This window comes from Lutra lutra, chromosome 10 (genome assembly GCF_902655055.1).
Source record: "Lutra lutra chromosome 10, mLutLut1.2, whole genome shotgun sequence".
Lineage (NCBI taxonomy): Eukaryota > Metazoa > Chordata > Mammalia > Carnivora > Mustelidae > Lutra > Lutra lutra.
In genome coordinates this window covers 10,438,468-10,581,455 of record NC_062287.1, presented here as the reverse complement: position 1 = coordinate 10,581,455, position 142,988 = coordinate 10,438,468, and the positions used below count along the sequence as shown (strand labels likewise).

At 44.4% G+C, this 142,988-nt stretch overlaps 3 protein-coding genes and 1 non-coding gene across 11 annotated transcripts in view; 2 read left to right on the top strand and 2 right to left on the bottom strand.

Annotated features, from left to right (window-relative positions):
- HTR3A (5-hydroxytryptamine receptor 3A) overlaps positions 1-3,547 on the bottom strand; it is a 14,450-nt gene extending 10,903 nt beyond the window's left edge. Inside the window, exons 1-3 of one of the 2 annotated variants that reach the window (XM_047693780.1) lie at positions 3,298-3,547; positions 992-1,158; positions 28-72 (exon numbers count right to left, since the gene is read on the bottom strand). In XM_047693780.1, coding sequence (XP_047549736.1) covers positions 28-72; positions 992-1,158; positions 3,298-3,364 — 279 coding nt within the window. In that variant the 5' untranslated portion in view covers positions 3,365-3,547. The remainder of the gene's footprint in view (positions 1-27; positions 73-991; positions 1,159-3,297) is intronic. The other variant, XM_047693779.1, reaches the window with a different exon arrangement.
- Positions 3,548-22,862: 19,315 nt separating this feature from the next.
- Positions 22,863-71,376, bottom strand: HTR3B (5-hydroxytryptamine receptor 3B). Of its 4 annotated transcripts, none has more exons than XM_047692383.1 (13): positions 71,050-71,376; positions 70,668-70,780; positions 70,427-70,590; positions 64,952-65,071; positions 48,817-48,977; positions 37,038-37,082; positions 36,601-36,710; positions 36,281-36,325; positions 36,003-36,172; positions 35,311-35,464; positions 26,374-26,588; positions 26,057-26,239; positions 22,863-24,899 (listed from the first exon to the last, which is right to left on the bottom strand). In XM_047692383.1, exons 5-13 carry the CDS (start codon positions 48,958-48,960, stop codon positions 24,664-24,666), a joined length of 1,302 nt encoding a protein of 433 aa, XP_047548339.1. In that variant the 5' UTR covers positions 48,961-48,977; positions 64,952-65,071; positions 70,427-70,590; positions 70,668-70,780; positions 71,050-71,376; the 3' UTR covers positions 22,863-24,663. The 4 variants fall into 4 exon arrangements, with proteins under 4 accessions (XP_047548339.1, XP_047548341.1, XP_047548340.1 ...); XM_047692385.1 differs by having other exon boundaries at positions 70,427-70,580; XM_047692384.1 differs by having other exon boundaries at positions 48,817-48,990; positions 70,427-71,376.
- A 210-nt stretch (positions 71,377-71,586) lies between these two features.
- On the top strand, positions 71,587-138,369 carry USP28 (ubiquitin specific peptidase 28). Of its 4 annotated transcripts, none has more exons than XM_047691419.1 (26): positions 71,587-71,744; positions 89,777-89,854; positions 91,120-91,252; positions 97,232-97,337; positions 98,272-98,431; positions 103,784-103,870; positions 104,587-104,724; positions 105,572-105,645; positions 106,565-106,641; positions 107,819-107,967; positions 109,837-109,964; positions 112,532-112,627; positions 115,757-115,936; positions 117,097-117,317; positions 118,470-118,540; positions 120,040-120,268; positions 122,720-122,911; positions 123,520-123,659; positions 123,825-124,010; positions 125,014-125,109; positions 125,805-125,983; positions 126,088-126,166; positions 126,948-127,027; positions 127,551-127,674; positions 135,823-136,018; positions 137,122-138,369. In XM_047691419.1, exons 1-26 carry the CDS (start codon positions 71,688-71,690, stop codon positions 137,295-137,297), a joined length of 3,432 nt encoding a protein of 1,143 aa, XP_047547375.1. In that variant the 5' UTR covers positions 71,587-71,687; the 3' UTR covers positions 137,298-138,369. The 4 variants fall into 4 exon arrangements, with proteins under 4 accessions (XP_047547375.1, XP_047547374.1, XP_047547377.1 ...); XM_047691418.1 differs by having other exon boundaries at positions 106,562-106,641; XM_047691421.1 differs by lacking the exons at positions 123,825-124,010; positions 125,014-125,109.
- A 3,389-nt stretch (positions 138,370-141,758) lies between these two features.
- On the top strand, positions 141,759-141,862 carry LOC125080231 (U6 spliceosomal RNA). The gene has a single exon (XR_007121261.1). It is a non-coding gene; the product is annotated as a U6 spliceosomal RNA (small nuclear RNA).
- The last annotated feature ends 1,126 nt before the right edge of the window (positions 141,863-142,988 follow it).

Sequence of the window (142,988 nt, the reverse complement as noted above, 5' to 3'; positions counted from 1 at the left end):
GGGGTGGGCGCGCGGTTGGTCGCTCACCTGCCGGTACCAGATGTAGGTGGTCAGAACCTGGTTCTTCTCATCCTGTGAAGGGAAAGGGAGCTCAGCTTTGGTGGCCCTGGGGGTGGGCGTCCGCCCTGCACCCACACCCCAACAGGAGCTGCTACTTTGTGTCCCTAGTCCTTTGGGAAGTGAGAGTGAAGGAAAGGGGAAACGGAGCCAGCCAGGAAGAGGTGGTCTTTTACTAGACACATCTAGAAAGAAATACAACCAATTCTTTAAAAATTTCACATATATATACACATTCGTATATATATATATATTTCATATATATATAAAATTTCATATATATATGAAAGTGTATATATATATCTTCTACTATTTTCTATTGTTATGCATATTATAGATATGTATACATCTCTTATATTACATCTATTTTATGTATATAATATACATAACATAGAGATAAGAGGAGACCTATAGACAATATCTTCTCTCTGTTACATGTTTTTACGTATCTGTATGCCTATACGTCTGGATCTGTATCTCCCTCCTGTCCTGGTGTGCCGGCAACAGGGACAAGACTGCATCGAGAACAAGATTCATCACTGGTTTCGGATTCATTCTGCAACAACGCTTCAGCAACACCTGCCGTGTGTGGGGGCCCACGTTAACACAGCTTGGGCCTGGAGAGGAACAGGGCAGTTTGAAGCCTCACAGCACTCACACGGAGACTTGGTGACCGCGACACACTGAGTGGAAAGTGGGTCTCTAGCCATAAGGGTCGGGAGAAGCAGCCACACAGGTGACCCCGTTTTCTGGTTTGGGCAACTGGGCAGGTGTTGGGTGACATCGTCTGTCCTGACACGGGTCTGTGCCAGGTTGCAGGTACTCTGGGTCCTTGAATGGCCACTGTACTGCCCAGGGGGTGACTTGGCCTTCCATGGTCTCCCACCCCTAAAGGTCTACCTCCGAGCGGGGCAGTTTGGGGCCCAGCGCTCACCACGCTGAGGATGGCATAGATAATGACGTCGATGGCCACGGTGGTGGGCTTCCTCCAGTCCCGCACGGGCCGCACGCCCTTCTCGTAGTTGGCCATAAGGTGATCTGACAGCCTCAGCAGAGCTGGCCTGGAGGTGTTCTGGGCCTGGAGGGGCCTCCAGTGCCTGGCTGGGAAGAACAGTTCACAGTGGGCCTCAGAGCCTGAGGCTTCCCCCAGTTCTCTTGCCCTGGTTTGAAAGCTGTTAAGAGGGAAACGTCTCCACTATTTCCGTCTCAGATCCCCAGGTCTGCCCACTGACTGAAATTCCCATGATTAAACATTTTGTCTCCAGAGATAAACAGATCTGAAGCTATTGTCTCCTCAGGGTGACAGGTACGCTCCTGTGTGTGAGGGGGGTGCTCGCCTGGCTGTAGAGACCGGGGCCACAAGACAGGTGAGGTCTAGGGAGGCCAAGGGCTGAGGAAGGCTGAGAGCAGGTACAAGCTCAGAGGCGGCGGGCCTGTGGGGACGGATGAGGGGCCCTGGGGGACCAGGGAGGAGTGGCCCCAGGACGTGGTACTGGGGCTACATGAGGAAAGGCAGCTCAAAGCACACAATCTCTAAGCCCCAAGGTCCGCACGAGGGTTTGCCTCGGTGTCTGCCCTTGGCTCCCTGACCCCAGCCTGCTACTGACGAGGAAAGAAGGGAGCCATTCCAGGAATGCTGACGTTCTTTTCCCTTCCTGCAGAATCCCCCCCTCTCAGCCGCAAACACACGCTCCTGGGGGCGGGTTGGGCAGGACTCCTTCAGAGGCGTCCTGCTCTGCTCTGTGGGCAGATCTGGTGAAGATAGGAAGAGGGTTAGGTGTGGGGTGAACAGGAAGTGGGGAGAAACCGAGTTGTCCCCAGAGCCCGAGGCCTAGAGGGACCAGAGAGTGGTGAGAAAACCCAACTCGTAGGCCTCTCCCCATTCTATGGGGGTTTCATGTGTACCTGTCATCCCTCTGGGAAATAGCAGAAGAATTTCCTGAGAGATGCCAAGAAGTATGAAGGGGGAGAGAAGAGGAAGGCCCCAGAGGGCCAGGGTGTGGGCTGTGAGAGGACGAGCAGGGTGCCACCTGGGTCGTTGCCTCAGCAGGTGCCTCTCCCTGTCCTTTCCCTGATAAACTCTCCATTCCCCTCAGAATGACAGAGAAGAGCAGAGAGGGGCGGGAGGCCAGAGACCATTTATTGAGTGTCTCCTGTGGGATAATCTCAGGGAACATATTATTCAATTCGATCTCGAGCAGCCCCCTGGGGTGGCTGTCATGACAGCATCGTTTACAGAGAAGAGTCCCCAAGGCTCAGAAAGGTGGGTCCTGTGCCCGCGAGTGGAGGAAAAGAGATTCAACTCCCAGTCTCTGTGTGTCTCACCAGACAGGGCCCCGCAGGACTCGGAGCGAAAAGCCGTTGCTGGAAGGGACAATACTACTCTTCAGCCAGGGAAGCCCCAGACCAGGGTCTTGACAAGCAGCCTGGGGCGTTTGTCCCTCTGAACTTCCCCAGGGACAGCTCAGGAGAGGAAACCCATCGCGTGTTTAAGCTCTTCCTATCTGTCCAGCCCCGAGACGGCATCCTAACTGTGCTCCAGCCCCAGCTCCGTCCTAGCTCTGGATGGGGAGATGACCTTCTGGAATGGGGAACCGATATTGTTTGTAGCCAAAGGAAACCGATCCTTTGGTGGCCCCAACATCTTTTATCCTGGGAAGGCAGGAAAGGGTGGGTGGGGGAATGAGAAAAGTTTGGTGTCGCTGGAGTTTCGCTCTGGAAGGGAAGTTTGGGAAAGGAGGCCCAGGGAACCCATGCAGTAAGACTAGGGAAGTGGAGGAAAGTGGAGGAAAGATGGCTATGTTTGCTCTGGTCCCCACTCTGTTGCGAAGGCGCTGTGTGACCTTGAGTGAATGACTGCCCCTCTCTGGACCCCTGCATTCCCACTGACAACAAGAAGGGGTAGACTGCCTCAGCTCCAAGGAAACTTGCAGATGTCATTCCATGAATCTAGGGCAGGGCAAAGGACAGAGAAGCCCCTCTCTGGTAGCTGTGTGCCAGGCCGCTGCTGGGTCCCTCTCAGCAGGCCCAGCGCCCCACCCACATTCAACCGCCCCAACTTTGGAGGTGGACCCCAGTCCCTTAAACTCCTCTCATGCTCACCTGCGGCACGATCCCTGACTCTCCTGCAGCAGCACCCACCCCAAAACCCTGCTTCCCTCAAGCCCTGGGGGAATCAAGCACCCCCCGCCCATGTCTGCAGGGGTCAGCAAGTCATATGGGCGCGACCGGTCCCCTTACCTTCTCCCTGTGCCAGAAGCGTGGGCAGAAGCAAGGCCAGCAGTGCCTGTGGCACCCACAACAGCATGGTGAGCTCTCCTGGGTGTGAGATGCTGGGCGTGAGCCCGGGGTGAGTCGTGCCAGGGTGCAGCCTGCCTGCACGCTCCGGGCCTCGTGTGTCCCAGCCCGCCTGCCTCTCCGGGCTGCTTCCCACACCTTCTGAGGCTGCTGCCTCATGGAGCCCCGCCACTGGGGTTGGGCGGCCTCCAGGTTTTCCTGCAATCAGTTCTTCTGCTGGATCAGGTTTCAGGGCGGGAGGGAAGGAGAGGGAGCCAGTGAGAAAGGAGCCCGCCCAGCTGATGTCATGGGGCCGGCCTTGGGCCACCCAGCCAGCCAGGTGGTCTGGCCAAATTCCCCAAGGAGTAACTGGGAGAAACTTCAGGAGCCCCCCGAAGGAGGGTGCGTCTGTCTGCTGGGAGGTGCTCGGGCTCCTGCCTTCATTTACGTCCAGTGTGGTTTGATAGCATGGGGCCGAGGCAGGGAGAGGTGAGGTGGTGGGAGCAGGGAGGGGAGGGGCCAGGCTGTGGGAGCAGGAAGGCTATTGTACACCACGGCGGGGGGGGGGTACGAGAGCCCCTAACCAAGCAGGTGACCGGGCATCTCTGTGGACAGAGGAAGGTTAGTCCATGTCTGCTCTTTTGTCCTTATTGAAGTATTTATCTACTTTTTTCATCTAAATATGTAAATTTAAATATTTAAGTAGCAATACATATATGTATCTGTAGTTTATACTATGCAAATATATTAATATATTTAATATGTACAATAATATGTTATAAAAATATAATAGTAACATGCTTATTATAGAAAAATATGAAGAAAAATTAAAAATCATCCGTGGGCTTCCTTACTACCCAGACACAGCCCCTGTTAATATTTTCCTGTGTACTGCCCTATTATTTTCTTCTGTGATCTGTATGCAGTGAAGTACGTATACCAAGCACTTAACTTTGCACCCCACTCCTTTCTTTGCTTAATATCAATTCATGAGCATTCTCAACACTTACCTTTGAAATGTTTTCCTCGAAGAAGTGTTTCTCTTTCCTTTGTAAATTGAATAGGAAACGATCTACCCCTCAGATCCCCAACTGTGTGACCACAAAATTGTCTGAGAAGAGTATCGCTGTGAGTTGGAGTGAATCCCACTCCCACATCACCATTTGGAGTAGAAGCGGACATTTCCACCTCGAGCGCGTTCAAAGCACAATGCACTTGTATTCAGATCGTGGCAAGCCTCAGTCGCAGAACATTTTTATGCCTTTCACTTTTTTTTCCAGTTGAGTTTAAGTGTGGCATAAGCTGGGAAACCTGGAGGAAGGAGTTTTCTGAATTGCAATTAAGTTAAAAAAAAAATCACCTTGGGCAGGGATGAGTCCTTTTTGGCTCTGTCTGGATTTTCCCCCTTATTCATGCACAGGATGGAATCTGCATTTGGCGTTATACCTTTCACCAATGGCGTCCCTGTCCCTTCATATGGCTCTGAGCCAGAGTCTGGTCCTGGAATGTTCAGTCAAGCTCAAGGAGGCTGGGCTACACTTCTCTTAAGTCACATGCTTCCTCACTGCACAACTCAGAAAAACCAGGAAAATCATCTCCAGGATTTCCTTTTAGAGGAATGGAGATGGGGGCAAGTGGAAGGAGAAAATAGGCACCCCCAAACTTCTAAGGAATTTGGAGAGCCAGACCCCGCCACCCCAGAATGAACGCATCCAGACTCCCAGCTTGACAACTGGCGAAAGCAAGGCAAGAACCAGGCTGCCCCCAGGCCTCCAGGCTGAGGTCTTGAAGGGGCTCCAAATTAGGAGGGGCACTTGTGGACCCCTAAATGCATCCTGGGGCCCAGCATCTGGAGTGATACACAAAGATTCTTAGGCTCAAGCTCACCTCCATCTTTGGCCACTGCCACTTAGAAATCTGCTGCAAATTTCTAGAAGGACTTTTCGTTTTGCTGTGCATTATAAAACCTGCATATAGCATTATACCATTCCCTGATGGGGTGTCTTCGTATGGGCATTACCAGGTTCAGTGCTTAGCAGTAACCCATTTGGGGGTTCATCCTTCTAGAATAAACAATACTTAGCTGTCCCCTTGCATGCCCTAACTACTGCCCCAATGCCCCATTTTGTCCTCCCTGAGGTTCCCTGTGTGCACTCACAAGGCACTCCCTCGTCTCTTGCTCCCAGCTGAGACCAGTGTAGCCTGGAGCCCACGCCTGCCACAGAGCCAAGTCATCTGGAGACAGAGAGCAGGAAGGAGCCTCTGGCCCTGAACCTGTTGAGTGAGGTGCAGAACCAAGGCAGGGTGCGAAGAAGCAGAAGGTAAGACTACAGGAAAAGGGAGATCTGGAGAAGGAGAAGGGAGAGAAGGAAAAAAAAAAAGGAAGATGAGAAAAAGAGAACATTGGCAGGAAACTGAGAAAGAAAAGGAAGCTAGGAGTAGAAGATCAGGAGAAAAGGAGACGCAAAGAGGGACGCAGAAGGAGGAAGAGAAGGCTGCAGGAGAGGCTGAGCTGGGAAGCAGTGGGGGCGGGGGGACATGGACTGAATGGGGCTGACCCTCCGACACTGTTGGGGGGCGTGTGCCGAGACCCGTGCAGGGCAGCGAGAAAGCCTGGAGGCCCCGTGCTCTGAGCCTGAGGCCTTCGTTTCTGCGCTGAGCTCCTGGAATCCTCTGGGACTGCCCAAATGAGCTGGGGGTGGGGTGGGGGGAGCGGATGTCTCGATACAGTGTATGCATTAGAGAATTAGCTCCCTAGGTAATGGGATTAGAGCGAGCCGGGCAGGCCGAGGCCTGGAACGGAGATGTATTGCCTGTGTGCCTCTCGGATGTGGCTGCAACGAAGCTTCCCCTGAAGAAATTTCCTATTAATGGATGTGACGGCACAACAGACAGGGGCAGCTGGAGCTGAGGCCAGTGGCGGGGTGTAAATTGCCTCTGTCGAAACTGCGGAGTCACTTTTGTCCCTTTTAAACAAGATAGAAATTAGTGCGAGGCCTTGATGAACTCTCCTTGGCCAGTGGGGATAAGGGACAGGCAAGAGGGCCGGCTAATTTGATTCCGAGCTCTGGCTGCAGACGGCTGGGCTCCTTCCAGGGAGCGGAGGCAGACACGGGGATGGCAGCGGTCCAACGTGGGGACTGAGAAGCCCCAAGAATGCAGGACCTGTAGCCCAGGGCCTTCCGTTGTGCTCCCAACACCGTGGCAAGCAAGACCGGGCTCACACGTGTGCGTGGGGCTTTCCAGAAGTCAATCAGCCTGGGTCTAAACCCTGGAAAGCGCTCTGTGTCATCAGGTGGTTACGAGCCCAGGCTCATGCCGGCACACACTGCCCTACCCCTTACCACATGGCTTGCTCCCATTTTTCAGGTGAAAATACAGAGCCCAGAGGGCCTCCGTGGCCTGCCTCAGTTCCCACAGCCAGTTATGGACAGAGCGGGGATCCTGTAGGCTCCTGGCTCCAGCCTTTCCAAGACAGCCGTGTCTCAAATCTTCTGTAAATTTTACTGGTCTTTAAAACTTTTAACACCAAAGAGCCTGACCTTTTAGAACCTATAAACTTAAAAAAAATTTCTGCAACCTGGAGTCCCATCTGGCCCCTCGAGGCACCCGCCTGCTAGGGAAGGGCTGGTCTTGCTTTCCTTGGTGTCCCATCACGTCCCAGCATGACTTTTTCTCTGTCCAGGCCCTGGTCCTTGGAGTGGCCTGTTCTGCCCCACTCCACCAGCCATCCCTGCCATTTTCCAAGCTCGCTGTGTGCTAGGCACTGTGCTAAACACGTTATCATATTTCGCCTCTATTTCCTATGAAGAAGATCTTATGACTCTCACATTGCAGATAAGGAAATTAAGGCACAGGAAAGTTTACCAACCTTTGTGGAATTATGTAGCTGATAAATGGAGGGTGACACATTTGGTCCTACAAACTCAAAAACCTGGGCCCACCTCACGTCACGGAGTTCCAGAACATTCTGCAGGCTTGAGACCCAGGCTAACTGGACTCTGGATCCAATCCCAGGTACAGATGGGGGTCCCCACACCTCTTTGATTGCTCTGATTGAAAGGGCAGGCTCATTGGGCTGGCTCCATCCACATAAGCCTGTGAATTAAAGATATTTTTATTAGAGAGTAGTCATGAGTAAGAGTACATGATAAGTTTATGGACCATTATGTTTGTTGTTTGCCCCGGGACAGAGTGGACTCAGAAATACTGCCCTTTACCATCTTGGCCCCAATAGAGTAGACCCTGTTTCTGCAAATGCTATGTTATGGGGCTTCACAGTAAATTTGGGACTAGGAACCTCTGTAGTCCCTCCTCCTGGTAAGGAAGGGATGCTAGAATTTTTGGAGTATAATAGTACTCTGTTGAGTCTGGGTGCATGGATTTCCTTAAAAGAATGGGGTTTTTCTTGTCACCTGTCACCTGAGGAGGCCTTTTGTAGTCCTCCAAACACACAGGATGGGACTCCTGTAGGAAATGGCACAGTGGAGTTTTTTTTTCTCTGATTATTGACCTTAAAGGTCAAGGTGGCTGAGTTGTTTTAAGGTGCTCGTATGGCTACTCTCCCCACACAGACAGACAAGGAGTAGGAATGAAGAAACACAAGCAAGGGGCCTGTGAAGTTGTGCTGCTCCTTTGGGACCCTCTAAAGCACTGTGGGGACATGAGGAGGGATTTGGCAGGTCTGGGATAACCGAGCACTGTGAGCCCTATAAGACCAAGTGTTTCAGTCTGCAAAGACTCCTTTGCTTCCTTCCCCTGTCTCTTCCCTTAATATGTGTTAGTGTGGGAATTCTCAGCCTTGATCCATCACACTAAGCGGGGAGAAGGAAGGGGACTCTGTTCCTGATTAGGCCAGAATGCTGGCAGCAGCAATGGCCTGAGAGAGAAAACACCAGAGGAAAGTGAATTCTAAGGGTCTGTGATGGGTTGCTTGGCCCCACTGCCCCACCTGCCTGGAGACATTCCTGCTGCAAAACTCTGGAGATCTGGGACTTGTCTTCACAGGGGAGGTGGCCATCCTTCCCTCAGACCATGAGGGAATCATGGGCATGAGAAACAACAGAGAGGACGACCGGTCTTTCCTCTCCCCTCCCCTCCTTCCTGGCACAGGAGGGAGCAGTCTCACTCCAGGTCCTTACAAGGATCCAAGACCCAGATGCTCCAGCTTCTGGAGAACGTCTCCTTCCTATGCAATGAAGCTTCCCCTCGTACCTCTTTCCCCAAATCTCCATCAAATTCTGTTTGTTGGCCACAAACACACAGCTGACTCCAGGGTGGTCTCCAGGAAGAAAGTCACCAGGGAAGGTGCATCTAGAACCAGCAAGCTGGTAGCAAAGCCAGGCCTTAGTGTGGCTGGTGATGGGTCATTAGCCCAATGGTCACCCCAGAGCTGGACCTGGGGACAGAAGGTCATTGGGCTTAAATTTCTCTTTTTCCTGACTTCTAATTTCTCGAGAGGAAAGGATCAGAGAGGACTTTTTATCCATTCCCTGGCTTCTGGGAAGATTACGGTCTTAATATATTGTTATTAGTATTTTCCGAAAAGTTTACAAAGAAAGAAACCTCACAAGCCCCTTTGGGATTCTGAAGCAAAATCTCCTCTAATATTAAACTTTAAGTGCACTTGGTACCATTTGGATCATTTCCTTTCATCCTGTAGAAATGAGTTCCATCTCCTATCCATTCTCTCCACTGTCTCCAAGAGGTGTGGAGAACACTGTGATCGTTTCTGGGCTTTTCCAGAGCCCAGAATGCGTGTTTTCCATGCATTTTCCTATACATTCTTTCACTCTGATGCTCACAAGAGCACGCTGGGGTAGGCGATGTGGCCCCCACTCTGAGACATGCAGTGACCCGCCCGAGGTCACTCAGCTAACAGGGGGCCGAGCCTGGTTTCAGACCCTAAGCCCAGCAAGGGCAGCACACGTGAAGAGGGGATTCTCTCTTTTCTCCCTTCTCCCTTTTCCACTCGGGGAAGGAGCCAAGAGACGGTCGTGGTTGTTTGCCTCAGCGGCCGTGAGATGTGGAACTGGGGATGGGGTGCAGGGGGAGGGAGACATTTTCTCTGTCTGCCTGTTATGCCTTTAAATTTTGTACTGTGTAAATATATCATCTCTTAAAAAGAACAAAAAGCAAAACAACAAGTTGGGTTTTTGAAAGGAAGGCAGGGGAAGAATGGACTACAAGCCAGCTCTAGCCCTGGTTCCATCCTAAACTTCCTGGGTAGCCTCAGGCAAACCAGCCAAGCTCTCTGTGCCTCACTCGTATCACCTACCAAATGGGAACAAAGGAATAATTGCTCTCCCTACAAAGTCCACCTGTCTGCCAAATTCACAGACTTTTTGAGAATAATACAGTCCCGGAATCATGAATCTGGAATGGGAAAGGCAATGCCAGCATTCCCTGGTTCAAATCACGCACGCCCCCTCCCAAGTATTCTGAGACCCGCTCCCTCTTCCCTACCACACAGTTACAAAATTTGTAATTCATGTGTCATGAGAAAAGCACAGACACTGGAGTCAGACTTGACCTCAGATCTCGGTTGCTCAGCTTGCCAGTCATAGGACGCTGGTTAAGACACCTGAAGCAGCTAACCTCAGTTTTCCCGAGTCCAAAGTGGGCATAAGCACATGTGTCCCCCTACAGGGCCATGAGGATTTGATGGGCTGAGCGAGGTAGAGAGGGAGTGTAACACCCCCACATAACCTAGACTCAGAAGCTACTAGTTGTCTTCCCATTGCAAACAAAAGGGATCAATAGAATGAATAAACAAATGAAATAATGGCTTGTAAATACTTTATAAGAGTTAAATACAGCCACAGAGCCTGAAAGGGGTGGGTTGGGGGTAGCTTGCCCCGGGGGCTGCAGGGTAGAGCCTGGGAAGAGGGGAAGAAACTGGAAAGCGATAGCGTGTCTGTGAGCCTGGCTGCCATCACCCGCCTCCAATGTCACCTTCTCAGCAAGACCTTCTCCGACCACCCTATCCAGCATTACCCCTCACACACACGCCCTACAGTCCTTCTGCACGCTGTCTGTCACCATCTCACACCCCACATGTTCGGTTTGTGTATCTTGTTTATTATCTGTTCCCCCTACTGGACTGTGAGCTCCAAAAGGCTGGGATTTTCCCCGTCTCCGCTTTACGAAGGTATAACTGAGAAAATTGTGCAAAGTGTGCAAAGCGGTGGTTGGATACACACATGCATTGTGAAATGATTACTACAATCAAGTTGACAGGCATATCCACCTCCTCGCACAGTTATCTTCGCGTGCGTGTGAGAAGGCTTAGGGTCTACTCTCTTAGCCGATGTCTAGCAGACAGTACGGTGTTGTCACCTGCAGCCACCAGGCTCCACATTAGATCCTGGGAACTTACTCATCTGATAACTGCACACTGGACCCCTGGCCGACGTCCCCTCTGCCCCCAACCCCCAGTCCCTGGCAGCCACCATCCATCCAGTCCACTCTCTGCTTCATGAGTTCAATTTTCTTCTTCTTCTTCTTCCTTTTTCTTTTTTTTTTTTTCTCCCACACATAGTGTGCAATACAGTCTGTCTGTCCTGTCTGGCTGATATTCACTTAACATAATCTCCTCCAGGTGCATCACATTGCAAATGGCAGGATTTCCTCTTTTCGTGACTGAATAATAAATACTTCGTTGTATACAGAGACCAATTTTCTTTATCCATTCACCCACTGATGGACACTTAGTTTGTTTCCAAACTTGGTTACTGTGAATAAGGCTGACACTTCCTTCAAATATTATATCCAGAAGTGGGAGTGCCGGGTCATAGGGTAGCTCCATTTTTAATTTTTTTGAGGAACCCCCATACTGTTTTCTGCAGTGGCTGCCCTGACTGGCATCCCAACCACAGTGCATGATGGCTCCTTTTGGTCTACCTTCCCACGAATATTTATTTATTTTTTTTTCTTTTTGATAACAGCCATTCTAACAGGTCTAAACCTCATCATGGTTTAGACTTGCATCACTCTGATGATTAGTGATGTTGAAAGCATTTTCATGTACCTGTTGGACATTTGAATATCTTTTCTGGACAGGCATGGGAGAAATTCCAGCCTCGCTCCTAACAAGAGCGAGGCAGTGAGAGCCCACAGCAGGACTAGGCTAAGGAGTTTTCTTCCAACACCACCCGGTGGTGAGGCAGGACCGAGTAAGGAGGTCACATGGCCTGCCTGCTTCAGGGACCACTGTCTCATTCCGCTTGACATTTGGGAGAGCAGTCAACCTAAAAGCAAGGTCTTCAACACATCCCAGCAGATACAACCTGCTTTTGTACCAACGTCCTCCAGAGGTGGAGACATCAGAGAGAGCTCCCTTTGGCCTTAGGAACCATCTAGTCCAGCCTCTCTCCGGCACCCAGATCTCTAGAACATCCCCAACCAACGATCTCTCAGCTTTTGCTTGTAGACCTCCAGCGATGAGGAGGAGATCTTTCATGACCGCCTAGCACAGTTTTGCAGCGATCTTTCTTACACTGTGTTTCTCAAAAGCTTCCACCCACCCAATGCTCTCCCTTGGGATATTGAGAAGTCTAATTCCTCCTCAACACCAAGTCCTTCCACCATCATGCCCTTTTGCGTGCAGGCCCAGATCCTCACTGATGTCAGTACAGAGCGAACAGGCAGGACCTGGACAGGGAGAGTAGAGGCCACACGTGACCCCCCTTGGGGCCTGCAGTACGTGCCATCGGCCTGGGGCCTCAGCCGTGCTTGGCGGGGTCCTCTGAACGGACGAGGAGTGAGCGCATCGGTGCGAGCTTCTCCATCTGTAAGGGAGGAAAGTGAATCTCAGGGAGGCTAAGGGACCTCAGCAAGGCCATGCAATTCCCAGCCCCAGGACGAGTTCCCAGTTCGGGGGACTTTCCAGAGTTCCATACAGCAGTGTTCAGAGAGCTTGTTTTACTGTGTCTTCTCTCTTTCAGGCTTGGCCCTTTGAGCTCCACGGAAGCAGCCCACCTGGGTCCTGTTCCCACGCCACTCACCTGCTGTGGCCCTCCCATCCTTCTGCACCCTCCCATCCAGAACCTTCGCTCTAGCTCTTTACTCTCCCAGGAGATCCCCCTCCCAGATGTCCACTTGGCTGATTTCCCCTCACCTCCTTCAGGTCTTTGCCTAAACCTCACCTGTTCAGTGAAGCTTGTGCTGACTAATCCGCTTAGGACCTTCACCTGCCTGGTCCTACCTACCCCTCCCTCTTACCTGGCCCTACTTTTTCTTTTGTTCCATGGCCCTATCACCCCCTAACATTCTATGTGATTGGCTTATGATGACTCCTTACTGTCTGCCTCCACTGATAGAATGAGGGCAGGGAGCAAGTATTTCCCAGGTACCCAGAACCGTGCCTGACATCTAGTAGGGGTTCAATAAGTATTTATTGAGCGAGTCTCCTACTTGGAGGACCTGGCAGGGCCCCGGGTCTGAACCACCTCCCGCGGGACACAGTAGGTGCTGAATACGTATTTGTTAAAACGTGGATTACCTGATTACGTGACAAGTCTATGCTGCCTGCAGCACTGTGTGCTTCCTAGATGGCTGGAGGGAGGGAGGTGTCACAGGGTCTCCAGGGGTTGCCACAGACGTCCTATCGTGGCTATGGCCTAGAGGATGCCCCCTATCTCAGGCCCCACAGGAGATGTGTGCAGCTGGCTCATGGTTACCATTTTGCTTTCTAGCCCATCTTGGATGCCCCATGTGGTCGGCTGGGTAATGGCCCCAAAGAGACTCAGGTCCTAATCCCTGGAACCTGTGACTGTTGCCTTGTGCGGAAAAAGAGAGATTGCAGATGGGATTGTATTAAGGATTGTGAGATAGATTATTCTGAATTATCCTCGTTGACCCTACATGGAATCATGAGTATCCTTCTAAGAGGGAGGCAGAGGAGGTTTGATGAGAGAAGAGAAAGCCATGCGGAAGCAGAAGCAGAAAGCAGAGACGAGCTTGGACGGTGGGCGGCCCCTAGAAGCTGAAAGAGAAAAGAAAACGGATTCTCCGCTTATAGCCTCCAGGACGAACCAGTCCTGCCAACACCTTGCCTTTTACCCAGTGACACTGGTTTTGGACCTCTGACCTCCAGGGCTGTAAGAGAACACCTTTGTGTTGTTTTAAGCCACTAAAGTTGTGGTGATTCGTTACGGCAGCCCCAGGATACACAGCATCCTACAGGCTGCTCCCCCCTTCACGAACACCAGCATAAACCCCCCATCTATCTTTTCTCATCGCCCAAACCTCAGACCCTGGGAAACCCAGGCTGGGGTAGGGATGACGCCGCAACGTCCTGAGTGGCTTCAGCCCCTGATAGCCTCGTGTTCTGCCTCTAGAGTGTTGTTCCGAGTAAAGCCACCCACTTCCTCCTCTTCCGGAGCTCTCCAAATGCTGTAAATAGACCCTGAAGTGCCTTGCTGGCCTGGAGTACCTTCCCAGAGAGGACACTTTCAATCTTCCTGCTTCCAAGTATTTAATTAGTCCTAAATGAAGAGTCCTCCAAAAGCGTACGGCACTTTTGCACATTTGCTGACATAATCACATTTGCTGTTGCCTCTGATGGTCATCCTGGAAATGTTCCTTCCCTTCTGGCTCCCCTGGAGGTGGTTTCATAAGCAGTGAGAGCAGCACCGTTTTCCAAAGCATGTCCCCTTGTCTCACCAGAACTTCTGAATTCCGTACTGGGATTTGCCATTCCACCATGTAACGGCTGAGCTGACCAGTCCAGAGTATTCCCGAAGCCCACACGTAATCACCATGATTCAGTGCTTCATAGTACTTGTGTCCTATGTCCTGTCATCAGGGTGACCATCCTGGAAGGTAGAATTATGATTCCTTCCTTACAAATGAAGACACTGGGGCTAAACCCACTGAGCATAGGGGTTAGAAACTGGATATGGTGGTCATTCATTTATACTCCAAACATTCTGGCTATCCCCCTTTCTGGGTGCTTGGAAAGACTGCCCTTCCTGGTGACATGATAGTTGAGTGGGTTGCATGATGAGGACAATGGGACAATGGGTTAGGTGGTGAGCAGAAGAGACAGCTATGCCTTTCAGGCCTGGAAAGACCCTTGTGAGGTCTCTTTCCTTCTGCTAAGGTGACCGACAATGTTCCAGAACGAGGCAGCTCCTCCATCCTGGGTCTCAGAGGGAAGACGTGGCCCAGAACTGGAGCTGACCTGCGGTGGGCACACAACATGCTGTAAGCGATTTGGGGGTCCTTGTTGCCAGAGCATAAGCTAGCCTCTCCTGATTAACCCAGTTCGAACGTCAGCTCTGCTGTTTTCTAGCTCTGTGGCCTTGGATGGATCCACCAGCTTCTCTGGGGCCTGGCAGTGTGGATGGATGGAATCTAGCATAGAGTTCTGGGGAGGAGCTAATGAGATAATAGGAATAAGATCCTTACTGCTTACTGTTATAGCTGCCATGTAATAAGTGCTCAGTAAATGGAAGTTGTAGTCACTATTTTTACTACCACTGTAAAAGAAATTAAGTAAATTGACCAGAGTCCCCTAGTTAGGAATGGTTGGAAGGGTATGGGACAAGGAAGGGCTCATACTTTGGAGCAACTGTTATGTCTTATACACTAGCAGAGTCTTCATTCTAAATGTTGGGCATCACAATCCCTATTTTACAGAGGAGTAAACTGAGGCTCAGAGAAGTATTTAAGTTGTCTAGCATCATGAAGCTATCAAGTGGTGGCACCAGGATTTGAATTTATGCTTGGGTGACTCTCTCTCTATCATCTTACTTTCCTTGAAAGAGAATTCCACCACCCTCTTGCTCTGTAGGTGGGAACGCAAATCGGGGCAGCCACTCCAGAAAACAGTATGGAGATTCCACGAAAAGCAAAAAATAGAACTGCCCTACGATCCAGCAATTGCACTATTAAGTATTTACCCAGAGAATTCAAAAATACTAATTCAAAGTGATACATGTGAGGTGTACATACGAGCATTATCTATAATAGCCCAATTATGGAAGCAGCCCAAGTGCTCATCGACTGATGAACGGATAAAGATGTGGGGTGTATATACACACAGTGTAACATCACTCAGCCTTAAAAAGAATGAAATCTTGCCATTTGCAACAATGTGGATGGAGCTAGAGAGTACTACGCTAAGTGAAATAGGTCAGTCAGAGAAAGAGAGACACCATATGATTTTACTCATACGTGGAATTTAAGAAACAAAATAAAGGAAAGAGAGAGAGAGAGAAGCAAACCAAGAAACAGACTCCTAACTACAGAGAGCAAAATGATGGTCACCAGAGGGGAGTTGGGTGAGGCAGTGAAACAGGTGGTGGGGAAGAAGGGAGGTCACCTGGGGTGATGGGCACCGGGTGATGTATGGAGATGCTGACACTATACTGTACACATGAAACCAGTATCCCACTGTATGTTAACTAACTGGAATTAAAATAAAAATTTTAAAAAGAAAGAATCCCCCCAGTGCCAGGCACGCAATTCCCCCCGAAACCCCACCTCGTCCGTCCACTCCACCCTCCAGCCAGCCTCATCACTTCCCAACATTGGCACGGCTCATCAGGGGCTCCGAAATGCCGGCCTTCTCTAGCCGCCTCCCCAAATCTGGACCTCGTCCACCCCGACTTGACCTGCAGCAGTCCCGCCTCATTTTGGACACCTCCCCTGCCCTTCACCTGCTTCTCTTTGCCTGGGCAGGGAAGCATGGAGGTTCTCAGGATTCTGGCCCAAGACAGCCTGTGTACCTTTGAACCCAAAGGCACTGGGGCAGGGCCTCCTGCCCAGCAGGGTAAGACCTCAAGGGAAGTGCACTGCGTCGGGAAATAGGAGACCCCAGCTCTCCCATGGGCTCTGCATTGAGAACAACAGTCCCTTACCGTGGCAGCTTCCACGCCCAGGAGCTCATTTAACTCTGCCACGGCCCCTGTGACGAGGGAGGCCACCTGCTTCTACCACTGTCTCCCCCAACACGGTACTAAAGCCATCTAGATACAGAAGCTTCTGGATGCTCCCTGAGATAAGCCTGAGTTCAAATTCCACTCTTTCCCCTCCTCATTGATATGAGGCAGGTCACTTCCCCTCTCTGGGCCTCAGTTTCTGTATTTACTCATTTATCCTACCGTAAGAACGGAATTGGATACAGTACGGGCAGTGTGACACAGAGTTTAAGTGTCCCATTGCTAGCGGCGATCCGTAATCATCTTTACCACTGTCTAGGCTTTATTGTTATCCTGTCCCAGCCTCATCTGAAAAACGAGAGCTTTGAACGAGCTGGTGTCGTTCCCCTCCAACTCTGAGTGACCGCCTCACACACACATGCACGCGTGCACGCCTATACAGGCACGCATACACACTCACGCTGCCTAAAGAGGCAGAACAAGGGGCCCAAAGCCTATAAAGGCAAATGACAAGCCCGTGCATCCTCAGTGTCAAGTTCAGGTGCCAGGGAGAGTGCCAGGGTGGCTGAAAGGCGGGAGGGCAGGCAGTGCCGGGGAGATGGGCTGAGCAGGCAGCAGGGAGAGCTCAGGCCTCGGGGGCAGCCCAGAGCCGTCTCCCGGAGGCCTGGAAGGCATAGGATGTTTGAGGTGTCACCAGTAAGGGAAGGTCTGGGAGAGAGACCTTTCCTCCCTCCCAGGAACTGGGGCTGAGACCTGGTGGTGGAGTGAGCGGGCCCTTGGGAGCCTCAGGGACTCTTCGAGAAGACAGAGCCTAGGCTCCACTTAGGTGGAGGAGGGGAGGAGCGGGAGTGGGGAGGGGAGTGGGAGGAGGGGAGGAGTGACAACAGCAGGGCTCGCCCTGTGACTTGGGGCTCTTCCCCTCCCACCCCCATAGCTAGTGGGATGTGAGAAGGCAGCAAAGCCCTCACCCATGGTGGCTTGGCTTTCCGGGAGGCGGATGTGCGTGCCAGCACTGCGTGCGCAGGCCCCGTGCCGGCCTTGTGCCAGACACAGGAAGGAGGACTGCAGAGCGGACCCTGCAGTCTCGGGTCCACCTCTGCTGGTGTGCCAAGCCTTGGTGGGCTCAGCGGTCTGCCCAGTGCGGCAAGTGGGTTCTGGGGGGGAGGGGGGACAAGGGTCGCTTGATCACTGGTGCCAGCAGCCTGGCTCTGGCTCTCCCAAAGGGAGGGTGTCTGCTGTCAGGGGAAGGAGGGCAGTGGAAGGGGCCTTCCTTTCCCTTCACTCTCTTCTCCCCACGGATGGCACACACAGAGCCATCTCTGCCATCTGCCCACAGCCTATAATTCAGTCGCCCAGCTGCACGGAGTGCTTGACTGCTCTGATTGTGGGGAGGGCAGATTACTGAGTGAGTGGGGTGATTGGCAGGTGCCCTGTGGGCCCAGCTGCCCGGGTCACAGAGGCGGGTTCCACATGAGTCTGTGCTGCCCCTGAGCCCCAGCTCCCGGGCCGGCTGTGGGGCTCCCTCCAGGAACTCCCACTGTCCCCCTTTACCATCACTGTTTCCATCCAGGCTTCTGTAACTGCCGTGCGCAGGCGAATCCTCTGGGGTCAGGTGGGTTCAGGTCCTGACTCCTGAGAGGTCTGAGAGGTCTGAGAGGACCCAAGATTCTGCATTTCTAATGGTTCCTGTGCTGCTGAGGCTGCTGATCCAGAGACTATGCACAGAAGAAATCTTTAGAGTTGACATAGTTTTTCTTATATATATTTATATAAATCTCAGTCTCTATGGGCACTGGTAAAAGCCCTGTGGAAACGTGGCAAATAATAATAATAATTGCTCTCGCTCTCAATGCCTCTAATGCGAGCTACGTGCTCAGCACTTCATAAATCTTATCTCGTTCAGTCCTCACAGCGCCTCGGGGAAAGAGCTCTTTCTCAGAATTCACAGATGAGGGTAAAAACGGACATTCTGAGCTAACTCAGTTACTTGCCCAAGGTCATGAACCTAATGAGTGGTAGAATTAGAATGCACGCTCCGATCTTCTACGGCGGCCCCCTCCTCTAGCCACCTATAAAGTCAGCAAAGATGAGCCTCTCTTAGGAAGTGACGGTCAAGGGTACGAGCTCTGGAGTGAGACTGTGTCTGACCACAGTGGAGTCCCCAAGAGCTCAGAGTCTGGAGCCAGACTGCTTAGATTTGAATCCTAGCTTTGTCCCTTGCTAATTTGGTGATCTTAGACAATATCCTTAACCTCCACGTGCTTTAGTTTCTTCAACTGTGAAGTAACAATGATAATACTAGGGTTATTATGAGGATTATATACACCAGGAGGTCTCATTATATGTACATATCTCGTAATATATGTAATCTTCATAATAACCCTCATATTATCTATCTGTCATCTGTCTAATGAGATAACCCATACAGATCAGTGTCTGGCCCAAATATCAGTGATCTTGATCACTTGAGAAATGGGGCATTGATACCCACGATAAAAATGATTACTTAACCAAGTGCTTAGCATGTGTTGGACACATCTGTAAGCACTTTACATATAGTCATTCATTCAGTTCTCCTAAGAACCTTATGAGCTAGGGTTAGTATTAATCCTATTTTATAGATGAGGACACTGTGGCACAGAGTTCACATGACCTGCCCAAATCACATAGCTAATAAGTGGAGAGTGGAATTCGAACCTGCTGTGGTTCACCCAAAACATATGGCCACACGGATTGTTTGCTGTGTGTCAGGCACTGTCGTAGGTACTGGAAGCCCAGCGGAGAACACAATAACCTCCCTGCTCTCCCAGGGCTGGCGTTCTTGGGGTCCTAGAACACTGTGTCACCTAAGCACTCTGCACGGTGCTTGACACATGATGAAAGCCTCAAGAAACACTAACACCGTTTTCCCTCTTACCCCTCTCTCTCCCGGAGCAGACGTCACCAACTGATCACAGCCTTCTTTCCCACAGAGCCCACTTAGGGCCCCCAAACCTGTCTCAAGACGGCACTCCGTCAGGTTTGCATGGAGAGCAAACCATGTGGGCTCTGAGTAACCATTCTCTAGGGGAACAAATGAATACTTCGGACTCCAAAGCCCGTGGTGTCCACCACCGGGGGGACAGGGGGGAAGCAGCAAAGCTAGGAGACAGGGGTTGGGAAGGTTTGTACAGGAAAGAGCTGAGAAGCTGAGATTAGCCAGGGAGATGGGGAGAAAAAGAAATGCCAACAGCACCTCGACCCTCTTGCTCTTAGCCCAGAGCTCTCCAAAGAGGATGAGCAGGGTGGCCGGGGGTGGGGTCTGCTCAGGGTCTGGCCGTCCACATGCAGCCCTGGTCCCTAGGGCCACTGAGTAGGGCGGATAATCCTGCTTGGCCCAGGTCTTCAGAGGCTGGCACTAGGCTGGGGGAAAGGTAGAGGGGGCAAGGCAAGGGGTAAGCAAGCACACCCCACCCCAACCAACGGATCCGGACTCTGTTCCCTGCCACAGAGCCCGCCACTGCCCAGCAGTGCCTTCCCACCCCTGCAGAAATCCTCGCTGCAATGCCTGCTTTATGGCCTCTGCCAAATGAAGCACAAACTTAACTACATCACCCCCCCGACAGGACAGGGAGGGGGCTGGGGGCGCACACTGGGCTGCTTCAGTCCCCTAATCTAATCAGTGGCGTGGGTCATTTCAATTACGGACACCGGAGTGTGATGGGGGGCCTGGCTGCTCATCAAAGCTTCCATGCTGTTGCTCAGCTAATTATGAAGCTCTTACTGTCTCAGCAGGTAAATAACTCAGGACTGAAAGGTTTGGGCTGCTGAGATGGAGTGTGAGCCAGGGAATGGGACAGAGAGACGCCTGGGATGAGCTCCAGGGCACAGATGGGGTTGCAGGGAGAGGGGGAGAGCCGTCCTGGAGGGAACAGGGGACTGGGGTGGGGGGGTCTCTGCCCGGGGGTGATCATCCTATAGCCAGGAGTTGGTGGACAAATTCCCTACCTTAAATACAAGATCTGAAGTTTACTAGAAACCCCAGAGCCGAACCATGAGACAAAAATATCAGGTGCACCTCCTTTTTGCTAATCTCACCTTTCTATGTGTATTTCAATCCATGGGAAGTAAGTCCCCCCACCCCCACCCCCCCCCCCACCCCCCCCCACCAAGAGCCACAGGCTGTTCCATGCTGCCTAGCCCCAGGGTTGGAATTGTGACTGCTCTGGTTTGCTTCCTGGTCTGACCTGTCCAGGCTCAAAGCTGGACCCCAGAAGCTGGCTGGGTCCTTGAGATGGAAGGGTGAGGGTTTCAGCTTCCATAACCACAACAGCTTCTCCCCTCTAGGACAAGCAGGGAGGGAGAGGAGGAGGTCTTGAGAGGGGAGCGAGACCCTCCACCACCTGGACGTGCATGAGGCCATGCATGAGACCCCTACCCACCCCACAGGCTACAAGAGACCAGGGCAGAGTGCCTGTAAGTTATTCTGAGATGGAATGACATATAAAACGGAGGGCTGCCTGTCTAGCCTGGGGCTGTGCTTCGCTAAGTCTATATTTTAGACATCAGTGAAGTCCCCAGAATTGAAGCTGTGATTTTCTTGGTGAGTTCCAAAACTACCTTAGATTCTGGGAAACAGCAGATGGTCAGAGCATTCACAGCTGGGAGAATCCCATTTTTGCTCTGTTCCTCAGTTTCCTTCCTCTGTGAAACAGGAATCGTGAAACGGATAAACATGTGGAGGACTTGTGCACAGAAAGGGTGCCGGCGCCCTCCCCGCCTCCCACCGCACAGGGACTCTGCTCCAGGGCCGTTGGTTACTGACGGTGCTGCTTCAGGATGCAGAGCTGACCCCAGGGCTTCGCATGAATCCCTGGCCGCTGCGTTGAGATCAGGGGCCCTTGGTGCTCAGACAGAGGTGGTTCACGCTGGGGCCCAGCTTAGCGGCCAGGCTTCACCCCTGAAGGGCTGCCTCGTAGAGGCACACACAAAGAACCTGGGGATGCCCTCTAGGGAGGCAGCGGAAGGGAGCTACATGGGAAGTGGAATAGGAAGGCCCTGGGCAGCTCCCCCAACCCGAGTCTCCTACAAGAAGGCACAGGATGGTTTTAGTCCTTGGCCTGTGGGTCCCAGAATAAGGGCACTTGTGGGTTGAACCAGAGCCCATAACTGGAATCTGAGGCAGGCAGTGGGAGAAATACGACACACCAAAGACTTCGGGCTGGAATCCATCTGTTAACAGTAGGAGGTCCTATTTTTCTTTTCTTTTTTATTTTTTTTTAAGATTTTATTTATTTGTCAGAGAGAGAGGAAGAGAGCGCGAGCACAGGCAGACAGAATGGCAGGCAGAGGCAGAGGGAGAAGCAGGCTCCCTGCCAAGCAAGGAGCCCAATGTGGGACTCGATCCCAGGACACGGATCATGACCTGAGCCGAAGGCAGCTGCTTAACCAACTGAGCCACCCAGGCGTCCCAGGAGGTCCTATTTTTATTTTGTGTTGTATTACCTACTTTTCAGAGTACTGCTAAATACACGGCTTCATTCTGACCCTCAGCGTTGTGCGATTTGGTGGAGTAAGTATGAGCGACCCTAACGCCAGACAGGGTAGTTGAAGCTCAAGGTCCCCTGGCCAGATAGTGATGCTGCCAGGACCCCAGCCAGGTGCTTTCTCCAAGGACAGCTGGACAGGAAGGAGGCTCTGTAGCGGGGAGTCCACGGCAGGCCTTTCCCCTATAATAACTGAGGACGTGCAGAGAGATCTAGGGGGTCACTGGAGAGGCTAACTGAGCGGTGGGAGACAGAGGTGGCCGGGGGTAGAAAGGAGGAAGTGAGTAGGGAAACAGGTGGAGGTTTGCATGGACACTTCCTGTTCACAAACTTCTTACACTCCTCATTTCATTAACAGCAGCAGCGGAATTTCATGGACAATTGGCGCTGAGCACTAACTGGGAGGTAATGAGAGAGGGAGGATGCAGGTAAAGGCTGTTAGAATTTAAATTCTTTTTCTTTAGGGGGATGGGGGGGCAGATTTTTTAAAAGGCAATTTTAGTGTTGCAAAAAGTTCCTAGCAAACAGCTTTGGACTTTTGTGTCCTCTGCTCCTAGCATTAGGAGGGCTGATTCTCACTCAGCCTCCTGGGGTCCACAAGCTCCCGATGGCTGCCCCGACGGTGGGCAGAGCAGGGCTGGAGCACCGGGAGTCTGACCTTGGGTAGACTCTCGCCTCAGGCCTGGGAGAACACACTAGAGACGTGCCCAACAGCAGCAGTGAGCTGGGATGAGCCGCTCTGCGGTCATCACTGCAGGGTTGCCAGGAGCAGAGCTCTGTGCGGACCTGTGCAGACATGGCAGAGAGAAGAGAAGCAGCCAACAGGGGACTCCTCTAGGAGTCTGTGGTCTGTGTGACAAGTGATGCGCCTACACACATACATGCCCCACAACACACACACTTACGTACACACATGTATACACATGTACACATATACAATGCGCCCCCACACCTACAACACACACGTGTACCCCACATCACACATACATCTACATACACACACCTACGTACACACACATGTACACACATACACATGTACCCCCACACCTACATACACACACCCCTACATACATACCCTACACGTGTACTCAGATGTACAAATGCACCCAACACACACACACTACAAACACACCCACAACACACACACCTACGTACATACCCCACACACATACATACACACTCATGCACAGGAAGCCATAAAACATTCAAAGGAGGAAGGCTAAAGGATAAGGTAAAACTGAAGATAGAGAAGGAGATAGAGTCACAGGATGACTGTGCGGGAAGGCCGTTTTGAGCAGGGTCCTTAGAGTGGCACACAGATTTGGTGACGCAAAAGACTATGTCAGCTAGCTGTGGAGGCTTGGACAGAATGGCAAGCAGGTGAGCTTGGCCAGACAAAGCCTCCATTTAAAAAAAAAAGTGATGTAAAAGGAAGAAAGTCAAAATGAGAGGAAGGAAAACTTGTGGAAGACTTGAACTCTAACCTTTAGGTGAGGGGGCCCCGGGAACTGCTGTAAGGTAAGCTGGTCAGTACAGATTTGGCTACTGGAGAGTAAGAGCCAGAAGCTGATGAGTTATGCGAGTGCCTGGTGACCAGGGGTCTTCTGTCTTAACAAGCAACTGTCGGCATAGATGGGAAGCTATGGGGCCACAGGGACTGTGAGGGCTAGTTTTGCGTGTGGACTTGGGTGGGCCACAGGACCCAGATATTTGATCAAACATTATTCTAGATGCTTCTGTGAAGGTATTTTTTTTTTTTTTTACACAAGATTAGCATTTAAATCAGTAGACATTGGTAAAGCAGATTCCCTTCCAGAATGTGGGTAGGCCTCATCCAATCAGTTGAAAGCCTCAAGAGTAAAACACTGGCTTCCTGGAATAAGCTGGGAATTTGGCCAGCAGACAGGACGCCTCTGCTTTGGACTCAAACTGCAACTATTCCCTGGGTCCCAGCCTACCTGCAGATTTTGGACTGGCCAAGTGTCCACAGTTATGAGAATAGCATGGGCTGAATTGCGTGACCTGCCCCAAATTCACATTGAAGTCCTAAGCCCCCAGTGCCTCAGAATGTGTATCTGGAGTAGGGCCCTTAAAGAGGTGGTTCGGGTTAAATGAGGTTGTTAATGTGGGCCTTAATCCAACAGAGTTGGTGTCCTCATAAGAGGAGGAATGCGGATACAGATACGGACACGTGCAAAGGGAAAGCCACCTGAGGACACGGGGATAAGGCAGCCAGCTGTGGGCCAAGGACAGAGGCCTCAGAAGAAATCAACTCTGCTGACACTTTGATCTCAGTGGGGAGAAAAGACATTTCTGTTTAAGCGTCAGAGCCTGTGGTGTTTTGTTATGGCAGCCCGAGCTGACAAATACAAGGACAGTGGATTATAATGGCCATGCAGGCCAAGGGCCATGCAGGAAGCCTACCCCCTGCGCCGTGCCTTACACGTGTTGATTCGGTCTGAGAGGTTGGTACCGGCTTCCCTCCAGCAGGTGATGGGGTGCAGGGGGAGAGGTGCTCATGGGAGACAGTGGGAACAACGGCTTCAGGACAGGGATATGGTGCAAATCTTGCATTCTGCTTTGTGCAAGGTTGACCTTGGGAATCAAGTCAAGTGAAGAATTATCTGCAACACACCTAGGCATGTTCTGAAAGAGACTGCTAGTGGTGGTCACTCTGGGGGAGCGAACCAGAATCAGAAGGCAGGCTTCCTTTTCACCGTATACCTTGAGATGTCTGGGCACTTTCCTCCGGAATGCCTGATCCTGGGTCACACAGTGCCCCCTCAGCTGTGAGCTCCTCACTGAAGGACAAGAGGCAATAAGAAGTGAGGAGCTTGTTAACCCACGTGCCCCCATCTCCACCCCCGTGGAAACCCTCGAGGCTGCCCCACGTGCTGAGAGCAAGCAGGCTCCCGTGTTCACGAGCTGGCCCACAGCGCCCACAGGGAGCACAGGGTGACGGCATAGAGTCCCAGCACGACGGCGTAGGCTTGAAAGAGCAGTCGGTCAAAACGCTGCAGGAGGGCCAGCCACTTAACCTCCTGCTGCTCCGCCTGCTCCCAGGTTTGGAAGTAGGTGCTGATGGACCTCAGCTGGAACCAGACCTCCTTCAGGGTCCCTGGCTGGACCTGGTGTTCTTGACAGAAGGGGGGCTCTGCATGAGAGAGGAAAACATCCCGGGTGAGCTGGGGACTCCCGAGGCCCTCTGGGCTTCCCACCGCAGCCGACGGCCTCATCCTACAAGGAAGGTTTGTAGGGGAAACAGGGTGGTGGATTGGGTTGGGCTGGTGGGGCCGGGGGCAGGGCTTTGCTCGAGGAAGCTCTGCAGAAGGTGGCAGAGCTGGGTGGTGCAGGAAGCCTGTCCAGGCTAGATCTCCCCCGATCCTCTTGAACCAGGGGCCAGCTCCACTGACTCCGGTGGAGCTTTAGGGGCTGGGATGATTTAATTTATTTATTTATTTTTATTTTTTAAAGATTTTATTTATTTATTTGAGAGAGAGAGAATGAGCATAAGTGGAGAAAGGTCAGCAGGAGAAGCAGACTTCCCGTCAAGCAGGGAGCCCGATGCGGGACTCGATCCCAGCACTCCAGGATCATGACCTGAGCCAAAGGTAGTCACCTAACCAACTGAGCCACCCACACGCCCCTGGGATGATTATTTTTGATTGTGATATTATTTACATATTATAGTATGTTTCAGGTGTACAGCATTACACACATACACACACACACACAAAACGATCACCAGAATAAGTCTAGTTCACCACCACCACACAGCCACACGTTTTTTTCTTGTGATGAGAACTTTCAGGATACACGCTCTTTAGCAGCTTCCAAGTAAACAGTAAAAATACAGAATGCTTCACACGTCTGCCTCTCATCCCTGAGCAGGGCCACACTAACCTCTGCACTGTGCCAGTGTTACTATATGCGCTGCTGAAGCGAGCCCTGGGATAATCCACACACCTGTTCACATGAAGCAACGGGGACCCAAACACATACAGGCCCGTGTGCGCACACACTGGCACTCGATTACTCCAGAGTCAGTCGCTGAGTCGCTCCAGCTGACTGGCTAAAAGCGGAAAATACAAACAAAACCAAGCAAAATCAACTAGGGCCTGACCTCTAAGCTAAAGCGAGGCTTTCTGGAAAGTCAGCGAGGTCTCCGGAGAGGTCCTATCAAGTGCGGCACAGGGGCTAAGAAGCCAGTGTTCCAGATTTTTCACACAGCAGGACACATGGCCTGGTGCTCCACCAGTGCAGACAGTGATCAAGCAGGACAGGGTAGGGACCCCGAGGCTTCTCACAAACCTGTTGCCCCAGCAAGCTGGGCTCTGGGATCTGTCCTAGGCTCATCAGCATCGGTGTCCCCTTGAAGGCACAAGAGGGGCCGTTCCTGCCCGGCGCCCCTCTCATCATGAAGGAATCTGACCAACAGGATGGACTTAAATAAGCTGATAACCAGGAAGGCCATGCAGACCACGAAGAAGACCCCTGAGGGAAGGAACCAGAGAGGTATAAGCAGCCACAGTGTCTAGGGCCTCTCCCTCCCCTGATCTGAAGTGCAACATCAGATCTGTGACAGGAGTCACGGAAGATGGGTGTCTGGTGTCCCCAGGGCTGCTTACCAATCAGAGGGGTGCTCAGTGCACTCCTGGGCATCTCGTCAGATATGTTGACCCTGAAGATGGTGTAGCCCACCAGCACACTGGTCTTGAACACAATCCTGGCACGACACGTGGGTGGTAGGTAGAAGCTCCCCAGATCCACGAGCATTAGGAAGATGCTGGGAATCAGCAGGCTCACAACATAGACCAGTGGGCGCCTGCGAATCACCACGTGACCGGGGACAAGGCATCCGGTGAAAAGAGGATCTGTGCTGAGGGACTAGAACCCAGAGTCAAGAACATTCCCTGATGTCCCAACATGTTTGCATAATGTGAAAAAGTTATGTAGTTTAGAAAAAGATTATTTTGTGGTTTAGAAAACAGGAAAAAAAACCTTTAAGCTTTTGGGCGCCTGGGTGGCTCAGTGGGTTAAGCTGCTGCCTTCGGCTCAGGTCATGATCTCAGGGTCCTGGGATCGAGTCCCGCATCAGGCTCTCTGCTCAGCAGGGAGCCTGCTTCCTCCTCTCTCTCTGCCTGCCTCCCCATCTACTTGTGATCTCTCTCTGTCAAACAAATAAATAAAATCTTAAAAAAAAAATTAAAAGAAAACACAAAAAACCTTTAAGCTTTTATGCAGAACTAACATCACTAATTATAAGATGTGTCTATTTATTTGCTGCTTGCTGTATGCCAGGCACCAGCCCAAGTGTCTTCTGTTTCCTGTCCTGTTCAATCCTTATGCCCATTTGAAAGGCTGGTTATTATTATCTCCATTCTACAGACAAAGAAACTGAGGTTCGCAGAGATTAAGCTGCTTGTTCAAACTCACACAGCTGGCGAGTGAGAAACTGTTTTAAATCCAGGTCTTAAACCAAAATCTTCCTTTTTATGCCACTCATACAACATATTGTACTGCTTTTGGCTTAGCCTGTCCCCCTCTGTGGAATGCGAGCGTCTCAGCACCTGTGTGTCTGTCAGAGTCTGGGCAGGACCAAATGGGGGAATCTGAGGAAGGTTTGGCGAAGAGACTGCTGACAAGGGATGGGCAGGCAGAGGGCAGTGCCCCAGATATCTGGGAGGACTGGGTGAGCTGTGTCTCCCCTGAGTCCTGAATGGGTTTAGGGCTGGAAATGTGACTAGAATCTGAGGAGAGAAAGCTGGGTGGAGGAGACCACCACAAAGGAGCTATGGCCCCTTCCTCCCTCTCTGGGGCACAGCCAGCCTGGTGGTGATTCCACAGGCAGAAAAAATGAAGGGATACAAACCCCACTCACTCTCCCCCTCTCTCCAACCTCCTCCCATTCCATCCCTCTTCCCGTTGGTCAGTGAGGCCAAGGTTCATGTCCAGGGGCACAGGGCAGGAAGAGAAGGGGTGAAGCGGACGTAAGTGGGGGGGACGGCTGCAGGTGCCCGGCAGGATGGCTGGGTGTACAGACCTGCTAATTGGGTTCTGTAGCTGGGAACTGGAGACTCAAAATGTTGCTCTGTTTTTGCCATTTTGGTACACCTCACTTCTCTGGGATGGTGATAGAAGTGTCTTTGAGGGGCACCTGGGTGGCTCAGTGGGTTAAGCCGCTGCCCTCGGCTCAGGTCATGATCTCAGGGTCCTGGGATCGAGCCCCGCATCGGGCTCTCTACTCAGCAGGGAGCCTGCTTCCTCCTCTCTCTGCCTACCTGCCTGCTTGTGATCTCTCTGTCAAATAAATAAATAAAATCTTAAAAAAAAAAAAAAAAGAAGTGTCTTTGATGAACACACACTATTTTCATCAGGGAATAACAGGACTGCTTCCCCATGACACTTTGAGGGCAAAACAACAACAATGAAAAATTCCTCATGGGGCCAGAAACAATACCTACCTTATTCATGTTTACTGAACAAATGAATGTTCTGAGCCCTTTCCTATTGGATCTGGGGGGAAAATAATGCTGAAATCTTCTATTTCTCTGATCCACCAAACAGCTGAATGCTTTCTGTGTGTCAGATAATATGTGAGATGCTTTTATGCATATGATGTGGTGTGTTTAATTCTCACTGTGAGCTTGTTGGCAGGTAGTAGAACACCCCCCAATCTAGATTCTTAAAAATAAAACTCGGCTCCTGAAGTAAGTGGAGTAAGTGGCAAAGCTGGGCAGTGCCCCACATCTGAATCCAAGCCCAGTGTTCTCTGACACAGCTCTTGACTAGAGCTCTTGGTCTGAGCAGACATCTGAGTTGAGTTCAGGGCTCTTCTCCCTCATCTCCATCTTCTGAGGGAGCCCAGGCAGAGGCCAGGGATGGAGGAGAAGGTGGTAGGGAAGAGCTGGGCTGGGCGAGACCAGACATCTACTGCCTTGCAGAAGACAGTGGCAGCCCCAGCCGTTGGGTCTGGGAGTGTATCCCAACTCAGTGCAGCCTGGTGGGCCAGAGCCATCTGGGGGACTGTATCGGGCTATTGTCTTTCACATTAAGCCCAATTGGCTGCAAATATCTAAAGGAGAGCAACACTCACGCTTTGTAATAATTTGGTTAAAACGCGTTTCTACCAAAGCACAGTCAACAAGAAAACCACCACCAAATGAACTGTCGTCACCCTGGGCCTCTCGGGTAGTCTTTGTCATGCTGTGACAGAGATGGCTGCGGTTAGCTGGGGGCGGGAGAAGGGAGCTGACTGGTTGGAGCCCACGCGGGTGTTGTGTGATGGGCCCGGCCTGGGCTATGTGGGCCGGTGTGGGGCGATCAAGCCTGATGTCTTGGGGTGGGGGAGAAGTGGGAAGTCTCCCCTAGAGATTTCATAGAAGAGGATGAGAAGTGTAAGAACAACATCCTAAACGAAGTTCAAGTGGGCGGCGGGGGGAGGGTAAACAGAAACAGCCCAGACTTAGAGGCAAGGGATTCAAGCTCCAGGACCCCTCAGTTCTAAGTGCCCATGTGTGCTAGTTTAAGTGATCCTGGCTGTATGTCTTGATTTTCCTTTTTTAAAAAAGTACTTTACTGGGGAGCCTGGATGGTGTAGTTGGTCGAGTGTCTAATTCTTGGTGTCAGCTCAAGCCTTGATCTCAGTGTCATGGGATTGGGCCCCATGTCGGGCTCTGTGCTGGGCATGGGGTCTGCTGGGGATTCTCTCTCCTCCTTTCCCTCTTCCCCTCCTCTGTCTCTCTCCCGCAAAATAAACAAAGCCTCTTTTAAAAATTCAAAAAAAAAAAATTAAAAAGCACCTTACTTTTGCTTGCTGAGCATTTGGCTATGATTGAGATCGGCTGTTTTACTCCAAATAATGCTCCTGTGTAACTAGCACGTGTTTACCCGGTTCCTCTCTAACCAGAGGCTGCTGCAGAGAGTGAACGTAAACCTGGGCCCGAACCAAAGGTGGAACCCCAGTTCTATCAGACTCCATGACCCCCAAGGTGCCAGGGGAGAGGTGTGGCCACAGCCAAGAGGCTTGGAGGCAGGCTGGCGTCATGGGCATACCACTTGGGAAGTTACACAGGGGCCAGCACTTAGAAGGGATCGGTGCTTGGTTTCATGCTCTGCTGGGGTGCCGTTTTGAAACCAGTAATTTTGAATAGGGCGCCCCACATTTTCACTTTGTACCTGGCCCCGCCAACCATGTAGCCCATTCTGTCAGGGGGATATTTTGCTCCTGGAGGATGTTTTGTAGCTGAATGTAGAAGGGAAACTTGTAGCCACAAAGGTGGCTGTCACACAGGGCAGATGTCTCCCCTGCTTGTGCTGGGATTATACAATCATATAGACACTCTCTATTGATTTTCTTCAAGAGCAAAGGGCCTTCCTTTTTATTTAGACTGATTTAGGAGCAATATTACATATGGACTAATTTCTTCTACAAGCCCAGTGCAGCCTAAAGAAATTTTAAATTTTATCACATAGTTTTCAGAAATGATTTGTTTTCATGTCTGGTTTGATCCTCAAATCCCTTTATTCTCTTGTTCAAAGAACATTAATTGAGCATGAACAGAATGTCAGGCACTTTTTAAAATATTGGAATTAGTACAGTAAATAGGATAGGTTTCTCCCCTCTCCATCCCGTGGAATCAGCAACTGGGCTCTGGTGGTTGGATGTTTTGGAGTCTGCAGATGGAAAGGAAGTTTGTGCCAGAATGGACCATACTCAGAGTCTGTACCTGACTTAGATGATGAGATTTGGGACTTTCTGAGTTTATATTTCGATTATATTTTGGTCTCAGGGTTGGTGCTGAAATACGTTAAGACATCTAAGGATGTTGGGATAGGCTAAATGCATTTTACACATGTGAGGGACCTGAGTTTGGGGGAGCCAGAGGGCCAGAGGGTGGTGGACAATAATGGCCCAAGAATGAATGTCCTTCCTGGGAGCTAAGAATGACCTTATTTGGAAATGGGATCACCGCAGATACAAAGTAGTTCAGAAGAGGGTGGACCCTTGTCCCAGGATAACTGGTATCCTTATGAGAAGAAGAGAGGAGATGCATAAAGGAGAATGCCATGTGAGGACAGAGGCGGAGATCGGAGTAATACATCTACAAGCCAAGGATTGCTGGCAGCCGCCAAAAGCTAGGGGAGAGGCATGGAACCGATTCTCCCTCAGAGTTCCCAGGAGGAACTAATTATGCTGACACACCAATTCCTAGCCTCCAGAACTGTGAGAGAATAAATGTATTCCTGTTGTTTTAAGCCACCGATTTGTGGTCCTTTGCTATGGAAGCCTTAGGAAACAAATACAGGTGACTTGCCCTGTAACACGCAGTGATGAACGCCAAAATGCCCTAGAACATATATGTTGAGTTGTGTGGCAGTGGCAGCTACATATAGGATTAGCCTGTGGTCTCTGGAGTCAGACTGTTCAGGCTCCACAGTCACCCTGTCCCCTTGGGCAAGTTACTCAGAACTGGGGAGTTCACTTCTCTGTGCCCCCAAATCACCCATCTGCATGATTTGTACTCAGAGCACCAATCACATAGACATGCGAGGATCACGTGTTCAAACTCTTCAATGGTGCGTGGTGTCAAATAATGCTCAGTTTTGTGGTTATTATTTCAAGTCTCCCTGGGCCACATTTGAGGCCCATGATGGATACCAGGAGCCCCGTTTTACTCATGCTTGTGGTCCCAGTGGGGCCACTGAGACTGGCACGTGATAAGAGCTCAAAAGATGTTCGCTGAGTTGTACTGAGTTGAGTCTATGAGTAACGCTACTTTTAATTCCAATTAGGTGGGAGTGTGGAGTTTGAACAAACAGGGGCTCTCCGGGTGAGGTTGGTCCTCTGAGGGCTGCCTCTCTGCAGGTCATGCTGGAGCCAGTACCTGACTGCTGATGCTGGGGAGGAAGGTATGTCACCTGCTCAGTGAGGCACCGCTCTCCGTGGGACTGGCTCTACCTAGAGCCCATCACTTCTAATGGACTAAAGGAGCTGGTGCCTTTAAATTCCACAGAAAGGGAAGAAAAAGCACTTTAGTTTCAGTCCGTGTTCTCCATTAGACACCCTTCAGGTGTTAGCAATATTATGCCACAATTTCATTATCCATTAAAGCCAGGTAATAATAAGTACACAAAGGTATTTGGAGCCTATTGATGTTAATGAAAGAGATCAATCTAATTCAGAATGTGTGTGTGGAGAGCTCCTTGGAGATGGAATAGGCCCCAAGGTTAGCCTTTAATTGCCTCCTTGATGGCAGACCTACCAGTACTCAAGTTTGCATGACCGTCTTTATGACATAGTTGGAATTTTTGACGCCCAGACTTCATACAGAAGCCCATCTTCCTCCTCTCCCACGCCCCTCCCAACATTCCCAATTCGGAAAGAACGGGAAAGTTACTGCCATGTAACTGAGGTCCTTGCATAGGAGTGAGAGCTTCCTGGATCTGGACCACGGGTCAGGGGGGATGAGCAGAAAGCTCATGATTCCAGGGGCACTTGAGTGACCCTGGAAAGACTTCTAGGACTCTAAATTCTCTTTCTTCACTCTCTCCCTTGCTCGCTGGTGGATTCAGAACGATCTATCAGGTTTATTAACTGCATTCAATAGACATCTCAACAAAATTACCCTAATCTAGGAAAAAAAACTATGTCAGAGAAAGAGGATAGAGGAGGCAACTTTCTTTCTCAAATGCCCCTCTGCATTTTTCCAGGAGCCCCCAGAAGGCTCCCACTTCCTTCCTGCACGGACTTTTTGCTCATTGTGAGGATATCTGAGCGATGGGCTCCCAGGAGTTCCCACAGCTGTCCACCCTCTTCCATCCAAAATGAATTCTCACATTTTATTCCTACGTCCTCCCGCTTCTACCCTCATCCTTAAAAAACCCAAAAAACAGAAAGCTGCCATAAAGAAATCAAATGCTTCCCCTGCTGCTTCTGGGAACCAGCACCTCCGATAACATACTGGAGGTAAGATCCCCTCCTAAGGCTGCTGGACCGGGAGCCAGGCACACACAGACATCCCCGGAGGCAGAAGGGCCTGTGTTCTGGGTCCCCTGTGGAACGCAGCCTGACTCAGTGCCCATGTCCTGGAGTCGGTCCGTGTCCTGGAGTCAGCAGAAAGGACTGCCCGTTAGCTGGAACCAACAAGGCATCCTGAGCATGTGATTTAGTACCAATGGAAGCAGAGCACATCAGGCCCAGAGTGACAACATGTTTAGAACAGATCATTTTCCCTCCCGCCTACACGGACTTGTCTCCAACCCCTTGCTGGGCAGCCTGGGCAGGGCTACAGCACGTGATTAGATTAAGAGGGAGATGGCCCTTGCTGTTAGGACCCTAGTAGACCCAATGTTGGCACAAATCCGGGCTCTGAATTTCACATCATTGCCCAAGGGCTACTGAAAGACACCAGGACTTGTCAGTTGTTAACTTCAGAGCAGGAGGACTGAGAATAAGAGAACATAAGTCTGGCCACGGTACACATAGCAGGCGGGGGAGGGGGCACAGAGGCTGAGACAGGTCAGGGAAATAAAGAACTGGGATAGTCACTGAACCTACTTTACGTCTGTTCAGAGCAGTGGACCCGCTGCTGAGTCTGGCTCCCTGCCCTAGGAAACACGATCTGTGACTCTACTCAGGGTTCCCTCCCTCCTCTGTTCTAGAGGGCCAGGCTAGAAAGGCAGCCCTGCCACATAGCCCACTTCAGCCTCCACCCAGGGCAAAGCTCCACAAGCAGGAAGTCCTATCGCGGTCCACCTCTAGCCTGCGTCCACGTACACTCTGTAAGTGCAGATGCAGCATGGCGGTGAACAGAGCAGAGGAGGAGGGGGTCATTGTTCGTGAGATGCAGGGAAGCTTCTCCTTTCCTTAAATGATCTTTCACATCTCTGCTCATCACATTTAAAATGGAGCTACCAAGTAGAAAACCTCTGGCCACTACTGAGAAGACAAACTAATATTCAGGGTACGGGATGACGTGTAACCACAAGTAATGGCTGCTCTATGGAAAGTGTGTGTGTGTGCATGTGTGTGCATGTGTGTGTGGGTGTGCATGCATGCGCGTGCACGACTCCTGTTTACCTGCCCTGTCTCTTGCCTTTGTTTGTCTCATTCGTGCAGCGTAGGTAATGGTGTGTGCAGCGTTCTCCGGCGCGCTTGCTAGGTGACTATGCCCTACCTTGCGCGTGCTGCTCCCTCACATTTCCCTTTAATGCTCTCCATTATTTGGGCTGCATTAATAATGTTTGTGGGCTGATATCTTTAAAATTAATGAGGTGTTTACTCTTAGCCAAGAAACTCATTGAAATTAAAAAAGCTTTCTCTTCTTCCCCTCCTTTTCTCTCGCTTACAAAGAGGTGGACAAACAAACCACAATGCTAGCTTTGTTAGAAACCAAGCAGAACAGGGAAACACCCAAACCCCACCACTGGGAAGGCATGAGTTGCGATTAGTTAGTCATACGGAGTCGGGTTCAAACCACAGCTACTTCTAGGAGGCCCTGATTTAACCAGGGCTTTGCTAGAAGGTTACATAGAACACTTACTAACAACGGAGGGCATCTGTGCCCTCGAGAATAGCTCATCTCACCCTCTCTTAGCGTATGATTAGCCAGCGTAGCCACAGTACCTAGACTAGTCTGAACTTTCCCTCTTATTCAAAAGATTTATTTTCAGGAAAATTCATCTTGAGTATAATCCTGGCCGGTCTGTAGTCTCTGTTTTTCAATCAGAGACACTACCTGGCATGAAGGACTCCTCCCCACCCGACCGCCACCACTATCTGACTTGGTGTGGAAGAGCAGAAGTGGGTATGAGTCGTGGGTCTACCAGCTGCATGATCGTGCTGCAAACCACTTATCAGGGAAGGGAGAATGGCTGCCTCTGGAGTGTAAACCAGCAGGCTTCATTGTCCTACACCCACCTCCCAAGCTCCTGCGAACCAAACCTCCCCATGATAGTGCAGCCAAGTGCGTCCCTGGTGGCGCGTCTGAGAAGTCTGGGTAATCACTGAGTCATTTTAGAGCAGCTGTCCTCTCTGGTCCAGAAACCACCAATAGGTTCCAAGGATCCTGCAGGTGATTTGTTAGCTAACTGCTCGAGATAGTCAGGCTAATAATGATAATTTTATAAATTTGTATCTGGAATTAATAATTGACTCAGTTAAAAACAGGACAATAATGTCGAAGAGACAGTCTTCTCCCAATTTGTTGTTATTGTTGTATGTGGGGTTTCTTTTCTTCCCTCTCCATGGCTGTTAGGAATGAGGATGTCAGTATGTACCGAAAGGCTTGAGGATGCCTGCTATGGTGGTGGTTCTGGTGCCTGAAAACCAATCTTTTTATACCCACATAAGGGATATCTGCAGCAGGAGTCCAGGGCCTGTGGCTGAATCTCTGGTCTGGGAAATGCCATCACGCCGGGGGATGTCCAGAGCCACCAGAGTCATTGTTCTCAGATGATCACAAGTGAGAACAAGCAACAGAGCAGAGACTCCTCAGCCCAACACAGAAGGCCCAGGGCTGCTGAGAAGTGGGCAGCAGGGACAGGGAGGAGGACTTACGTGAAACTGAATCTGGGCAGACTCTCCAGCGCAGCTCTGCAGGATGTTGTGTGTTGAGGACACAGAGAGAAGCTCCCACTCACTGTCATTCAAAAATTCCTTCTTGTCATGCTTCATGTCTCCTCTGCTCCTCAGGAAGGCCAGGTTGATGTTGTGCACTGACAACAACAGAAGCAAGTGACTTCCCCACAGAGAGAGGCCTCGATAACAACCAACTTTTCCAACTCCCCATTCAAATTCTTCCCATTACTCCTGCCCCTGCATGTACAGTCTCACGGAGACAGGGTTCAGTATAACCATTTGGAATTAGGGATAGCAATGTGGAATAAAATCTTTTGAGCAGGAAGACAAAACAAAAGAAAAACAGGAACGAAACCCCACTGTGAATTTACAGTTTGTATTCCATTATCCATAGAATGCCGGCCCCGGTCCTAGGACTTCTATAACCTTCTCAGAGGCAGCAGAGGTCAACTATTGTATTTCCAAACCAACAGCAACAGTGAGCTGGGCACAGCACAGGATTTAGTCGGGATGACAACAGAAGCCAAAGACGGTAAGAAGACACTGAGATTTGCAAAGAGTCAATGATGTGCAAGAACAAAATGACCTCGCGGATGGCACGACCAAATGTTACCCGTGTGTGCCAACTCAGTGCAGTGTGTCTCCCACTAGCAGACTGTGCCTCTCCCAGTTTACCTGTGTGCAGGGCACTACTGAAGGTCAGGCTGCAGTTCTGGATGTCAAACGGAAATGCGTAGGTTTCTAAACTGCACGCAGAGACCACCTGGATAGGCTTAGAGTTCTTAATGGTCCCAGATGAGTTCACATAGACATATGGAAGGTCGGGTGATCCTTCGAAGTCCACACTATGTAAAACACAAGAGACCTCGCTGTTACAGAGCGGGTCTTCCCCATTTCAATCCACAGGCAGAACTGATTATGAGATGGCAGTGACCATGATACCCAGGACTCGCCCAGAAGTGCAAATAAGAATCACATTTCCCGTGACATAATTCACCCTGGCAAAGATGGACTCAGTAATCAGAGTCTCAAAAGTTAATTCACTTGGTGCTCTTGAAACACAGACATAATCCATGAGTAACCTCAAGCATTTGTAATCCAATCTGTATCTTAGATGACATCAAGTCATGGTACTTCCAACTTGAATATTCCCAAAATTCACCTTTCCAAGATGAAAACCAAAAAACAGCAACAATAACTGAAAGTAAGAGCAACTGGCCTGAACAGTCCAAGTAGTGTTAAACCCCATGGAAATATACCCCAGCACACTTACAGCTCCTTGATGATGATGTCAGGCATCCAGATGTCACTTAGAGGTAGAGAGATCTCTCTAATCTCATCAAACATGCTGGGGTTCCAGGATAAAAACTCATCATCCCAAACCTGTAAGGAGTGGCCAGAAAAGAAATTTATCAAAAAGGGGCAATGTCAGTCTCACCAAAGAACTGAAGAGGGATTTGGGTGAATAACCCAACTGATCTGCTTGATGGCACTGTTAGGGGAGAGGACTTTTCTCCCAGCTCCTAAAGATGGTGCCCCAACCAGAAACCATGGCCATATATCTTACACAAAATCTAATAAATTAGGTCTGCTGCACATCTATGAAGCTAAGTTGCAAACACAAAGAAAATATCTATTCCTTAGAATAATGATATTTTGCAACAGGTTAAGATCAAGGGTCCAGCATGCACAGAAAGAAACGTCATTTACCTCGTGGTACCATATACTTGTCTTCAATTTTTGGTTCTGTGCGTCCTGCAAGGCAAAGAGAAAATCTGTACCAAATCTTAGAATGTCAATAAATGAAAGTCCAATTCAACACGATGATAATTCAGAGAAAAAAACAAATCTAACTCAATATGTTGATTTTTAAAGTATTGCTTTCACTCTTCAAATCTGAGTATTCTCGGTTCCTATTTATTTACACATGCCTGTCACTGTGAACTTTACTATAGTATCTATGACAAAATGGCACCATGACTACATCTGACATCTTGAAGGATTTGCTAATCCCTTTCCTACCCTAATTAGTTACTCTGCCATTAATCAAACTAAAAAATGACATGTAGCCTAGCCAATTCTGGGCTAAAAAGATGAGACCAAGCTTTCATTTGTAATTAAGATATTATTCATAATATTTCAATGAGCGTTATCTCAACTGCTTTTGGCAGCCATTCCTGTGAAGTTACCTTCTGTTTGGATTTCTCTGCTTATCAAACAGACTGAATGAGCTTCATGTAAATGAAATGTATTTTTGATGATCTAGATGTGATTTCCCCATGTCGGCAATGAGTAATTTTTTTTAAAAAGACCCCTAAGAATAACAAACAAAAAAAACCTGCGCCTTACTAATTTTTTCATATCTACTCTAGCAAAGAGCATTCTAAAACTGCTATGTCCTGAGGAATTAAAAGGAATATCCCATACCATGTACAAACATTCACTCATTAACTCAAAATGGACCATACACCTAAATGTAAGAGCTAAAATTGTAAAACTTTAGAAGAAGACATAGGAGGGGTGCCTGGCTGGCTCAGTCTGTTGGGCAGCTGACTCTTGGTTTCGGTTTAGGTCATAATCCTGGGGTCCTGGGACAGAGCCCCACGCCAGGCTCCAACCTCAGTGGGAAGTCTGCTTGGGATTCTCTCCCTCCCCACAACTGCATGTGTGCACATTCTCTCTGACTCAAATAAATAAATAAATAAATCGTTTCTAAAAAGGAAGAAAACAAAGGAGATCATCATGACTTTGAATTGGGCGGTGGATGACACCATAATCGCTACAACCAAAGAAACAGTAACTTCATCTAAATGAAAACCTTTCGTGCTTTAAAGGTAAAGGACAGCTTCAAGAAGTAAAAGGACAATCCACAGAATGGAAATAATATCCGCAGATCATATATCTGATCCGGAGTTAATATCCAGAATACATAAAGAATTTCTACAAATTAAAACAAAACAATGACCCTACTTCAAAATGGATTATTTCTTCAAAGTGGATATGCAAATGGCTAATACACACATGAAATGATGCTCAATATCCCTGTTATGGACCAAATTATGAACTTTGATCTTGGACTTCCCAGCCTCTAGAACTGTGAGAAATAGAGTCTATGGTACTTGTTACAGCAGTCCAAGCTGGCTAACACAATCCCTGATCATTAGGGAAATGCAAATCAAAACCACAGTGAAATACCACTTCACTCTCATTAAGATGGCTACTAAAACAAAACAAAACAAAACAAAACAAAATCAAACAAAAACAGAAAATAAGTGCTGGTGAAGATGTAAAGAATTGGAATCCTTGTGCACTCTTGGTGGGAATATAAAATGGTACAGCTGCTATGGAAAATAGTGGCAGTTCCTAAAAAATTAAAAATAGAATTACCATATGGTCTAGCAATTCCATTCTTTGGTATAAATCCAAAAGAACTGAAAGCAGAGACTCAGTTATTTGCACATCCATGTTCACAGCACCATTAGTCACAATAGCTAAGGGGTGGAAGCAACCCAAGTGTCCATCAAAGATGAATACATAAGCAAAATGTGGTCTATACGTACAAAGTAACACTATGCGGCCTTAAGAGGGAAAGAAATTCTGACACATGCTACAACATGAATGAACCTTGAGGAGACACCATTTCCTTCCAAGTTTTACCAGCGGAGACATTCTGAAATCATGTTTTTAAAATGAGCATTATTTAGTTAGATTTGATTTTCTTGCTCTGAACTGTCATGCTGTTGAACTGGACTTTGATTTATTGACACTGGAAGATGTGGGGTCTGTCTCCCCAGTTAAAGCACAAAGGGCTCAGTTCTAGGTTAGCTGCCATTGATGAGGGTTCCCCACAAACTGGGGGAGGGGGAGACCGGGTTCAAAACGTAGTTTGTCTTACTGGAAAATATAGCTTGTAGCCATTCTTTCATAGCAAATATACTTTTAAGGAAATTAAATTAAATTAAAATTTAATGAAATTTAATTTAATGAAATGTCCTGATCAGTTTTTTTTTTTAAATGTCTGTCACACCAGGTCACAAACGTGTCACTGACTCAGTCATGGCTGAGGAGACTATTATTTTACCCAGTTGATTCTTATTAACTGCCATGTTGATGCCTTAGCTCATTTTTCTCTTCCTGCTCATTGTTTTGTCATGTTACATGTAACAAGTGTTAAGAATTTTTTTTCTAATATATTAAGGGGTGCCTGGGAGCATTTGTCATTCAGCCCTAAAGAACACAATGTCAAAAAGAAGTCTGAGGCTAAAACTGAATTTTTTTTTTTTTTTTTTTTTGTCGAAGGAAACAAGTTTTTCTTTGCCAGCTGGTGAACATAATTGGTTCTCTGGTGGCATTATTCACAGCTTTTCCCTCTGTGTATCTCTTTCTCTCTCTCTTTTTTCTTTAGATACCTTCCATCTTGCTTGTTAAAAGCAAAGGATATTTCAGAGAATTGGAATTCATTAGTCTTCCTAACAGAGGGAGTCTACTTAGATCTAAATTGGTAGTTAGCAAATATACAGATAATTCCCGCACATTCTTATTTCTCTTTCCCAGTTCCTAAGACTATAGAAACAGATGCCTCAACGTCTGGCTGGGAGGCTCTAGTCAATGGACTGGAATACAAAGGTAGCGGAGATTCGGAATTGACAAAATTCAATAGAAACAAATTGCAACTCTTCACTGTTGAGTAGACTATCTCTATAATCAGATTTCCCTAAGGTATTCATAATACCCAGAAATTCTAAGACAAGACTGTAGTCTTTCATATAAACAAAACAGGAGGCAAACATTATAACGGAAGCGAGATGCCGTGATGGAAACTGCACTGGAAGCTCTTCACTCCAGACAAAAGTTGCCAGCGGCGGATGCACCCAACAACTTATCTATTCCCACGGCGGGTGTCCTGTCCGATTATGTGCATGATTTCCTTAAGTCCCTCAAAACGGGCCTTGACTCCACGATGAACTTTAGGCTTAGCCCTGCTGAATGTCCTAGAGATGTTTGCAAAGCATATTAGACTATCTTAATCAATTGATTGCTTGACAGATATTGATCCCTGTCATTGAGGTAAGATATGCTACACTGCATATTGTGGGAAACATGAACATGAACATGAAGCAAGCCCTTCCCTCAGGCAGCTTATTAATAAACTAGGGTATGTGACATTTTAACAAATAGCTCTGTGTGTTAAGAAATATATAGACTTCCATGGATTTAAAGGAAGGAGACATTGCGGTCAGCTTGCAGATTTGAGGGAAATCTTTTTTGGGAGCTGAGATTTGAAGGATTATAATATTTTACAGATGGAGAATGAAGACAAAGACATTCAGTGGAGGAAACAGGAGACAATAAGGGGTTGGTTTCATTGTAGTATTGAGGAGATAAGGCTAAGGCAGTAGACAGGGATAAAACTAGAAGGATGGAATTTGAGATTTTTCCAGATTTCTGGAGGAAAGTCTGCCAAATCCAATAAGACAGTACTACTGTCTAACACATTCCAGTAAAAAGTAGTATATTCCACGCCAATGGAGAAAACATATCTTTGAAAAAATAATGGTGTTCTCCTTAACTACCGGAAAGAATCTGGCTTTATTTTATCAGGATAGAGAGAAACAGATAAATTTCAATTTGATATAGTTGTTCCAAGAGAAAAATATTAACATAGAAACTTTACTCCTTTTCTCTATTTATCTCCAACTAACCCTCTAAAGGAAAGCCTGAGCAATTCTATTTTATCTTAATCAATATGAAGCAGATGGGGCGCCTGGGTGGCTCAGTGGGTTAAGCCGCTGCCTTCGGCTCGGGTCATGATCTCAGAGTCCTGGGATCGAGCCCCACATCAGGCTCCCTGCTGAGCAGGGAGCCTGCTTCCTCCTCTCTCTCTGCCGCCTCTCTGCCTGCTTGTGATCTCTCTGTCAAATAAATAAATAAAAAATCTTAAAAAAAAATACGAAGCAGAAAGTGGGAGGAGGAGGATAGACCTAAAGGTAGTCTTATTCCCTTACTCAAAAGTTGATTATCCGTGTGTCTTGGGGTTTTGCAGGATGTGACTCATATCCCGTGTCCTTATTCAAATCAGGCTATTCCCATTGAACAATGACTGATAAACAATGCAGTCGTGATAACCCACTGACAACTAGTAGAGACTAATATTCCCTAAGTATGTGAAGATACTGACCCAGGAAATTAACTCTCAAAAATTTTAGTTCAGTATCCAATTACAGAGGAAAGTTAAGGGAGTTTTCTGTAAGCTCTATGCTTTCTGGGAGCTTTATGTAAGACGAGGCCTTTGAAGTAGGGGTGGATATGTCCTGGCACTTCATTAAATATTTTCTAGGATCTTAGAACTGGTACTTTTGCGAAAAATGATATTTTTCTTTTTTGGTGTGCATATCACTTAAATGTTCCTTTTTATAAAGAAATGATGATTAGGGATTTATCTGAGCTGGAGGAAAGTGATGTTAAAATAATTTGTGGGGCGCCTGGATGGCTCAGTCCGTTAAGCCGCTGGCTCTTAATTTCGGCTCAGTCATGATCTTGGGCTCTGTGCTCACCACTCAACCTGCTTGAGGATTCTCTCTCTTCCTCTCCTTTTGCCCCTCCCCTGCTTGGGCACATGCTCTCTCTCCCTCTCTCTCTTAAATAAATAAGTCTTTAAAAAAATAACTTGCATCAGACAAAAAAAATAATTTAAGCCCCGTGATATCAATTATATTTTAAGTTTCAAATTATTTTTTAATCAATTACAATGTCTAAATCTCAGTCAAAAAATCAGAGTCTATGATTGACAGCAGAGCATTAAGGTATTAACACGGAAAAATATCTCCATTTAAATAAAGAGAAATTGTTAAGTTATTTTAGCAAAATACATTAAAATAATAACATATTGTGGGGGAATATTATGTATGTAAATGTAAAATTGAAGACAAAAGTAGTACAAAGGACAATGGAGCTGGGAAATGGAATCTTACTGTTGTAAGATTTGTACAATTTATGTGAAGGACAGTAACATTAATTCTAAGTACACTGTATTAAGTGAATGATGGATATGGAAATCCCTAAAACAACCTCTAAAAAATAATCCAGAAGGATGCTAAAAAGCCAAGAGAAGAACTGAAGTCAAATATTAAAAGAATGTTTAATTTACTTAAAGCAAAATAAAAGGAAAAAAGGAGAACAGCAACAACGACAAAAACAGGTGGGACCACTAGAAAACAAATAGCAAGATGGTTATTGGCAAATAGACGAGATGCTTCGATAAATGCATAGATTGACAGGTTAAAAAAAAAACAATGCCCCAGAATACTACTCAGCAATAAAATCCAAGGAACTCAAGATATGTGCTACATGGGTAAACCTGAAGGGAATTATATCGACTGGAAAGACCTATCTCAAAGGTTATATGCTTATGTTTGCATTTATAGAACATTCTCAAACTAACACAATTACAAAGATGGAGAGAGACTTATCGTTTGCTAGTGGTTAGGGATAGGTGTCCGGGACAGAGGTGTGGCTATAAAGGGAGAGAACCAGGCATCCCCTGGTGATGACGATAAACTTGATGTGTGGTAGCCGTGGTTACAAAGCTACACATGTGATAAAGATACACACACACACACACACACACACACACGAGTATATGTAAAACTGGAGAAATCTGAGTAAGTTCTGTGGATTGAACCAATGTCAATATTTTAGAGCTGGAATTATACTGTATTGGCCTAAGATGTTAACATGGGGGGACACTGGGTGAAGGGTACACAGGACCTCCCTGTAAATTTATTTGCAACTTTCTGTTAATTTATAATTATTTCAAAAGAAAAGTTAAAAAAAAAAAAAAAAAGCAAGACCCAACTATATGCTGCCTCCAGGAAAGGACCTTGAATACACTGTCACGCAGAGAGACTGAAAATGAAAGGACGGCAAAAACATACAGCGTGCGAGAAGTAAGCATGAGAAAAACTTCAAGAAAAGGATATTACCAGACATGCAGAGGGGTATTTCATAATGACAAAAGGATCCATTCATCAAGAAGACACATAATTCTCAATGTATACTCGCCAAACACAGATCGGAGAACTAGACAAACACACTTACAGCTGGGGATTTTAACACCCCTCATGAAATTAATAGAACGTCAAAAATTTAAAAAGTTAGAGAAGATTTGAATAATACTATCAAAGACATTTATCAAATTGATATTTATGGAATAGCACATCCTTCTCTTTAAGATTTTATTGGAGGTTCAAGCCAGTGCAACAGATGATAAGAGGAAAAAGAGGTATAAAGAATAGAGATAAAGAGGCAGAATTGGTCTTTATTCACAGACAACGTGATTTTCTACATAGAAAATCTGAATCCACAAAAAGGCCTATTAAACTAATAAGAGATGGTAAGGTCACAGGATCCAAGGCCAATGCATACAAATCATCTGTATTTTTGTATGCTAGCCACAAACAGATTCATTTAAAAATACCATTTATAAAAATAAAATAAAATACCATTATAATAGTACCAAAATTGTGAAATACTTAGGGATACATTTAACCAAATATGCATAAAACACTGACAACTACTAAATATTACTAGGAGAAATTAAAGAACTAAATAAATGGAGAGTTAAAATGTGCTCACGGATTACAAGACTATTATTAAAATGTTGACTGTCCTCAAATTGACCGATAGATTTAATGTAATCCCAATAAAAATTCCAGCACTTTTTCAAAAAAGAAATTGATTTTAAAGTTTATATGGAAATGCAAAGGACCTGGAAAAGTCAAAATGATTTTGAAACAGAAGAAGGTTGGAAGGCAAGCTCTAATTTCAAGACTTCTGTAATGCTGCAGTAATTGAGACAGTGAGCTGGTGTCAGGAGAAACATTGATTAGTTGGACAAAATGGAGTCCAGAAATAGACCCAAAATATATAAAGAACTCCTGCAACTCAATAAGATAATGAACAACACTGTTTTGAAAATGGGTGAAAGATTTGAGCCCTTTACCAAAAAGATACCAATTGGTAAATTAACACAGAGAAAGATATTCAATGTCATTAGTCTTTGGTGAAACAAAAGTTAAAAACCACAGGGAGGTATCATCACAAATCTACCAGGATGGTTAAAATTTAGAACTATTGACAATATCAAGTGCTGGCAATGACGTGGAAGAAACCCCTGCATCCCAGGGGGACGCAAAACGAGGCAACCGTTATGGGAAACATTTAGAAGTATCTTATGAAGCTGAATACAGGCTTATCATACAACTCAGCCAACCTACATCTGAGTATTTATCCAAAAGACGTGAAAACGATTTGCAACTGTGTCTAGTGGCTTCACTCATGATTTCCCCACATTGGAAATAACTCACGTGTCCAACACCTGGTAAACATACAAGCCAATTGCAGTACACGTCCTTGCACAGTGGAATGCTACTGGCCCTACAGCAACTCATGTGTGATCTCCGAGGCATGATGCCACACCCAAGAAGCCAAAACGAAGGGCAAATTCCATAGGATTTCATTTATATGGCTTTCTGGAAAGGCAAAACTATAGTGAGAAAGATAAGATCACTGGTTGCCAGGTATTGGGGGGCAGGGGGAAGAGATCAGCTTCAAAAAGATGTTTCATTTTATGTAATTTATGTTTCAATTTTAAATGCTTCAAAATTTTATGGGATACAGTTAAAGCAGTGATTAGAGATAGTATAAATGCTAAAATTAGAAAAAGAAAGGTTTAAAATCGATGATCTTAGCTTCCACTTTAAGAAAGTAGGTAAAGAAAAACAAATTAAAAGAAATAAATTAAGTAAAGATAAGAGCAGACATCAGTGAAATAAACAATGAGTATTTTGTTTTTTGGAAAAAAATAAGTAAAATTAACAAAACTTTCCCAATATTGGTCAAGGGAAAATAAGAGAAAACACAAATTACCCACATGAGGATAAAAAAGGCAATATTATAAACAAACAAATTTGACAACTTGGATAAATAGATAAATTCCTTGAAAAACACAAATTATTAAAAGCAACACAAGAAGAAATAGAAAATTGGAACATTCTTATATATGTTAATGAAAATGAATTCACATTTGAGTATCTTCTCACCAAGAAAACTCCAGTTCTAGGTGATTTTACTGGTGAATTCTATCAAATGTTAAGAAAGAAAAATATCCATATTACACAACTCTTACAGAAAATTGAAGCAGGAAGACATTTTAATGGTTTTATTAAGGCCAACATAACCCTGATACCAAAACAAGACATGTACATTACAAGAGATAAAAACTATTGCCCAATATGCTTTATTAACATAGATGCAATCTATATTAAGTAGGTATTTAAATCCAGAAATATATAAAAAGGATAATATATTAAGATTAAATGGAGTTTATCCTAGGAATACAAGGACATTTTAACTTTTGAAAAATCAATCAAAATAATTCACCCTTTTAACTGCATAAAACAGAAGAATTATCTGATCATCCAAATGGATGGAGAAAAAACATTAGATGTAATTCAATATTCTTTCATGATTTAAAAAAACAAAATAAAACTCTTAGTGTACAATAGATAAGAAGGAACTTCCTCAACCTTATAAAGAACATTGATTAAAAAAAGCTATAACTAACATCAGACTTAATGGTGAAAAAATTTCCCCTAAGAATGGGAATAAACAAGGGTGTCTGCTCTCACTATTTCTGTTAAATTGTAGGAGCAGTCTTAGTCAATATAACATGACAATGAAAAAATAAAGAGTATAAACAGATTAGAAAGGAAGAAGTAAAACTATCTGCAGATGACATGATTGTATATGTAGACAATATCGATCTACCAAAAAACTACCAAAATTAACAAGTGAATTTAGCAAGACCACAGTATACAAAATATAACATACAAAATACAACATGCAAAATTAATATTTATCTATAACAATAACAAATAGAAAATAAAAAGTTTCAAGTAATATTTATAGCAGCAAAAATACTTTGGGATATGTTTAATAGAAATATATGTAAAGCTTCTACATTGGAAATTATAAAACAGTGCTGAAGACCCAAATAAATAGAGAGACAGAACGTATTTAAAAACTGGAATATTTATTATTAAGATGTCAATTCTCCCCTAAATTACTCTGCAGATCCCACACCATCCTAAAAAAACTCCCAGCAGTTTTTTTTTTTAAAGAAACTGACAAGGTAATTATAAAATTTATGTAGAAATGGAAAGGACTCACACTGCCTGATTTCAAGAGAAATAGCCCAACACTTATCAGTCAATCTAATTTTCAACCAAGGCACCAAGCAAATCAATGGTGAGAGGAAAGCCTTTTCAACTCCTGTCTGAATGCAAAAAACCAAACCGGAACAACACACAAAAACAACAAAAACTTTGACCCATGCCTCACACCATCACAAAGATTAATTCTTAATAGATCCTAGGACGAAATCTAAGAAACTAAGAACTATAAATCTTCTGACAGAAAATACAGGAAAATATGTCTGTGAACTTGGGAGTATTGAAGGTGTCTTAGTACCCAGAAAGCACTAACCACAACTAAATAATTGATTTACAATGGACCTCGTTAAACTTTAAGATCTCTGGTCACCATAAGACCCTTTAAGAGAATGAGCAGGTAAGTCAGAGATTGGTAATAAGTATTTGCAATGTATAAGTATGACAATATATAAACAATGCCTATAAGTCTATAACAAAAAGACCAACAACATAATTTAAAAGAAAAAAAAAGGAAAAGACTTAAAAAGCTACTTCACAAAGAAAGATATGTAAGTAGCCAATAGGCACATGGAAGAGAATTCTTGGTCACAAGCCATCAGAGAAATTTAAAGTAAAACCTTAGTGAAATACCATTATACCCTCAACAGAATGGCTAAAAATAAGACTGATAACACCAAATACCGATGAGGATGTGGAGCAATGGGAACTCGGCTATCTGACTCATGGGAGTGTAAAATATACAACGACTTTGTAAATTAGCCTTGCAGATTCTCAATAAGGGTACACCTGTCTGAGCCAATTCTTCCACTTCTAGGTTTTACCTAAGAAATAAAAACATGTACATAAAAAGGCTTGTATAGCAGTGTTATTAATAATATCCCAACACTGGAAACAACCCAAATGCCTATCAGCATATGAATGGATAAACAGGGGTACCTGGGTGGCTCAGTAGGTTGAGTGTCCAACTCTTAATTTCAGCTGAGGTCATGATTTCAGGGTTGTGAGACTGAGCCCCGTGTTGGGCTCTGTGCAGGGCATGGAGCCTGCTTAAGATTCTCTCTTTCCTTCTCCCTCCGCCTCTCCACCCACGCCCAACCCCCTGACCACACACTCTTGTGCTCTCTCCTTAAGAAAAAAGAAAGAATGGATATAAACAAATCATGGTATAACCATAACCAAATACTATTCACCAATAAAAAAGAAAAACTACTGGCAAACCCAACATGAGTGAACCTCAAAAACATGATGCCGAATGAAAAATCCAGACACAATAGAGGACACACAATAACATTTCATTCATATGAAATTCTAGAAATGGCAAAAATAATCTATGATGAAAGTAATGGGAACAGTGATTGTCTCTGTGGATGGAGAGATGGGGATTGGCTGAGAAGTCAATGAGGGGTCTTCCTGGGGTGATGGAAATATTTATTATATTGATAGGGGTGTGGATTCTATGCATGCACCCAGTTACCAAAACTCATTAGACTGTATACCTAAGATCTGTGTGTTTCAACACGTGTATACCTCAATTAGAAAAACAAGTTTTGGGAAGTAAATTGAAAAAAGATATTAAACTACATTAACAAACAAGTTCAGTAAAGTCTGCTCTTCAGAAAAATCAAAATAAATCTGGGACCTATTGATACTGAAGACTTTGTGATTAAGAAAAGAGGAGAAAGAGGAAGCAAGGATAAGCCATCATTTATGGAGGACCTACTAAGACCTCTGGTAACTGGGTTTCCATGTATTCTCTCATTTAATTCCCACAACAACCCACTTTCTAGATATAGAAGATAGCTATATAAGCAAATCTTCCCTCACCACCCTTAGTAAACACCTTGGGTATAAACTCAAAGTACCAGAACACGTTTTTCTCTTTTTCTCAATTTCAGGCAATAAGTGGTAGATGTTTTTCTGAAATTTACTACTGTCCCTAAGAAATGTGAGCTATAGGGAAAAAAAAAATACTTTTTTTTTTTTTGTTTCAGCAAACTCATAAAATATGTACAGTGGTCTGTGACCACAATTTTTAAAACCTCTTAATTCCATGAAACTCCTATTTCTAGATGCTCTGCTTCTCACATTGCAAGTCGGGGACTAGAAAGCATGGTTTGCCTAGTAAGTGTTTTACCTCATGCTCACTACTAACACGAGTCCAGGTCAACTTCCCTACCAGCTCAACCAGGCTCCCATGTAAACAGCAGGTGCTGTTACAAACAGGTAACTGGGATCGGTAGGGGTAAGACAGTCCTCACCACATCCAAAACGGCGTGGACAAGCACATCCAGATACACCGTGGTGGCCTCAGTCCAGTCGTGAACTGGCCTCACTGCCTTGTGATATTTCTGTAGTAGGTGCTTGGTGAGACGATATAGAGCAGGGCTCGTGGGATGAGGCATGTCCACAGCTAGGGTTTCTGAAAAACAAAACTGGCATCATGAGGAGGAAAATAAGAGGAGCTTAGCATCTCAAGGAGATCTCAGACCGTTGAGGACTTGGTGGGTCCTGGCAGAATACGGTTTTCAGCTTACCCCAATTTCCTGAAGTTCATAGCCAGCCAGTGGGCTCTTTGGCAGACGCTTAAAGTAAGCTGATGACCTGACTGTCCAATAAAGACAGCTCATTGTAACCGTCAGTAAGTCAGCTCGGATCTCCAAGGATCCAAACCGCACCTACAATTCTATTTTCACAGCATTCATGCATCTTGGAGACAGAATCCTGTCTTCTAGTATCACCCCCTTCTAAAACACAGGGAAAAAACAAAACAAAACAAATCTTCCCATACACTTAATCAAAAGTGATCTCCTCCTTGACTTTAATGTTTTTCATTTGTAATTCAATAGGAAATTCACGTAGAAACATGGACAAACCAGTGAACCCAAAAATTCCTACGTAATGGGATTAACAAGATTCCAATTCATACTTTTCTCCTAAAAACAACAACAATTAAAAAAAAAACCCTCTTGGGGCGCCTGGGTGGCTCAGTGGGTTAAAGCCTCTGCCTTCGGCTCAGGTCATGGTCTCAGGGTCCTGGGATCAAGCCCCACGTCGGGCTCTCTGCTCAGCAGGAAGCCTGCTTCCCCCTCTCTCTGCCTGCCTCTCTGCCTACTTGTGATTTCTGTCTGTCAAATAAATAAACAAAATCTTAAAAAAAAAAAAAAAAAAACCCTCTTTTCTCACTCAACTGTCTTTAAATAAAACACACTTGTCAGAAAATGAGATCTTCGTTTTGGGAAAATTCTTTCTGTTTCCAGAGAACAACCATTCTTTATGGCCTGGGAATCCTGATTTGTAGAGGAGCAGTGACTGGTGTTGAGGCAGGGGAGGCCAGGGGAAAAGAAGCAAGAGAAATGAGCACCAACAATTGGAAGTGACAAATTTGTGAGGGCTTCCTCTGAATTGAAAAAGATATTTTGCTCACAAGCTTTGCCACCTCCTGGGGGATTCAAAGCTTCGCTAAGTCATTGGACTGGAGCAAATTGCACGCCTCCTGCCACAGTGCGTGAGTGAAATCTATCTGTAGTGTCCTGTGCGTGAATTCACCTCACCTCTCAGTGGTTTTGATAGTTATTTTGATGAGCTGCTGAAGGTATGCGGGATCCAGCAGGAAACTGTAAATGAGATATCTTCTCCCTGTGTGACAGTCCTGTTTATACCCATTTCTTTATGAATGATGTCGTGTCACCTGCCGCCACAGACAGCAATTTCCATGATTTATCAGTGTCACTGTGACCAAAATGCTAACGACGATGCTGGGGGTGCAATGCAGAGTCACTGTGGGCAGTGGAATATTCACTCTCATTACCACCAGAACTGCGAAGCTAATGAGCGTTTTAACTCCCTAACTATTCACCCACGGAGATGCCCAAAATGGCATCCGCTATTCAGGCATGGAGGACTAAGGTAGGTGGCATGCATCGAGCATCATTTTCAGGGTTTTTGTGAACCGTGATTGTCCAAAAAATGTGCTGTGACTCTCTCTACCTGAGACCATTTCTTGCTGGTGTACCCCAGGGGAGAGAAGTCAGGAGCACAAAGCAAAGCCTGTCTGGTGCTTTTCCTGTGAACTTCGCTCTGGGCAACTTCACCTTCACCTCGCTTGGAAGCTCCCAATTCAAGTCCCAGTTGGGGAAACACTGAAATGTGCATGTTTCGATACAGGAAACTATCTGAGACAGAATTAAAACAGAATTCTGGGAAATGAATGTGTTTTCCCTATACCCTCTGCTATTAAGACTAAAATTCCCTTCTGCTGTCTTTTCTAGGAAACAATCCATACGTCTCCTATGGATAAACAAATTTTCCAGGACGTGTCAAAGCCTTTGGGTAAAGAGAGAAAGTTCTAGAATCTAGAACTAGGAACAACAGAGAAACAAGCAACAATAGGAGGAAAAATAAGAAGGAAATGAAAGTATGCTTAAATAAACTATAAGGGTAAAAAGTTCTTTGTTTAAAATGGGAAGAAATAATAAATTACATTTCTACTATGAATGCAAATTTGCCTGAGGAGAAAGATCAATTACAGGAGAGAGATTACGGATTTAAGTGACCATTAATTAACAGTAAATTATGCCCCTTGAAAGCTAATGTGACATTCACACAAGCACTAAATGACTCACAGTTCAGTGATGTTTCAACAGACACTGATGGAAGCTATCCACAGACCCAGGGAAGATTCCTCGTTAATGCGGCCTCTATGGATGCTAATACTTGGCTCCAAATAATTCACTTGTATGATTTCTAGAAAGTGGAATGTGTCGGGGGCTGAGCTATAAAGCACTTTTAGGGGCAGAGATATATATTTTTTTAAAGATAAGAATACAATAGAATTTTTCCTTTGTTTTCCTTGCTTTGACGAATTCTATCTTAAAGAGTTCTGGGCACTGTGATGAAAAGAGCTGTTCTCACTTAGTATGTCAGCTTTGGGAGTATAAAAGAGTTACACACACATCTGAGAAATTGCAGGAGGAATGAGATTTAGGGGTGTGGTCTACTGAATTCCCAAATCTGGCTGAATACATGCTGCGTGTCAGGCACTGGGCTCAGAGCATTTTACACGAACGACCTCCTTTGGCTTTTACAACAGCCTTAGAGACAGGTACTCTTCAGCCCCACGAGGAGTCCACCTCACTACAGGTAACAGACTAGAGGCTTAGTGAGCTTAGGACCACCCAAAGTCCTACAGCTTGCAAATGAAGAGGCTGGACTGGATCCAAAGCCCAAGCTCTTTACTGTGACATTACACTGAGCTGGCTCCCTGAGAATATTAGGGACGGAAGTGAGTGGACCTCCAAAAGGAAACCAACATGTTGCATGGTGTACATCACCGGGCAGAAACAGCCTACTGTTATTTTCTGTGTATGTGTTTTTGGGTCAAAAATACCTTCTATTAGCATTGCACCTTACAATTTCACAATGCTATCTTATCTGATCACCACAATATACAAAATAAGCATTTAACTTACAGGAAAACTCAATCTCTAAGAGATTAATTGGCTTGTTCAGGGTCACATGACTGGTGAGTAGTGCAGTAGGAACTAAACAGGTCTTTTAATCTAGGCTCTTGCCCAGGACACTGCCATCAGGCAGTGGCCTTAAATTGGTGGTTGGTTTACTGCTCTTGTATTTACAAGTTATCTTGATATTAACCCAGCAAAAATTCCAAAGGGCAGCTTTTTCTGCAACACATGTCTCCAGTATAATTTATGGTCAAGCACTGATTACTAGACACCATTAAAGCACACTTTCTGTCACATTTAGAACAAAAATCAAGCATAATACAAAACATTAGAAAGAGACATTAAGAAGATTTTCTTTCTTTTCCTTACCTTTTATTTTTCTATTTTATCTTACTTAGCTTAATGTTCACAATTATTTTCTGCTAAGAAACCCATTTGGCATTTAATGAAATTTCCTGTTTTCATTTTTATAATTAAGATATGCTTTTATCCTTTAAGTTCAACATTCAGGATTCTCCTATTTTAATGATAAGTGGCTATTTTTCTTCTCTACCCAATAAAAAAAATCATTTCCAGCTGCTGGGCTACCAAATTCCTGCCTCATCTCAGTAATTGACTCATTCCACTTCCAGTTATATTTTAAAACATGGAAACTCTGAGATATGAGCTCGAGGACACCCCTCAAGAAAGTGGGGGTGCTGGGGGAACACCAGCATAAACATATATTCTTGATCTGTGTGTTTTTTAAGAATCTATTGGATCTTAACACAAATGGCCCAATTCAGTGGAGTTAATACTCATACCACAAAAACTTAGTTCTAGAAATTCAGAAGGCTATATTAATTTTTAAAGTATCTTAAGGGGAAATGTACACTAAAAACATTCAAGTTTCTAGTAGTTGTCTCTGGAGATATATTTATCACCTACACAGACTTTGCATGGCTGGGTGAGACCCGTAATACCAAAATGATACGCAGGTGTCCTCAGCCAAGCTGTATCCAGGAAACTCTCTGGGCTACCGAAAGCTTATAACGAAGCCAAGACTGTTTGGGATAATAAAAATCTATTATTCAGACACAAAAGCAAATCTGAATAAGGAATGCCCCAAACTCTCGATGTAAATTGCCACAAAGAGAGCTTGATTTCTGGAGAAGCTTTATCAAACAGCTATAACATTTCCAGCATATTTTCAGCTGTGTGTCAAGAGCCCCACTGTGTGACTCCGTTTGTATTTCCAGATCTGTAATAGTAGGAGCAAAGACATAACAAATCACCGGGCTCCACGTCGCTTCGCAGGACTGGTGCTTTACAGATGCTAAGTAAAAACGAACACTTGTAAGGAGTTATACAGCACCAGGTAGAAAAATACTGTCTCTAGCTTTTAAAAGTTAATATTCTGGGCTGAAAGTAAAATCATTAAAAGGACCCACCTGAGGCAGCCACCAGGATGAAGGGCCACAGGAAAGCCATGGCACCTGCCAGTGTTCTCGGGCTCGGCCCAAAGAGGAGACATGCAACTTGCCTATTGGATGGACTGCACTCAATTTTTCCTAAATGGCCTCCTCTTCACTCCATTCTTCTGTCTTGGCCAGTGTCTGCTGTCCGTGCTGGTGCTATTTTGTAAACATTAAACCGGACCAACGGCAACGCCGGCACCAGGCAAATGTTTTGGAATCGATGCCATTGAGATACCCCTTAACTTCTACATTTGGTTCTGCCCCAGGCTTAGATCATGGCCAACATTTCAATTTCCCTGACGGGAGATAGCTAAGTGAATAATGTAATCTAAGAGGAGCCCCTAAGGAGAGGAAATTCCACACTAATATGATTTCCTTTACAGCCTTTACCTAAGGCAGTGCTCTTGCTGACATTCAGGACACTAATTTCATTAATAATTGAGATCTAAATAGCTGTTCTAAATCAGACTTATGCGGCTACATCTTCAGCATTTGACAGTGGTTATTGGACTCTGGAATTACACAAAGCTAATGGAAACCTGGTATTGTCCAATGAAGGACAACTGCTAACAATACAGGGAAAGTGCTTTTTGTTTTTCCTAAGCCCCTTTAATTAAAAGAAACATTGATTTTTTATAAATGGGAGTGTGTCTTCAATTGTCCCTGCGTACAATTCAGAAAGTAACTGTGTATGAGAGGATGCTTCCAGGCTTACTGAAGATGAGAGCTACTAATGTTTAACATCATTCGATAAAATTTTCCTTTCACTTTTTGATTGAGTATCCATCCACTCTTCATTATTAAGGAAAAAGAAGCATGATTCTATATAACTCTATCTGCCACTGGTAGACACGACAGATGCTCTAGAAACAAAAACTAAATTTCATACCATTTCCCGCATCTGCTTTTTCTATAAGTGGGACTGTAGAGGCACAGCACTGAGGTGAGTTACACAGAGCAAACTAAGGAGAAACATACATACCTGATCCCTGTTCTACTAATTATGCAGTCCCTTTGTTTAGAATTTTTGACGCTCTTGTCTTAATTTTTATCTACCAATAAAATGTAGCCTGATTGGTGTCCTACTACTGGTGACAGGAGTTACAAATATGGAAATGGAGAAAATTAGGACAAACCCATGGTGCTGAGTTGGTTTTGTTGGTATCAGTATGAACTCATGGTTCTCAGTACATGTTAGCTAAAAATGGAAATAAACACAGATGTAAATGTGTGTGTACCCATGTCCTTATAAACATACATCCCTAGCTCAGTCTTCCAGTGGGTCTGTGGGGAGGGACACCCCAATAGCAATAAGTATACCCAATACCCAGAGCTTAAGTTCTAAATAACATACCTACTTAAAAGGAAGAAATAGAGAAATGACCAATTTCTGGGCTGGGCAGGAGAAGTGTTAAGAAGAGCCTAGAACATCTCATTGCATCACAAAGAAGTGCTAGACAGAATAATAGGGATATGGTAAAAGGGCATAATCAGCTTGAAGGGTCTACCACTGGCCAAATCTGGGACAATTCAAGCATTAAAATCAATAATGATCTGAAGAATTATAACCCACTAAATAAAATACTAATCTACAAGTCCATGCAGATTTAAATAAATGAATGGAAAGAAGAGACGGCTTTTCCTTAAGTTAGAATGCCAACTAAGAAATGTAGAAGGAATGCTAGAATCTTCATAGTAATTATTCACTCAAGAAACATCAGTGTCTGATAAAAACTAGTTGGTGAAAGTGATGAAAAACAGGACACTTACACAAGATACTCATTAATCACAATGATTTAAAAAAAACTTTCCATGGAGAAATCTGGCAGACAACACCTTAATCAAACAATGAAAATTAACATTACCAATCATGGGAGTTGTGTGCTGCAGAGATAGGAGGAATTGAGAAGACACAGCTGCATTTCTGTTATCATCTGGCAAAAAATTCAAAACTTGAATCTATCGAGGAGACAACACCAGATAACCCCATACCGTGGGACATTCTACAAAACGGGCATATATCATCTTCAAGAGTGTCAAAGTTATGAAAGCTAAGGAAAGACTGAGAAACCATATCACACAAAAGTAGATTAAAGAGACAGGATGACTCAGCATAACCTGTGATTCTGGCTGGGATCCTGTTGTTACAAAGAACATGTTGGGAAGAATTCCTAAAACTCAAACTGGAGCTGGTAGATTAGATGGTAACGATGTAGCAATGTTAATTCCCTGATTTTGATGGAGCTGAAACCATGTGATGTTCTTGTTTGTAAGAATCACCCACTAAGTACTCAGATGACAGTTTATTCTCAAATGGTGTGTGTATATGGGGGGGAGGGGTTCATTCTGCTATTCTTCCAGTCTTGCTGCGTGTATTTGAAAATATTTCAGAAAACAAAAATGTAATCTGGTAGAGGAAATTTGATACAAAGGTATGGAAAGTTTGAGAAATATCCTCTAGAGAGAATGGCCGGATAAATGGGGCTTTATCAAGAGAGAACATCACCAAGGATTGGTCTGGCCATCAAGGTCCCAGCCCTGTCCATTGGGAGAAAGGCAAACTACAGGCAGCATTTCCATGCACACAGCACTTTCTATGGGAAGGCAACACGGAAGCTTGCCTTTATGCAAAGGTTTAATTGAGATGATGATCAACATTACATTCTTGCCACGCATTTTAGTAAGCATGGCTCTGTGTCAAACCTTCTGGGACATGCTTCCCCTCCCTTTTCTTCTCACTTCCTCATATCCCCATCTGTTACTGGAAGGCCATTGCTAATGATGTGTAATACAGGTACATTACGACCTTCATTAGCTAATTTAACAACAGTCTGGTGATCCTGCCCATTACAGCTCTTTATTGGCTGATGAATTCTGCCAAGATGGGAAAGGTTTTATGTGAGTGACTTGTCCTCAAAATAGTTTATATGCAGATGCTTCCTGATCTTTCCTTGATGGCCCGCCCTGCTCCGCATCACCAGAAGGCTCAGATAGTACCTTTTCTGACCTTACTGCCCTGTCTGGATGTAGTTTGTTTACTCAGTGCCTTTAGATTTGCTATCTCTTCCCTGTTCAACCTTTAATTTTTCATGAAAACTGTCTTTTCTCAATACAGTACTTTTTACTCACATTGTTTCTTATCATCCATGACTCAAGGATCTCACCCCCACTATCCCACCCTTAGACAGCTCTTTAGGAAAGATGAATGGGAAGTGAACTTCATTCAGGTCCTTCAAGCAGATCAGTGTATTAAAATAAAAAATTGGAATTGTCAGGAGCTCAGCATTCAGGCTTCTCAAATATCAGCTGGGAAAAGAAAGACTTATTAATCTGAGGTTTGAATCAACTGTTTCCTCAACACGGTTTAGGTCAGGCCTACCATTGAGTACCTAGAGATGTATTTCTTTCAGTAGCCCCCCTCCCCACATTCCCATGAGTCCTTGCACTCTGTTTCTCCATTATTTCCTAGTAAGATATGACACCTCTTAGTTGGACCAGTGTCTTTTAGAAGAAGGCGGGGGAGAGGGTTTATTATGCAAACATAATAAGGAAGTGTTTATTATGCAAACAGCAACTGAGTTATGTGTCCTTTAAGACTACTAAATAGTTTTTAATTACTGCTATATCAGTAAATCCCATAAATATGCAAATGCAATTAGTTCACAAAATAGACCTTAAATATCTTTATTCCTCTCCAACAAAGTTCTTTAAAGTTAATCGCTAACTCTCTTTGTTCACTCCCTTGGCAGTCGTGCTAAAATTGACAGGAATTTTGACAGATGTACATATTCGGGGGAAACCAAATTTTCTCAGCACATCTGGTCAGGCTGGAGGAGAAAAGTAGAAATGGATGCTCTAGCCAAAATCAAATATCTAATGAGTAGAGTCCCATATGAAATTTCTTTACTCCACAGCATTATCCTCTGAAATAAGTATCAAGGTAATCACTGGGCCACCACTTCAAGTCCAAAGCCACACTCAACATTTGATTTTCTTTTGGCTTGGAATTTCATCTTTAATAATAATGCACATCTGGTCCTTAAAAATGAATGAATGAATGAATGAATGAACAAGGAATAGTATCCCTCACGACTCTGGCCCTTTATGGCCATGTGACACGGTTTTCTGTGGTAAGTCAGAGAACACGGGTGTAAGTTTCCAGGCTTCTGAGTCTGACACATGTCATTTTCCCTCCCTGTTCCATCACTTGTTAGATGCTCATGGCCTTGGTCAAATTGCTTACCATTTCTAAGCTTAGGTTTTCACTTCTGTATAATAGGCTCTGTTTCTATAGGTTTCTATGGCAACATAACAAATTACCACACACTTGGCAGCTTAAACCAAAACTCATTTATGAGCTCATGGTTCTATAGGTCAGGAACCCAGGCACGGCTTGAAGGGATGTTCCGCTCAGGGTCTTGGGAGGTGAAATCATGGTTGTATGCCAGAGCTGGCTCTTTCTGCAGCAAAAGAGCCAACTGTGGATATCCCTTCCCAACTCTGTGCTCAGTGACATCCGGTTAGTAGCTTGAAATCAGCCATGATGGGAAGGTCTGCCCCACTTAGAAATCAGCAGATGCTACCGGTGAGGGCTCCTCCCACCAGCTGGCTACTGGATTTCCGCTACTGCACCACGGCCCTCTTGTTGAACCTCCAGGGCCTCACAGACACCTCCTATATGATAGCATTTATTCAACTATATTATGATTTTTTTAAAAAATTAAGACTATTTATTTCCTTCCCTATTTCTTCCAGAATCCTGTGAATTCCCTGAGGGTAGAGCACTGTGCCTTATTCATCTTGGCATCTCCAGCAAAGAGCTCGGCACGTGGTGGTACTTGTTAAATATGTGAGAAGGATGGGAGAGAGGGAGAGAAGAAGGAACAGGTGGGCAGAAAAGAAGTTCGGTTTATGCAAGAAAGAGGACACCAGAAAGGACGAGCTTTTTCACAGCCGCATCCAATATGCTGCTCTTTCGCCACCAACTCCCCAAGGATGGGCGCGGTCTTCAGAGCAAGACTGCTCTTATTTGGCGTGCTCCAGAACCAGCTAGAAAGCAGCCAAAGTATAAACGTGGGACACAGACACAGGGAGTTCATGCGTCTTTGATTTTCTCAGAGGGTGCCTCAGACTCAGGGGTGTCACAGTTATCTGGTGCAAGACGGGCCCCCCAAACTAGAGGAACATGGAATCACAGGTTTGGGGCTTCTTTCCATGCCTCTCACTACGTCAGCTGCAGGACACAGCTTCGACTGCAATGGCAGACAGGTAGTCTGACTCAGTGATCCACATTGTCCTGGCCTTCTGCACAGATGATGCACCTGCACCACAAGGCCTTGCTTTGCCAGCTCTGGGCATCTTCCCTGATCTGTGGCTCAGTGCAGGACCCAGAACCTCTCCATGTAGGCCCATTTAGAACTTTTCTGTGGAGAGGTCGTGGTCAACCATAGCAGCCAGGAAGACAGGCTCAGGTCTACATGTCTGGATATTTTCAACCCAGTTGTGGACTTAAGATGGGACAAGGGCTTCGATCTGTTAGAACTTGCTTTATTTATTTACCTATTCATCTGCTCACTGTGTGGGGAATTGTGGCTGACACTGGGGAATACAAGAGAAGTAAAGTTCAAGGAACTTTTCAAGTTCAAGGTGATAGGTAAGACACACTAAGAAAGCAATGAGATGAACACAAGCTACTTGGTGAGTCAACTGGGGACAATGGAAGCAAAAACAAGAGCCAGACTTGGGGTGGGCTGAGGAGAGGTTTTTCACAAATGGCATTTGTGCTGGGAAAAGACAGTCAATTAGGTGAGAGCAGTGAGAGTGGAGTTCCTAGCAGAAGGAACGGGGTATGAAAGGGCTGGATGGTACCTTCTTTTATAAAACTGGGAAGCAGACAGAACCCAGGTTTCTACCTGAATCTGTTGTCTTCTGACTTGTAATTCTAATTGCCCAAATAAATGCTTCTTGCTTTAAAAAATAAAGTAAAATCAAATAAAATTAGGGAGAAGATCATTCTAGACTCATAAGATGAGCGGATTAACAAACTCATGTTGCAGAGTGTTGAGGGGGGTGTAAAACAGAAAAGGGAAATATTGTATAAGTCTGTATAAGTGCCATTATTATAAAGCTGTCTCCAAATGGCCTGTAGCAATTATTCTAAAATGCACAACAGCTGTATTTGTCCCCCTTCTGCCATTGCTGAAATTTACACTGTCATTGCTCCAGGCGGAAGGCTTGGCACTAATAATAGGCTGGCTGACTATGGCTGGAGTGTGACAGACCTCTAGTTAGAGCCCTTAAAGACTGAGAGAGGAGTGGGACAATGAAAAGCACAGTGGAAACCGAAGTAGATGTAGTCAGAGCGCCACCTTGTGGCAGCCACTGCACCCGCAGCCCCAGAGAACTCCAGCCAACCTCTGGTATGTTTTACTCCACAGTGCGCACTTCCACAACTCGAGTCATGCTGTGCCTCTATTCACTAGCCTTCCTTCCTTGCTCTAAACATTCGTCTTCAGGGTCCCCAACATCATCCCGTCTAATTTATTTCTAATCTGCTGCAACTGTCAGCAAAGTCCTCCCTGCTTACTTCCTTACTCTTGCTTTTCCAAACTCTTGGTCCCTAGGAGCACCCAAGTTTCCCAAAGACTCAGTGACTTTCTAAGGGGTAACTTCCTTACTTTCTTCCTAAGCGTGGAAATAAGTAAAGCCTTGGTCCTCCACTTCTGAAAATTTGCAAACAGGATTACTAAAAACCACACAGAATTTTAATGTTAGGAAGCTCTGCCTTTTCTAGAATGTCATATAGGTAGAACCATACAGTATGTAGCCTTTTCAGAACCAGACCTATAAATACAGAGAACAAATGGATGAGTGGGGGATGAAGGGTTGGGCAAAACAGGTGACAGGGAGTGGGAGATACAGGCTTCCAGATACAGAATGAATAGGTCATGGTATAAGGAATACAACTAATGATGTTGTTAATGGTGAGGTCTCGGGGCAGAGGGTAGCCAGACTTGTAGTGAACACAGCATAACGTATAGATTTCTTGCATCACTATGCTGTCCATGTGAAGCTAATGTAACACTGTGTGTCACTACACTCAGAAAAATAAACCCATACATTTCCTCTAAGCACTGCGTTAGTGGCATTGTACCAATTTTGATATGTTGTATATTCATTACTTTTCCTTTTCAATATTTTCTAATTTTTCTTGTGATGTTTCTTGCCCCATGGATTATTTAGAAGTTGTCTATTTTAAAATTTGGGATGTTTTTCTAGATATCGTACAGGTCTTCCTTGACTTATGACAGGGTTACAACCTCATAAACCTGTCACAAGTTGAAAATACCACTAAGTGGAAAAAGCATGTAACACACCTAACCTCCCAAACATCATAGCTTTGCCTAGCTGACCCTATTAGAACACTTACATTAGGGGCGCCTGGGTGGCTCACTCAGTTGGGCGTCTGTTTTCGGCTCAGGTGATGATCCCAGGGTCCTGGGATGGGGCCCCGCATCGGGCTCCCTGCTCGTCGGGAAGCCTGCTTCTCCCTCTCCCACTGCTTGTGTTCCCTGCTTGTTGTGTCTGTCAAATAAATAAAATCTTAAAAAAAAACACCCAAAAAAACACTGACATTAACCTATGGTGGGAGAATACCATCTAACACAAAGCCTGATTTATAATAAAGTATTTAATATCTCATGTAATTTATTGACTGCTATATCAAAAGTGAAAACCAGAACGGTCGTATGGTACAAAATGATTCTAGGTGGACCAGTTATTGACCCTTGTGATCTGACGGGGAGCTGTGGCTCCCTGCTGCTGTCCAGCATCAGAAGAGACAATCAGACTGCGTAGCACTAGCCCAGGAAAAGATCAAAATTCAAAGGACAGTTTCAAATGAATGTATATCACTTCCACAACACCATAAGGTTGAAAATCTTAAGCAGAATCATCAAAAGTTGGGGACCATATGTAATTTTTTTTTATTGTGGTCAAGGAACATATTCTATGATCGCAATAATTTTATTTCGATTCAGAGATGTTTCATGGATTGGCATATGATTCTTGCAAAAGCACTAGGTATACTTGAAAAGAATGTGTACTCTGCTATTGCTGGTTCTAACATTCTGTGAATATCAATTAGATCAAGGTGGTCCGATAATGTTCAGATTACATTTTCATTGTTTTTTCTGTCTCTCGTTGGACCATCTCCTGTGGGGTGTTAAAATCTATTAATATTGTGGAATTGTCTGTTTCTTCTTTTTAGTCTTTGTTTTTACTTCATGTATTTTTGAAGCTCTGTTATTAGGCACATACACATTTATGGTTATTAGGTCTTCCTGATGAATCGACGCTTTTGCCACTACAAAATGACCCTCTTTGTTTCTGGTAGTACTTTTGGTCATGGGTCTATTTTGTCCAATACTAATAACCTCCCCAGGCTCTCTGTGCTGTTTACACGGTGTCTTGGGGCAGCTGTAACAGAATACCACAGACTGGGTCACTTACGAACAACAGAAAGTTATTTCTCACAGTTTTAGAGGCTGGAATTCTAAGATCAGGTGCCGGCATGGTCAAGTTCTGGTGAGGGATCTCTTCTGGCTGCAGACTGCCAACTTCTTGTATCTCCATAAGGGAAAGAGGACTTGGGAGCTTCCTGGGTCTCTTATAGGGTACGAATTTCATCATGAGGGCTCCACCCTCATGACCTAATCACCCCTGTAAAGTCTCACCTCCTAATACCATCACACTGGGGGTGAAGGTTTTAATATATGGATCTAGGGGGGACAGAAACATTTAGTCCATGGCGCATGGTGTATCTTCTCCTTCAGCCTGTGCGTGTCTTTATATTTAAAGTGCATCTCTTGCATATGGCGAACGTGGATCTTCCTTTTAATTTTGTTTTGTTAATTCCTGCTTTTTTTTTTTTAAAGATTTTATTTATTTACTTGACAGAGAGAGATCACAAGTAGGCAGAGAGGCAGGCAGAGAGAGAGGAAGGGAAGCAGGCTTCCTGCTGAGCAGCGAGCCCGATGCGGGACTCAATCCCAGGACTCTGGGATCATGACCTGAGCCGAAGGCAGCGGCTTAACCCACTGAGCCACCCAGGCGCCCTAATTCCTGCTTTTTAATTGGAATATTTAATCCACTATTATTTAAGGTAGTTATTGATATGGTTAGATTTAAATCTCCCATTTTAATGTTTGTTTTCTATAGTATTTTTTTATTCTTCCTTTTCTGCCTACTTTTGGATTTTTTGATTTTTAATATCCACGAAAGACTACCTATTAGCATTTCATTTTTTTAAAGATTTTATTTATTTATTTGAGAGAGAGAGAATGGAGAGACAACATGAGATGGGGGGAGGATCAGAGGGAGAAGGAAAGGACTCGATCCTGGCACTCTAGGATCATGACCTGAGCCGAAGGCAGTCGCTCAACCAACTGAGCCACCCAGGTGCCCTACCTATTAGCATTTTAGCTATACTTTTTGCACAATTTACTTAGTGGTTATGCTAGGAATTAAAATAAATATTTTTACTTCCTCATAGTCTTTTTAGTCTTTTACTGTACTTTCCCATAAAATGCAGTAATCCTGCAATCATTTGGTTCCATTCACCAGCCTTGCCATTACTTATGTACGTTGTCATAAGCATTACATCTAAACAGACACACACCACAAGCCAATGTCATAATTTTTCCCTTACACAGTGCGTACCCTACAATAAAGCCAATTCAACGACTTGTTATTTTCAGATACTGAATGGTTAAGTTCGAAGTTTTTTCATTTTTGTTCTTATTTATATTTTATAATTACCTGTTGAGGTTTTTCTGTTTTCTCATTTATTATGAGTGTGTTTTCCTTTACTCCAAAGTATAGTTATCATAGATACTTCAATGTTCTTGTCTGATTAATTCTAACATCTTGATCTGGCCTGTCTTTTCCCTTAATAATGGGTCATATTTTCCTGGTTCTTTACATATCAAGTAATTTTGGATTGTATCCTGGATACTATGTTTTACTGAGACTCTGAATTCTGTTAGGTCTAAAGGGTAAATAGAATGTGTGTGTGTGTGTGTGTGTGTGTGTGTGTGTGTGTGTGTGTGTGTGTGTATGTGTGTAAAATCTTCCTCCAGGGAATGCTGATGTTTTTGTACTTTAGAAGTGAATTCATTTGGTGAGACTCAAACCTCAAATGGTCTCACTTGGATGTAGGCAACAGCTCAGAGCTCATCTGCTTTCTTTTGTCCTTTTTGAGGTGTTTCATGTCTGTGGTAGAAGGGTAGCCAGGGACCTGGGTTGAATCCGCACAAAAACCTAGGGATCCTTTTCTCTACCTCTCTCCTTTTCACAATTCTCTCCTCACTCTTGGGTGAGTATATTTGGCCTAACCTCTAGTTCATGGTTCCTCAGGCCAGAAGCCTGCTTGGTCTCCTATCAGCACTTCAGTCACCTCATGTCATGCTCTGACTATGGCCTGTTGCCTGAGTAAAGCTGCAAAACTGGGGCACACATCCCTTGTCAGTCCTTTCTTATGTGTTCTGACTCTGCTTTTTTTTTTTTAAGATTTATTTATTTAGAAAGCATGAGCGTGGGGGTGGAGAGGGGCAGAGGAAGAGAGAGAGAATCATCAGCAGACTCCCTTCTGAGCGTGGTGGATCTCACGACCCTGAGATCATGACCTGAGCTAAAATCGAGTTGGGCACTTAACCGACTGAGCCACCCAGGAACCCTCAGTGTTTCATTTTGGAGCCCAATGAGAGACCCGAATCCACAACCCCAAGGTCAAAACCTGAGCTGAGATCAAGAGTCAGACACCTCAGCTGACTGAGCCACCCAGGTGCCCCCAGATTTATGATAACCAACAGAGAGATTCCTAACTAATGAATGTACGTGGGTAGGAAAGCCAAGAGTTATGTCACAGCGTTTCCAGTACTGTTAAATACTGAGAATGAATCCCTAGCCAAGAAAAGAAACAAAAATGTCACGTCTGTTAAACTTTTGTTTCAAGAAGCCTCCCCCCAGGAATCTTTATAACCTGTGCTGAATGTGTAGGCTTCCTTGTCACAGAGCTATAGAAAAGGGGTTTTTTATCCTATCCAGTTTGAGCAATGCAGATTTAGTTTTTGTAAAAATCAAAACTTATTTGTCATTTCGTAATGTTGAAACTATTTTTATCATGATCTCCCCATGAGCTTATAACCAGATCACTGACCTACTCACTGTGATCAACTCAGTGTTGGTTTTGCCATTGTCCCATTCTCTTTGGTTTGCCACTGAAATGACTGATAATCAATAATTGTTGGGATCACTGTTATCTTTTCTCTAGAGTTGAGAATTCTCTACTTCCAATAACATGACTAATAATTTTACACGAAGTACTTCTCTAAATCTTTTTAACTCCTTGGTACTAGAGCACTCTGATCTGACCAGACCAGCTCTCTGAAGGGTGTAGGGAATGCAGTACTTACCTGTACTCCTTAAAGCAAGTGACACCCCTCTAGGGTGCCGCAGCTCCTCAAAGAAATGGCTGAAGACTCCAGATGGTCTGTTGGGCACCTTGTTCCTTTGGTTTTAAGTTTCTGGTTACTCTGAATAAGGATACAATAAATATTACAACAAACAATTGTTTCAGAATTTTAATGTTCTTACCTTCAACATCCCAGGTCCAAAATTCTAAATGCTTTTCTCCCATGGGGACAGAAAACCTCATTCAACTTCTGCCCCCCTTGGCAGAGACCATCAAAGATTTTCTCTCCTTTTAACTCTACAGTGTCTCCAACTCTCCGGGGATGGCTCTCAGGCACCTCTAGGCTTAAATGCTACGGAAGCTGGGTTACAAAACTGAAAAAGCTACAGTCCCTTAGGGGCATGGGACTCAAGGCAGAGATCCCATGCGCTTTCAATAGGGTGCCCGCTATTTCCCCTGGCTGTGTTCTTCTGAAACAGGTTAACCAGTTCTTGTTATCAGACTTGGCTAGAGATTTGCATTTGAGCTATACCTCAAAGACTTTGGGATTACTATGGTGTGATTCTTTAGGAATTGTTTATGTTCAAGATAAACTGTCAGTAAGATGACCATACAATTTATCATTCAAACCTAGAAGCTTGAGAAAGAAGCTACTAATAATCATGCTGGGAAAACAGGGGTAAACCTTAACCGCCCCAGGCAAACTGGGACCTGGTTACTCCTCTTAAAACTAGTTTTTGAGAGAGGGCCCAGTGTCCCATTGTCTTTGTCAACTCTGTACAAATGGCACCTCCTCAGAGAAATCTTTACAGGATCTTTTTTCTACTTAATCATCCAGAATCTTATTTTTTTACCTTGGCCTATAGAAAGAAAGCTAGACTGCTTAGCTTAGAATAGTGGCTCTATCTTTATTAGTAGAAAAATCTTGGGCAAAGTATTTAACCATTCTTTGTTGGTTTCCTCATTTGTGAACGAGGTATTAATAATGACAGCACTTACTTCACAGCGCATTGTGAGGATGAGTTCATAAATGCGAAGCTCTCCTAACACCACCTAGCCTGTAAATGCTATTTATTTAATAAATAAATAAGTTATTACTTCCTCTAAAAATGTTCTCTTTTCTTCCAGAATCAAGTCCCAGATCAGCAAAAACATTTGCATTTCAAGTTGGTATTAGTTACTCTTGCTGCATCTACTTTTTCAAATTCTGGTATTTTGAGGAGAAAGATTTTTCACTTCAGTGGTGTCCTGAGTGGAAAAATTAAGTCACCTTAAGCTCCAATTTATGCTCCAGTATTTGCTGCATTATACAATTTGCTTTTATACATTTTATACATTATATATTATACATATTATAATTATATATATGCATATATAATGTGTATAAATATATACATATTACACATTTTATACAAGTATACATTTGCTTTTCCCGGGTAGTTTTCTGGCTTTTATCTTAAAGCAGGTTTCTGGTTTCTGTAGGAGGCCCCAACTTTGACACAGGAAATCTTTCCCCAAATCTAGAAGCCAAAAGGGAAAATGTTTTATAAAATGACTATCATTCAGTGTCACCTAAAATCTGGATTTTTGGCACACTTTGCATAAAATGGAATGGTAATATTTTTCATTTATCTTGAAGACAGTCAAATTATAATTTCTACTTATTAGGACAGAATGTTAAAATGCTGCCTCATGCATCACCCAACGTAAAAGAGTAATCTTTGTAAACTACAGAGACTGTGTTTTCTGTATTTTTGGAGGGCAGAGAAATATTATTAAAGATTTCCTTTTGATCTTAATTTTAGAATGTTCTTTTAATGTTTTACGTACATAAAATGTATGTAAAGTGATATGACAAAGCCTCATATATCTACCACTTGATTTATGAAAACAGAGCATTACCAATTATCTGTAAGTTCCCCTATATACCCCTTCCTCTCTCCTCCCCTCCCCTTCCCTTCCCTCAGAGCTTTTAGTCCAAATTTTGTGTTCATAACATTTAGGGTCTTAATAGTAGTTTAGGCATGTGTTTATCTCCCTGGACTATATATTATTTGACAATTTTTGTAATTTGTACAAATGGAATCATATTGTATGCCATCTTCTGTGATTTGCTCTTATAATATTATATTCCTGAAATTTATCCTTGATATTGCATAGCTATAATTCATTCATTTTAACTACTATATATATTTCCATTGAATGACTACACAAATAATCGATCAGTTTTACTGTTGCTATATTTAGGTTGATTCCCATTTTATCTGCTATTAAAAGTGTTATGAACATTTTTGTACACATATTCTGGTAATGTTTAAGAATTTTTCTAGGATATTATTTGGGAAGTGCTGGCTGTAAGGCATACAGCCACTTTAAATTTTAGTACTTGATGTCAAACTGTTTTCCAAAGTGGTTGTGCTAATTTACACTACTCAACAATGTGTAGGTGTTCTCCCATGGCTCCACATTCTTGCCAACACTTGTTATTGTGGTATTTTAAAACTTTCATCCATTGTATGCAGGACATGGCATCGTTGTAGTTTTCATTCCTGTGTTCCTGATCATTAGTGAGTTTAGAATCTTTTTATACGCTTGAGTTTCCTATCTGTGAAGTGCCTACAGAGGTCTTTGGCTCTTTCTTCAAGTGCACGGTCTCTTTCGTAAGGGTTGTTCACCTAGTTTAGATCGGTGGTCCTCAACTAGAAGAGAATTTGCTATTTAGGAAACATTTAGCAATGCCTGGAGCCGTTTTTCACTATTACAGGCGGGGAGCGGAGCTCCTGGCATTTGGTAGGGAGAGACCAGAGATGATGGTAAACAGCCTACAATGCGCAGGACAGCTCCCAGAACAAGGAAGCATCTGCCCCAGTAAGGTACCAGTGCCAAGGTTTTGAAGTTTTGTTCTAGATACTAAAATGTTATCAGTTACATGTAGGTGTTGTAAATATCTTCTCCCAGTTTGTGGGTATTTTCATTTTTTTTAATGGTACCTTTGGATGAGAAATTCTTGATTATTTATTTATTTGACAGAGATCACAAGTAGGCAGAGAGGCAGGCAGAGAGAGAGGAGGAAGCAGGCTCCCCACCGAGCAGAGAGCCCGACACGGGGCTTGATCCCAGGACCCTGAGATCACGACCCGAGCTGAAAGCAGACGCTTTAACCCACTGAGCCACCCAGGCGCCCCGAGAAATTCTTAATTTTAACATAATTGAAGTTATCAGGGTTTTTTTTTTTTTGTATGGACTATACTTTTTTTTTTTTAAGATTTTATTTATTTATTTGACAGAGAGAGATCACAAGCAGGCAGAGAGAGAGGAGGAAGCAGGCTCCCCGCTGAGCAGAGAGCCCGACGCGGGACTCGATCCCAGGACCCTGAGATCATGACCTGAGCCGAAGGCAGCGGCTTAACCCACTGAGCCACCCAGGCGCCCCTGTATGGACTATACTTTTTGCATCTGATTTAAGAAAGTGCCCCTGTCCTCAAAATCTATTCTCCAGTTGAGTGTTTTAAAATTTTTTGAATTTGCTTTTTTACATTCAAGTCTTTAGTCAACCTAAAACTGATTTCTGTTTATGATGTAAGAGTCCAAAATTAATTTCTTATATGGAAAACGAGTTATCTGAGCACCATTTGCTAAAAATCTGTCCTATGCCCACTGGTCTAGAGTGCTGTCAAAAATCAAGTTTGAAGAAATGGGCTTAATCCTGGTTCTTTATTACCACCTTTCAATCTGGAAGCTAAAGTTATTTTCTCCTTCTTATAAGAGGAAAACTGAATCCCAGGAGTTGGAGGCTTTTACGAATTCTGAAGAAAACTGATTTTAAGAGGGTTTGTTGTTGTTTTAGTGTTTGCTTATATTTTCCAGAGAAACAAAAAGAAGGGGACTGGGAGGTTATTATTTTGAATACCAAGGCCAATACCTCTAAAACGGAAATGAACTCACTCATTTTGTTGAAAGTTGTTTTGATTCCCCACAAACTACATTTGCCTACAGTACACATTTCAGGAAGGCTAGAAATGCATTTACTTTTCAAATAGCCAAAGGGAGCCTTTTCTGAAACACTTTCTTAATACCTAGCACTTAACCTTGTATATCATCTAATTCTTTAATCTAGGGGTTATAACAGAAATATCCATATTCTTTTAAAAATAGTGAGAAAGGCCATTTTCCTACTGCTAAGAAGCTAGCTCTTACATAAGGACATTTGTGACTCCATCATTCCCGGAAAGGAATCCATAACTCAAAGAACAACCATACTTGTCCATCAGCCTGAGCCTCCAGCTTTCAGATCCAACTGCTCCAAAGCCCGAGGCAAGCACTGCTCACAGAACGAGGCAGAGAAGAGAAGTATACACACCCTTCTTACCCTTTATTCTCTTCCTAACGCTTTCCCTTCATTGTCATTTATCCCACACAAGCTCTGCCCAAGTACTCAACAGCACTGAAATGGGATGATTTTACTGTAATACAAACTACATTTTGAGTGTGAGGAAAATCAGAAGCAGAAATGTAAATTCACTGACTCAGAAAAAGTAACAGCACGGAGACAAAAAGTTTCCAGAGAAAGAAAAAAAATTCAATTTCTTCCTCAGGAAAATACTCTGAAAACTATTCCCTCTCTACATGATGTCAGTTACTTGCTATCGGTCCTTAACAATATTGTTTATTTTCCTGAACACTCCTGAAATGATTATCAACTAAGAATGTAATTATTCTGGAACCTTCATGCATGGGTTTTTAGGGGGAATAAGAAGGGATTTTCTGTGGTGACAGCCCATGGTCCATGATGTCCACTTTGGATACTTGATCACCACGAAACTTGCCAACTGATGGCCAAGCACTGATGCAGACTGTTCATGAAACACCCCAGTTGGACGGAGTGTCTCTAGCTGATTACCATGTCCAAGATCAGGTGGTACTTAAACCCAAGGAAGCTAAGAGTATCTATCAGATCTAGAGCCCTCAAATTGATTTTATCAAATTTATTAGATCTGTTTAGAACCACATAGCAGAAAGACACTTAATCAGAATTCAGGGGTCTGTATTTATCAAATGGCCTGTATATATCTGTTTCAGAAATATGGGCATAGGTAGTCCCTGGTGGTCTTTTAAGGAAATTTTCGTGGAAAAGTTACAGGTTTCCACCCCGTTTACTAACATTAAATAAGCAATTTCCTAAAATGAGCGGGCAAAGACAAACAAGAGTTGCCCCACAGACATGGTAAAGACACACAGAAATAGCACTTTCTAGTAATTTAGATGTATTCAATGCCGCAAATAAGCCAGACTGAGAAATCAACTGGTTTTGCAGTGACCGCTGAGTTGAGACCATGCGCACAGCTCTGGATTACTCACCACAAAAAAAAAAAAAAAAAAAAAAGGCAAAGACATAAACATGAAAGTCCTGCAACCACCGGACACACACACAGTCAGCCTGTTGAGGGTGGAAGATTCTGATCACTCTGCAGGTTACCTGTCAAGGAAAGGGGCGCCTCTGTGTCTCCAGGTAAGGAAGCAGCAGCTGCAGTCATGGCCCAGGCTCCCGAAACCAGCCAGGTCTCCTCCCAGGGGAGCCGCCCCTGCACTGTACCTGTTTCCTCGTGCCACAAGCTATGCCCACATGCAGACTAGAAAGCCCTGCAGGTGAAACATCACAATCACACGGACAACAATGCCAGGAGCACAGGAAAGGTCACCCTCCATATGCAACTCACACCCAAGATGCCGCCAGGGGTCTGCACCGGGAAAATGGTAGAACCCTACCCCTAAAAGAGGCTCTTCCACACCGGGTCTCCACATACACTGGGGACAGCCAAAAGGGTGCCAGCTGGATTGTCGTCGTGATACATGTGAATAAATGTGAAACATGGTTAGTAGTTAACATTTCCACCGAATTGTAGAAAATACAGTTTTGGGTGTGGCGGGGAGGGGGTGGGGGGGCGGCATCTTAGCTTTTAACATGCCGTCACAGCATCCAGCGCAAACTTAACCAAATAGGACAGAGCTGTGGTTGGAACTGCAGAAAACCGGAAATGGGACAACTCGGCAATTGCTGCCCGCCGGGCGCAGGGGTATCCGGGTACCACGCTGGGGTACCGTGCGTGGAACAGACCGCAGCGCTCAGCCTCGGCCGGCCCTGGAAGACCACGGGAGTCCTTCCTGTTCCCGGACTTCGAAGCGGCGGCGCGGCCAGGTGGGAAACCACCCCGCGCGCGGTCCCCACACGGGTTCCCAGGTGGAGGGCAGTTTGAGCTCTTCTGCGGGCAGGCGTGAGGCGGCAGCGAGTCCTACAGATGAGTGGGTTCTGAGGGCAGAGCGCCGAGAACTATACCGGGGAGCGCAGCGTCCGCACTTGCCAAGACCATTTCCCGGGCTCCCGCAGCTCTGAACGCGAACGCCGCGGGGCGGCGCAGCTGACCGTTAGCCGCGGGCGGGGCCTGGGGGTCATGTGATCCGCGCCGGGTCAGAGCGCGGCGTGCGCGGGAGCACGCAGAGCCGCTCGGCCCTCGGCCGCGCGCCTTGCGTGCGCGCGCGGGCCGGGGGCGGGGCGTGTGGGCGAGCCTCCGGCGCGCTCGGAGCGGAGGCGGGGCCCGAACGGGGCGGAGGGCGGGGCGGGGCCTCCTCCTCCTCTTTCTCCTCCTCCGCCTCCACCTCCTCCTTCTTCTGCGAGGCTGGGCTGGCGGCGGCGGCGGCGGCGGCGGGAGCCGGATGACCCGCGGAGGGGCGCCTCGGCCATGACTGCGGAGCTACACCAGGACGACGCGGCCCGAGCAGCCGACCGACACCGCTCGGTGGGCCCCGCGGCGGCGAGCGAGGGCCGGGGGTGGCTCGGGGTCCCGTGCGGGGAGGGGGCTGCGGGGCGTGAGCTGGAGCGGCGCGGGCCCCGGGCAGGCCTGCGGGGCTGCGGGGCTGCGGGGGGACGGGGGCTGCGGAGAGCACCGGCGGCCGGCTGGGCGGGGGCGAGGGCGGTGCACCCGGGGGGTGGGGGGCGCTAGGTCTTTGCAAGGCTTGGGTCGGGGGCGAGCTGAAGTTTGGGGGGAGTCGGTGTTTTGGAGAACCAGCTATAAAGGGCAGGACGTGGGGTTGTGTGCATCAGGGATCTTTAGGGGGAGCGCTCCTGGGCCCTGACCTGGGTGAGAAACTTCTCAAGAGGGCAGCTAAGGTGGTTTTTAGTCCCTTTTCTGGCAGTACTGTTTTCAAGTGTCTGAAGCGGACCGAACTTGCCTGACTTAAAGCAGGGATTGATGAACACCGTGTGGAAGACCAGGGGTCCTGGTTACCACTCCCTCCCTTCCCTTACCCCAGCAACCCCCTTCTTTTTTCTATTCTTTCTTTTTTAAATAAACTGAGAGCAGCCTGCCCGGTGCATTCATCAGTAGATTTTTAAGGAGGGAGGAGGAACAGCGCGGTGAATAGAAGGTATTCTCGTAAATGCGTTCCTGTTCCTATTATCTCAGAAGATTGAAATCGATACAAGGATTTCTGGGCTGAGTTGGTGTGAGCGGAACACTGGTTTGGGAGAAATCAAAAGGCTGATAATGCCGTGTGTAGAAACTTGGTTAAGTGGGCAATTCGAGAACGTCTTCTAATGTTACTTTGGAAAGTTATAACTTCACACCCCCTCCTCCCCCCTCCACTGCTGTGCTTTTTCGAGACCGAATGGGAGACCTGTGCCAAGTATTCCAGTGAGAGTCTGGAAATGAGGAATTTCATAGAAATATTTACAATGCAGAGCTGTCAGCTACTTCCACGTGGGAAACCTTTTGTGCCTGTGTATTCTTTTTGTGCACACAGGAGATCCGTGGGGTGTAGTGAACCCATTTCCTTTTTAATGTCCTCCAGGTCCTGGGCTCCAAAATGAAAGTAACATGGATGGTCCTTCACGTGCTGCTGATTTCTAATGGGGATGCTCTTGTTCAGTGTCCGCAAATACCTAATGGTCTCTGAGTCAGGATTTTCTCTGGTTTCACAGGTCATTTCTATTTGTTTTTAGGACAGTGACTTCAGAACAGGTGGGGAAAAATCGGAGTTTTGAGATAGTTGCATTGGTTTAGGGGAGAGGCTATTTTAAGAGAGAGTAGGTCATATTTAAATTATGTTGGGGGACCACGTGCCTGGTCATCAGCGGCATCTTCGTTTACCTCTGCCACAGTTTGAGCACTCTCTCTCAGCACTCGGGGTTTGTATGTGAGGTGTTTGATGAGCACTTGTATGTAAGTCATAGCTATTTTGGGAAGACTTGGAACTTGGCTTGGCTGTGGCTGGCCTGAGTACCCTGACTCTTGGCCACCTGCGGAGTGATGACATTCGCTGTCTTCCTGGTGATTCGCCCCGGTACAGACAGCCTGATAAGCTTGGAATGCTTGATAATGTTTGCCCCTTTTGTTTTTGCTAATGAAAATGCTTGAAATTAGCAGGCTAGGTTGAAGGAATCTTATCGAGGGAAAGTACCGTTTGCATCTCAGAGGAAGGATTTTAGTAATTTCCCCTTGATGAGTTTCATGTTAGAATGGACTCTATTTTGGATTCTCGGAGGCACTCTGCATTTCCCTTAAAGGGTCTTCAGTTCCGGTTGAGAAGAGCTATCCGTCCAGGAAGCTATTTAAAACCTAGAATGCAGCCCTTCCCTTATTGGTCAGTGGTGCATGGGGACAGACAGAACCCTTTATAGCCTCCCAAGAATTTTAGTGAGAAAAATGCAGCACCTTTGGAATATGTTCTCTAGAGTCTGAAAGAGGATACTTTGTGATGTTGCTTAACACCCCAGACTGCCCACTGGTAATTCGAACATCTACAGAGATTTCTTAACAGACAGATTTCTGTGTTTTAATCAGTTCTTGACTTAGATTAAAACAATAACAACAAAAAACAACCAGCAGCAACATTTACTGTTACTGTAGGATAAACAACTTGAAGTCAGGTTGGTTCTTACAAACCTGTCCTCCTTGGCAATGGCACGAGGATTCCTCACATGCTCCTGACGCTGCCTGGAGCCCTATGAAAACCTGCCAGTTTCCGTGAAAATTTAATGTCCTTTTTGCTTTCTCTTGATTTATTGGCTTTTCATTCGCGTTTACCTTGTCTCGTTAGTTGTGATTTTCGGAACACGAGCCCGTTAGCGCTGGGTTGGCTCTCACAACTTTAATGTCTCTTCAGCTACAGATAGTTTCTGCTCACACAATGAGTACAATATTTGTAAAAAGCAGTGACAAGTAGCGCCTTGCCAGGCAAGATCTTTCCATGTGTTATATTTCCTTGAAGGAATGTAAGTGGTAGCCAAGTGAAGCAGATGTTTTTTAAGGAAAATAATGATGCTGGTAGTAGCAGGAGCTGACGTTAATTGAACATGTAGTATATGCCCGACCCTGTGCTCAGAACTTAACCTGTATTATCTCGGGACTTAGAGCTGCTCCGTGAAGTTTTCATATAGGAAGACTTACAGTTATTAAACAGTTTGCCCAAGATCACCCACCTAGCAAATGGCACAGCCAGGATAGAACTCAAGAAATTCTGAGTCTAAGAGCCCAAGATAGCCTTGATCCTACTTCTGAGTCAGTGGACCCGTTGTCTTAGGTCAGAACCTTTCTTTTACCCTCCAGAACTCTCCTGATGTTTTAAACTCAATCTTCCCTTCATTCTTTCTAAATATATAGCTTCTACTTGGCTGAGCCTGCTGCTCTCAAAAGAGATGGGGGGTGTTTGTTTTTGTTTCTGTAAGGAGATGTCTTATTTTTTTTTGCTCTTTGTGTTTCCTCTTCATTATCTCTTTTCTCTTGGTGTAAGAGGTACCACCCTTCCCTTCTTCCTTCATTTCTTAGAGATGAATCTCGATCCGTGGTGTCTGGAGAGCTTTTTGATGGGGATTGCTGGAGGAGGATGTACTGGCCTCAGTGGGTGGAAGCCAGGAATGCTGCTGAACGTTCTGTGATGTACAGGACAGCCCCCAAAACAAAGAGTTATCTGGCCCCAGATGTCAATAATGCTGAGCTCAAGAAACTCTGAGCTAAGTGATGCCCCTCCTTGCCCTTCTAAGTTAAATCACATTTCCTTTATTCTAGCCTAAGCCCCAGACACCTTCGTTGTCAGTGGGCTAGCAGTCCGTGGGCTAGCAGCCTCTGCATCCCCCAGGAGTTTGTTGGAAATGTAGAGATTTGGGTGCGCTGAGCCAGCTCGGGCTGCCTTTCCGTCTGACTGTGTACATCTCTTCCCAACCCTGCGTCCGGGGGCCTCTTGTTGGTAGCTTGAAATTGTCACCGTGGGAGTATTTATACCAGGGACCTAAACAGGCTCCACAAACCAACGCACCTAGACCTATTGAATCGCAGCTTGCCTTTGGATGACATCCCTGGGTGATGACTTTGAGACGCTCTTTCCTATTGTGCAGAATTCCCACCTTCCATTTAGCTATGTACATGTCCCTAGTCCTCCAGCAAAACAGTAATAACATTGACTTATGCCCTATCCAGCGATTGAACTTGTCCAGTCCCTTACTTCAGTTTTGTTTACTTTTCTTTTTTCTTTTTTTTTTTTTTAAAGATTTTATTTATTTGACAGAGAGAGATCACAAGTAGACGGAGAGGAAGGCAGAGAGAGAGAGGGAAGCAGGCTTCTTGCTGAGCAGAGAGCCCGATGTGGGACTCGATCCCAGGACCCTGAGATCATGACCTGAGCCAAAGGCAGCGGCTTAACCCACTGAGCCGCCCAGGCGCCCCTTGTTTACTTTTCGACCAGAGTTTCTAAGTCCACCTGTTTCTTTCCTTAAGCGTTTTCTCAATTATATTGTAATTTCAACTCACTGTGGAAAACTTGGAAATCAGACCCTTGCAAGATCTGCTCTTGGGTGATAGGAGGCGCAGCCCCTGGTTCGAGGCATATGGATTCCCAGACTGCCCTGCAGAGCTGTTGGTGGCAGCAGGCCTCAGGACAAGCATCCAGTTAGGAGACAGCTGTGGGGGACCAGTCTAGGCTCCCGCAAGAAAGAGGTCTGATTGCCCAGAGGCATGCAGAGAGGCTGACTAGGCACCAGAAGGTTAGATCGTAGGGCACTGACTGTATGGGATCAGCATTCCCCAGGCCACCCAAGGAGAGCCTTGCCAATAGTAGGCTTTTAGTATTTGTCTCTTGGGAATGAAACTGATCTCTCCGAGGCGACCAGTGACTAACCGCCTTCTGGTGAACTCTGTGGCCTTACAGAAGTAATTCTTTTGGCCATTCTTCCTTGGTTATTCAAGTACCAACTCAAGCCCCTTTCTCCTGCTTTTGTATGTGATGATTCCTCATTGCCACTGTCTGGTTGATGTTTATTTTGGCATTTGACTTTATTCCTACTTACTATCAATTGTTCTGTTTTTTCCTAAAAACTAAAAAAACAAAACAACAACGTTCTTAGGAAAATTAGTCTTGGAAAATATGTTTGAGTTTCTCGTCTTCATCTTACAATTTTAAAATCTTATGACTCGAGGGTATAGAAGGAGTTCTTAGACAGTGACCTGTTTCTACGCTCACTGTACAACTGCCTTACTTCCCGAGCTCTCTCCCTTGGAACACTTGGAACCTGTATTATTCCGGTTCTTCTACCTTTCTTCTCATTGAGGGGCTAACCTGTTAGCTTTCCTGGCTGTTAATGTTCCTTTTACTAACTTCATCCAAGTCTGCATTTTGAATCACGACTTGCCAATGACTCCTCCTCTATTTGCAAATGCTGTTTAAACAGTGGTACTTGCATATCTGTGTCCTTGGCTCTAACCCTGTGCTGCATAGGGACTTCTACCACAGGCATTGGAACAGCTACCTGCTCTAATAGTATTTGCCATGTGCCAGTTATGGCCTAAAGCACTTCTCTGTGCTTTCTGTATATTTACAGTTATGCAAGGTGTAAGTTATTATGTCTTATGACTAATGAGGACACTGAGACTCAGCTCTTAATATAGCTTATAAGGGCCTAACAATGCTATTTGAAGGTGAAGTCTCTTGGCCTGCATGTTGCCAATGGGAAATGTGGCTTACTTAAGCTCAAATGCTAAGTAGCAGGGCTGGGACCTCAAGCCACTCCCCCTTTCTTCCTGGAACGCGTGCCTTTCTAAAACCAGACTTTTTTCAGTGGCCTGGGTGGCTCAGTCTGTTAAGCATCTGCCTTTGGCTCAGGTGTGATCCCAGGGTCCTGGGATCCGGCCCTGCATGGGGCTCCCTGCTCAGCAGAGAACCTGCTTCCACCTCTCCCTCTGCTCTCTCTCCCCTCATGTTTGTTCTTTCTCTCCCTCTCTCTTTTAAATAAATAAAATGTAAAAAAAAAAAAAAAAAGTAAAACCAAACTTTTCAGCTGCCACTTGACATATGACGTGCTTTGTTGTATGTTCTCATGGAACCCACAGAGCCACCTTGTGAAGTAAAATTTAGTGTGAGGAGGAAGTAGGAGTTGCAGAGTGGCACAGCTAGTAAGTGGTACACTGAAACCATCGCGTGGGTAGTGTTCTCCCAACATCTAGACGAGTTTTGCTGGATGGGCAGGTCACAGCGTCTGACATTTCTTTTTTTTTTTTTTTTTTTCCATTTTACTAACAAATCTTGTATGCATTATTTCATCTGAGGGTCGTACCCGGTGCCACCAAAGCTTACAGTTTACTTTATTTTCCAAATGTGGAAACTGAAGCCCTGGAAAGTTGAGATTTACTCCGAGGCTAACGTGTAGTGGGATCTGCACTGTGGAGCACTATTCCCACTATCCAGGCTTTCTACCTGCAAAGGGAGGTCAGAATACCAGAAAGACAAACCAAGTTAACCATCCGCATGAGTAGGGGTGCCTGGGTGGCTCAGTGTGTTAAGCATCCAACCATTGGTTTTGGCTCAGGTGTCCCAGGATCCAGCCCCACGTCGGACCCTGTGCTCAGTGGGGAGTCTGCTTGAGGATTCTCTCTCTCCGTCTCCGTCTGCCCTCCCTCTGCTTGCACACATGTGCTTTCTCTCTCTCAAATAAATAAATAAATCTTAAAAAAAAAAAAATCTGTGTGAGTAGGTGCTGGTAGCATGCTGAGCGATAGCTGTTAGTTTAAATTTGAGTTACCCCAAACAAATACTTATTCTCCAATATTCTTGTACAAGTTAGTAGTTCCCTGATGTCCTTTTTATTTTTGGGGGTGTATGTGTGCATGTGGAAGTAAAAATCCCTCTTGATTTCACTCAATTGAAGTGAAATTCACATAATATAAAATTAACTATTAAATTTTTTGTTTCGAGAGAGCATGGGGTTAGTGGCAAAGGCAGAGGGAAAGACAGAATCTTTTTTTTTTTTTTAAAGATTTATTTATTTGTTTTAAAGAGAGAAAGAGAGTGAGAGAGCATGGGCAGCAGGGGGAGAGAGAGAGACTCTAGAAGACTGTGCTGAGCGCAGAGCCGGACGCAGGGCTCAATCTTACGACCCTGACATCATGACCTGAGCCAAAACCAAGTATTGGTCACTTAACCAACTGAGCCACCCAGGCGCCCTAGAAAAGAGAGAATCTTAAGCAGGCTCCACACTCAGCACTTACCCCAACACGGGGCTCAGTCTCACAACCCTGAAGTCATGACCTGAATCAAAATCGAGAATCAGATGTTTGACTGACCGAGCCACCCAGATTCCCCCAAATTTACTATGTTAAAGTGTCCTGTCCCGTGACATTTAGTGTATTTATTCACAATATTGTAACCTCTATGAAGTTCTAAAAACATTTTCAAAACCCCCAAAGAAAACCCCTATCCACGAGGCAGTTACTCCCTATTCCTTCCTTGGCCCAGCGCCTGGCAACACTGATCGGCTGTCTCTCCGTTGACTTATTCTAGATATTCCATATAAGTGGAATCACGTAATATGTGACCTTTTGTGTCTGGCTTCTTTTACCTAGTATAATGTTTTCAAGTTTCATCCAAGTTGTAGCACCTATCAGTATTTCATTCCTTTTAATGATGGAGTAATATTGCACTTTGTATATTTTATCCATTTTTCCCTTTGGTGGACATTTGAATTGTATCCACTGTTTGGTTTTTACGAATAGTGCTGCTGTGAACATTCGTGTACAAACATTTGCATACCTGTTTCCAGCTCTTTGGGGTATATTCCTAGAAGTAGAATTGCTGAGTCATATGGTAATTTTCTCTTTAACTTTTTGGGGAACTGCTGAACTGTTTTCCACAACAGGTGCACCATTTTACATTCCCACCAGTAATGCACAAGGGTTTTAATTTCTCCACCTCCATCCTCTCCAAACACTTGTTATTTTCCATTTTTGTTTTGTTTCGTTTTATAGCAGCTATCCTCATGTGTGTGAAGGGGTATCTCATTATAATTTTGATTTGCATTTTCCAAACGGCTCTTTTCATATGCTTATTGGCATCTTCTTTGGAGAAATGTCTGTTTATGTCCTTTGCCCATTTTTGAATTGCATTTGTTTGTCTTTGGTTGTTTGAATTGTAAGAGTTGTAATATAATTTGCATACTAGAGCTTTATCAGATATATGATTTGGAAATATTTCTCCCATCCTACAGGTTGTCTTTCATTTTCTTGATGTTATTTTTTGGATACACAAAAGTTTCTAATTGTGGTGAAGTCCTGCTTACTATTTGTTTCTGTTGCTCATGCTTTTGGTGCCATATCTAAGAATCCATCGCCAAATCCAAGCTAAAGATTTGCCTCTATGATTTCTTTTAAAAGAAAGAAATTTTAAAAAGAATTTTTTAATTTTAAAAAGAATTTTAAAAAGAAAAATTTTAAAAAGAAAAAAATTTTAAAAGAAAGAAATCATAGAGGCACCTGGGTGGCTCAGTCAGTTAAGTGTCTGCCCTTGGCTCAGATCATGAAACCAGTGTCCTGGGATCGAGCCCCACATTGGGCACATTGTTCATCAGGGAGTCTGCCTCTCCCTCTGCCCCTCCCCCAGCTCATGCTCTCTCTCCCTTTCTCTCGCTTTCTCAAATAAATAAAATCTTAAAAAAAAAAAAGGTTTTGTCGTTTTAGCTCACATATTTAGGTTATTGATCCATTTTGGGTTAGTTTCTGTGTATTGTAGAGGTAGGGGTCCAAGTTGATTCTTTTCACGTGAATGTCTACTTGTCCCAGCATCGGAAGAGACTGACTTTTCCCCATCAAATGGTCTTGGCACCATTGTCAGAGATTGATTGACCATACATTATAGGCTTTTCTAAATTCTCAATTCTAATTCTGTCCTTGTCTGTCCTTGTGCAGTATTCCACTGGCAGGATTACGATAGCTTTTTTTTAACTTTTGAAATCCAGAAGTGTAAGTCTTCCAACTTTGTTCTTTTTCAATATTGTTTTGGTTAGTCAGGGCCCATTGAAATTCCTTAGAGTTTGAGGATCAGCTTTTCCATTTCTGCAAAAATGGTTGTTGGAATTTTGACAGATTGCATTGAATTTGTAGGTCACTTTGGATATAATAATAGTAGGTCTTTTGTCATGGTTAATTTTGTGTGTCAGTCAGATTGGGCCCCGAGGTGCCCAGATATTTGGTCCAGTGTTATTCTAGGTATGTCTGTAAAGGTGCTTCTGAATAAGATTTGAATTGTAGACTGAATAAAGCAGATGGCCCTCCCTAATGCCTGTGGACTTCATGCCCTCAACTGAAAACCGGAATAGAACAAAAAGGCTGAGTAAGAGGGAATATCACCTACCTGACTGTTCAGCTGGGCCATTGGTCTTCTCCTCCCCTCAGACTGGAACTACATGTCCAGCTCTCCTGGGTTTGCAACTTGTCAGCTGAAGAGCTCAGGGCTTACACCCTCCACAATGCAAGAGCCCATTTCTTACAACAAATTACTTCTCCCCTACCACCTAGACAGGAAACTAGGAATACAGGGTTCATTTACACACACACACACACACACACACACACACACACACCCTGTTGTTCTTTTCTCTGGAGAACCTTGACTAATCCAGTCTTCCAGTCCATCAACTTGACTATCTTTCCATTTATTTAGGTTTCCTTTAGCTTTTTTTCTCAGTGTTTCGTGCTTTCCAGAGTTCAAGTCTTGGTTAAATTTATTCCTAGGTGTTTTATTTTTCCGGATACTATGATAAATGGAACTTTAAAAAATTTTCCTTTTTAGATCGTACATTGCTGCTGTATAAAAACAGCTGATTTTCACCTGTTGATTTTGTATCAACATCGCTAGATGTGTTTATCAGCTCTCGTGACTCTTGTAGATTCTTTGGAGTTGTATATATCCTGTCATCTGTGAAGAGAGCTAGTTGTACTTTTTCCTTTCTAATTCGGATACCTTTTTACTTTACTTGCCTGATTGTTCTGGCCGGGACTTCGGGGACACCACTGACTAGCATCGCTGAAGGTGGGCATCCTTGGTTCGTTCCTGATTTTAGGGGGGTGGCGTTTGGTCTTTCACTGTTGAGTATGCCGCTCACTATGAGTTTTCTTTTTTTTTTTTTTAAGATTTTATTTATTTATTTGACAGAGATCACAAGCAGGCAGAGAGGCAGGCAGAGAGAGAGGAGGAAGCAGGCTCCCTGCTGAACGAGAGCCCAATGTGGGACTCTATCCCAGAACCCTGGGATCGTGACCTGAGCTGAAGGCAGAGGCTTAACCCACTGAGCCACCCAGGTGCCCTCATTTTTTTTTTTTTTTTTAAATAAAGGCACTTTATCATGTTGAAATTCTCTTCTGTTTCTAGTTTTCTGATTGTTTTCATCATGAAAAGGTGTTTCATCAAATGCTTTTCCTACTCCAGTCAAGGTGATCAGGTGTTTTACCCTTCACTCTGGTAGTGTGGTGTATTACACTGGTTGGTTTTCTTGCTGGTGACTTTTTATGTCCTTGCCAGCAGCATTCTCTCAGGCATCCAGTTTTGAATATTTGACTAAGCCTCATTTTTTCCATCTCTGAGATGTTCGCTGTATGTCCTGCCTTTTCAGTTCTCCTCTCGGCCCCCTCCCTGTCTCATCACACCTGTGTATTTGGTACTCCTCTAACTCACGGGTAAGCTTTCTTTCCCTAGTCTTAGCTCCCTTTGAACTGACTGTTCACATGTGCTGGATTAATCCCCTTAGAGTACCATTATTTTCCCTCATATTTATGCTCTGCTGAGGGACCTGTGATGATTTCCCATTGTTCATCAGATTAAGTCCGAACTCATACTGACATTTAGAACCTTTCCTAATCCAGTCCCTCCCCATTCTCATGTCTTGTTTATTTATCACAAATAGAAACTGCACCCTGAGTCCCGCTAACAACTTTTATTTTATTTTTTTTAAAGATTTTATTTATTTATTTGAGAGAGAGACAGTGAGAGAGAGCATGAGTGAGGAGAAGGTCAGAGGGAGAAGCAGACTCCCCATGGAGCTGGGAGCCCGATGTGGGACTCGATCCCGGGACTCCGGGATCATGACCTGAGCCGAAGGCAGTCGTCCAACCAACTGAGCCACCCAGGCGTCCCTACAACTTTTAATTTTACTGTTAGGTTTGTAACACTGTAAGCATGTAAATTTGATTTCCTGTATCTTTGCCCTCATCTTTCTGGTTTCTCAGCCTTTGAATTTTTGCGAAAAATGGCATTTTCTCTGATTTGTGAAGATGCATTCCATATGTCCTTATTGTAAAAGCTTCCCGGCCTCCTTTCTTGGATTTGGCTGGGGCGTGTATTCAAAGAAATGAGAGTGTTGTCTTAGTGAGTTCCACAGTATGAAAAAGGCAAGAACACAATGTTTCACACAATGTTTCATGAACACGATGTTCGGTATGAAAAGATATATTCATATGCATAGGCCGCTTCTGGAAAGATATATCGGAAACTATTAATAGTGGTTATTCCTGGGAAGTGGGACTGGGTTGGACAGAAGAGAGAAATTCCTTTTCACTCTGTATCCTTCTGTGCTGTTGGAATTGCTCAGTGCATTTGAAAAAAAGAGATGAGAAACAATGATTAATTCCTTTTTTTTTTTTCCTGGCTTTTAATTCCAGTTTCAACCCCTTCTATACCATATAAGGGTGACTACATCTTAAAAGCTTTCAATGTTTTTTAAAAACTTTGGGCCAATTGATGAACTGGAACAATCCTTTTCTCCATGAACCTACTTTTCGCGTCATTACAGTGAGTTGTCAGTAACCCTATTTCAGGCGTTTTAGTTTTACCCACCAAAAACTACTGTCTGTCATTTTTTAGGGAGTCCTGTCCTTATGGCATAGTGTGGGTAAACCTGAGTTTGGAATAAACATGGATTTGTTCCTGGAAAGAAAACCAAGAAAGGACGAGGGACTTCCATGGCCAGGTCCTTGTTTTGTGGAAGGTGGGAGGGTCTGTCCGTGGGAGGCTCTGAATGCATTTGAGACCCTGATGTCTAGACTGGATTTCTGGAGTTGCTGCTATAGATTTCCTTTGATTCCTAAAGCTCTTCTTTTGCTTTCCTTGGGCATTTAAGCTGCTTCTTAAAATCGGAAAAGCTGATATTTAATTTTGGAGGGAATTCTATTAGGCGCACTTACAAAGAACTTTGGTACTTCTTTGGAGTAAAAGAAGGTTTATCAATTATTCACTTGGTTTCAAATTTAGAAATGTCTTTGGAAGAATAGACAGTTGAGATCAGGAAATGTGTGCATCAAAATGATACAGCATCCCTGTTTGAAGGAATGGGACAGTCCAGAAAGCTCCACACCACAATGCCAAAATAGGTGTTTTAAAGATAAAACTCCTAATTAGTAATCTCACAGATTTGCCTCATCTGATCAAAGGAGTTTGATTTTAGTTGCAGTAGGATTTGACCAGTTAGTGTTTATTATAAAAACTCGATTACCTTAATGTTTTTGTTATGTGACTAGTCCTGTTCCCTGCTTATTGGGGGAGGAAGGACAGTCTTTGCTTTAAGAGAAGTGGACTAGATTGGACCAAAGTCACCGAGTAGCTGAGGTCAGAAAGCTTGGGTTTCTTCTTTCTATAGATTTGTGTGTACCTGTCTGTCTTCACTGCCTGTGGGCAAGAAAAGAGAGTGCTTTTTGTTTTATGAAAACAATGTGAATTTAGCCAAGGAAATGCAAACTTGTTGGCTCTTGTCAGTTATTTGAGTTCATTATGCCTGGTGTATAGGGTTTGTCTTGTCTCACACTGGGTGTGTACTCTGTATAGAGAGCCTGTCGTTATGGTGAAGTTAATATTTAAATCAGCTTCCTTTGAAGTGCCCGGAAAAACTGAGTTAGTAATACATTAGGACTCTAATAAGCTTAATATGTCTGTTACAGTAAAATGAATACTTAACATAGAGCACTTTTTAGGATTTGGGTTGAAGGTACCACAGAACATAGGTTTGGCTAAACATTCACGAGAGTGAAGTGTGTCAGCATGGCTTAATCCTTGTGAAATATATTCGGGCTTATAATAGTTATCTTTGATTTGTCTTTTTGAAAAGAGATTTTCTGTATTTGAGAGGGAGGAGAGAGAGAAAGAGAGCATGTGAGAATGCACGAGCATGCTAGCAGGGGGAAGGGGAGAGAGGGAGAGAACCCCAGGCCGACTCCAAGCTGAGTGCGGAGCCCGATGCAGGGCTCCAGCTCATGACCCCAAGATCATGACCCGAGCCAAAGTCAGGAGTTGACACTTAACTGACTGAGCCATCCAGGTGTCCCTGATTTCTTTTAATTCAAGACATTTGATGACAAAATGGGTTTTGTAAGCTCTAGTTTCCTGATCTGCGTGATGACGATGATGATTCCTACCTCTTAGGGCTGTTGGAAGGATTACAGGGATACAGGGGCAACTGAGGTTCCTGTAACAACTGAGGTGGCTCAGTGCAAGGTGTTTATGGTCCCAACTGTTGCCAGCACTGTCCTTTAGATAAGATAGTATGTTGTATGATTCTTGCTGTATGTGGGCAAGAATTTCATATTTGAAACAACTAGAGAGCCATATGATGAGAAATACCAGGTAAAGACGGGGGAGTCCCTTTCCATCACAAGCTCATTCGTTCCCTCAATATGGGAGTTTAGAAGGGGAGAGAGTAGCGTGGACCAGAGTTCTTGGGGTCAACTTTAAGGAGGAGGTAAGATGAATATAGCCCTTGAGTGCAGGTTGCCAGAATGTAGGAGGCATTTCTGGAAGTAGTAAAAGTAACACCTGAAGGCATGACAGAGGCTGTATTTGTGAGGTAGGGAACCAGTAGGAGTAAAGGTTGAGCAGGTTAAATGTAGAATCAGTTAATGGTCTTTGAGTAGCAAGATCCGGTTGGATTTGAATTAAAATGTAGAATATTATTCTTGGAGTTGTACAAAGTGATTTTACATAGTTGTCATCTGTGCCCAGTAGCTTTTAAACAAGAGACACTTAGAGTTTATTTTCTTTCCCTGTGTGTATTCTAGATGTATTAATGTTTCACTGCTTCTCTATTACAAAGTGGCGAAAGGGGAGTGGAGCTTCAATCCACAGACAAATGTAATGATTGGTGAATTGTTTAACATTTGAATACCTAGTTCATTGATTCATATTTATTTGGCATTATGAGATCTCTGAAACTGAGATGCTACTTACATCGACGGCCTCCAGGTAACAGAGGTGATGTCCTTAATCACCGTCCGCACATGTATGGGCTTGGTCTTAGCTGTTCCTACTGTCATGACAGTTGAGTTATACGTACTGTTGGGGCCACGTGGTTAGTTTCCTTTCCACTTTAAAAGATCACACTGTGGGGTGCCTGGGTGGCTCAGTGCGTTAAAGCCTCTGCCTTCAGCTCAGGTCATGATCTCAGGGTCATGGGATCGAGCCCCGCATCGGGCTCTCTGCTCAGCAGGGAGCCTGTTTCCCCCTCTCTCTCTGCCTGCCTCTCTGCCTACTTGTGATCTCTGACTGTCAAATAAATAAAATCTTTAAAACATAATTAAAAAAAATAAAAGATCACACTGTGATTCGACATTTAAGTTGGAAAAAAAAAGCAAGTGGGTGAAGAAAGGACTAGAACAGAACAGCAGGGTATGAGTTTGATTTAAAGTGAGGTAAAATATTCGTCACTGGAGGAATGAGCTCAGTTTCAGATTTTCCTGCAAAGCTACAGTCCGGTGTTTCGGGGCCCAAGAAAGGAAGACAGCCTAGGTGTATTAGGTCTTGTTACCTAGAAACATGCAAAAGAGCGGCTCGTCACATGCCAGGCGGGCACCTGGTAAAACTGCTGAAGTTCTCCACATAAATAAGAAACCGTGGAGCTGCAGGAAACTGGTGTGACCCATTCACATGTCTCCTGGGACTGTTGTGTCATCCTGACTGCCGTCCTGTCCTAGTTTAAGTGGGCAGCAGTGTTCCTCCTTAGCGGCGCACGTAAGTATGTTCCTTACGAGTAATGGCCCTTAGATTCAGTCAGAAATAGCGTTTTCCGCAGGTACAGTCCTTTCCTGACGCTGGCTGCTTTGGAACTGACCACACCGCGATGTCATCACGGTCGTGGTTGTGATCAGAGGGGTCTCGGGAAGATGCAGAGACCAAGATCAAAACACAGGAAGAAAATAATTGCCTGGTTTCTCGTGAAGTAGGTACTCTGGCCTGTGTTCCTCGTCTTCTCAGGTACAGCCTGGCGTAGAGTGGAGTGTAGACTCTGGAGGGAGGTGGCCCTTCGGTAGCCATAACCTTGTGTAAGTGCCTTGACCTCCCATGCCTGCGCTCTGTCGCTCGGGCCTAGCACGGAGCCCAGCTTTGATACAAAGGCGAAATTAGTTTATACAAATGTTTCTAACAACACCTGGCTGAGAGTAGGCAGTGTATGTTAGCTGCTATTTTTGACTGGCATTATTTTCTGTGAATCTTAAGTGGCAGTCGGTGCACAGAGTAGTTTGAGGTGACGGTGTGATTGTCAACCCTGCTGCTGTCTTGGTTCCAGTTCAGGGCTAATGACGCTGCTCCCATCCTCCTCCCAATGACAGACGGTCCCTGACACGATAGTTCGACCTTACAGTGATGTGGAAGTAACGTGCATTCAGTAGAAACCATTCCCTGCATTTAAAACTTTGATCTCTCCCCAGCCTGGCACCACGTGACATGCTTCTCTCGGGTGACGCTGGGCAGGGCTGGTGAGCCACGCAATCTTGGGTCAGCAACCAGTACACTTACAGCCCTTCTGCACCCCTGCAGCCGTTCCCGTTTTTACATTCAGAACAGCAATCTATACATCCCATGAGCTACTCAACACTTTATTATAAAACAGGCTTTGTGTTAGAGGCCCTTTTCCCGTTGCAGGCTAACATGAGAGTTCTGAGCACATCTGAGGTCAGCTAGGTGAGCTACGATGTTTGGCAGGTTAGGTGTATTGAGCGCATTTTCCACTAATGATTCTTTCAACTTAGAGTGGGTTTACTGGCACGTGACCCTACCATAAGTTGAGGAAGGTCTGTATTATCCCACGCTTCTTGGGGCATGTTGATTCTGATTTTTTAGAAAATCGTATATGATTGAGATATATAGATTCACACAATGAAATAAAATGGAATTAGAATTCAGTTGGGGAAGAAAACCCTTTTTATTTTTATTATCATTATTTTTTTAAGGTTATTTATTTATTTATTTATTTATTAGACAGAGATCACAAGTAGGCAGAGAGGCACGCAGAGAGAGAGAGGAGGAAGCAGGCTCCCCGCTGAGCAGAGATCCCAATGCGGGGCTCGATCCCAGGATTCTGGGATCATGACCTGAGCCGAAGGCAGAGGCTTTACCCCACTGAGCCACCCAGGTGCCCCTATTATCACTATTTTTTAAATTTTATTTATTTATTTATTTTTTTAATTTTGACAGAGAGAGATCACAAGTAGACGGAGAGGCAGGCAGAGAGAGAGAGAGGGAAGCAGGCTCCCCACTGAGCAGAGAGCCCGATGCGGGACTCGATCCCAGGACCCTGAGATCATGACCTGAGCCGAAGGCAGCGGCTTAACCCACTGAGCCACCCAGGCGCCCGTAATTTTATTTTTATTTATTCTTTTGAGCGAGAGCATGCTTGGGGGAGGGGCGGAGGGAAAGGGAGCATCTTCGGTGGACTCCATGCTGAGCGTCAGACAGGACCTGAAGCTCAATCTCACGACCCTGAAATCATGACCTGAGCTGAAGTTAAGAGTGGGACGCTTAATTGACTGAGCCATCCACATGCCCCCCTCCCCTCCGCAAAAAACTTTCGGATACGTTGTTCTTCTAAAATTCCATGCTTGTGTTTCCGGCATTTGCCAAGGCTAATCTGGACACCTTTTAGTCTGATAGCACTCTCCCTGTGTTCAGGCAATGACTGCCTTCGACAACACTCATAGCCTCCGAGACTGCTGGTCTCAGCGGGGTCGGGTTCCATTTCTAGCCTGTGACCGTGGCCCATGACTAGAGCAGAAAGGCTGTTGCTGCTTTTCTGAGCACTGTGCAGGGCTGTTTCAGTTGGTTATTTCTGGTTGTGTGATATTTAAGTGTTGCATTGGGCCCTCAGCTGTTGAAAAACATAGGATACTATTTCTGTTACAGCTGACAGTGAGCATAGACTGCCTCTTAGAGACATATTACTAACTGAAAGGTAGTGGATGGGAGTTATCAAGTATTGAATTGGGACTTAACTCTAGAATAACCTTAGGAATGATTTCCCCTCACTGAATTAAATTTGAACTATTTTTTTCAAGATTTTATTTATTTATATTAGAGAGAGAGAGCATGCACAAGTGAGGGGAGGAGCAGAGGGAGAGGGAGAAACAGGGTCCCCACTGAGCAGGGAGCCCAATGTGGGGCTCCATCCCATGACCCCAAGATCATGATCTGAGCTGAAGGCAGATGCTTAACTGACTGAGCCACCCAGGCGTCCCTGATCTATTTCGTCTTCAATGATCATGTGAAAGAATTGGGCCAACCAGTTCTTTCTACTGAGCTTGCTTATAAAAATTAGGTGTTATATGTTAACTTTCATTTTTGTGCAAAACAGGGTAAAATGTTCCAGTGAAGACTTACAAGCTGCAAAGGGATTATAAACTGATCTTGTGGTAGCTGAACGTTAACGAGATAGGTTTTTCCATGATTCGGATTAATGAAGGGAAAGCACTCCATACTTTATTCCCCCTGGGATTTTATGTATAATTCAGAAAATCGTGGTTCCGTCTGTACTTCTTTTTAAGTCATCAAACCCGTAGTTTTCAATATGATGTTGGTGGTATCACTTGTTAATTACGTGACTGGAAATTTATTGTCAGTGAAAAATGACACACAAAAATGGCATGTGCAGTGAAGCCAAAAATAGCACATCTTGACATCCATGCAAATTCCCTGGACTCTTTGTATGACCTAGTTATGGAGTACTCACGGAAAGAGAAACCTCAGGCACTTTCAGCTACTACGAGAGCTAGATATTACATTTAAATGTTTTATTTACTTAATAGTTTTTACTCATAATTTTTCCACAAGCACCAAAAGCATTTTTCATGATTAAGCTTTTAAAAGAGTAATGGATTTCACATTTTTATTTTATTTTATTTTATTATTTATTTTTAAAGATTTTATTTATTTGTTTATTTGGAAGAGCACACCACTGCAGTTGAGGGGTTGGGAGGAAGAGGGAGAGAGAATCCTAAACAGACTCTGTGCCGAGTGTGGGGCCCGACATGGGGCTCGATCCCACGACCCCGAGATTGTGACCCGGTACCCCAAGATTTGGCATTTTAGAATGTGTCTGACAGTCAGTACCTCCTTGTTTGGAGCTTTTCGGTTCCTGAAGGTAAATATACAGTCTCACACCAGATTATCCAGGTTGCTTGCACTTAAATTCTTTAAACATATCCAGCTTTGCTTTGTGACCGACCTGTCTGTGGTTTGTTTTTTTGTTTCTCAAATATAGAGCTGCCAAATGCTGTTAAACCAACTACGAGAAATCACAGGCATTCAGGACCCTTCCTTTCTTCATGAAGCTCTGAAGGTTAGTTTCAAGGCCACTGTTTGTCAACAGGCTTTAAAACAATTGTCCATATCATAGTTAGATCAGGTCAAGCTATTTTTATGCCAAACGAAAGTGCATATAGGGACAGGAGCTCTCCGGGTCAGATGGCCCAGTATCATCAATGACCCAATAAGGTGGAGAAGCTGGGGACAGGAGGAACCTCACTGAGGGGGAACCCTCCAGGGCAAAAGAATGGAAGAAACGCATCAGTCAGTTGCATTGTATAGCCTTTACATGGATCCTGACTCAAACACAAACACACACTAAAGTCTTTGAGTTAGGTAAGTTGGAGCTGATGATTTGAGAGTAAAACACTCGTTACCATTAAAGTGTGGTAATTACATTGTGGGTTATAGTTTGAAGGATACGTTCTGATGTACGGATAAGATACCTAGGATTTGCTTCAGAGAGTCTGGGCAAGTTAGGCAGAATAGGTCAGATCGAGCATCACTTGATAATTGTTGAAGGTGAATGATGGGTGCCTGGGCTACAGCTATACGTTCCCAGTGTCTCTGCCTTTGTGTGTGTTAGAAAGATGCCCTAATAAAAAGTTAAAAACAAATAGAAATACGGTCACCACTATAGAATATGGTAACTGCTTGGCGTGTTTATTGTAGAGACTGACTTCATTTAGAATCTCTGTCTTCATTGCCAGCCCCCTTTTGACACACCAGGCCTCAGCTAATCTGTGAAATTGGGAGTGGTAGCATCTGGAGCAGTGGGAACAAATCTCCAGCAGGGTTTCATTCTTGTTTGCTTGTGGTGGGAAGTCAGAACACGGTGGCTACCCCTCCCATACCCAGGCGTTTGGATGCTTCAAGCATGGTACACTCACTGTCCTCCCCCATACTATCTTTCTTCTACTTTCTACCCTAGAATGAGGCCCTGACTTCCTCAGAATGTTACGGGGTGTAGTAAGGAATTAAACAAAAAAACTGACTCCCTGTTTATTTTATTTATTTATTTATTTTTATTATTTTTTTAAATATTTTTTTAAAATATTTTATTTATTTATTTGACAGATCACAAGTAGGCAGAGAGGCAGGCAGAGAGAGAGAGGGAAGCAGGCTCCCTGCTGAGCAGAAAGCCCAATGTGGGGCTCAATCCCAGGACCCTGGGATCATGACCTGAGCTGAAGGCAGAGGCTTTAACCCACTGAGCCACCCAGGCGCCCCTCCCTGTTTATTTTAAATGCTGAGATGCTTTACTTTTGAAATCTCTGTTTTTTTTTTCCCTTTCTTCAGGCCAGTAATGGTGACATCACCCAAGCCGTCAGCCTTCTCACTGAGGAAAGAGTTAAAGAGCCCAGTCCAGACACTGTTGCTACAGAACCATCTGAAGGGGAAGGGAACACTGCCAGCAAAGAAGCATTAGCAAGTAGGTACATACATGGTGTCTTGGTCCTGCTGTGAACTAGTGGAAAATACGTGAGTTTCCTATCAATCCCATCAACCCTTATGGAATAGTGCTAATAATAGCTAATTACCATTACAGTGTGCTAGGCCTATTTCTAAGCAATTACATGGATTTATTTATTCATTCATTCTGCATTTATTTAATGAACACCTACTGTGTGCCAAGTGCTCTTTTAAGCGCTGGAAATAAACAGAAGAAATAGAATCCCTGCCTTTGTGTAGCTTACTTTCTCGTGCGTGAGATCAACAAGTCGATGAGTAAATTATATTGCATATTAGGATGATAAGTACCATAGAGAATATTAAAGGATGGAATGAAAGAAATGAAAAAAAGGAGTGCCAGGGATTGGATTTTTACTAGGCGGAGCCTTCTGAGAAGGTGGAAGGAAGGTGAGGGAGTCAGTGAGGTCTTAAGATGGGGATGTACTGCTCGAGGACAGCCAGGAGGCTGTCCTTAGTGGATGAGAGGTGAGGTACGGACGGACCAGGAGGCAGGCCCTGCAGTCTTCTTACATGTTTGGCTTTTCCTCTAGCTAGAGGCCAGCCCGAGGAGAGCTTGGAGCAGGAATGATGTTCACTGGTTTCCATTTCCTAAAGGTCATTCTGTTGAGAACAGAATTGCAGGGGGAGGTGGTGAGCCTGGGTCAGAGCAGGACAGTGAGACGGCTTTGCAGCTTCCGGTGGCGTGGGCCAGCAGGTGGTGGTGGGAGCCTGAGGAGCACCTGCCGAGTGGGATTTGCTTACAGCAGAGATAAGGGGTGTGGAAGAGAGAGGACTTAAAGGTAGCTCCTGGTTTTTTTTTCCTAAGCAGCAGAAATGCTGGCGTTGCACTAAGCACCGGAATGACTGCTACTAGAGCAGATCTGGGTGGCAGATGACGAGTGCTGAGTTTGGGGCACCTGCTAGACGACAGGTGGAGTGTTGGAAAGGCAGTGAGGATCCAGGCGTGCGGCTCAGGGGAGGGATCTGGCTACAGAGAGAAAAAACTTAGAATCATAAACTTGAGAATGGGATGCGAAGTTAGGGGACCATGGGAGCTTTTCAAGGGGTTAGGGTGCGTGGAAGAGAACGTGTTCAGTGATTAAACGGTGGACATTCCCAGTGCTCAGAGGCCAGGGTAGGTGGACAGTGTCTAGGGAGGTTGGAGGAAGACCAGGAGAGCTGGGAGAATGGGACTCTGGAAACCAAGGAGGCTTCCTGCAGGAGGGAGCCATCAGCTAGGGCAGATGGAGTTAATGGATATTTGGACTTCTGCAGTTTTGAGCTATTCTGAACAATGCTGTTATGAATATCCTCGTGTATATCTTTCAGTGCAAATAATGACTCTTTTCAACCAACGTTTTTCTTTTTTTCTTTTTCTTTTTCTTTTTTTAAAGATTTTGTTTATTTATTTGACACAGAGAAAGAGATAATGAGAGCAGGAACACAAGCGGGGAGTGAGAGAGGGAAAGCAGGCTCCCCGCCGAGTAGGGAACCCGATTTAGGGGTTGACCCTAGGACCCTGGGATCATGACCTGGACTGAAGGCAGATGCTTAACGACTGAGCCACCCAGGCGCCCCTCTTTTTCTTTTTTTAAAGATTTATTTATTTGAGAGAGCGTGTACACACACACACACACGTGAGTTGGGGAGGGGCGGGGGGGAGGGAGATAGAAAATCCCAAACAGGTTCCACAGGGTACAATCTGATTCCTCACCACCCTCCGGCCCCATACAGCTATGCAGTTATCCTAATATTAAAGGATACTTTTATTAAAAAGACTTTACTTACCTGTATCTGTAGTATCAGCTCTGTGTTATATTGGATTTTCAAGTTTCCCATTCTGTTTCACTGAGTATCTGTTCTTAATTCTTTAGGATATATATCCATATATATTTGTGACTGGCATGGGTATTATATATACCCAGATACATACATATATATATTTAGAATATATACCCATATATATATATGGGGTTACTGGGTCATGTAACAATCCTGTGTTTAACTTTCTTGTTTTAATATTTCTAAAGAGGGTGGTTTTCATAGCTGCCACATTATCACATTTTAAAAATTAATAATTCCTTAATCCCCAAGACCAGTGTAGAAATCTCTCTCTTCATCTCATTAATGATATGTCTGCAGTTGGTTTGTGAAAATAATGATCCAGATGACGTTAAACATTAAATATGCTTGAGTGTCTTTTAAGACACTCTTTATCTATAATTTCCCCCTCTTTCCTTCTTGCACTTTATAGTCCAGAGAAATCAAGCTCTTTGTTCTCTCAGATTTCGTGTGTTCTGAAACTTGCTGATTTCAATCCTGTGGTATCTTTCAGTGGATTTTTCAGTCCTGTCTTTCCTAGAGACTTAGATACTTAGTTGACATGACGGTGTCACAGGTAGTGTCGTGTGTATTGTGTATCTTCTGTTTTGTCACAGCGAAGAAACAGGTGATGTCCCATTGCCCTCTGTGTGTTCAGAATATTATCAGCTTGATCTGTTTATTATAAAATCCCCCACCGAGTGTTTTCTGCAGTCACTGGTGATGGTTGCTGCAATGCTTTTATTTTATTGGTAATTTCATAACTTATTAGTTGGGTTCTTTTTTTTTGGTTGTTAACACATAACGCGAAGTTTACCATCTTAACCATTTTTAAACGTACAGTTCAGTAGTATTAAGTATGTTTGTATTGTCGTGAAACAGATCTCCAGAATTTTTTTATCGTGCAAAACTGAAACCCGTGTCCACTCAACAGTAATTCTCCATTCCCCCTCCCTTCAGCCCCTGGCAGCCACCGTCCTGCTTTTCTATGAGTTTAACTGCTCTGAGTGGAATCCCACAGTATTTGTCCTTTTGTGACTAGCGTCCTTCACACAGCATAATGTCCTCGAGGTTCATTCCATAGCCTGTGCCAGGGTATCCTTCCCATTCAAGGCTGAGTCCTACACTGTCGTATGGAGATAGTACACGTCATTGTCCATTTATTCATCAGTGGGGATTTGGGCAACTTTCACTCCCTGGCTGTCATGAACAGTGCTTCTGTGGACACGGAGGTGCAGAGGAAGTGCAGAGATCTCCTCGAGACCCTGCTTTCAGGCCTTTTAGATGCATACCCAGAAGTGAGATCTCTGGCTCGTGTGGTCGCTCTATTTTTATTTCTTTGACAAATCCTTGTACTGTTTCCCATAGCAGTCGCTGCACCATTTTATTTTATTTTATTTTTTTTAAGATTTTATTTATTTATTTGACAGAGAGAGATCACAAGTAGACAGAGAGGCAGGCAGAGAGAGAGAGGGAAGCAGGCTCCCTGCTGAGCAGAGAGCCCTATGCAGGACTTGATCCCAGGACCCTGAGATCATGACCTGAGCCGAAGGCAGCGGCTTAACCCACTGAGCCACCCAGGCGCCCCCGCTGCACCATTTTACAATCCCGCCAGTGGTGCACGAGCCTTCCGATGTCTCACCACATCTTCCCCAGCACTTGTTATTCTTTGTGGGTTTTTCTAATAGTCATCCTGGTGGGTTTGAGGTGATAGCTCAGTGTGGTTCTGATTTGCGTATTTCCTTAATGGCTGATGATGTTGAGTGTCTTTACATGTATTTATTGCATCTGTATATCTTCCTTGGAGAAAGGTCTGTTCACATTCTTTGACTGTTTTTAATATTGGGTTATTTGGTTTTTTATTATTCTGTTGCAGGAGGGTTTTTTTGTTTGTTTTTTTTAAAGAGCTGGGATTTTTTTTTTTTTTTAAGATTTTATTTATTTATTTGACAGACAGAGATCACAAGCAGGCAGAGAGGCAGGCAGAGAGAGAGGAGGAAGCAGGCTCCTTGCTGAGCAGAGAGCCCGATGCGGGGCTTGATCCCAGGACCCTGAGATCATGACCTGAGCCGAAGGCAGCAGCTTAACCCACTGAGCCACCCAGGCGCCCCATGTTGGAGGAGTTTTTTTAAAATATATTCCATACGTAGGTGTCGTAGCAGATATACGATTTGTGAAAATGTTCTCCCATTCTGTGAGTTGTCTTTTCACTTTCTTGACCGTGTCCTTTGAAGTCTGAGGTTTTTCACTTTGATGCTAATTATCTGTTTTTCCTTTGGTTGCTTATGCTTTGGGTGTCATCATCATCTCTAAGACACCGTTGCCTAATCCAAGGTCATGAAAATGTGTGCCTGAGTTTTCTTCTAAGAGTTGCTCTTGAGGGTCTGGTCTACTTCGAGTTCATTTTTGTAAGGGTGTGAGGTAGGAGTTAAAAATCACTCTTTTGCATGTGGCTATCCCGTTTTCCCAGTACGACATGTTGAGAAGGTATTTTTTTCCCTGTTGAATTGTCTTGGTACCTGTTTCAAAAATTTAATTGACCATTGGGGCACCTGTGTGGCTCAGTCAACCGACTGAGTCAAGCGTCTGACTCTGGACCTCAGCTCAGGTCTTGATCTCAGGGTCATGAGTTCAAGCTCCACACCGGGCTTCATGCTGGGCGATTAAAAAAAAAAAAAAAAGATCAATTGACCATAAATGGGAGGGTTTATTTTTGGTCTCTCAGTTCTTTTTTCCCATTGATCTGTGTGCCTGTTCCAATGCCAATAGCATACACTCTTGATTACTGCAGTTTTGTGTTCTTTGTGGGGTTTTTTCCTTTATAAATTAAATGTCCTTCATTGCTCATCTGTCAAAATTCACTTAACTTTAGTGCATTGATCTTTTATCTAATTACCTCTTATCATTAGATAACTATTTTCTGTGGATTATTTTGGGTTTCTCTCATAGGTAATTATTATCTATGAATTGTCATGACTGTGTTTCTTATTTTCCAATCTTTATATTCTTTTTTTTTTTTTTTTTACTTTTGTATTTATGTAAGAGAGAGCGAGGGGAGGGGCAGAGGGAAAGGGAGAGAGAGAATCTCAGGATTCCCCTGCTGAGCTTGGAGCCCGACGCAGGGCTTGATCCCACGACCCTGAAATCATGAACTGAACCAAAACCTAGAGTCAGACTCTTAACTGACTGAGCCACCCAGCTGCCCTAGTTTCTTTTATTTTCTTATTGAATTGGCCAGAACATCCAGAACCAGGGTGAATAAAAGCCCTGATAGTAGACATTTTTGTCTTAGTTTTGATTTTAAAATAAATGTGTTTTACATTTCCCAATTAAGTATAAAGTTTGCTGTAGGCTTTTCATGGCTTCTGTTTCTTAGCCTACAAATACTGTCTTTACTTCTCAGCTGGCTTGGGTTTTTTATTCCTGAATACAGGTTGACTGTTGTTATTAAGTACTTTTTCTGTACTTACTGAGATGATGATTCCTTTAAGCATATTCTGGTGCTCTATTTTCTCCTATTAACTCAGATTTTGTTCTGCAGTTACCTCCACTTGTTCTTAATATTTGCTTTTGGGGGTACATTTTTGGATTTTATCTGCTAAAACCTTGGGTTTTTTTGTTTGTTTTTTGTTTTTCACGTCTGCAGTTGTATGTGAGTTTGTTGTTTTACCTTTCTTACTATTCTTGGATGGGTTTGGGCTATAGCTAGGTGTTAGGCTGGTTTCATAAAATGAATTGGGGACTATGTTCTCTATGCTCCAGGATAGTTTGTATGAGATTAAAAATACCTGTACTTGAATGTTTGATATTTAGCTGATGTTTTATGATGACAGGTAAAGAGATGACTTGTCCAACAGAGACGGGATGTGGATTTTACTCTGTGGAGTAAGACTTCAGAAGTCAGTATCCATCGCATTCTCATGGCTCGTTGGCTCATCTTAAGGTTACCATAGAGCTGTGAGTTACTCCTGTGTCTCTGGCACAGGGTGGTCAAGTTGTTCCACAGATGAGCCATTGTAGTGAAAATTAGGGAGCATATCGAGTTTTGTGAATGCTTTTGCCTTTTTTTCCCCACCATACAGCCAGCAGGGCATTGTTTCCTGCATGTAGACTAACGGAATTTCTGCTTATCTTACAGAAGTGATAGACCTTACCCATGATAACAAAGACGATCTTCAAGCTGCCATTGCTTTGAGTCTATTGGAATCCCCCAAAATTCAAGCTGATGGAAGAGATCTGAACAGGTTATTGAAGTCATCTATCATCCTCGCTCCCCTCATGAGTGTCTAGGCTGAAGGTGGTAATAGCTGTGGATGCCAGTGAGGGACCATCCTGCCAAGGTCTTTTAATTGCATCCCAGTGAAATTTCTTTTAGGGGAAAATTTAAGTTCACATTAACTTACTTACTCTTTGGTTTGCTCTTTGACAAAGCCAAACACAATAAGGGTCTTACAGTGGCTATGGTCTTGAGTAGAAGCCTGCAGGCTGTGGTAGTACAGTCGCTGGAGCGAGAAATCCCATCGTCGTGCAAGCATCTGACAGTATCTATTCCCTCTCTCAACCCAGAGCCTTTGTAAACTTCAAGGGGCTGTTGCCAGCTCTTTGAAAATGAAAGTTATCACTCAACTACCCCATCTCAGGAGGGACCAGGACTATCTTTTTTGAACTGGTGCTCATTTGGTGATTGTCTGGTATTGATCGTAAACCATCAGTTCTGATGGTGGGTGGTCGGTTTCCAGACACGTTCATTCCCTCACACCACTGAGCTCTTTCTTCCAGGGAAACCTAGGGCTGAGTTTTGTGCCGTAGGCCGTTGAAAGGCTCTTATTGTTAGCAGAGTGTCTCTCTTGCCTTTTTCAATGGCAAGGTCTGAGATAGGGCACTGTTGAAATCTAAAACTTGTAGTATGGTAGCCATAAATAGGCTTGAGCATCAGCTCAGTTCCATCATGGACCTTAGAAGTCATATTCTCTGATGGAAGGATTAAGATCTCTGTCTAAATCTCACTTTTCACTTGTATTATAATTTTATAATTACTATATAGCCAGCAACGACCCAGTAAATAGTGGATCTGGCGTTTTTGGATCATCCAAGGAAGATTACCAATATTCTCCGTATATACTACCTTGTTCCTTCCCTTTTTCCTTTCTGGATATGTGGTGTGTCGGCACCAAACAGGATGCATGAGGCAGCCTCCACAGAAACGAAACGCTCCAAGAGAAAACGCTGTGAAGTCTGGGGAGAACATCCCAACCCTAACAGCTGGAGGAGAGTCGACGGGTGGCCCGTTGGGCTGAAGAATGTTGGCAATACATGTTGGTTTAGTGCTGTTATTCAGGTATGATCTTTTTTTTAAAAGATTTTCTTTATTTATTTAAAAGAAAGCAAGCACACGCGGGGGGAGCGGCAGACAGAGGGAGAAGCAGACTCGTTGTGGAGCAGGGAGCCCGATGTGGGGCTCCATCCCAGAACCCTGAGATCATGACCTAAGCCAGAGTCAGACACTTAACTGACTGGGCCACCCAGGTGCCCCTCAGGTGTGATACTTTTTGAGACAACTGTTTTTTCTGGAAGCAACTTTGTAATTTATTCAACTGAAATGTGAGAAACATAGTTTTAAAAAATGGGAACACATATAAGACTGGGGTGTTTTACTTTCCCTGGCATTACTGTGTGTTGGTTGCTTTCCTGTGTTTGGCTTCAGATGCTCTGGTGTCCAAATTGGGCAATACTAAAAACAAAATATCCCGTGGTTTAGAATACAGTTGTAAAGATGTTGAATAGGTGTTTTAGATCAGCATTTCCTGTCACATGTTGGAGCAGAGCCAGAGTTCGTAAGGGGAAAGCATTTGTCGGTAGGGGTCACAGCCATCCAGGCAGGAAATGATGGCGGCCTAGAGTAGAGGAGCTGCATAAGCCTTGAAGGAAGAGAAGTGCAAGCATTTTAGAGCTGGGTGGGAGATCAGATCTGCAGGATTTGGCGGAGCAATTGGATATAGGGTTGAGAGTTGAGAAAGACTCCAAGGTTTCTAGCTTGAGGACCAGGCGGATGACGGTGCCAGTTGATGCAGGAAGAAGAATGTTTGGGGGAGGGTGTGAGGAGTGGGATCTCCCTTCAGTGTTACCCACGCTGAGTTGAAAGTGCTGCATGAAGAAGCATGTAGGCAGTCAATGACATGAATCTGTGGTTTGGTAAAAAAGATCTGGGCTACAGGTGCCGCTCGGGGACTCGGTAGCTTATAGACGGTGCTAAAGCCAGAGAGTGGATGAATTCCCCTAGAGAGAGCGTTGCCTCTCTGGAGTACACCCCACGCACCTTAATCTTGGCAAGGCCGCATTGCAGCTCTTGATCCTGCCCCTCTATCTTCTCCTTTGTACTTGACGTCTACACAGCTGCTCAGCCGGAAATGGAGGCCTCCCTTTCCACACACAGGATCCAGCTTCCTTCAGCTCACTCTGTGGCCGGCGCTGTGTTCGCACTGGGAAACAGCAGTGATACATCACAGCTGTTCCTCTCGTAGAGCTTCCTTTGAAAAGAGTGGGACAGACAGTAAAATAATATCAGGTGTTGTGAAGTGCCATAAACACGAGTGAGGGACCGCCTGAGTGGCTCAGTGGGTTAAGCCGCTGCCTTCGGCTCAGGTCATGATCTCAGGGTCTTGGGATCGAGCCCCGCATCGGGCTCTCTGCTCAGCGGGGAGCCTGCTTCCCTTCCTCTCTCTCTGCCTGCCTCTCTGCCTACTGGTGATCTCTCTCTCTGCCAAATAATTAAATAAAATATTTAAAACAACCAAACCAAACAAAACATGAGTGAGGGCAGGAGGAGCTGGACGGGGAAGGAGGCCTTTCCGATAAGGTGGGCATTTGGGCAGAGACCTGAGGGAGGTGAGGGAACGCACGCTGTAGTCACAGAAAGGGCACTGCAGACAGGGAGGAGCCAGGAAAAAGACCCCAGTTGGGGAGCTTGCTCAGTGTGTTGAGAAATAGGAAGAGGGCAGGACTCGAGGGTGGGGAACAGACCGCGAGGAGCTCAGAAAGATGTGGAGGTGAGGTGGGGGAGCTGGGGTTCGTGAGGAGAACTTAGGGATTGTCTGTGAGCTGGGAAAGTATTGGAAGGTTCAGAGCAGAGAAGTGAAATGATCCTACTTCTGTTTGAAAAGATGACATTTGCATTTGCATTGAGAATAGGATGTTGGAAGGAGTGTGGCATCAGGGATATCAGTTAGTCCTTTCAGAGAGAGCAGGGGAGAGAGCTTGAGAACCCTGGCTGCCTTCACACCCTCCTCAGCCTTCACACCTGTGGGGATGTTGAAAGAAGCAGAGAGTGTCACTGAGCAAGGTTCCTGCCTGAGAAGACAGGATGTGGAAGCTGGAGGGAGGGACTGGTCCTTAGTAGGAATAGAGTGGGAGGGACAGGAGAATAGTAGGGGAGAGGGCAAGGAAGACATGGCTGCAGATTACAGTTGAGGTAATTTCCAATCATCCTCTCTGTGGTGTGAACAACCATTTTCTGAGGCCATGGAGAAGGGGCAATGTTGGATGTTAAAGGGAGGGTCACCGCGGACAGTGGGAAGCCGGTTGGCACCAGGATACAGTAGGAGGATTTCTACAGATTGGAAGGTCTCCTTCAGGGTGTTGACCTTAAATGCATAGTGACGTCAGTATGGGCTGTTTATATCAGGACTTTTTCTTAGAAGCACTCTGAGACTCTTTAGTGGAAAATGAAATTTATTTAGGTCGGAGGCTTTGCTGGGTTCGAGGAAAGTTTGAGGATTTAGTGAAGGATGGTCAAAGATGATTCAAAGCTAGAGAGAGGGAGAAATGAAGACAGGGAGGGACTGGTGGTTAGGGGGGAACAGGAGGCATCCATTTGCTTGGGTCCTTGGTGGAGTCAAAGAACAGATGTCCTGAGGGGGACTTGGATCAGAAACGCCGGAAGACAGGTCATGGTTCAAGAGCAGGATTTTCTGAATTTGTGGCCTGAGAGTTGGCTGTGTCTCAGGAATCGACCTATCCTGGGTGTGACCTCAGGTGTGGGTGTGGAGATGGAATGGAGGACTGTGGTACTAGAGATTGATGCTTGCAAAGCCCGGGAGTCCCCGGGCTGGGCGGAAGTGCTTGTGTTCCCTCAGCAAACATTAGCGGAACACCCACTGTGTGTCCAGCCCCGTTCTAGGCCCCTGAGATAAGGGAATGAATAGAACCCAGATGGGGCCTTGCCCTCATGGAACTTCAGTTTTTGTGAGGCAGGAGAGTGTACTGCGAAAGTAACTACTTCAGTGGCCAAATTGATGAGATGTGTTAGCTTGTGATCAGTTGATAGGAAAAGACCAGGGCAGGGCACACAGAATTGCCGTGGGAAAGAGTGGAGCAGGGTGCAGTACAGACTATATTGGTAGGTAAGGCCTTCTGGCCCCAGGGATGAGGTTGGAGCAGGAGCCAGATATGTGTGAGGTGGAGGCGTGAGCCAGGCGGTTTCTAGGGAGAACATTCCAGGGAGGGAAAAGCCCAGAGCAAGGGCCCCAAGGTAGGAGTGGGCTTGGTGTGCTCCCTGGGACGTCCAGGACACTAGGAGCAGAGGGGGAGTCATTGGAGGTGAGGCTAGGGAGTCACTGTGGGTTCAGAGCAGAAGGATGATGAACTCTGAGCCAGATCTTAACAGGCTCGCCGTGGCTGCTGTGAGGAGAACAGAATGGGAGTGGTGAGGGGCAGGTGGCGTGAACTCTACAGGGAGCTGCTGCAGTTGTCCATGGGACGGGACAGGTGACAGTGGCCTGGACCTGGCTAGAAGCCATGGAAGTGGCGAAGAGGTCGGGTTCTTGATTTATTCAGAGAGCAGAGCTAACAGGATGTCCTATTGGGTCGGGTGTGGACAGGACCTGGGAGAGGAAGAAGAGCCGTTGTCCTGGGGCAGGTGTCCGTGAATCAGGAGCTTTATTTCAGTCCTTTCAGGAAGACAGAGGAACCCGTGTGGCAGGTGAAGTGGTACAGGGCAGGCCCTGGAGGCAGAGAGAGGCTGAGCAGTGACACGAGTGAGCAGTGGCCCAGGGGAGCAGTGAGGGGAGACCGAGAAGGGCCCTTGACAGGGACGGGAGGGAGGAGGTGGTTCTAAGGAGACCCCCGGAGGCAGAGTCCAAGGGACCTCTTCCCCGCTGGATGTGAATAGTTATGGAAGAGGAAGGATTCAAAGATTCTTCCGGAGTTCTAAAGTTTGGTGACTGAAGGAGGATGTAATGAAGTGATAACGGAGAAGCAACAGACGCTGGAGGGCCGCAGGGGTGCTGGGTGGGGAAATGTCATCAGCTCACACATCGGGGGCTTTTAAGAATGGCGGTGTCTTTGGGGAAAGCCTGGTTTGGGCGAAGGAGAGGGTGTAGGGTGGAGTGACCTGCACGTGGAGAGCCAGTATTCTCGTGGCAGAGAATTTCTGGGACGTGTGAGGGCATAGTCAGCAGAGCGGGAGTGACGCCACAGGAGGGGACAGGTGGGGTAGAAAGAGAAGAGAATGGGTTGGGACGTCTGGGTGGCTCAGTGGGTTAAAGCCTCTGCCTTCAGCTCAGCTCATGATCTCAGGGTCCTGGGATTGAGCCCTGCATCAGGCTCTCTGCTCAGCGGGGAGCCTGCTTCCTCCTCTTTCTCTGCCTGCCTCTCTGCCTACACGTGATCTCTGTCTGTCAAGTAAATAAGTAAAATCTTTAAGAAAAAAAAAAAGAAAAGGACGGGTTGAAAAGAGAGCAAGCAGTCCCACCGTGGCTACAGAGAGAACGTTGGTGGAACAGCAGGACCCGCTTTAAAGGCACTGCCCGATTGTGTGCTTACCCCGTTGGTGGCATCCCAGTCGGGTCGGGAGAGTGGGAGCGAAACTGGAGGCCTGTTGTCTACCCAGGATGTTGCCTCTAGAGTTTTCCATCGGGGTCTTTCCTGAGGGGTTTCCTCTGAGGAGTGTGTCAGGATAAGGAACTATATTCATATATAAGGGATTTTTAAAAACATTAACCTTCCGAAGATATTCATGGTAGATTTGTGTATAATTTACAAGTAAGCCAAAGATTCCTGCTGTTAAATTTTTTTTTTTTAAAGCAGTTCTTGGGACAGTGAGTGGAGAATAGCCCACGTTACTGTACTCACTGCCCAGCTTTAGAAAGAAATGGTACAGCTCCCGTGGCTGCCCAGTCCCTGCTGTGCCCATCCCAGTCATAGCCTCCCTTCCCCACAGGTAAAACCGCACCTGCGTGTATCCCAGACCAAATGCCATGTTGTTTTGTATATAATTAAACTTACTATAAACATTTTAATACTTTATTTTTCTGGGACTTTCTTCCACACAGTATATAGCTTTGAGATTTCTCCGTGTTGATCCTGTAGCTCTCAGGCAGTCCCTTTCAGTGCTGTGTAATAGTTCATTTTATGAAAACTTTTTTTTCCACTGTTTTAATGGGTACATAATGGTATATCACGTACACGTACCATACCTTATTTAATTCATCCCTCTCGTCATTCATGATGTTTTTGGGTTTTCCTAAAAGAACCAATATTCCGTCAGCTCAGTTTGTACCATAGCTATCATTCCCTCAGACAGGATAGAGGGAGAAATAGCAGGGGACAGTCGCCTACACTTTCAAGTAAAAGAAATACTTTTCCGCTACAGTTATTTGGGAAGAAAGGCTACAAATCTCTTTCTTTCTTTCAGTCTCTCTTTCAACTGCCTGAATTTCGAAGACTCGTCCTCAGCTATAGTCTGCCACAGAATGTGCTTGAAAACTGTCCGAGTCACACTGTAAGTTGGTGTGGAGAAGTCCTCCCTCTCATCCCAAAGGCTTTTAAATTGTGGACAGAGGTGATAGCTGTGATGTCCTTTGGCTTGCGCTAGGATTTGTTTTCATTTTCAAATGGATTTTTCCTTCTTTGTCACATGAAACGGGTTTGCAAAAATGCAAAGTTAAGTAGGAACAAAATTAGAAAAACAGTTCGGTGGAGTGTCATCCTGATAGTCTTCACTTTTTTGCCTCTGGGTGGGAGATTCAGAAATTCTGAATCACAGAAAGTGTGTGTGGCATCCTGCAGTGCTTTTCCTCAGCCACTCAGGCCGAGTGATGCAGAATGGGTGACCTGATGCTGGAGGCCTGGACCTTCTAGAAGGTTCTGTGGTCAGCTCTCACCCAAGGACGTGGCCTCCTGCCAGCACTCTTAACTCTTGCCAGAATTTCACCTTGGGGGTGCATTTCCTAGCAGGAGGGAGGGCGGCAGCTTCAGAAGGTAAACATTTTTGCTTTTCCTACAATATTCCCTTCCTGGCTTCCACATAGATAGTCTTCAGTCGAAGGTAATCCCCTACACAGACCTCGTCAGAGGACATGTAAGATGGTTTGAGTCCTCACTGATCTAGATCTAGGTAAATATAAATTAGGGAGGGATCACTGACAACTTTTCTCTTTCATGTGTTCTAATTTTCTGAATGAGGGGTTGTAAGGGCACACATTGTTGTCTCTGCAGGAAAAGAGAAATATCGTTTTTATGCAAGAGCTTCAGTATTTGTTTGCTCTGATGATGGGATCAAATCGCAAATTTGTAGACCCTTCAGCAGCCCTGGATCTCTTAAAAGGAGCATTCCGATCACCTGAGGAACAGCAGGTACGAGAAGCCCGTTATGCTCATGTTTTCCTCCCAATTCTGTGATGTTTGAAGTCATGCCTTGTGGCTATTCCTGTGACGTGGCTTCAGGTCAGCTGTGTAAGAGGCTCTGAGCATGACTACGCAGGACGAGAAGTACACAGGGGCTGTCGGAGTAGAGAGGAGGTTGAAAATACCTCTGGGAATCCTAGCAAAGGGTCACTGACAAAAGGAAAGCCCTCTGTCTGCACCTCTGCCTTGGGATGGCCCAGATAAAAATCTTATTTTTAATATTGTCTAAACCTAAGTTGAGCAGCTTTTCTGAACAGTCTTTCTCTCCTGGACAGTAGTACTTTCCTTTCCTTACTTCTGTTAAAAAAACAAAGCTGTCTCCAGCAGACGAACACCTGCTTCATAAAATTAAGTTTTCCCTTTGTTTTCTAAAGGTCCTAAGTTCTTCTAAATTCTCAGAACATTTCATAAAAGTTTCTTTTCTCCATTAAGTCTCAGATTGTTTTAGAGGATTAGAGTCTGTTCTGTGGACCTTTTTAGTCTTTTCTTTTCTTTTCTTTTTTTTCCTATTTTTAAGGCCTACCTGGAAGATTCTGTTTGTTGGTTTGTTACAAATAGATGTGGCTCAAGTGGTGGTTTTCCAATTCCCTCCTAGCCACAAGCTGGTCAGCCCCTGCCCTCTGTCTCTGCAGTGGCTGGGTTCCAGGGTTTCTTGTCTCTTTCTGTTCTTTGTCCTTAATAAAGAAATCCTCCCATAGTCCTATGATCTTAATCATTGGCGGGTTAAGGGCAGATTTTCATTTCCCTAAGTGTAGTGTTGGGTCTAACTCTTATGCAATTTGTGCCTCTCTTGTAGCAAGATGTGAGTGAATTCACACACAAGCTCCTGGATTGGCTAGAGGACGCATTCCAGCTAGCTGTGAATGTTAAGTGAGTGTTGAGGATTTGTTTGTCCCACCTTCCTACTCACAGTGGTCCAGCAAGAACTAGGATGGGAGGGGAGTTACTCTTCTCCAGTAGAAATTGCTGGTTTTTGCCAAACTTCCTGGGGTAACCACTCAGAAACTTGTCATTTTGTATCCTCCTTGCTTTTGGTTTTCCTCTCTGAAGATGTAAGTAATCCTCTCAGTCTCAGTCTGCCACCTTTGACCGAAAGTCGGGCCATAACTCTGAATTTTGTTAAGACATCGCCTATGCTACAGAACATATTAAAAGGTCAAATCAATCCTAGATGCGAACGTGGGAAATAAAATTTAGTCATTGCAGTCACTGAAATGAATTTCAGAAGTGAAATTCAGGGCAAAGAATACAAGTATCCCCTTTTGAATACAGATGCTAAGGAATTTTCTAAATTGTTTTTACTCCAAGTAAAAGAAATATGTGTATCATAGGATAGCTTTGCACGGTAGGATAGCTTTGCACGGAGCATCTCACATAGTAACATAGTAACACTTCATTTAAGGTGGGCCTGTCCATTTCTGTTGTGCCACAGGGAAACTTATGTGTTTATTTGCAAAACTGCACAAGAGGGTTGATTCTTGCTTTTGTCCTATTCTAGAATCTGTATACATCTGTCATTGGCTAGAGATGTATATATTGATTTTATATAGATACATGTATTTTCCGGCATGTAGGACTCTCCCTCAGCTCCTCACAGCCAGGGATCATGCCCGTATATTTGCTCAATTAGTATTTAAACTGAACCAACCCGTGACTAATTTTGGACTATGCCCGGCTCTTTGGAGGTCGATGAAAATGTCCTATTTTTGCTTTTGAATGATGGTTAGCCTTAGTGTGGTGCTTATCTGATCCAAATGATAGAGAACTGTTTCCTTTTTTTTAAAAGCAGCAATCCCAGGAACAAATCTGAAAATCCAATGGTGCAGCTTTTCTACGGTACTTTCCTCACTGAAGGGGTTCGTGAAGGTAAATTCTTCGCTCTGTTAGTTCTAGAGTCGTGACCATATCTGTATTAGTCGAAAAAGGCTTTCAAGTCAGGCATTTCCAGGCCTGAATATTGATTCCACCTCTTAAATACGTGTGTAACCCTGACAAACTGTGAGAGTGCCTGGATCCTCAGTCTCCTCGTCTGTAAAATGGGCACAGTGTTTCCCTCAGAGTTGTCAGATGAAATTGTATAGTTGTATAATACTCACACAGCCCAAATGTACCATTAACGTCTAGTATTAATGTCAGTTTTCTCTGTGTTGTTTCCGATCTCAAAAGGTTTTGTTGAGTCAGACTGCCAAAAATATTTCTCTGCTCTAGAGGCTTAACTAAGCTCCGTGTTGGTTGTGTAATTTTAATTTTTCTTCACTATGGAGAATTTTTTATCATCTAGATAGAGCAATCTAAAAATTCCCATGAACTCAGCCACCTTTAGTTCATGGCCAGACATTCCCTAACTCCTTTCTTCTCTTACCCTTCCGATATTCTCTGTAAAACAATGCAACACCACTATTCACTCCGGAAAAGTAGCATTTAATATCAGATATCCAGTCAGTGTCCAGATTTCCAAGTTGTTTTATAATTTTATATGTTGGAGGGGTGGGTGATGTGTTTATTTTTTACAGTTTGTTTTAATCAGGACCCAAATGTGGGTCATTTCATTGATACGTCTTTTAAGTTTCCTATCAAAATCTGTACACTATCCCCCCAATCTCTTTTTGCCTTGGAATGTATTTTTTAAGAAACCAGGTGGTTGGTTCTCTGCGATTCCCCACAGTCTGAAATTTCGCTACTTGCACATCCATGATTTCACGTTCCTCTCTACTCCTCTTTTTATAAATTGGTAGTTGGATCTAGAGTTTGACCAGATTCAGGTAGGGCTTTTCTCGGCAAGACATTGACAAGAGGTGGCGTAGTCTTTGATGAGGAGGCACGTCGTATCTGCTTGTCTTCCTTCCTGTGACAGTAGCAGTAGCTCACGATTAGTGCCTGGATCCACTGGTTTGTTGGAAGCGGCCCTAACAGGCTTAAGTAACTTCTAATGGTTCTCAGCAAGTTGCCGAACTAGGAAAACCCTGCCTCTGTGATGCCAGAAAAAAAGGCTTCAGATAATACTAGTGAGGTCTTTAAAAAAGCCATCTGTTTCTTTGCCTAGGAAAGCCCTTTTGTAACAATGAGACCTTCGGCCAGTATCCCCTTCAGGTAAATGGTTATCGCAACTTAGACGAATGTTTGGAAGGGGCCATGGTGGAGGGTGACATTGAGCTGCTTCCTTCCGATCATTCAGTGAAGTATGGGCAAGAGGTAAGTTGGATATTTTTATTTGCTGTGCCAGTGACAAAACCAGTTAAGTAGGACCGAGCTTTTTGGCAAACTGTCTTCCCATCTGATAGTAAATAACTTTACACTTAACAGATGTCGAACTAGTAGTCTGAAGGTCTCTCATGAGTTGATATGAGTTAGTCAGTCTTAGTGTTTGATAAATAAATTCTTTGCTGAAAGTATTGAATTTGAGTTAATCATATAAAGGTTGTATGCTGCTTCTGATGTTTTAAGTATGATCAAGTTTCTCTTTTTCTGTTGAAGCCTACCTGTACCAGTAGGGAGAGCCCACTGCCTCCATATTTTCGGAGGGTAAAAGTACAGTGATTAACTCCTATGGTATGCCATTTAGAATATTTTCCCTATTATAATATTTACTGTTCTTCATAGTAAATTCTGCCTTTGCTTTTAAAATTTTTCAAATTTAACGTTCATTGATTTTGGGGGGTTGGAAAGAAAGGGGGCAGTTGGTGGGAGAGCAAGGGTAATTAATGCCTCAGAATTCCAGTTGGATTAAGAATTAGTGAATTTGGAGCATAACTGCCAATACCACACAGCTTGGCTTGTTCTCCTTTCATTGTATATTTTGAAACAAAACCGTGGGCTTATGTGAGTCCAATTGAGTAACTATTATCGGAGAAAGCAGAGCTTTTTTTTTTTTAAATCGGGAGCCTGACATGAGCCGTGTGGAAGGGTGGGAGCTGTAGGGCAGCGTGGGCATTGGGACAGAGCTGCTGCCTCCTTAGCTTTTTGAGGCCAGTGCTGACTCCTGGATGGGAGCCACAGCCTCTGTCCCGTCTGTGCACAGCTGATGCACGCTCTTATGAAAGAGAGGGGGTGTTCACCAGCTACCTAGACCTCTGGAAACCTTTATTCAAGAATGGGAACACTATTTTAAAAAAAGAAAAAAAAAGGAAAAGAAAATCATTATGCTTATTTAGATTTACCCTGAGGTAGCTGGACAGGCTTTCTGGATTCATCTCATGCCAACAAAGGAAAGAGAACTCAGCCACCTGCACCTTTGGTAAAGGGAACGTCTTAAAGCTGTTCTTACAGACCTGCTGGCATACAGGTGAATTGAACAGAAATGCCTCTCCTGATTTAGCTCTTCCTTATCTGTGATCAGGAACAGCTGAGATTTTTTTTTTTTTTTTAATAAGTCATTGCTTTCTTTTCTTGAAGCTTAAGGTAACATCCCAGGTTGCTTTGATTGGGTCCCTTGTGAGATATCTATAAAGTCTTAGAATTCAGAGATTTTCTCATAAACTTGAGCACTCATAATCATGAGGCTCTTTCAAGTTTCTTATTTTAGAAAGAAAGGGAATTCAAATTACAGTTAATATACTGTAAATAAATAGTATACACACACACACACGCACACACACACACATCTCCTGCGCTGATTCATGGAGATAATTGGCTCCTTAGTTCTATGCTGCTGCTTGGGTCATAATTTCTGACTCCTTGGTCAGGCTGCCCATTCTCTTCAGGTTTTGACCCTCTTTTGACTTCTAATGACTTGGTAAGCAGTGAGGATTCTTGGCGCAGCTCACCTACTTAAGGATGGGTATTTCTGAGGATGATAGTCGAGTAAAATGTTGTTGACTGGCTTATAAATTTGGAGTCTTGACGAAAGTTTCACCACATTCTCTGAGAGGGCACAAGGCTAAGTGGTCATCTTAGTATTTGGGATTAAAAACAACAACAACAACAAAAAAAACCTCTAGGGTGAATTTGATTTGAATATAAATTCTGTGCCAGAAGAAGAAAGTTTAATGAGGGATGTTTTAAATCCGGCTTTTGTGGTTTCCTAATTAACTTCTTTCTTTGGCATTTCTGCTTCTGACATAGCGTTGGTTTACAAAGCTACCTCCAGTGTTGACCTTCGAACTCTCAAGATTCGAGTTCAATCAGTCCCTCGGCCAGCCAGAGAAAATTCACAATAAGCTGGAATTTCCTCAGATCATTTACATGGACAGGTGAGTTCTGTGGTTGAGTGTCTTCCTGGTGTATGACAGAGGGAGAAGGGAGCATTTACCAAGTGTAGTGTGCGTAGGAATCGCCTAGGGGTCTCGATGATATGCAGATGTGGAGTCACTGGATTCTCTGGCTCTAGGTTGGGGCCCAGGAGTTGGCATTTCGGAGACGCCGTCAGGGTGATGCGGGGGATGTGTGTCGTCTCGGGACAACTTGAGTAGCTGGGCTTCCGGGGACAGCCTGCTCATTCTGGGGAGAGGCAGAGTGTGGAGCAGCCGCAGGGCATTTCTTTCCAATCTCAATAGTGTTTGTATTCCTAAAAAAAAAAAATTCCTAGACAGACTTCATAGGATTCTAATGTTTTTAAAGTCTGGTTTATTGATGTATAGTTTACACACAAAACAATATTACCATTCTTTCGGCGTAGAGCCAATGAGTTTTGGCCAACGTCTGTAGTCAAGTAACCACCAGCACAGTTAGATGTAGCGAATTTCCGTCCTCCAGAAGGTTCCCGCGTGCCCCTTGCAGTCAGTCTCTTTCCCCCACCCTCGGCCCTAGCAACCAGCTGACTTGTTTCCTGGCCCTGTACTTTTGCCATTTCTAGAATGTCACAATAGTGGTGTTAGTATTCGGAACACACTCCGTTGTGGTTGTCTTCTCACACTGAGGACAGTGTGTTGGGAATTCATCCATACTGAGTCGTATTTCACTGCAGTGATACTCCAATGTCTTCCCATTCGCCAGTCGACAGACATTTCAGACGTATCCGGTTTTAGGCTATTGTGAATAAAGTCTTGGTGTGGTTTTAGTGCTTCTGGGTAAAAGCAGTGAGATTGCTGGGTTGTATGAAAGGTGTATGTTTAATTGTATAAGAAATTTCCAGACGGCTTTCTAAAGTGGCTGTGTGATTGTGCTTTCTCGCCAGTGGTGTATTAGAGTTCCATTTGCTCCAAATCTGCCCATAATTGGAATCATCAGTCTTAAATTTTAACATTCTCGTGGGTTTGTAGGAATATTGTATTTTTCTTTGGACACGTATCTCCCCGGTAACTGTCGATGTTGAGCTTCTTTTCGGTGCTTAATTAATGGTCATTTGGATATTTTCTTCGGTGAAGTGTCTTTTCAGATCTCCTGCCCATTTTTTAATTGGGTTGATTGTGTTCATCCTGGGTTGTAAAGAGTGAGTTCTTTGATAATGTTTTGGATACAGAACCACATAGTCCCCATCTGTGCTGTCTCTTCCATTTTCTTACCAGTGTCTAGGAGACAACAGGTTTTTAGCTTTGATAAAGTCTAATGTATCAATTTCTCTTTTGCAGTTTGTGTTTTTATATTCTAAGAGATCTTTGCCAACCCAAGGCCACGAAGATTTCTTCCATTTTTTCTTCTAGAAATTATGTAATTTTAACTCTTACATATTCATATCTATGACCCACTAGGGTTTATTTTTATATATATAGTATGAGATGAGGGCTTTTGTTTTTGTTTTTGTTTTTTTGTAGGGGAGGGCAAGGAGGCATGTGGATGTCCAGGTATACTTTCCCCCATTCAATTACCTTGGTACTTTTGTCAAAAATTAATTGAGCATGTAGTTGTGGGTCTATCTGAAGTCTCTATTTTATCTATTGTCTAATCTTAAACCTGTGAGTGACACATTGTCTTGATTACTGTGGCTTTATTGTAAATCTTGGCATCAGATCATGTTAAGTCCTATAATTTTTTTTTCTCCAAAATTATTTTGGCTATTTGATCCTTTGCATTTCTAGTAAATATTAGAATTAGCTTGTCAGTTAACTACCTAGTAACTGTTGGGATTTTGATTGGCATTATGTTAAATCTCTAGATCAATTTGGGGAAACTATTTTGAATTATTTAATCCATGAACGTGGTATAGCTCCATTTATTTAAATCATTAATTTCTCTCAACATTGTTTTGTAATTTTTAGTATATAGGTCTTGCATATGTCTGAGGAAATTTTTACTGAAATAAGTCATTCTTTAGATCTTCTAATGGTTTCTAAAAAAATTCTGCTTTCCATTTGTTCTTCACAAGTATACAGAGATTCAGTAGATAATTTCCCGCCCCTCTCTTTTTTAATTGACTTTATATCTTTTGGCTTCACTAAACTCAGTTACTAATTCTGATGCATTTTTGTAAATTCTTTGGTCCTTTCTATGTAGACAATTATGTCATCTGCAACGAAGGGCAGTTTTACTTTTTCCTTTTCTATTTATATGTCTTTCCTCCCTCCCTCCCTCCCTCCCTCTTTCTCTCTCTCCCTTCCCTCCCTCACTTCCTTGCTTCCTCCCTCCTTTCCTTCCTTTCTTACACTGGCCATGCCTCTAGCAAAACATTTAGTAGAAGAGACAAGAGTGGACATCCTTGCATTGTTGCTGATCTTAGGGGAAAAGCTTTGTCTTTCACCATTAAGTGTGATCTTAACTATATGTTTTCATAGATGCCCTTTGTCTGTTTGAGGAAGTCCCTTTGTATCCCTTGTTTGCTGGCACTGTGTGCCATTAATGCTTTTAAATATAAATTGTGTTTGTGGTGTTATCCTTCACTTAGGTACATGTACAAGAGCAAAGAGCTTATTCGAAGTAAGAGAAAGTGTATTCGAAAGTTGAAGGAGGAAATAAAAGTTCTACAGCAAAAACTGGAAAGGTGAGTCGTAACCCCTTTGTGCTTAGAAATGTGAAACAAAGATTAGAACGTTAAAACCAGATAATTTGCTTAAATTTAAAAATTAATTTGGATGTTAAGTATTAACTAGTGTGTTCTATAGAATAGCTAAGGAAAATTCTCTAAGCATGAAGCAGTCTGTACGAAGGGCCGGAATATCCGTGGGTCAACAGTAGTCCCAAGGGCTGGTGGGACACAGAGTCATGCGGTCAGTCCCTGGCAGTGTTCTGAGTTAATAGCCTTTACTTTTTCTACTCCCCTCGTTGTCATCTTCACACACACGAGAGAGGTAACCATCACGGTACTATAGTCCCTCTGTCTCGGGAAGGCATTTTCTTAAGGATCTGGGAAAGCTAAAAACAAAAACAGTGCTGTTCTACCTGGAGCAGGTGCAAAATGACTCAAAGGGCTGACCGTTGTGACACAGACAGAGTCCTCCCTCTCGTGGAGGAATCTTTTCCTTTTTGTCAATTCGTTTCCCACTGACTGTTTCCTGAAATCACCCCATGACTTTCTAAGGAGGAATCAATGTAATTTCTTTCTAGTAAAGATTGATCCCATTGATTTAGCATTTAAGAAGGAAATCCCATATAACGTCGATGGCTTTTCCCCCCTTTATCTACTTCAGTGTTGCTGTGACCACCACCCCTCCTCTACCCACTCCATTGTGTGGTTGTTCGTTTCTGTGAGAGGCAACACTTTCTCTACCAGCCCAAGGTAGACCCTGCTCCTGTAGGTCCCTGTTTCCAGCTTCCTGTCTCTCACATGGGAAGAACTTGTCCAAGGTGTTCAGTGATCAATTCTCTAGTTATCTTATATAGACTTAAGCTGAGGATTGATTCTTCAAATACTGTCCTGGAAGTGATTTACAGGACTCTACTTGCGGCTATATTTTACTTTTAAGGTGTTAGTGGTGGCTTGTAAGATTGGAAAAATGTAATTGTTTTTATAGAACCAAATATACCTGATGTATTATAACTTAGAAAAACTCAATCTGCCAGTACCCAACAGGGTGTTCTGACTTTAAATTTTAAAATAGAGTATAGGAGCATTTCCTGTAGTATGATACTACTTTAAAAATAAATAAATAAAATGACTTTTAAGGGACACCTGGCTGGCTCAGCCAGTAGAGCATATGACTCTTGATCTTGGGGTTGTAGGTTTGAGCCCCATGTTGGGTGTAGAGATTATTTAAAAATAAAAGCTTTAAAATAAGTAAATAAATAAAATAACTTTGAAAATCTCAAATAATTTTATTTGGGTAGTTAAAAAAAACTGCTTATCTAAGTGTGACCTGCTCCTGGTAGCGGATATACAGAAACTGGTAGCGGATACCAGTAGGTAGTAGAACCAAGATGGGAGTGGGTGACTTTTATGATCTGTTTTACACTCTTTCGTATTTGAGTTTTTGTACCAGGCAAATGCATTATTTTTATCAGGAAACAAAGGTTCACCATTTCTTCTCTAGGATACCTTGATATAATAGAAAAATGAGATTTCTTGCATATAGTGTAGACATCTTTTTTAAAGCTACTTTTGTTCAGATTCTACTAACTGAATACAGGTGTAGCCTTGCATGAAGCAGTGTGTCTAAAGGAATTAATTCAGTAGAACAGGACAATGATTATGTCAGAAAATTGAAGCCAGGTTTTTTAGAGGAACATTTTTTCCTGAAGTTTTGTTACTAGTATCGTATGAAAGTGTTAAAGGGCTGGTTGTAAATGATGACATGCGATCCTATGGCCTATTGTGTCTATGCAGCATTTCTAGTAAGAAATGTTTCCTTTGGTCCAGGCCAGTCGTGTGTAAATTAGTTCTTTCCACAAGCCTGTGTGCTTCTGAAGGCCATGTCTGTGGTATAGACTTGAGGTTCAGGGCCTGTCCTGTATAAGTTCACCGGGGGTGGGGGAGACGGTGGGTGGGTAGGATGTGGAGGAAGATGTCATGGAGAAACTAGATCTTGAAAGGTAGGCAGTTTACTTAGATGCGCCAATAGTAGCTGAAATAAAGACAAGAAAATACATCTAAGGAACAGTATGGTTTTCTAAGTTTCCTCTGAGTTGACGTATTTGGCATCCTTTTCAGGGAAGGCCACTGCTCTCCACGACAGCCAGCTGCTAATTCCACCTCTCCTTCAAATTAGTGAGGATGAAGTGTCTTTGCTCCCTACCCTCTAACATGTGGTTGACTTTGAACTGCATTGTACTTTATTTCCACTGGTATTCTCATTTCATAATGTCCTTTTTGATACAGACACAGTTTTCTTTCTTCCTAGTTCTGTACTTTTTTCTTTCTTTTCAAGTGCCTCCCTATCCCTTTGTAAGTGGAACCCCATAATTAGAAGATTCACCTGACCCAGCCAGTGAACCAGTATTATTTAAATGCTGTCCCCTCTAGTGAATTACAGAGTTCATTAAAGTTCATATTTTTACTGAGTCTCACATGTACTGGTAATGACAGAATATTGGATAGTATTAAAATAATTTGTTAATTATTTTGGTTATATATTGAAGATATGTATTATTTACTAATCTCAAAGAAATCTTCAGTAATTTGTGACTGGGCTAGGCCGTTGAATGAGTGCATGAATAATAGGGTACTAATAAGGACCTTACAAAAGAAAGATTTGCCAGTTTTTTTCAACTCTATCCTTTATGAACACCTACTTTTCATTTCCAGCTTTCTCTCATTGTTCTTAATTTCCAAGTAGGGGTCTTAAGGGTAGCAAAGAATAGACCCTTGGGTACCTGTACACCAGCGTGATTTTCAGATTTGCCTACCGCTGATATATCTGTTTTCCTTTAAGAAATAGAATTTACTTTTCTGGCCAGAGCCTAGATGTGACAAGCTATCAAGAGAGAGCATTAACAGACATGACTTCAATTAGGCGCCCATTTGAAATGTTTTCTGCCAGATGTAAACCCGTGGACTTGCCAGTTTTTACTTTTGTAGAGAATTCTCGCCTTATGGACTGTTGGATGCATCGCCTACTGCATAGCCTTCGGGAGTAAGCCTGTGCGTGGGGTCCACGCGGTAGCAGAGGGTCTGTAAGCGAGCCGCAGGGTGCCAGACAGACTCGGCCAGTAGAGCGTCATTGTCTTTGCCTCCTAGGTACGTGAAGTACGGCTCAGGCCCAGCTCGGTTCCCGCTCCCTGACATGCTGAAATACGTTATTGAATTTGCGAGTACAAAACCGGCCTCGGAAGGCACCGCGTCTCAAAGCGATGCTCACACAATGTTACCGCTTTCGTCAGCACACTGCCCGGTTTCTGACCTGGCATCCGAGGAAAGGTAATGAGAGCAGAGGTTTAAAGTAGTGCACCTGGTGCGGGGTGGGGGCACCTGGCTGGCTTATTCGGGGGAGCATGCCACTCTTGATCTCAGGGTTGGGAACTCAAGTCCCATGTTGGGTGTGGAGATGACTTAAAAATAAAATCTTAACAGCAAAAAAAAAAAGATGGTACACATTGGGGTCTTTGTGTAATTTGAACTGTGCCCCAACTTCCCACCTGACCAAAGATTCCCCCCATTAGAGGGCAAGGGCTATGAGTTCTTGGTCTTAAAGGAAAGCGTTTACCGCCCACAGAGGTGGGAGTCTTCCTGATTCTCACCAGGGCACTCACTTGTCTTGCCCACAGGATGGGTGGGATTATTTCAGAGGCTTCTTGAATGATCTGCAGTGGTGTTCAAGCCCCACCAAGCGTCCCTTGATTTGAACCAGCTATAAGCTGGCTGCCACCCAGGGATTGCCCCCCGCTCTCACACCTGCTGAGAAGGATGCTCCACCAAGTCAACCTCAGGGAAAGATTTATTCCTGAGTAGACAATTAAAACATGTTCAAGAACTGGCAAGACGTTGAAGAGGACAGCCAAGAGGGGCTTACTTGGCAAGGAACCAGGAAGCCAGGTCACATGAGCCCTCTGATTCTCTTCCAGTTCAGATCAGATTGGCTGTATGTGTCCTGGCTAATAAAATCACTAGAACCCACTGGGAAAGAGTCCGTGCTTCACGTATGTTGCTTCCATGTATTTTATTCAGTCTTCTGCATCACGGAGACTCTGTAGTGATGCCTCAATATTGCCAGTCCCGTCCTGTCTTCTTTGAACTCTTCCTTCACATCCCTTCTTAGAAGTGATAAGAGCCTAAATCATAGACTCAGACAGATCTGGGTTTAAATCCCATAATTTACTAGCTGGGTGAGCTTGGGTAAGTTGTTTAATTACCTAAACCTTAGGTTTGTAACTAGTGAACTGGGCATGATAATAGTATCTGCCTAAGAAGCAACTAGTGTTAAATGAGATGATGCATATAAACACGTGGGTTGGCTCAGCGCAAATACGCGCTACATTATAGCAATACTTTTCCATACAGCAATTAGCATTACAAAGTACACTGAGGCCAAGGCATATTTTGGAAATTATCATGTGAATGCGATTTTTATCTTTCCTCAGTTCAAGTAAAGAAAGCTCTTCTCAGGATGTTGAAGGTACCTTTTCTTCTCCTGAAGATTCTCTGCCTAAGTCTAAGGCAGTGAATAAGCCACTTGCATCTTCCCGGTCTTCCATGGAAATGCCGGCCCAGCCAGCTCCTCGGACTGTCACAGATGAGGAGATAAACTTTGTTAAGACCTGTCTTCAGAGGTGGAGGAGTGAGATTGAACAAGATATACAAGGTTGGCTCTTTTAAAGCTTGTTAGACAATGACTCTTTCCCTTTCCGCTGGAAGTTAGGCATAGATGATGGAGAGGCACGACTTGGGAGTTGGGAGGCTTCTGGACTTTCAGTTCCTCCCATCATACAACTGTGGAAAGATCCCTCCTAGAAACCCTCCTCAAAATTTCTGGGAACTCTCAGGACTCTTAGACACTCACAATCACCTTCAGCTGGGATTTTTCTAAACCTTCTGATTTCTGTTCCTGTAGCTTATGTGAACTCTGGCTTTAGTTGACCTGGACTTAAAATTTAGCTCTCGTAGATTTCCACGTTTATGAATCTTGTCTGTATGAAGCAGGTTTTATTGGAGGCTGATGAGGCAGAGAGTGTTCGAGCAATGTACACGATGTAAAATGGAATTATTCAGCCTTCTGTTTTTTGTATTTTTAAATATTTTATTTATTTATTTGACAGACAGAGACCACAAGTAGGCAGAGAGGTGGGCAGAGAGAGAGGAGGAAGCAGGCTCCCTGCTGAGCAGAGAGCCCGATGTGGGGCTCAATCCCAGGACCCTAAGATCATGACCTGAGCCCAAGGCAGAGGCTTAACCCTCTGAGACATCCAGGCGCCCCTCAGCCTTCTATTTTTAAAGGTCTTTTGGCCTCATTGTCCTGTTGCTCAGACTCTCCCTCCTTCCCTTCCTTTCTTTTATCTAGGGAGCTAAATAAATAAATAAAATAATCAGATCAGTCAAATCCCATCAGTCAAATTAAATCATCAAATCCAGACTCCTCCCACGTTCTCATCACAGAAATTTTGCCCTGCCTTTTGCTCTGCCTTCTCCTCTTAGGTCCCATCTCAGGGACATTCATTTTACACCCAACATGACCCATGAAGGTTTTTTTCTAAATGGAGACTGTTTCTTTTGGGGGAAATTTTGGTGCCAATTATAAGAGATACTTTTTTAAACCCTTAATGGAATTAGGTTAAACTAAAAGCCTTCGTAACCTAGAGCACTAGCTGCCTGGAAGGCCTCCAGTCCTTTGTGGTTATGAAGTGAGGCTGAAATCGTCAGAACCCCGAGAAGCAGTTCTCTTTGCTTGGCCGAAGCACCCCATGTGGCATGGAATGACATCATTTTAACTAAGTTTGTGTGTGTGTTTTTTTAACAGATTTAAAGAACTGTATTGCAAGCACTACCCAGACTATGGAGCAGATGTACTGTGACCCTCTCCTTCGGCAGGTAGGATGCTAATTGATGGGAAGGTAGTCAAGCCATGTCCTCATGTGCGGACGCAGACCAGAAAGAAAAGTGGGTAGTTTTCTCTGAGACTGAATGGGAACCTCCCTGAGTTAAAAGAATAAACTTAGGACAGAAATAGGTATTTTTCTGTTTATTTTTAGGCCGAAACAAGGATGTCTCTTCTACTAACAATAAAATTTAAGACATATTTGTTTTGATTCTGCCACCTGCTATTTTTTTATGCAGTAGAAAGGTTTGCTGTCAAGTGTTAAGAATTTCTCATCAAGTGGTCCTTTAAGTCGTGTGGTGGGGAAAACCCCCACCAGAGATGGTACCCACCCTTGCCAAAATTTTGTCATCCACGGCGATGCTTTGCTTATTAGCAGCATGCTTTCAGGCTTTGTTTCCCTGAAAACTCCAGAAGGGAATGTGGTTAAGGCAGAAATTCTTACTGTCCACATAATTTTTGTTGGGCATACCGTCGTGGGCATGGAGGGGAAAAGATGCCGCCATCCTCCGCACAAGTGCCCACTGGCTTCGGCAGGTAGTGGGGAGCCCTGTCTGCTGCCAGGTCTCACGAGGCACTGCAGGGACATGCCCTGTAAATCCTGGGTTTTCTCCCTCTGCTCTTCTATATCATTTCAGAAATGTCCCCACCAGAAAAACCTGTCAACGTACTGATTGAAAGCAGGTTGAACTTGATTATCTGGCCGATTTGCCTTCTTATCATCAGCACCTACTTGGTACCTAAAGCTTTGCTCTGTTTTCTCCATATTGAAAAAAACAAATGCTTTTTTTTTTTTTTTAAAGATTTTATTTATTTATTCGACAGACAGAGATCCAAGTAGGCAGAGAGACAGGCAGAGAGAGAGGTGGAGGCAGGCTCCCTGCAGAGCAGAGAGCCCGATGCGGGGCTCGATCCCAAGACTCTGGGATCATGACCTGAGCTGAAGGCAGAGGCTTAATCCACTGAGCCACCCAGGTGCCCCAACAAATGCTTTTCAAATGCTGAAACCAACAAGTATGGAGTTAAAAGGGTCCTCGCCCCAGATAGGTGGATGGGTCATTGGGCAGAAGAAATGTAGGGACCGTATGAGTGGTTTGTGATGAAATGTGCCAGCTTGAAATTCAGTATAGACCAAGAGAGTGTAGTACATGTTTCCCAACCTGAGTGGTGATGCTGATTTCTACTTTTAGATAAACTGAGTTTGGACTTGGGGGGATAAATTGGTCTGCGTTACCTTTGACTTTAGATCTGTGACCTTAGGAAATTAAAGAGTCATCGAGTAGGTCAGGAATTGAAACATAATTGGTAGATTCCAAGACTGTGTTTCTGTTAGTTCACATTGAATCGTCAGGATGTTTCCCTTAACCCCACACTAAGCACGTGTATAGTCAGTTTTCTTATCGGATGGTTGATGGTAAGTTTGGATTTTAATGACCTAAAACGTCCTTTACTTTGCTTCATCTGACTCTGGACTGTGTCTTCTGCCCCATAGGTGCCTTATCGCCTGCACGCCGTTCTCGTTCATGAAGGGCAAGCCAATGCTGGACACTACTGGGCCTATATCTATAATCAACCCCGACAAGTCTGGCTCAAGTACAATGACATCTCTGTTACTGAGTCTTCCTGGGAAGAACTTGAGAGAGATTCTTACGGGGGCCTGAGGAACGTTAGTGCCTACTGTCTCATGTACATAAACGACCAGCTACCCCACTTCAGTGCAGGTAAAAATAGCCTGGTAGAAGCCCTCCTCACAGAGGGGAATGCTCTTGTAGTTTTGTTTTTGTTTTTGTTTTTTTAGATTTTATTTATTTGACAGAGAGAGATCACAAGTAGACAGAGAGGCAGGCAGAGAGAGAGAGGAAGAAGCGGCTCCCGCCGAGCAGAGAGCCCGATGCGGGACTCAATCCCAGGACCCTGAGATCATGACCTGAGCCGAAGGCAGAGGCTTAACCCACTGAGCCACCCAGGCACCCGCTCTTACAGTTTTTAAGAAAAAATTTAAACTATGGGGCATCTGGATGGCTCAGTGGGTTGAGCCTCTGCCTTCGGCTCAGGTCATGATCTCAGGGTCCTGGGATCAAGCCCCACATCGGGCTCTCTGCTCGGCGGGGAGCCTGCTTCCCCTTCTCTCTCTGCCTGCCTCTCTGCCTACTTGTGATCTCTCTCTCTCTCTCTGTCAAATAAATAAATAAAATCTTAAAAAAAAAAATTTAAACTAGAATTTACTATAAAATAATAATGCATTTTTAAAATACAGTATAAAAGAGAATTTTAAAAAATAAGTTTGCGTTCCTGCTTCCCCATGTTGGAGCTTGGCATGTGTTCATTCTTCGGTTTCTTAGGTAGTATTCAGGAAATGTTCTGGGCAGATGCTAGATTTTATTTACTGATCTGTGTCCTTGCCCCATTTTTCCCCCCAAATGGGATATTTTACTCTGCTATCCTACATCTTTTTCATGCGTATTAGTGATCTCTATATTTTTATAAATAGAACTGGCTCCTTTTTAACAGCTGCATCGTAATTCCATCGCACGGAATATGTATGTAATTTATTGAGCCAGCTTCCCATTGATAGACTTTTATGTTGGTGCGAGTTTTTTTGTTTTTTTTTTTCCTTTTTTAGTGATATCCTTGTGCACAGGTTTTTGTACTCTTTGAGAACAGCTAAATTTTACGAGTGGCTTTGCCTGAACAATTTCATCCTTCTCCTAATACTACTAATTCTGAGAGCAATTATCATTACCATTTATGTTGGAACTTTTCCTCCTTACTACAGGTTTTCAAACTTTATTTCTCTAATAACTTACAACCCTAAAAGACGGGATGGGAATTTTTATTACCTACTGTGTGCCGGCTGAGGTGTTCCACGCGTCCAGAGTCCTACAGCCAGGGAATAAATGGCAAACCCAAGATCCAGAGCCGGTTCTGACTCCAAATTCTATGTTGTCATCCATTTACCTTATTCTCTCTTCCTTTCATGTGTTCTGGGAAAGGTCTGGTGACCAGCATTTCACATCTAAGATCCTGGAAGGCTTTTTCTTATCCTATTCAAACTGTCCTGGGCTGAATAAGTAAGGAAACACAGACGGTATTTGGTCCAGGCAGTGCATTATGTTTCTGATCTGCTGGTGTGGCTGGGGGACAGGATAGACAGAATGACCACTTAGCAGTAACTGAGCCTCCTAATTGCATCTTTGCAGCTCCAGAGCAGGGACAGCTGCCTGTGGGAGTTGTACAAATGACCAGACTATTGTTGGTAGTCGATAGGAGCCTTGCTACTACACATACGCTTCATTTTTGCACTATAGAAACAGATAAATGGAAACTGTCATTTGCTTAATGGGAAGACTAATTATAGGCTCCCAGGAAATGGATGGCTTTTTCTACTGTAGACTTCTTGTCTTGATTTGGTCATAGGTTTAGAATTAAAATTTAGGGGCGCCTGCCTGGCTCAGTCGGGAGAGCATGTGACTCTTGATCTCGGGGTCGTGAGTTCAAGCCCCACGTTTGGTGTACAGAGAACAAACATAAAATCTTTAAAAAAGTGAGATTCCACATGTCCGTGATAGTCTTGCCATTTTTCATCCAGGCCTTTAATTACCCACCAGGAATTATTTACCATCTAACTGTTGTATCACATCACTTTCTGGTAGCACTCACTTGTGGGGAACTTGAGGCAGTATAAATGTCTTGGATTTCATCTCTAACCATCTGGGGATGGACATTCTTATCAGTAATAGTTGTAGTGGTTACATTGATAGAACTACTCAGCTTGAAATTTCCATTGGATCTAATGATTTTTTGTATTTCCAAATGTCCGCTCCGTTCTTGCTATCTTGGCAGTGGTTGGCCTCTATTCCAAATCCCTGCTTTCTATTAATCAATCGTTGATTGATCGATTCATTCCTTCAGTAGGTATTCCTACTTGCTAATCTGCCAGGCACCCGCTCTTACAGTTTTTAAGTTTTAAGTTTTAAGTTACTGGTGTGGTGTGACTGTTGGCTTTATGTCGTCCCTGCTTCTGACGGATTATGTATGTGCGTATTTTTCACATAGAGTAAGAAAAAGGACAAAGTGTCTTACTTCCTTCTTTCTAGGGAGGACCTTCTGATTCCTTGTGACCTTTTGCTGGATGGCACTGCCTTTCAACTCTGTCTTTGTTCTTGTCTCAGAGGCAGCCCCGAGCGAATCAGATCAGATGTTAGAAGTGGATGCGCTGTCTGTTGAACTGAAGCATTACATCCAGGAGGATAACTGGAGGTTTGAGCAGGAAGTCGAGGAGTGGGAAGAAGAGCAGTCTTGCAAAATCCCTCAAATGGAATCCTCCAGCAGCTCAGCATCACAGGATTTCTCTCCATCCCCAGGTGCAGAGGTTGGAGGTGGGGGGCGGGGGGGGGGGTCTCTGCGAGCCTGTGGTCTTGGTAGCTTCCACCCTTCCTGAGGCCAGCTCTGGGGCTTTAGCCCAGGGAGGGGCTGCCATAGTCTGCACGATGTCTAGTTCAGGCGTAGCTGGTGTTGCACAACCTGCAGAGGAACTTATGGCTTTAGGATGTCCTTTCTGATGAGCAGACGTGTATCAGCAAAACAAGCTCCCTATACTCTCCCTCGGTTAGTTTTCACGGTTTCCCAGGCTGTAGGAGAAGCTATGATAGGATGAATAAGTAGACTCTGTGAAAACTCTTCTCCGAAGACAATCTTCCTAACAAAGGCCATTTGTGGGAAGGCTTCACTGACCTAAAGCAATAGGACAGTCAGGAGCCCGTTAAACTTTCCAGAACCATCACTGCATCCTTGATAAAGTGGACGTGTCTTCGAGTCACTCGTTTCTAGAGAACGTCTGCACTGGATTCTGCTTTAAAAGTTCTTTAGAAGGGCTGTAGATGAGGCTTTGTGTCCGTCTTGCTTGCCTTTCGCAGTGTTCTAGACGTTGTTTATCATCAGACGCTAACCCCTCGGTCCCGTTCCTTATCAGAGCCTGCGGCAGCCTCCTCGCACGGAGCCCGCTGCTTGGCGTCGGAGCACGCGGTGATTGTCAAGGAGCAGACGGCGCAGGCCATCGCCAACACCGCGCAGGCCTATGAGAGGAGCGGCGTCGAGGCGGCGCTGAATGAGGTGACAGGCGGGCCACCCCCATGCGGGTGGGCGGGAAGGGTGGGCTCACAGCAGAGACCCCCAGTCTCTCACGTTTCCATTACTCTGTGTCTTGGCTGCATTTAACCGGTCACTCTTGCTTTCTCCTGTTTTTTCTTACTCTCTCTCTCTATTCTGCTGCCATAGATTAAGGAAGCTGATCCCAAGAAGCCCATGCCCCCGGAAACAACCCTTGCAGAGCAGTCAGAGCAGCCCCCAAAAGCGAAGGACACAGAGTCTGCCGCCCCGCCTAGTTCTGAGGCGTCTGAAGTCGAGATCCCCAGTGTGGGGAGGATTCTGGTTAGAGCTGATGCAGATGGATATGATGAGGAGGTACAGAGACGAGTGCAGGACTCCGCTGTCTCTCCAGCCTTCTCTTTCCCTCCCACCTGACCCCATATGCTTGGCCAACGTGTCTGGCAATAGTTAATATGGGAACAAATAAAGAACAGGAGGGCCCGCCTGGTTTTGACCTCAGCTACGTCTCGTAGAAGCTCGCCTGGTTCCCAGCACATGCTGCCCCTGGTATCTCTCTGCCCAGGCGTATACTGATGGAGGCGCCGCAGGGTCTAGGTGGCTCAGAAACGTAGCACTTGGTTCCTTTGTTGGCATTATGAGGGAAAAAAAAATGCCTTTTAAATTAGGAACCTCTGTCTTTGGTAATATTATTCCATTGTTTTTCCTTCAAATCTAAAATTTCCAGCTGTCTAGTAGGCCAAACAAATGAAAATTGAAGTTGTTTTTAATCCTAAAACTTTCAGAAGAAGCTGTGGGATCCCAAGTTACTTATTAGTTGGTCCCCTTTACGCTGGCACTGCGCATGACAGTCATGAATCCTGTCCCTCAGGGTTCTGTTTCTTCCTGTGGGATTTTTTTTTTCTCCAGATCATTGAAAGGTTTTGACTTTATGAAGTCGTATTTGTATACCACCTAATTTCCAGACTGTTTTAAAAGTACCAATCATTTTAGCTAGACAGCCAAATTACAGAACCCTGTTGGCTTTCTCACGGGGGATACTTCCCTGGGAGCAATCATTTAACTCGATTCTTTAGCAGTGCCATTTCTAAAAATTCTCCGATGTCCCTCTTTATTTATCTGCTTACGTTAGCGTTTTTGGAATAGCTCTTCCTGGGCAGGGTCTGGCCGTGGTGCACAGGGACAGGGCCGTGGGGGTGTGTGGGCACAGGTATGTGAGTCTGGGCTGGCGGCAGGTGCTGGTCCCGGGCTCGCAGCTTCTCTTCCCTTTAGCAGCCTGCTTGCCTTTCTTCCATTCAGTCTTTTCTTGAACTTTTTTTCTCTCCTTTTTCTGTCTGTGTTTTGTGCCTTCCTGTGGTAGGTGATGCTGAGCCCCGCCATGCAAGGGGTCATCCTGGCCATAGCTAAAGCCCGTCAGACCTTTGACCGAGATGGGTCTGAAGCAGGGCTTATTAAGGTATCTCTTTTTAAAAATCTAATCCTTATACCACAGGTATCATAGTAACAGGGACTTAATTTTATTAGATGGTAAGAAAAAAAATGAGATGAAGAATGTTGTCCCTTAAAGTAACACCTAAAACTCTGTTGCCTGCCAACTGAGGGACAGGCCCTCTCATGGTACCGATGGCGCCTCCCCTCCGCACTAACGCAGCGTCGGCGAATTGTGCTGAACTGAGTTAGGCCGCACCTGGAGAGCTTGCTGTTGTCCTTAGGAAATATCTATTAATAAAACTGGGAAGGAGACATTGTCTTTATGGTTTGGGAGCCATAATACAAGAAAGTCGGCCATGCTTTTTAAGGCACCTCAATAAAACTTAAGGTACTTGAATAAATTGCATTTATGTGCATTTTAAAAATTCCGGTCCTCAGGACTCAAGGATAGTAATTAAAACTAAATATTTATTTTTCTTAGAGCCTTATGAGAAAAACGAATTTCTCCCAAGTGTAGTACATCGTTGGCACCACAGGAGTTCTGTCCCTCATGGAATGTAAATAGCTTACGGATTCCATGGTTGCCTCTGTGATTCCCCAATATGAGTTTCTGGGAAGTCTTCTTGGAGTTATGAGGACCTCTGTAGCGCACAGGCATCTGGTTCTATGAGATAAGCCCTGAGCACTCCCTGTTCTGATCACCAGTCTTGTCCTTCCCAGGCATTCCACGAAGAATACTCCAGGCTCTACCAGCTTGCCAAAGAGACACCCACTGCTCACAGCGACCCTCGGCTCCAGCACGTGCTGGTCTACTTTTTCCAAAATGAAGCGCCCAAAAGAGTAGTAGAACGGACCCTCCTGGAACAGTTTGCGGATAAGAATCTTAGCTACGATGAAAGGTGAGACGCATCACCCGCCGCTTCTGGGTTGGGCCCAGTGACTGGCTCTGACGGGGAGGCGGCACCCTGCCCTGCTCACGGCCTCTGACCCTTGTGCCACACAGATCCATCAGCATCATGAAGGTAGCACAAGCTAAACTGAAGGAGATTGGTCCCGACGACATGAATATGGAAGAGTACAAGGTGAAGTCTTTTCTTTAAGTCTGCAAAACAAAAACATGAATTCTTGAGGCCAGACTAACAATTTCACGTCATCACAGAATGCCTTGCCCCCACAACCCCCCAAAAAACAGCTGGGTAAGAAGAGGTAAATGATGTTTTCTGACCCTCAGAATAACCAGTTTCTTTGTTCCATTCTTCCATTAGAATAAATTAACCCTTTATTTCCTTTTAATACCTACGTTAGCCTTGGATCTAGGAAGTCAAATTCTTGATTTGTGGTTTTGGTTTGTTTTAAAATAATATCTTCTGAATAATTCTATATTTGAAGTGAAATTTCTGTGCATTAAAATGCATGGAAAAATACAAATTTCCCCCAAAAGCCTTGTGTTACAAGTAACACAGTGCTCTGTGACACCTTGGGGTACCCCAGCACCCGCTGAGCTGAGGGCTGTGCTAGGCGATTGGAACAGCTTGTCCTTCTGAGTTCCCTGCACTCACGTGTTCTTGTGAAACCGTGACAGGCATCTGTTCAGACCAGAGCTGCAGGACTTTGATGGGGTTACTGGAAATTAAGATGATACATTCTAAAGCTCACTTGAAGTAAACATTTCTGTTGCTCAGAGGAAGTAGGTCAGCAATGGGCTTACATCGTAAATGGTCAATACATCATTATTGAAAGCTTTCGTGTTTGTGGTTTTCGTGCTCGAGAAGCATTTGTATGGCACGTAACACTGACCACAGTGGCAAGTGAGGGAATAGTTTATGGTGACCGTAATTGCTAATGGCATTCATTCCTTTTCAGAAGTGGCATGAAGATTATAGTTTGTTTCGAAAGGTGTCTGTGTATCTCCTCACAGGCCTGGAACTCTACCAAAAAGGAAAGTATGTGGGCCTTTTATGTCTCTGGGATTATTGGTCAGGGCGCTGTTAACGGATCCCCAGCCAGGAGTACTGAGAACCGTAGCCGTGCCTCCCCTCCCTTGCCTCATGCACTAGGGCACCTCTCCTTTTCCTGCTGTTTCACTAAGCATCACACGTAGTTTTTCATCCTTCACGTAGTGATGGATATGGTGGTAAAGATATGTAATGGCCAGATTTTCCTTTTGATAAATGAAGATGAACCCAGAAAATGAATTTTAGAGTCACGATGGACCTCAGTAAACATGCAGTCCACTTCTTTAGAGTTGAGGAAAACGGAAGTGCAGGAAGTTTCATGAAGCACTTTGGGTTTCTTGACCAGTTTGCAGAAGAGCTGAGAGTGGCCGCCATCTTTAGCTCTCAGGCTTTTCCCAGCGCACCGCGCTGCCTCTGTCCTTGGGGGCTTCCATTAACTGCCACCTTGTAAATATTTGCCCTTGGGGGAACAGAGAGGTCAAAGCCCTCGATTGATCTGCCGTTTTCTCAGGTACCAAGAGGCGCTCTCCTACCTGGTCTATGCATACCAGAGCAATGCCGCTCTCCTGATGAAGGGGCCTCGCCGCGGGGTGAAGGAGTCGGTCATTGCTTTATACCGAAGAAAATGCCTTCTGGTATGTACTGTCGGTAAAACCTGACAATTTTTTTTTTTTTAAAGATTTTGTTTCTTTACCTCACAGAGAGAGAGAGAGATCACAAGCAGGCAAAACAGCAGGCAGAGGAAGATGGGGAAGCAGGCCCCCAGCTGAGCAGAGAGCCTGATGTGGGGCTCGATCCCAGGACCCTGAGATCATGACCTGAGCTGAAGGCAGAGGCTCAGCCCACTGAGCCACCCAGGCGCCCCACGATTTGTATTAGTTTATTGTCTTCATCTCTGTTCCTTGAAGCCACAAAGAAATACAGCTTAAAAAACAGAATAATCTTCAATAGTTTCAGATTTTTCTCAACTCTTCAGAGTAGTCGTACATTGAAACAGATGATTTTAAGTTACTTAAATGAATATCAGTCTTCTTCGACCCCGGGTTGAAGTTAGGGTGAGAATCAGTTTGTGTTTTCCTTTTCCTGGGCCCTTTTCGGACACCTGCAGTACGGTGTGTATCATCACATCGCTGCTCTACCGCATCGTGAGCTCCTTAAGCACAGACCCTGTTCTTGGGCTGTTTTCTTTGTACCTGGCACATCGTAAGCGTGCAACGGATATGTGTTGAAGGAACGCAGTGCTTTTTCTGTGTTCTGTGCAGTGTTTCCTGCTAAGCTACTAGATGAGAATTTGAGCAGCTCCTGAGATACTTCATTGTTTTTTTAAATGGTATAAACCCTAAGAACTAGTTCTACTGTTCTGTTACTATCGCTGTCGCACAGCACTGGAGGTCTGGCCTGGCCTCGCTTGCATTTGGCAGTCACGGGGAATGGCAGACCCATATTCCATCAGGCTAGCGGATGGGTTATACAGGTGCTGGTCCTTCGGAGAACTACAGAGTGCTGGCTGGCCCTCAGCCTGTGAGCCGCCCTGGGCCTCCCTGCCACCCAGCAGGATTGCCCGTCCTGGGAAGAGTGCAGCCAGCATTTCTGCCCCTGCCTTGCTACTACCAAATGGAGGAGGTTAAGTCATGACATACATTCATCTCAAGAGCTTCCTTTTCTGACATGTGTGTTGATTTCTTTATCAGTTCTAGGGTGTGACAGGACATTTTGAAGCTGGAAAGAGGGCCTGGTAGATTTGATGGATATGAACTTTATTATGCTTTAAATCCCCAAGTACAGATTATGTCTGGAATGTCCTGCTCATCTTCCACTGGTCAGTGGTAATAGTGATTGAGGTTCTTCCCATCACTGGCTCGCAACCCCCAGTGTGCGTGTGAGTCCCTCGGGGAGCTCTCTGTGGCGACCGTTCCCCAGACTGTCGGACCAAAGGCTGGGGAGGGGCCTGGGCACCAGCGGATGCTCTGCAGGTGATTCCGAGCTCAGTGGAGATTGGCAGCCATAGAATAAAGCATTATAGTAGAAGCAAGTGGTAGGCGAGACCTTGACTTGGAAGTTTGGGTAAGTGGGTCACGAACTTTGCTGCATTAGAATCACCTCGGGAGCTTTTTTTTTTTTTTTTTTTTTTAAATTTTATTTTTTCTTTTATTTTTTTTTTTAATTTTATTTTTTTATTTTTTTTCAGCATAACAGTATTCATTATTTTTGCACCACACCCAGTGCTCCATGCAATCCGTGCCCTCTACAATACCCACCACCTGGTGCCCCCAACCTCCCACCCCCCACCCCTTCAAAATTCTCAGATCGTTTTTCAGAGTCCATAGTCTCTCATGGTTCACCTCCCCTTCCAATTTCCCTCAACTCCCTTCTCCTCTCCATCTCCCCTTGTCCTCCATGCTATTTGTTATCTCCACAAATAAGTGAAACCATATGATAATTGACTCTCTCTGCTTGACTTATTTCACTCAGCATAATCTCTTCCAGTCCCGTCCATGTTGCTACAAAACTTGGGGATTCATCCTTTCTTTTTTTTTTTTTTTTACAGCTTTATAAACATATATTTTTATCCCCAGGGGTACAGGTCTGCGAATCGCCAGGTTTACACACTTCACAACACTCACCATAGCACATACCCTCCCCGATATCCATAACCCCACCCCCTCTCCCAACCCCCTCCCCCCATCAACCCTCAGTTTGTTTTGTGAGATTAAGAGTCACTTATGGTTTGTCTCCCTCCCAATCCCATCTTGTTTCATTTACTCTTCTCCTACCCCCTCGACCCCCCATGTTGCATCTCCTCTCCCTCATATCAGGGAGATCATATGATAGTTGTCTTTCTCCGATTGACTTATTTCGCTAAGCATGATACCCTCTAGTTCCATCCACGTCGTCGCAAATGGCAAGATTTCATTTCTTTTGATGGCTGCATAGTATTCCATTGTGTATATACCACATCTTCTTTATCCATTCGTCTGTAGATGGACATCTAGGTTCTTTCCATAGTTTGGCTATTGTAGACATTGCTGCTATAAACATTCGGGTGCATGTGCCCCTTCGGATCACTATGTTTGTATCTTTAGGGTAAATACCCAGCAGTGCAATTGCAGGGTCATAGGGTAGTTCTATTTTCAACATTTTGAGGAACCTCCATGCTGTTTTCCAGAGTGGTTGCACCAGCTTGCATTCCCACCAACAGTGTAGGAGGTTTCCCCTTTCTCCGCATCCTCGCCAGCATCTGTCATTTCCTGACTTGTGAATTTTAGCCATTCTGACTGGTGTGAGGTGATATCTCATGGTGGTTTTGATTTGTATTTCCCTGATGCCGAGTGATATGGAGCACTTTTTCATGTGTCTGTTGGCCATCTGGATGTCTTCTTTGCAGAAATGTCTGTTCATGTCCTCTGCCCATTTCTTGATTGGATTATTTGTTCTTTGGGTGTTGAGTTTGCTAAGTTCTTTATAGATTTTGGACACTAGCCCTTTATCTGATATGTCATTTGCAAATATCTTCTCCCATTCTGTCAGTTGTCTTTTGGTTTTTTTAACTGTTTCCTTTGCTGTGCAAAAGCTTTTGATCTTGATAAAATCCCAAAAGTTCATTTTTGCCCTTGCTTCCCTTGCCTTTGGTGATGTTCCTAGGAAGATGTTGCTGCGGCTGACGTCGAAGAGGTTGCTGCCTGTGTTCTCCTCGAGGATTTTGATGGATTCCTTTCTCACATTGAGATCCTTCATCCATTTTGAGTCTATTTTCGTGTGTGGTGTAAGGAAATGATCCAATTTCATTTTTCTGCATGTGGCTGTCCAATTTTCCCAACACCATTTATTGAAGAGGCTGTCTTTGTTCCATTGGACATTCTTTCCTGCTTTGTCGAAGATGAGTTGACCATAGAGTTGAGGGTCCATTTCTGGGCTCTCTATTCTGTTCCATTGATCTATGTGTCTGTTTTTGTGCCAGTACCATGCTGTCTTGATGATGACAGCTTTGTAATAGAGCTTGAAGTCCAGAATTGTGATGCCACCAACTTTGGCTTTCTTTTTCAATATTCCTTTGGCTATTCGAGGTCTTTTCTGGTTCCATATAAATTTTAGGATTATTTGTTCCATTTCTTTGAAAAAAATGGATGGTACTTTGATGGGAATTGCATTAAATGTGTAGATTGCTTTAGGTAGGATAGACATTTTCACAATATTTATTCTTCCAATCCAGGAGCATGGAACATTTTTCCATTTCTTTGTGTCTTCCTCAATTTCTTTCATGAGTACTTTATAGTTTTCTGAGTATAGATTCTTAGTCTCTTTGGTTAGGTTTATTCCTAGGTATCTTATAGTTTTGGGTGCAATTGTAAATGGGATGGACTCCTTAATTGCTCTTTCTTCTGTCTTGTTGTTGGTGTAGAAAAATGCAACTGATTTCTGTGCATTGATTTTATATCCTGACACTTTACTGAATTCCTGTACAAGTTCTAGCAGTTTTGGAGTGGAGTCTTTTGGGTTTTCCACATACAGTATCATATCATCTGCAAAGAGTGATAGTTTGACTTCTTCTTTGCCGATTTGGATGCCTTTAATTTCCTTTTGTTGTCTGATTGCTGAGGCTAGGACTTCTAGTACTATGTTGAATAGCAGTGGTGATAACGGACATCCCTGCCGTGTTCCTGACCTTAGCGGAAAAGCTTTCAGTTTTTCTCCATTGAGAATGATATTTGCGGTAGGTTTTTCATAGATGGCTTTGATAATATTGAGGTATGTGCCGTCTATCCCTACACTTTGAAGAGTTTTGATCAGGAAGGGATGCTGTACTTTGTCAAATGCTTTTTCAGCATCTATGGAGAGTATCATATGGTTCTTGTTCTTTCTTTTATTAATGTGTTGTATCACATTGATTGATTTGCGGATGTTGAACCAGCCTTGCAGCCCTGGAATAAATCCCACTTGGTCGTGGTGAATAATCCTTTTAACGTACTGTTGAATCCTATTGGCTAGTATTTTGGCGAGAATTTTTGCATCTGTGTTCATCAAGGATATTGGTCTGTAGTTCTCTTTTTTGTTGGGATCCTTGTCTGGTTTTGGGATCAAGGTGATGCTGGCCTCATAAAATGAGTTTGGAAGTTTTCCTTCTATTGCTATTTTTTGGAACAGTTTCAGGAGAATAGGAATTAGTTCTTCTTTAAATGTTTGGTAGAATTCCCCCAGGAAGCCGTCTGGCCCTGGGCTTTTGTTTGTTTGGAGATTTTTGATGACCGTTTCAATCTCCTTACTGGTTATGGGTCTGTTCAGGCTTTCTATTTCTTCCTGGTTCAGTTGTGGTAGTTTATATGTCTCTAGGAATGCATCCATTTCTTCCAGATTGTCAAATTTGTTGGCGTAGAGTAGCTCATAGTATGTTCTTATAATTGTCTGTATTTCTTTGGTGTTCGTTGTGATCTCTCCTCTTTCATTCATGATTTTATTTATTTGGGTCCTCTCTCTTTTCTTTTTGATAAGTCTGGCCAGGGGTTTGTCAATCTTATTAATTCTTTCAAAGAACCAGCTCCTAGTTTCGTTGATTTGTTCTATTGTTTTTTTGGTTTCTATTTCATTGATTTCTGCTCTGATCTTTATGATTTCTCTTCTCCTGCTGGGTTTAGGGTTTCTTTCTTGTTCTTTCTCCAGCTCCTTTAGGTGTAGGGTTAGGTTGTGTACCTGAGACCTTTCTTGTTTCTTGAGAAAGGCTTGTACCGCTATATATTTTCCTCTCAGGACTGCCTTTGTTGTGTCCCACAGATTCTGAACTGTTGTGTTTTCATTATCATTTGTTTCCATAAATTTTTTCAATTCTTCTTTGATTTCCTGGTTGACCCATTCATTCTTTAGAAGGATGCTGTTTAGTCTCCATGTATTTGGGTTCTTTCCAAATTTCCTCTTGTTATTGAGTTCTAGCTTTAGAGCATTGTGGTCTGAAAATATGCAGGGAATGATCCCAATCTTTTGATACCGGTTGAGACTTGATTTAGGACCAAGAATGTGATCTATTCTGGAGAATGTTCCATGTGCACTAGAGAAGAATGTGTATTCTGTTGCTTTGGGATGAAATGTTCTGAATATATCTGTGATGTCCATCTGGTCCAGTGTGTCATTTAAGGCCTTGATTTCCTTGTTGATCTTTTGCTTAGATGATCTGTCCATTTCAGTGAGGGGAGTGTTAAAATCCCCTACTATTATTGTATTCTTGTCGATGTGTTTCTTTGATTTTGTTATTAATTGGTTTATATAGTTGGCTGCTCCCACGTTAGGGGCATAGATATTTAAAATTGTTAGATCTTCTTGTTGGACAGTTCCTTTGAGTATGATATAGTGTCCTTCCTCATCTCTTATTATAATCTTTGGCTTAAAATCTAATTGATCTGATATAAGGATTGCCACTCCTGCTTTCTTCTGATGTCCATTAGCATGGTAAATTCTTTTCCACCCCCTCACTTTAAACCTGGAGGTGTCTTCGGGTGTAAGATGAGTTTCTTGTAGGCAACATATAGATGGTTTTTGTTTTTTTATCCATTCTGATACCCTGTGTCTTTTGATTGGGGCATTTAGCCCATTAACATTCAGGGTAAGTATTGAGAGATATGAATTTAGTGCCATTGTATTGCCTGTAAGGTGACTGTTATTGTATATTGTCTCTGTTTCTTTCTGATCTACTACTTTGAGGGTCTCTCTTTGCTTAGAGGACCCCTTTCAATATTTCCTGTAGAGCTGGTTTGGTATTTGCAAATTCTTTCAGTTTTTGTTTGTCCTGGAAGCTTTTAATCTCTCCGTCTATTTTCAATGATAGCCTAGCTGGATATAGTATTCTTGGCTGCATGTTTTTCTCATTTAGTACTCTGAATATATCATGCCAGCTCTTTCTGGCCTGCCAGGTCTCTGTGGATAAGTCTGCTGCCAATCTAATATTTTTACCATTGTACGTTACAGACTTCTTTTCCCGGGCTGCTTTCAGGATCTTTTCTTTGTCACTAAGACTTGTCAATTTTACTATTAGGTGACGGGGTGTAGACCTATTCTTATTGATTTTGAGGGGGGTTCTCTGAACCTCCTGGATTTTGATGCTTGTTCCCTTTGCCATATTGGGGAAATTCTCTCCAATAATTCTCTCCAATATACCTTCTGCTCCCCTCTCTGTTTCCTCTTCTTCTGGAATCCCAATTATTCTAATGTTGTTTCGTCTTATGGTGTCACTTATCTCTCGAATTCTCCCCTCGTGGTCCAGTAGCTGTTTGTCCCTCTTTTGCTCAGCTTCTTTATTCTCTGTCATTTGGTCTTCTATATCGCTAATTCTTTCTTCTGCCTCATTTATCCTAGCAGTGAGAGCCTCCATTTTTGATTGCACCTCATTAATAGCTTTTTTGATTTCAACTTGGTTAGATTTTAGTTCTTTTATTTCTCCAGAAAGAGCTTTTATATCTCCTGAGAGGGTTGCTTTAATATCTTCCATGCCTTTTTCAAGCCCGGCTAGAACCTTGAGAATCATCATTCTGAACTCTATATCTGACATATTACCAATGTCTGTATTGATTAGGTCCCTAGCCTTTGGTATTGCCTCTTGTTCTTTTTTTTGTTGTGAATTTTTCCGCCTTGTCATTTTGTCCAGATAAGAGTTTATGAAGGAGCAAGTAAAATACTAAAAGGGTGGCAACAACCCCAGGAAAATATGCTTTAGCCAAATCAGAAGAGATCCTGAATTGTGGGGGGGAGAAAGGGGATAAAAAGGGGTTCAGAAAGAAAGAAAAAAAAAACTATTAAAAAAAAGAAAGCCGATAAAGAAAAAATATAAAAAGAGGAAAAAATATATATATATTAGATAAACTATTTAAAAAACGTTAAAAAAAGAAAACGGTAAAAGTTAAAAAAAATTTAGCAGAAGAAGAGAAAAAGAAAAAAAAATTGAAAAAGAAAAAAAAATTAAATTAACTGCAAGGCTAAAAAATCATGGGGAGAAAGCCATGAGTTCCGTGCTTTGCTTTCTTCTCCTCTGGAATTCCGCCGTTCTCCTTGGTAGGTGAACTTGGTCCTGGCTGGGTTTCCTGTAGATCTTCTGGGGGAGGGGCCTGTTGTAGTGATTCTCAAGCGTCTTTGCCCCAGGCGGAGTTGCACCGCCCTTACCCGGGGCCGCGCTGAGTCATCCGCTCGGGTTCGCTTTCGGGAGCTTTTGTTCCCTGAGCGCTTTCCGTAGAGTCCGGAGGACGGGAATAAAGATGGCGGCCTCCCGGTCTCCGGCCCGGAGGAGCCGAGAGCCCGGGGCCCCACTCCTCAGTGCGCCCTCAGAGAACAGCGCCAAATGACTCCCGTCACCCTGGCCTCCGGCCGCGCTCCGAGCTGACCGAGCCTGCGACCGGTTCAAGGCAACCCCTCGGGAGCTTTTTTAAAAAATCCCAGTGTTGGGGCGCCTGGGTGGCTCAGTGGGTTAAGCCTCGCCTTTGGCTCAGGTCATGATCTCAGGGTGCTGGGATCGAGGCCTGCATCGGGCTCTCTGCTCAGCGGGGAGCCTGCTTCCTCCTCTCTCTATGCCTGCCTCTCTGCATACTTGTGATCTCTCTCTCTCTGTTTCAAAAAAAAAAAAAAATCCCAATGTCCCGGTCACCTGCCCACCAGTCAAATCAGCATGTCTGGGGTGGGGCGTCCATAGTCTGTGGAGATTCCCAGGCAGTATGCAGTAAAGTTTGGGAACCACTTGTTTAGTCTCTTCTAAAATAGGTATTTATCTTTTTCAGAATGTTTTTCCCCCCCACTCTGCTTTTTCCCTGTAGGAGCTGAATGCCAAAGCAGCTTCTCTCTTTGAAACAAACGATGACCATTCTGTAACGGAGGGCATTAATGTGATGAATGAATTGATCATTCCCTGCATTCACCTTATCATTAATAACGACATCTCCAAGGATGACCTACATGCCATCGAGGTCATGAGAAACCACTGGTGCTCTTACCTCGGGCAAGACATCGCTGGTAGGTTGCGGTTGACACTTGTGATGATTTCTGTGGCTCTTCAGACTTTTAGAAAGTACGGTGTTTTCACTCTGGCACTGGTTCTCAAACCTTTTTAAAGGCTTATTGATGTGTGTCAGTGAGTTAAGAGTGGCTCTGCTCTAGTGAAACAAGGGGTAGGATCCTGGACCTCTGTCCCTCTCAGCTTCTCCTTACCTCCCCCCTGGCTGCTGAAATACCCCCATAGACAGTCTGCAAGCCTGTTTGATAAAATGATTCCTCTTGGGGGATGTCACACTTGTCTGACATTCTCATCTCTCAGAATCGGAACTCTGTAGCTTAGAAATCAAAATCTATTTATGTAGCTTGATGACTTGGTGGGGCCATAACTAAATTTTCCAGTGACTTGAAGTTGCAAGACAGAGCGTGGTTACTAACTATGAAGCCCTCAAGGTTCATAAAGTGAGAAATGGAATGGCCTAGCTTGTCCAAAGCATTTTGGAGAGGGAGCCTAAAACTAGTCATTTTTAGGTGAGTTCTGGCAGCCTTAGAAAGTTGGTCTGTGTTCTAATATGAAGCCTCTTTGTCCATTTCTCACTGATGTAACGATATTGTATTGACTTCTTGAAGTATTCATGTTTATAATATTGAGTGGAAAATTCTATGATTAGTAGTTAGGAATTTCTTTTTAATGTCTTCACTTTTCCTTTAGACTCTGTGTGACATGTAGCTTTACTTACAGTGCCATATGTACACACCTGTGTTTTAATCATTGAAAGGAGATGACACCATTATATTTATGGCATGGAGTATCTTATCCACTTTCTCAAGTTTTAAAAGGATGGATTAGAAGGCCTGTCAGTGAAATGAATATTTAGTGTTTTCCTGCCACACATCAGTGATTTAAAGCCGTGACCTAAAGCTTTGGTATATCTGGCAAGTAGTCTTTGCTCCTGGTTTGAAGCGAATGAATCATTTGTTGTTAGCTGGCCAGCGTGATGCTTTGACCTTTGAGGTTGGGGAATGAATGGGCTCTAGGGAAGACCTTCTGGCTGCAGACTTAGCTGGTTTTTACTTGGAGACCTGCTTCGCTGTGTACATAATGATCCCTTTTCCCTCCACAGAAAATCTACAGCTGTGCTTAGGAGAGTTTCTACCCAGGCTTCTGGATCCTTCTGCAGAAATCATTGTCTTGAAGGAGCCTCCGACCATTCGACCCAATTCTCCCTATGACCTTTGTAGCCGATTTGCAGCTGTCATGGAGTCAATTCAAGGGGTTTCAACTGTAACAGTGAAATAAGCCCCCTCGGGGTCAAGACCCAGTTTGGTCTGGGGCGGCCTGTTGCACAGAAGTCTGTTGTCACAGTGTTTCCCCTGGGGGAGGGATTAGGCGGGAAAGTAAGATTCAGATCCAGACCCCAGCCATGCTCTGCGTGTAAAGAAGGATTGAAAATAAAATTGCACTTTTTAGGTAAAGAATCAGAAAAGCAATTTCACTAAAAAAGACAAGAACCATTGTACATTAAGGTATTGAATTATGTCAGAAGACCTGAAATGCCTCCTGTGCCTGCAGGAGTACTTGGGCTTCGGTAAGCCTCTTGCCACTTTTAAAATTACCCCGCAGGCATAAATATTTTTGACAGTGGAATAGAAGGGTGATCCGTCAGAACCTGAACCAGATGAACAGCTACTAGTTATTTTATCAAATACAGGTGACATCTGAAAGTTCTTAACGGCAAGAGATGAGAAGTCTCTGCCTGTCTCTTGACAGGAGATGGCAGTGGGCTGCTGATGAGCTGCCAGCCTTTACGTGTGGGTAGAAACACAGGGGCGCGTGGCAGCAGGATGCTGCAAATCAAAAGAAAGCTGCCTTTCCTCTCCTCTCTCTCTCTTTTATTTTATATTTCTCAATAAACCAGAAAACCTCACACTCAGTCCCGAGTGAAAGAAAACAAAGCACTAAGGGCCGTAGACGCAACGGCGTGGTAAAACGTGATCGAGACAGGAGAGCGCTGTGAGCGTTGTTCCCCATTTCAGTGAAATCTCCTAGCGTCCAAAAATTGTCAACAACAGATGTCTAAGGCTGCTGCTGGCCCGAAAGAACATTTGGATGCCCCTCCCCAACCCCCCACCCCCCGTTTTTGCTTTGAAAAGATAAGGGCTGTGGGTTTGTAAAAAAGAAAAAAAAGTATCTATATATATGTATATGTAGAGAGAGAACTATCTCCAACTGACCATTTTTAAAAGGCTCCAGATTGGATATTGTGTTTTAACCAAATTTTAACATGAATGAGGGAAGAGTGGGTGGGAAGAACACTTGATACAACTATGCAGATTTTATAAATGTGCAATAAAAGTATTTGTTTTACCTTTGGTGTCTGCTGTGGCCTTCATTTAAACGTACTTTCCGGAACTAGGCAGACTCAGTAAGCATTTTAAAGAAGTTTTACTTCTTTAGAAGAGAAAAGCAGACGAAAGTGTTGAGAATCTTGATGGGGGAGAATGATTCTTGGGCAGCGCTTAGTGGTGGCTGGTGTCTTCCCTCCCATTTGCCAGTTGCAATGCTTGTAAGTCTATCTACTGTTTAATTTGTAGAATTTTTTTGTTTTTTAAGATTTCATTTACTTATTTGACACAGAACACAAGCAGGGGGAGCAGCAGGCAGAGGGAGAGGGAGAAGCAGGCTCCCCGCTGAGCAGGGAGCCGGATGTGGGGCTCCATCCCAGGACCCTGAGATCATGACCTGGGCCGGAGGCAGACACTCAACCGACTGAGCCACACAGATGCCCCTGTAATTTGTAGAATTTAGGAGGGGAAAAAGTTATTCTCTTAAGGTGGACTTTCTTAGGTTTTGACTAATTTGTGCTGGGCCATCTTTTACAGAATTTCAGAAGTGCTTTTGCGTTTCAGAGCTCACTGCAGAGATAATTGTTTCATGGGAAATTGATCCATTTACTTACTTTTGATTTGATTTGCTACTTAAGCTTCGAGTACCACCATTTGCTGTTCCCTTTCTCATCTCTGTCATTATTGAGTGCTGTGCACAGTTAAATTGTTTGGCTTCATGTAAGAGTCCTGTGATGGTGGTGGGGACTGGTTTGTCCAAGGTCCTAGATGTTTTAAGGAGCAGAGCCAGGATACTAAGTCTTGGTAGTCTGCGTTCATGGCCTTTTAACAACTGCTCAGCTGCCCTCAGTAGTCGGGAAAAATATTTTGCTCGGGTGCCTGGGTGGCTCAGTTGGTTAGGCGACTGCCTTTGGCTCGGGTCATGGTCCCAGAGTCCTGGGATCGAGTTCCGCATCGGGCTCCCAGCTCCATGGGGAGTCTACTTCTCCCTCTGACCTTCTCCTCTCTCTCATTGCTCTCATGCTCTCTCTCATTCTCTCTCGCTCACTCAAATAAATAAATAAAATCTTTTCTTTTCTTTTTTTTTTTTTTTAAAGATTTTATTTATTTATTTGACAGAGAGATCACAAGCAGGCAGAGAGGCAGGCAGAGAGAGGAGGAAGCAGGCTCCCTGCCGAGCAGAGAGCCCGATGCGGGGCTCGATCCCAGGACTCTGAGATCATGACCTGAGCCGAAGGCAGCGGCTTAACCCACTGAGCCACCCAGACGCCCCAAATAAATAAAATCTTAAAAAATCTTTTGCTCTGTACCTTCCCACATTTGCTACTTCCTGGTCAGCTGTTGGGAATCTATAGTTGACCAAGAAAGAAACAGATGGCCATTTGTAGGTGTGGTGTTGGGCACTTCAGACCCACAGGTGGAGTGCTGAGGAGTCCTTTCTTTCTCACATCTGCTGGCTGCTTTAGGGACAGCCTGGTTTCTTAAGGAGTCCACAAACTGCCTCAGGATAAGCAGGGTTTTTACATGTTTGAAGGATCATGAAAAAGGATGAGGGCCAGGTGGGGTTGGGGCTGCGTGGGGAAGAAACCTACTAGACTCTTAACCTAAAATGTTTCAAGGATTTTATCAGGGCACTTGACCTCAGCGTAAATTCCCTTGACACTGGGGTTAGACTTCCTGTGGCTCGCTGGAATCACAACCTGCTTCTGTTCGGATTTGTTAGCTCCTCTAAGAACTCCAAGCCGTATAAGCTCGTTTTTCCCCTCCCTGCTTCAAGAAAGAATTGTGAGAGGAAAGACACAACAGTTTCAAAAAATGAATGAACTGGAGGCTAGGCCTGAAGGAAGGCTGATGAAGCAGACCTGGGATCAAGGGAGAGATTCACAGGAGCAGAGTTTAGCCATTTTCATTGCTTGGTTTATTGCTCGCTCTTTGTACGACTATACTTTACAATTTATTCTGCTAATTGTCATTTGAATTCTTTCCAGTTTTTTGGCTACTGCCCATAATGCTGCTAGGAGCATTCATGTGCATGTGTTTCAACGCCCACACGAAGGCGTTTCTGTCATGGAACTGTGAGCGGAATTGCTGGGTCATAGGGTGTATGGGTCATAGGGATAGAGGGCTGTGTCTTTACTAGGCACTGCCACATGGTTCCCAAAGCAGTTACACCAACTGAGACTGCCTGCCACCCCCCAGCAGTTTACAAGCTCCAGTTGCTTCGTATCCTTGTCAAGCTTTGGTTTTGTCGGTATTTTAAAATTTTAGCCATTATGGCCACGTGATGTTGCTTTAATTTGAACTTGCACACCAACAACACTGAGCATCTCTTTATATGCTTACTGCTTGGGCTATTCTTTTTTGTGAAATACCTAGTTAAGTCTTTTGCCAGCCTTTTTGTTGGATTTACTCTCTTGGTACATACTGATTTGTAGGAGTTTAAAAAAAAAATAGCCAGTTACGGAAATTTTTGAGTTCTATGCATTGCATAGATCTTCTCGCACTCTGGGTTTTCGCTCCTGATGGCTTGATGAAAATAATTTTTTAATGTTAGTGTAGTCCAATCTACCCGTTCTTCTAATCATTATCCAAGGTCATGAAGACATTCTGTGTTATCTCCCAGAAGTTTTGCTTTTTGACCCTTCCTGGTTAGCTGATGGACCCAGCACCATCTACTGTGTTTTTCCCAGTGCTGTGCCTTTGTCATAAATCAAGTGTCTATGTAGGGGTATCCTTCTGGGCCCTTTTGTTTATTCCATTAGTATGTTTGTCTGGTTGTACCAACATCACACTGTCTTAATTTGTGTAGCTTTTTATCAGTCTTGATTTCCAGTACAATAAATCATCCAGTTTTGAATTGAAGTCAAGTTCAAGTCAAGATGAAGTCAAGATCATCTTGTCTGTTATTAATCAAAATTTTGCCATATACATTTTGGGATCAGTTTGTCAGTTTCACACACAGATTTTGAGGGATTTTGATTAGGTTTGCAGTGACTATAGATAATTTGGAGAGAATTGACATCTTCTAATCCAGGAACACAATATATCCTGTGTATGTAGGTTTTTCTTAAATTTTTGTATTAAGTTCTTCCATATCTTTCATAAATCAATTCCTAGATCTTTGACGTTTTTCAAGCTATTTAAATGTTGTCATTTTTGGAATTACATTTTTTTTTAAAAATTTTATTTATTTATTTGTCAGAGAGAGAGAGTGAGGGAGAGTGAGCACAAGCAGATAGAGTGGCAGGCAGAGGGAGAAGCAGGCTCCCTGCTGAGCAAGGAGCCTGATGTGGGACTCGATCCCAGGACCCTGAGATCATGACCTGAGCCGAAGGCAGCCGCTTAACCCACTGAGCCACCCAGGCGTCCCTGGAATTACATTTTTAATTGCTTATCACTGGTATCTAGAAACAATGTGCTCACTTCAGCAGCACATACACTAAAATTGGAACAATATGGAGATTATCAGTGCCCCTGTACAAGGATGAGACACAAATTTGAGAAAGAATTGATGTTTTTATATCAAATGTGGATCCAGTGACATTAATAAGTTCATTTACTAATTCTAATAGTTGATCAGTAGTTTTTACAGATTTTTCTCTGCATAATTATGTTATCTGTGAATGATAACTTACTTCTTTATTGCAAGCCCTTGCAACAGTGATTTTCCGTGCTTGATCACACTCGAGGGCCTCAGGTACAATGCCGAATAGAAGTGGTGATAGCGGGCATCTTTGTCCCCTAATATCAGGGGGGAAGGTTTTCAACATTTCACAATTAAGTATGCAGTAGGCTTTTTATAAATTCCATTTGTTATATAATAAAGATTCCTTCTATTCTTATTTTGCAAAGAGTTTTTAAAAAATTATGAGCGGATGTTGAAATTTATCGAATGCTTTTTTATACCTATTAGAATGATTACATGGATCTTCTCTTTTTTCCGTTCTTGTGTGACGTTTACTAATTTTAAATGTTAAACCAACCATGTGTTGCCAAAATACACTGGTCATGATATTTTTATATGTACATAGAATTTTTCTTATTTTTAGGATTTTTGCATGTATATTTTTGAGGGAGATTGGCCTTTTCTTATTTTGTCCTTGTCAAGGTTTTGGTATTAAGGTTTTTCTGGTCTTAGTGAATGAATTGGGAAATAGTCTCTCATTTTCTCTGCTCTGGAAGAGTTTGGATAAGATAAGATTATTTCTTCCTTAATGTCTGGAAGAATTTGTTTTTGACATCATCTGAGCTTAGAATTGTGTGTTTTGTAGGCATGCTTTTCATTATGCATGCAGTTTCTTTCATATATACAACATTTTCATATTTGGGGGGGTTACGTATGTGAATTTTGGAAATTATTAGAAATTTGTCCATTTCATCTAAAATTTAAATTTTACTGGCAAAATTTAAATTTTACCTCATTATTTTTCTTTTTCTTCTTTTTTTTTTCTAAAGATTTTATTTATTTATTTGACAGAGAGAGATCACAAGCAGGCAGAGAGGCAGGCAGAGAGAGAGGAGGAAGCAGGCTCCCTGCTGAGCAGAGAGCCCGATGTGGGGCTCGATCCAAGAACCCTGGGATCATGACCTGAGCCGAAGGCAGAGGCCTTAACCCACTGAGCCACCCAGGTGCCCCTCTTTTTTT

Bases quoted from the DNA above. Each gene is read 5' to 3' on its own strand.
- HTR3B (XM_047692382.1), bottom strand. From the start codon at position 53,490: ATGGCTTTCCTGTGGCCCTTCATCCTGGTGGCTGCCTCAG. The intron at 36,711-37,037 runs GTAAATGACGTT...CACTCCTTACAG, and splicing joins CAAGTATATGGTACCACGAG to GTTTGGGATGATGAGTTTTT. The intron at 26,589-35,310 runs TCACGTAAGTCC...CCTTGTCCCCGG, and splicing joins GAGTCTGCCCAGATTCAGTT to TCACGTGGTGATTCGCAGGC.
- USP28 (XM_047691418.1), top strand. From the start codon at position 71,688: ATGACTGCGGAGCTACACCAGGACGACGCGGCCCGAGCAGCCGACCGA. The intron at 105,646-106,561 runs GTGAGTGTTGAG...TTTTTTTAAAAG, and splicing joins CAGCTAGCTGTGAATGTTAA to CAGCAATCCCAGGAACAAAT. The intron at 123,660-123,824 runs GTGACAGGCGGG...CTGCTGCCATAG, and splicing joins TCGAGGCGGCGCTGAATGAG to ATTAAGGAAGCTGATCCCAA.